Source organism: Callithrix jacchus, chromosome 6, assembly GCF_049354715.1.
Source record: "Callithrix jacchus isolate 240 chromosome 6, calJac240_pri, whole genome shotgun sequence".
Classification (NCBI taxonomy): Eukaryota; Metazoa; Chordata; class Mammalia; order Primates; family Cebidae; genus Callithrix; species Callithrix jacchus.
The window spans coordinates 137267795-137411973 of NC_133507.1; the positions used below are offsets into that span (position 1 = coordinate 137267795).

The window sequence follows — 144179 nt, forward strand, 5'->3', positions numbered from 1 at the left end:
AGGCATACACCACCATGCCTGGCTAATTTTTGTACTTTTAGTACAGATGGGTTTTGCCATGTTGGCCAGGCCTCTGCCACCACACCTGGTTAATTTTTGTATTTTTGGTAGAGACAAGGTTTCACCATGTTGGCCAGGCTGGTCTTGAACTCCTGACCTCAGGTGATCCACTCTCCTCGGCCTCCTAATGTGCTGGGATTATAGGCATGAGCCACTGTGTCCAGGCTTGCGTTAGTTTTCTACTGCTATGAAACAAATAACCACAAATCTAGCCCCTTAAAACAGCACTAATTTATTATCTCACAGTTCAGTAGGTCAGAAATCTGGGTGAGCTTGGCTGGGTTCTCTGCTTAGGATCTCATGCAGGTAAAATCAAGGCTGGAGTCTTGTCTGGAGGCTCTGGAGAAGAGTTTGCCTCCATACTCAGATTGATTGTTGCAGAACTCAGTTCCCAGGGTTGTTCTCAGAAACCAGAAGCAGCTGTAGTCCTTGCACACATTCCTCTCCATCTTCAGGTGGCAGTGGCCTGTGCTTTGAATTTCTCTAACCTTTCCTCTCACCAGTCTGAGAAAGCTCTTTGCCTTTTTTTTTTTTTGAGACGGAGTTTCGCTCTTGTTCTCCGGGCTGGAGTGCAATGGCGCGATCTCAGTTCAGCACAACCTCCGCCTCCTGGGTTCAGGCAATTCTCCTGCCTCAGCCTCCTAAGTAGCTGGGATTACAGGCACATGCCACCGTGCCCAGCTAATTTTTTGTATTTTTAGTAGAGACGGGGTTTCACCATGTTGACCAGGATGGTCTTGATATTTTGACCTCGAGATCCACCTGCCTCAGCCTCCCAAAGTGCTGGGATTATAGGCTTGAGCCACCGTGCCTGGCCTTTTCTTTTTCTTTGAGACGGAGTCTCGCTCTGTCGCCCAGGCTGGAGTACAATGGTGTGATCTCGGCTCACTGCAGCCTCCGCCTCCTGGGTTCAAGCAATTCTCTTGCCTCGGCCTCCTGAGTAGCTGGAACTACAGGCACATGCGGTCACGCCCAGCTAATTTTTGTATTTTTAGTAGAGACAGGGTTTTACCAGGTTGGCCAGGATGGTCTCGATCTACTGACCTCATGATCTGCCCACCTCCCAAAGTGCTGGGATTACATGCATAAACCACCGTGACCCGCCAACTCTGCTTTTAAAAAGTTCCTGTGATTAGATTAGGCCCACCAGATAATCTGCTTTTAATTAATAACCTTAATCAATCACCTTAATTACACCTGCAAAATCCCTTTTGACACATAACATAACACAATCATAAGTGCTGTGAAAGCTTGTGTAGCAAAGTGACTAAGGACACGGGCTTTAGAATCAGACTATCTGGGTTCAAAGTCATGCTCTGTCACTAAATTAGGTGATGCTGGACAAAGCTTTTTAGCTTCTTGGTGCTTCTGCAAAACAAGCATCATCTTTAGTAACCTACCTTGTTGGTAGCGTTTGAGATATAATTCTTAACAAATATTTAGCAGAGTGCCTGGCACATAACAATTGCTCAATGAGTAACTCTTAGTATTATTATTGTAGAAAAAGAAAATGAGAGGAAAAAAAAGAAGTGAGAGAAAAAAAGAAGTGAAAGAAAATTGTAGGCAAAGTGATCAAGGAATGATTTGTAAAGGAGGTGAGGCTTGAGTTGAATTGACGTAAACTGAATTTTTATAAGCATGAAGAGGGACGCTGTATTCATTCTAAATTATAACAAATTTACCAATAAAAGGTTTGCATTTTGTAGAAATGTGGAACTGATTACAACTGTTTATTTAGACAGTGAATGGAACCATATATTCTGCCTGTTGGCAAATATGAATCTGTATAGTTTATTTTCTTCAATGCTAAGTAACGAGAAAATCAACTGACAAGGCACATTGGGATCCATAGCTTACTATGCTATATTTGATAAGTAGGCTTAATTCTGATACCTGAGACTTACTCCAGGAATTTTTTTTTAATGAAGTCTTGCTCTGTCGCCCAGGCTGGAGTGCAATGGCATGATCTGGGCTCATGGCAACTTCTGCCTCCTGGGTTTAAGTGATTCTATTACTTCAGCTTCCTGAGTAGCTGGGATTACAGGTGCCCGCCACCTCACCTGGCTAAGTTTTGTATTTTTAATATAGACAGGGTTTTGCCATGTTGGCCAGGCTGGTCTTAAACTCCTGAGCTCAAGTGATCCTCCCACCTCGGCCTCCCAAAGTGCTGGAATTACAGGCGTGAGCCACTGTGCCTGGCCAGGAATTTGGGAAACCATGTTTAAATATACAGCAGACCAGGGAGGAATCCTAAATATGCGTTTTCTTCAACATCTGATTGACCCAAATGCCTTGGTATTCTCTCCCATCATAATCCAAACAAAGATAAACAATGACCAATAAATAAGGCTCAACAGTCAATTTGTTGAACGGGAAAGCACCACAGCCATTTAGATCATAAAAAGCCCAAGTCTGTAGCCACTCAGTCAGTCCATTCTGCTAGTAGCTTTCTGTTTATATATCTTCTCTCCAAGAAGGTGCTGTTCCAAGGCTGGCCCTAGATAGTCAATCAGCAGATCAGCGAATTAATAGTCAATTAACTAAGTATAAGGTTGGTGTGAAAGTTATCATGGTTTTGCCATTGAGTATATTACATTGAATATAATGGTAAAAATCAAGATGACTTTCACACCAACCTAATATTATCACCTCTTTTTCTAATATATGGCCCCGTAATAAGAGAGAACATTCTGATTTTCCTCTAAAGACCTGTTCATTCTCCACTTTCAGTGCACGCTTTTTAGGTCCGGCTGATCTCAGGGTGGGATTTTGATTCAGGTCCCAGTAATCAGATCATTACAGTGCATAATTATCAATAGCCTTTACTACTAATTCATGGCTGGGCTCACAGTCCAAACTAGGCCAAAGGAGACCTTTACTGAGAATTTTTTTTTTTTTTTTTTTTTTTTGAGACGGAGTTTCACTCTTGTGACCCAGGCTGGAGTGCAATGGCACAATCTCGGCTCACCGCAACCTCCGCCTCCTGGGTTCAGGCAATTCTCCTGCCTCAGCCTCCTGAGTAGCTGGGATTACAAGCACGCGCCACCGTGCCCAGCTAGTTTTTTGTATTTTTAGTAGAGACGGGGTTTCACCATGTTGACCAGGATGGTCTCGATCTGTTGACCTCGTGATCTACCCGCCTTGGCCTCCCAAAGTGCTGGGATTACAGGCTTGAGCCACTGCGCCCGGCCCTGATAATTTTTAAATAATTAATAATCACGCTTCAGTTTGGATTTGCTAACATGGTAGCATATAGGTGTGATGTTACTGGTGATTACTCCGTCTCTGTGTAGGAAGAGACTTCCTGAGAATGAAGTCACCCCAAAGAAAAGTGAGCTCTGAGATTGAGGGGCTCAGACCTGAAGATGCCATTTGAGCATCTATACCCTGCTGCATTGTACATATCATGCTTCTGGACTTCTAAGTTAATGAGCCAGTAAGTTATTTATTTTGTTTGAGCATGTTTGAGTTTGCATTTCTGTCGTTGTCAACCAAGAGTTCTAACAGTCAGCTCACAGAGCCTCTGATTTAACATTTCCAATTTAAACATCCAGATTGATTAGTCACTGCTATAGAACCCTGATAGTGAGAGTCTCTACCCCCAATCCAATCAGACAGGCTCACAGAGGGCAAACATGCCTGTTGTACTTGGGTGGGTGGGTGAGGAGGGATAGTGATCAAGGAAGAGGAACAGAGAGATACGTAACCAAAGCCATTTGGTTCAAACATGTGTGACTTTCATAATCAGACAATAAGAATATTTATTTATTTTGAATAACCAAATTAAGTAGATTTAAATAATCTATTAAAAGATTTTTGCTCTTTGTTACCTTCAGTGGCTGCCAAGAGTTTTTAATCACTCAAGTAATTTTAATTAACAATTAATGAAAATCTAAGTAACAAAAATGTTCGCTCTAAGTCATTTGAAATAAGAGAACTGTGTTCAGATGGTACATGGAGAACCCATTTTTCATTTGCACTATTCACAAACTCACACTCTTTAGCCAAATTCCTACAACCAGTCCTTACCATCTAGTCTCAGTCTCAAAGTATCTATATCCCGAAGACATCCCGTCTCCACAGAAGTATGAATATATTGCTAAGTGGACCTTCTAGATTATTTAGGCCAGCTTTCATTTGAGATGATAGGTTTCTAAAAGGCCAATAATAGTGAAATATTTTTTAAAAGGTGGGGGAGAGGAACCTAATTTTTTTTTTGTTTTTTGAGACAGAGTCTCACTCTGTCACCAGGTGACAGGCTGGAGTGCAATGGCCAGATCTCGGCTCGCTGCAACCTCTACCTCCTGGGTTCAAGCAATTCTCCTGCCTCAGCCTCCCGAGTAGCTGGAACTACAGGCGTGTGCCACCACACCCAGCTAAGTTTTTGTATTTTTTAGTAGAGACAGGTTTCACCATGTTGGCCTGGATGGCCTTGATCTTTTGACCTCGTGATCTGCCTGCCTCGGCTTCCCAAAGTGTTGGGATTACAGGCATGAGCCGCTGCATCCAGCCAAGAGGAAACAAATTTTTTGAAATTCCCCAAACATTACAGGTGATATCAGTCCCAGTTCAGACTGTAGCTAGTTGAGGCCTCTTTTCATAGACTTTATTCCTAAATAGATTTTTGTCTTTAGAAGTGAATGTCAAGCCTCATTCAGTAATTTCAAGCTGGAAGAGACCTTGGGAATTATCTAGTCCATACCTGTCATTTTATTTTATTTTTTTGAGACTGAATTTTGCTCTGTTGCCCAGGCTGGAGTGCAGTGGTGCACTCTTGGCTCACTACAACCTCCGACTCCCAGGTTCAAGTGATTCTCCTGACTCAGCCTTCAGAGTAGCTGGAATTACCGGCACATGCCACCACGCCTGGCTAATTTTTGTGTTCTTGGTAGAGATGGGGTTTCACTGTGTTGGCCAGACTGGTCTCAACTCCTGACCTCTGGCAATCCACCCACCTTGGTCTCCCAAAGCGCTGGGATTACAGACATGAGCTTCCGCACCTGGCCCATACCCATCATTTTAAAGAGGGGAAAACTCAGGCTCCAAAAATACAGACCAGTAAACGAAGCTGAGAGAGACGTACATTCCAGGAAGGAAAAATGGCTGGACCAAAGGCACTGAGTCAACAAAAGACATATGCAGGGACAACGTTTTGACAACAAATTTGGATGTGACTTTAGGTGCTTAGGGGGTTCACTGTAAACTTGAAAGATATATTATTAGGTCCAAATTATTGAAGGTTTTGAACATTAAGGAGAAGGTTGTTGTTGTTTAATTTTTAGCTTTATAAACACATAGAAGCAGGGAAAGTTGAATAATCAACCCTATGTGGTTACCACCCATTTTCTACAATGACCAACTCAGGATCAATTTCATTCCATCTGTGCCCCTGCTTCCTCCCTCCCTCTCTTCTGTCTCCCAGGTTATTTAGAAGCCAATCTTTGTCATAATATTACTATCTATAAATATTTCAACGTATTTCAAGCCCAAAACTAAAGACTCTGAGGGTTTTTAAGTATTCTGTAGATAAGAAGCCTTTGAATATTTTCAGCCCAGGGAGCAACATGTTCAGAGCTGCAGAAGGCTCTTCTGGCAGTTCCATATGCGATGGATTGAAGTAGGAAGTGGCAGGGCAGTGGAAGGACTGGATTACGCCACACTGGCCTTGTCACATAAGCGTTGTTTCCTATTTTCCAACTATAATGTATGCTGTATTTCTCATGCTGGTATTTAAGGTAGAAATAATTTATAGATTGTTGGCCAATGGAGATATTTCCCTTTTAGGGGTTTTGTCATTTTGACATTTCAGTTTCACTCTTCGTAGTTGTTTAATTCATTGAGGTGTATGGCAATAATGTAAGTGTGAATTTTTCTATGTCTCCTTATGTATTAAATATTGATCTTTTATTATATTGCTGATGAGGACATTCTGGGTAGAGCTTGATGTTTATGGAAGAGAAAAAACTTCCTTAGCTCTAAAAAATTGCCTTTTAAGTTCCTCATCTCCATAAGTAGCAAAATATAACACGTAAATTATTCAGGCAATACAAAAAGAAAATAAATACATTTCAAGTGGCTAAGAGATTATTTCTCTGTGCACTGAGTCCTCTTTTATATGGACACTGTGAAACCATGAAAGATTGAAATATTTTCTGAATGAGAAAACTTTCAACATGAGGCTGCACACACAGCACTGGGAACAGAAACTAAAATAAACCCTGTCTGGCCTCAAGGTTCACGTAGCGTATTTAGAGTTGGAAATGCTCATTTCAGAGGACATTTTTCTTTAACCCAGTCATCCCAGAGTGGAGCAACAACACTGGAAGATAGATAAGAGTGTCTGTCTGGCCAGCTGAACACGCCGTCCTTCACACTGCTGAGAGATTTGCAGAGTATGGTAGAGGTTTTAGATCTTGAAACTGTACAATGCACTCTTCTGCTTTTAATTTAGGCTTTGAAGATTTTTACAAAATAGGAAGACCAAATAACTCACTTTCCATTGAAAGTGCTCACATTTTCCATCTGGTACATTGTTATGAATAGCATATCTGCATTACATAATTGTAAATTATTCAAACCAGTGCATGTCTGCCATCAATTTATAATCAGAAATGTCACATGATGTATTGAAAAGAAATCAGAATTACACATGGTTGCTACATTTGCCTTCTTATATTTCTTACCAGAAGCCTTTTTCCTTCTTTTTAGCTGCCTCTGTGAATTGTGTGGACTCATCAGAGAAAAAAATCCAAATAGGGAGCTAGCAATTTTACAAAATTATAAAACATTTTTTTGAATAACCATAACAATGGTATATTTTCAAAGCTCTTCCTTTTTATCTTTTTGGATGCATTTTTAAATCAAAACACAAATTGATAGGTGACAGAGAATAAAAAATTTGTATAACCAAACTTCTCTTAATGCTTGAAATTTCAGGTGAATCCACAGAAAGCAATATGAGCATGATTATGCTGCTATAATGGGTCAGACCAATACCTCATGCTAACTAAAATTCTGTCTATGACTGTGGCAGTCAGTCATGTGTTATTTTCTGAAAAAGAGCTCTAGTTTCTCTACAGGATTTCAGCCTTAAAAAGTCATAGACCTGGCTGGGCGCGGTTGCTCACACCTGTAATCCCAGCACTTTGGAGGCCAAAGCAGGCAGACCACGAAGTCAAGACATCAAGACTATCCTGGCCAACATGGTGAAACCCCGTCTCTACTAAAAATTCAAAAATTATCCGGGTGTGGTGGTGCATGCCTGTAGTCCCAGCTACTTGGGAGACTGAGGCAGGAGAATTGTTTGAACCTGGGAGGCAGAAGTTGCAGCGAGCCAAGACTACACTTTAGCGTGGTGACAGAGTGACACTCCATCTCAAAAAAAAAAAAAAGTCAGAGACCTGCCCAAAGTTTTCCCAAACTTCTAATTAACAGAGCAGCAAGGCAGAGAACCCGAGTTCTCATTACTGATCTCCCACTAGTGGGATGTGCCACCTTAGATGTATTGTAAGTTTCTATTTACAGTGTTTCACTTTCTTTATTTCCAAATAAGAAAGGATTCTAATTACAAAAACAATTTTAAAAGAGTCTAAACTTACAAGATAATAATTGCTTTTATTTTTACTTATCTAAATCTAGGGAATCATGAGTGCCAACAATCACTCAGCACCAACAATTTATTGAATGTTTATCTGCCTGCATTCTTTCTGTGGCTGGAAATGTAGCAGTGAACCAGAAGACTGAGACCCCGATCCACGGGGTATATAGTGGGGAGAGTCAGACATTCATGAAAATGACTTCTAGTGCTACAGGTATTTCAAAAGACTGAGTAAAGAGTTCTGTGGGTCTGAATGATAGGGTGTGCTAACCAAATATGGGAAGTTGGCGAAGGTCTCCTAGAATAATTGGTGCAAAACTCGAGTCTCAAAAGGAAAGCTGGGTGAGGAGTTGGGGCATAGTATTCTGGGCAGTGGGAGAATCATGGATAGACGCTTGGATGCGGAGGAGAGGCTGAAGCACTTGCAGATGGGAAGGAGACCAACACGACTGAAAGGAGCTCACATCCTGGTATTTTTAACCTCATTGCATATAAGCATCAATGGACCTGCCCCTGCTTCTGGCCATCTCAAACAGTTCAATAGTTTGACATCTTTGTGATAAACTTACAGAAGTGCTGTGGGCTGTGAGAAACCAGTTAAGAAGCTCTAGTTTACTGGTGGAGAAAACTTGGCATGACCAGATGCTGACGAGTTAGACAGAGCTCTGATTGGAAGGGGTGGGGTGCTGAGCGGGAGTTGGGAAAGGAGTAGTTAGTGCAGGCAACATATTCAAGGTCACTGAAGGTCAGTGATATGGCTTGGCTGTGTTCTCATGCAAATCTCATCTCAAATTATAACCCCTATAAACCCCATGTATTGAGGGAGAAACTTGTTGGGAGGTGACTGGATCATGGGGCCAGTTTCCCCTATGCAGTCCTCATGACAAATAAAGAGTTCTCATGAGATCTGATGATTTTATAAGTGTGTGATAGTTCTCCTTTCACATGGTCTCACTCTCTCTTGCCTGCTGCGATATAAGTCATGCCTGCTTTTCCTTCTGCCATGATTGTCAGTTTCCTGAGGCCTCCTAGCCGTATGGAACTCTGAGTCAATTAAACCTCTTTTCTTTATAAATTACCCAGTCTTGGGCAGTTCTTTAAGCAGTGTGAGAACAGATTAATACAGTCAGAGAGACCTTTTTGAGCATACGTTCTTGACTGTTCTAAAGGCAATGGAGAGTTATGGAAGATTTTTAAGCAGGAGAGAAGTTTGTCTGAGAAAGGAAGGAAGAGATCCTGAGGTGCCTTTAAGAAATCCACTCGTAGTTGCTAAGGTCTGGAGCTCAGAGAAGTGTCTGACCTCAAGCCCAGTTCTCCAGAGTCATATTGATTCTAGGAAACCCTGGTATTCTTTCAACATATTTCTCTTTTTGTCCATTATAGCCTTGCTTGGTTTCTGTTGCCTGCAATGAAAGAACCCTAACAAATGCAATAATGCAGAAGTAACAATGAAGATGACACTGATTCTCACAAGATTTAATTTGTTACATGAGTAAATAAACAGAACCGAATGAATAGAATTTATCATACTGCATCCCTGCTGGGAGTGTGCTGAGCTCTCTGGCCTAGAAGGCCTTTGTGACCTGTTGAAAGAATATACATGTATTTACTTCAGGAGGAAAATAAATATAAAATGTTATTTTTAAATCGATCATATTCATTGTAATTAAGAATAAAGGTTGTAAAAATTATGGGTTGTGGTTGGATGTGGTGGCTCACACCTGTAATCCCAGCACTTTGGGAGGCTAAGGCAAGTGGATCACCCGAGGTCAGGAGTTCGAGACCAACCTGGCCAATATGGTGAAACCCTGTCTCTACTAAAAATACAAAAATTAGCTGGGTGTGATGGTGGGCACCTGTAGTCCCAGCTATTTGGGAGGCAGAGGCAGGAGAATCGCTTGAACCTGGGAGGTGGAGGTTGCAGTGAGCCAAGACAGCGCCACTGCACTCCAGCCTGGGCAACATAGTGAGACTCTGTCTCAAAACTAATAATAGAAGAAGTTATGGGTTGTATAGAAAAAAATTACAGAGAAGCATTATGTGGGAACTTTATTGGAGAAATGTTTATTATGACATATGGAGTCACATATATGACACATAAAGTTAAAAACTTTTTATCATATTTGTATAGTCAGTGAAAGGCTTTTTTCTGTATACACTGGAAACCTAATTTTTCAGTTTAATATTTAAAACAGATAGCAATTGATAGATATGGACTCGACACAAATTAGCTGGACTATCTTCCTAGGTAAGTGATGCCATTTTCTTTGACCCCTTTTCTGTTTTAGTTTTTTTCCAGCTACTTTGATAAAGAATTAAAGATAATTTAACTTGTATTACTTCCGCAGATTAATTTTCCATTTTGTCCAAATTGAGATTAAAATGGTAGCATCCCTATACACAATCTTACTACCCACATTCACTTGGAAAAATATCATGAAAAGGTTTTACTAAAATTAATAAAGTAAAGTCATTCCGTTTTGACAGTAAGTTTCAGAGGTCGTTTCATCAATGTGTAAGTAGCCTAAAGACTTCACTGGACTTTTATAAGAATGAAAAAGAGAAAAGCAAACCTACAAAGATGCATAAAAATCATAAACTCTGGGAGTTATCTAATTTATACATGGTTTCTTTTCATAAATTCAGGCAGAAGCGTAACCTATTTCTCACCCCTGGTTTTTGGAACTTCTTCCTGTTCCTATGCTTGGTTATGTGTGGATTCAGTCTAGACATACCAACCATTAAGCAACCGATTTCACAGTTAAGTGACTTGTCTGTGTTTAGATTTCCTGTTGGCCTCTTCAACCCTATTGTCTTCATCCCTTGTGATCACCAAATTTTATACACCGTGGGTATCCTATTTCAGAGATATGACCCAGTGGTGCTCTTCTTAGCTCTCATCTTAGTAGCATTTCATCTTCATTCCTAGTAGAATTCCCACCCTTTGCTGTTCCACATGATTTTCTTTTGCCCCAGAGCAATTGTCTCCGTGTACAATTGAGCCTTGATAAGGAAGTCTTCAGGAAATTCTTTGATGATGACAGACGTGTTTGTACTCCTGCTCACATTAATGAGACAAACACAAAATCAGTTGGAAACCCTTAATGCTGTTAATTTTTAATTAATGTAACTTTTCTCCTGATGCTTCCTTCAAGGAAGCATAATTAATTCTTCTATCACATTTCTTTCAGTTCTCATTAACCCACTCCCCAAAAGAAGTGCCACTTTTTCTAATATTTCAAATATGAACTACTAAGAGATTTTTAAATCAAATATGGATATTCAAGTGTAAAGAAAATTAACTCACTATCCGAAGCTCACAAACAAGAGATAACATGATGTAGTTATCTACCAAGCAGCACTTTTCTTATTTGGGAAAGTAACATTCTATTCCTCAGTCACACCCATCCATCTTCCCCTTCCAGGTGTCTGACAAGAGCTTCTCTAAAGGTAGTGAGGCTGGGAGGAGCTACTAACTTTTTCTGAACCAGGCAACTAATGTAATAAGCTCATGCCAGTGGTGTACAATTTTTTTTAACTTACATTTTATTTAATTGAGAAGCAAATTAAAAAGCCAGATGTTTCTGTGACTGAGATTCAAAAAATTAGCCCATCCCTAAACAATACTGGTCAAGTCTCTTTCAATTACAAGCATCTAAAATCTAACTCTAACTGGCCTGAACAAATGAGTGAACATGTTGGCTCCTCTAATTGAAAAGTTCACAGGCATCAGACACAGCTGGATGCAGATGTTTACTATGTGTCATCAGAACTTGGACTCTTTCCAATCCTCCTGGCCCTGCTTTCTCCACACTAGCTTGTTTGCAGGCAGGATTCCTCCCACCCCCAGTTATACAATGATAAGCTATCTATCAGCAGCTCCAGGCTTTTATTCTACTAATTTAGCAGAGGAAAGAATGCCTATTTCTCCATTGATGTGATCTTTCAGAGACCCAGTAAATAGGTGTCTTTGCTGTCTAGATTCTGAACCATTGAGAAATAAGAAAAATAATAAGGAGCCCAAATACCACCCTTATAACTGATGAAATTGGCATTAGATGTCAGTTGGCTTCAGACGGACTTCCTAATATGAACCATACAACCAAGCAGACTTTCTTCTCAGTCCTGGACTGGGCCTCCCAAAGGGGCCTCTGTGAGCAAGCTGGTCTAGTGAATGTGCCCTATTTATTCTTTTCAAATTTACCAATTAGATAAGTCATTCTTCCTTGAGAATTGGCGGGCGGAGTTGAGAAAGGCAAGAGCTGTTGCATCTAGTGAAGCTGGAGATGTCATGAATGAGGAGAAAGTTCCGACCTAGTATCTCCTAGCTCTTTGTTTTCTTAACCCACTGAATTAACTATGAAATTCATGAGCAATCAGAAATGTGGCTACCTCCCTCCAAGGACAGTTCTATTCCCTCATTTATAGGGCCTCCCCCAATAGTGAAAACCAATTCATTGAGGATCCCTCTGGATCTTCAGTGGGCAGTGAATATTTGATACCCAGAGCTCTGAAGTGAATCAGAGAAAAACGGGCATAACTCAGAGATACTGTGGGTTTAATTCTACATGACCATAATAAAGCAAATGTTGCAATACAGCAAGTCACATAAACTTTCTGGTTTCTCGGTGCATACAAAAATGATATTTCTACTGTACTGTAGTCTATTACGTGTGTAATAGCATTCTGTCTAAAGAAACGATGTGCATACCTTAATTAAAAATACCTTTCTGCTAGCTGGGCGTGATGGCTTACCCTTGTAATACCAGCACTTTGGGAGGCCGTGACAGGTGGATCACAAGGTCAGGAGATCAAGACCATCTTTGCTAACACAGTGAAACCCCATCTCTACTAAAAATACAAAAAATTAGCTAGGCATGGAGGCACGCACCTGTAGTCCCAGCTGCTTGGGTGGCTGAGGCAGGAGAATCCCTTGGACCCAGGAAGCAGAGGTTGCATTGAGCTGAGATTGTGCCACTGCCTTCCAGCCTGGGGGACAGAGGGAGAGTCTATCTCAAAAAACAAACAAACGAACGAACAAACAAACAAATCTTATTGCTAATAAATGGTAACGATGATTATCTGAACCTTTAACAAGTAGTAATATTTTTGCTGGTGGAAGGTCTTGCCTCCATGTTGATGACTGCTGTGTGATCAGGGTGTTAGTTGCTGAAGTTTCTTAGAATAAGATATCAATGAAGTATGCCATATCAGCTGACTTTTCCTTTCACAGAAGTTTTTTCTGTAGCCTATAATGCTGTTTGAAAGCATTTTACCCACAGTAGAACTTTCAAAATTAGAGTAAACCCTCTCAAACTCTACCACTGTCTTATCAGCTATGTTTATGGAATAGTCTAATGAATTTGTCATTTCAATGTGTTCACAACATCTTCACAAGGTGTAGATTCCATCTCAAGAAACCACTTTCTTTGCTCTTTCATAAGAAACAATTCCTCCTCTGTTAAAGTTTGATTAAGAGATTGCAGCAATCCAGTTATATCTTCAGGATCCACCTCTAATTCTAGTTCTCTAGCTATTTCTACCAAATCTGCAATGACTTCCTTTACTGAAGTCTGGACATCTCAAAGTCATCCATGAAAATTAGAAGAAATTTCTTCCAAACATCTGTTAATGTTGAAAATTTGATCTCCTCCCACGAATCATGAATGTTCTTAATGGCATCTGGAATAGTAAAACCTTTCTAGGTTTTCAGTGTTCTTTGCCCAGATCCACCAGAGGAATTACTATCTATGGCAGCTACAGCCTTACCAAATGTATTTCTTAAACCACAAGACTTGAAAGTCAAAATTAGTCCTGGATCCATTTGCTGCAGAATGAATGCTGTGTTAGCAGGCGTGACAACATTTATCTCGTTGTACATTACTAGAGCTCTTGGGTGACGAGATATATTGTCAATGAGAAGTACTATTTTGAAAAAAACTTTTGTTTTGAGCAGTAGTTCTCAACAATGCACTTAAAATATTCAGTAAAGTATGCCATGCTGTAAACAGATGTGCTGTTACCCAGGCTTTGTTCTTCCATTTATATAGCACAAACAGAGTAGATCTAGCATAATTCCTAAAGGTCCTAGTATTTTCAGAATAGCAAATGAGCATTGGCTTCAACTTAAGTAATCAATTGCATTAGCACCTAATGAGAGAATCAGCCTGCCTTTTGAAGCTTTGAAACAAGGCATTGACCTCTCTTCCCTAGCTATGAAGGTCTTTGATGGCATCTTATTCCAATAGAAGACTGCTTTATATATATGGAAAATCTGCAGTTTACTGCAGAAACCTTTTTCTGTGTGCGACAGTCTCACTCTGTCACCCAGGCTAGAGTGCAGTGATGCCATCTCAGCTCACTGCAACATGTGCCTTCCAGGTTCAAGGGATTCTCTTGGCTCAGCCTCCCAAGCAGCTGGGACTACAGGCACATGCCACCACATCACACACAATACTAATTTTGCATTTTTAGTAGAGATGGGGTTTTGCTATGCTGGCCAGGCTGGTCTCGAACTCCTGATCTCAGGTGATTCAGCTGCCTTGGCCTCCCAAAGTGTTGGGATTACAGGCATGAATCACTGCACCCAATCTGCTGCAGCAAATTTTATCAATTATCTTAGCTGTAGATTTTTTCTGGATAATGTGCTGCAGCTTCTACATCAGCACCCGCCGCTTCATCTTGCACTTTTATGTAATGAAGATGGCTTCTTTCCTTATACCTCGTGAACCAACCTCTGCTAGCTTCCAAGTTTTCTTCAGCAGCTGCTTCACCTCTCTCAGCTTTCATGGAATTGAAGAGAGTTCGACGTACTCTGGATTAGGCTGTGGCTTAAGGGAACGTTATAGCCAGTTTGATCTTCTATACAGATGGCTAAAACTTTATATCAGCAAGAAAGCACTTTTGCTTTCTTATCATTCGTGTGTTCACTGGAGTAGCATTTTTCATTTTCTTCAAGAACTTTTCCATTGCTTTTACAAACGGGCTAACTGGCATAGGAGGCCTAGCATTCAGCTAATCTTGGCTTTTTTCATGCTTTCCTCACCAAGCTTAATCATTTGTAGCTTTTGATTTAAAGTGATAGAACTGCAACACTTCCTTCACTTGAACACTTAGAGGCCATTGTAGGGTTATAAATGGCCTTGATTTCAATATTGTTGTGTCTCAGAGAATGGGGAGGCCAAAGGGGAGAGAGAGAGAGAGAGAGATGAAGAAATGGCTGGTCAGTGGAACAATCAGAACACACACAACATTTATTGATGAAGTTCTCCTCCATCTTTTCTTTTTTTCTTTTTTTTTTGAGACGGAGTCTTGCTCTGTTGCCCAGGCTGGAGTGCAATGGCGTGATCTCGACTCACTGCAACCTCTGCCTCCCAGGTTCAAGCAACTCTCCTGCCTCAGCATCCTGAGTAGCTGGAATTACAGGCACACACCATCATGCCTGGTTAATTTTTTAATTTTTAGTCGAGACGGGGTTTCACCATGTTAGTCAGGCTGGTCTTGAACTCCTGACCTCAAGATTCACCTGCCTCGGCCTTCCAAAGTCTGGGATTACAGGTATGAGGCACCATGCCTGGCCTCTCGCTTGGCCTCTTCCATCTTGTATGGCATAGTTTGTGTTGCTCCCGAATAGTAACAATAGTGAACATTAAAGGTCATTTATAAAAGATTTAATAATACTAATGAAGTTTAAAATATGAGAATTGCCAAAATGTGGCACAAAGACTAAAAGTGAGCACATACTGTTGAAAAATAATGCCAATAGATTTGTTCAATTGCCACAAACCAGCAATTTGTAAGAATACAAGATCTGTGAGGTGCAATAAAACCAAGCATTATAAAACCAGTTATGCCTGGATGTTAATTCCACCAACTCCAAAGCAGTTTGTATCAAAGACTGAATATTTACTTCCTATTCTCTTTCCCATCCCACCTGATGTCCAGGGTCATCCGTTATAGTCTTTCAGAGGTCAAATGAAATCACAAAAACACCCCACTAACGAAATGAATAGAAATTTCCATAGTACATTTCAACAATTTAGAGATCCCCCAAATGTAACCATAATAGTTTTTTAATGATCAAAGTCCTGGGAAGAAATTATAAAGTCCATGAAAAAAGCTTCCTTTTAAATTATAAGCCACAGATACTAAAGTCTAGAGAATATTATATTCTATAAATAAATGTCACTGTTCTTGTGCACTGAAAGGTCAAAGTCCAAATGTCTGATGTTAAAATTAAAGTTCAAAAACCATTATCCAGAATTTACTATTCAGCAGCTCAGTCTCAGGGCATGGGGCTATGGGTATGTTGAAAGAGGAAAGGGGTGATTCTTTCTGGACCTCAAAAATTATACTAGTTCCACACCAAATCCCTCACTTTCTGAAGAACGCAGAGAGCTGATAGGGCATACAGATTTCTATGGCACTGGCATCACACTCATCATTTTTGGAAAACAAGATAATACCCAACCTTCTAAAGCCTTAGCAAAATTATGTACCAAGAACTGAGTATTTTATGCTGTCAACCGCTGCCTCCCAGGTTCAAGAGATTCTCCTAGGCCCAAAGGAAACACATTAAATCTGAAACTCCCAGGTCTCTGTAGTGCCTGAGACTCAGCTGCCTGGTGATTTAAATGAAGACAAATATTATTTTGTCTATCAATGCTCAAAGGTCCTCAAATACTCCTCTTCCCTGTCATCAAATCCTGGGGTGAGTTGTCCCTATTTAGGAAAAGGTGCTTCTGCTTGCAAAATTAGGTCTGGATTTTCCACCAGCCTAGCAAGATAGGAACTTAGACCTGGTGTGCATTGACTTAAAAGGAATAAAGAAGTAGGTAATTATTTGACACTTCCACCAGTGGACTGAGAGTCAAACTTCTCTTATGAGGTGTAGAGCTGTGGAGGGGAGAGGAAGGGAGGAGGAGAGAGGGGATAGAGGCTGGGATGGATGATGGCAGCTCTTGCTTATGACTGGGTTGTGTGCACAGTGTGCATTAGAGGTGCTACTGAAAGCTCCTATAGAGGAGCAGGAAATTTTTAGACCTTTCTGGGCTTTGCTCTATATTTTCAGGGTAAAGTGTTTCTCCTCCCCACCTCCTTGGCTCCATCTGCACAAAGTAAGAGAGCCCCACTCCGACTCTCTCACTTCTCCACGTTGCCTGGAGACTATCGTTGACTACTCTCACTCTGTCCTGTTTATATCAATTGTCACAAGAAACCTGTCATCCCTCAATCCCAGATTCTGCCATCATCTCCTTTCTGGATTCCTGTAGAGCCCCCAGCCAGACTCCCAGCCTCTCCGTGAGGAAACACTTTCCCTTTATGAAAGGCATAGAATTTTATTGAGACTGATATTTCAAAACTATAAGCCAGATGCTATCTTTTCTCAGATGCCTCCAAAGTCTCCCTAGTCCACTCAGGATAAACTACCAACTCGGTACCATGACCTCAGGTCAGATGCCATCTGCTCTCCTCCACCCTTGGACCACTCCATTCTTTCTCCTGCTCCTCTTCTTGTCACAGTGGCCTCTGCACTGTCCTTCAAATGTGGCAGGCTTGCTCTTCCCTTGGGGTCTTTGCACGACTGCCTGTTTTCTATGGCTAGAAAGCTCTTCCCCTAGATGTCCTCTTTGGCTTGCTCCTTCACTTCCTTCATCTTTACTCAAATGTTACCTTCTCAGTGAACTCACTCAGAGTCACCATAAATAAAATTGCAATCTTCCCCTATGTTAGATAGAATAATGTATCCCCCCACAAATCCCACATTCTAATCCCCCAAATCTGTGAATGTTACTTTACATGGCAAAAGCGACATGACAGATGTGATTAGGCTAATGTTCTGCAATTGTTGAGTATTCTGGATTATCCAGGTGAGGCTAATGTCATCACTAAGATTCTTATAGAGGGAGGCTGGAGAATGAGGGTCAGAGGAGATATGATGTCTGAAGCAGATGTGGGACTGATGTGATCACTGGAGGGAGGCCATGAGCCAAGGAACATGGGAAGCCTCTGGAAGCTGGAAAAGACAAGGAAATGGATTCTCCCCTAGAGCTTCCAGAAGGAACACAGTCCTGCTATTTTGTACTTCTGACCTGAAGAATTGTAAGAAGATAAATCTGTGTTATTTTAACTGTAAGAAGATAAATCTGTGTTTTAAACTTGGCTATATCCTAGCCAAGTTTAGGATAGTGGTCATAGTACCTATAAACACTCACACAGAACTAATATAAACTAATAAATAAATCAATACAACCCCCTACCTCTGTCCTCCCCATCCTCTTCACTGTTTAGTTTTCTCCATAGTGTTTATCACTCTATCACATACTAAATATTTTCTCATGTATTATGTTTGTTTTCTGTCTCTACCCACTAGAATGTCAGCTCCATGAAGGCAAGGAATTTTGTGTTTGTTTCTAAACCCCAATGTCTGTAACAGAGTCTGCCATGTAGTAGACCTTCAATAATTATTTGCCAATGGAAGCACGTATTTGTTCTTAAAAGTTTCACTACATTATATCTTAGTTTTTTTCTAAACCGTTTTATATTTTTGTTTTAAATTAATTAATTAATTTGTTGAGATGGAGTCTCGCTCTGTCACTCAGGCTGGAGTGTGGTGGCACAGTCTCTGCTCACTGCAACCTCTGCCTCCTGGGTTCAAGCGATTAATTCTCATGCCTCAGCCTCCCGAGTAGCTAGGATTACAGGTGTGTGCCACCACGCCTGGCTAATTTTTGTATTTTTAGTAGTGATGGGGTTTTGCCATCTTGGCCAGGCTGATCTTGAATTCCTAACCTCAAGTGATCCACCTGCCTCAGCCTCCTAATGTGCTGGGATTACAGGCATGAGCCACCGCATACAGCCTTTTTCTGAACAGTTTTTTAAAGAACTCTTTTGGTAAAAATGACCTTTTCTTTCTTATGATAAGGAATTCCTTTATACAAAGTTGATGTAGATGATGATAGCAGTTTCATTTACAAAGCTCACTCCCACATTTTAAATGTTTTAAAGTAGAAAAAATAGTTTACATTTAAGATTTTTAGAGACTTGTGTTTCAAAAAGCATTCTGAATTCAAAAAATTCAGAAATTATGTCTTTATCTAATACAAAAAAAAGCAAATGTCTTTACCTAATACAAAAAAAAGCCAAATATTAATTCCTGAAGTCACACAATTCCAAATCTAAAAATCTCAAGTCTTCTGGTGAGAATTCCAAAATATGTTTCTCATAGATTAGAGGAAGTAAATCATCTTAGAATAACTCCCTCCCTTCCTCCCTCTCTCTCTGCTACCACATAGTCTTTTCTCCATTGCAAATAGAGGAAATGACAAAATGTGCTATGTTCTAATTTTTGTGAAACCTGACATGATGTATTTTATTATTATGACCCTGAGTTCCCAGGCTGAGTTTATGGTATTCTACTTTCTGCCTATGCAATTGAGGAGTATTACGTTTCCTTTCTCCTTAGAAAAGTGATATAGTTTGACTGCATTCCCTCCCAAATCTCATCTTGAATTGTAGTTCCCACAATCCCCACATGTTATGGGAGGGACCCAGTGGGAGGTAATTGAACCATGGGGGCAGGTTTTTCCCATACTGTTTTCATGGTAGTGAATAAGTCTCACAAGACCTGATGGTTTTATAAATGAGAGCTCCCCTGAATGAGTTCTCTTGCTTGATGCCATGTAAGACGTGACTTTACTCCTCCTTCATCATCCATCACGATTGTGAGGCCTCCCCAGACATGTGGAACTGAGCCAATTAAACCTCTTTTGTTCATAAATTACTCAGTCTTGTTTATATTTTTATTAGCAGCATGAGAATGGACTAATACATAAAGGATGTAAGTAGCACTATGTGCTATGTTGTCATTCTGCTCCAAGGCTCTTGGGTTTGTCATAAACCCTCCATGTTACACAGTGCTAAAGAAGCAGTTGTCTGCATAAGTATTTCTTAAGTTAACTTAAAAGTATTTATCAAGCACCTATTTTGTGCAAGACGATAGGCATACAAAGACCACAGTCTTTAATTATCTCAACCTTTTAGTCTAGAAATAACTTCCCTCGTACTTTCAGGGTGCCAAGTGTCAGAGCTTGCTTCTATTTGATGAAGTCCAAGAGGCAATGGAGAAATGTAGGAATAAACTACATTTTCTTCTGCATTTAATATGTGAAGGAAACATTTTCTTAGTAGAAAATCCTCATTTTTCTGAAAATGACTTCTTAGGTAAAGCATATCATTTTAGCCCTTTTTACAGAAAAAAAATACAGAGCTTCTGGTTCAAGGTGGCAATTTGAGCACACATGTTTGAATTCTCCCCTTTCCCAAATAGCCATAAAAATGCAGAAGACACTTTTTAGCATTGCTAAAACCGGAACAGGGTAACATCCATATGTTCACACTGGGTGGAATTCATGGAGGATATATGCAGACAGACGAAGTGGAATGGTGGATAAGAAGACCAGTAGTTTTCTGTGCAAGAAAAAGCCAGATAGAGAAGTAGGTGGAAGCACCTTCTACCTTAGAGAGGCAGCTGGAGGGGCTTCGGGAGGTCTTTGAGGTGCCAATATCTGTGACATTGGTCATGGCTCACATAAAGCATGGTTGCTACCATGGCTCTTAAATTATTTGAGCTCACACTTCATGTAGTTGGTCATTCCTAGGCAAAAAGCTAGGACTTCCTTTGCTGAATCCTAATGAGGCAGCTATGCCAGGTAGGAAAGGGAAGTGCTGCTCCAGCTAGCTAGGTGCCACAGCAGAGGAGCCAAGAATTCCTCCAAAGAGAGGGACACTCTCCGATGTGATGGCCTTTGGTTTGGAGTTGGAGTTCCTTCTTACTCCCCAAGTTCATGGGCCACCAGCACGAGAAAGCAGTGAAAATGCTTTCCTTTGTCTGTTTTTTTGTTTTTGTTTTTATCAAAGATTTGTACAGGTATACTTGCAATTTCTGATGAAAGCATTTTAACCGACATAGATAACACCTCTATCTGCTTTTGCAAGGATTGGGTAAATAGAGGTGAATCACAGGACAGATAAGTGAGAACTCTCAGCTGTCAAAAAGAGAGGATCATTCTGAGAAAAGGTGTTCTTGTGAGACAGTGATTATAAAAGAGGATTAAAAGGTCTAAAAGCTCATCTTCCACAATTGATGAAATAAAGTGTCTCATCTGTTGTAAAATGGCAGCCATCAAAGTGATATGATTAGAAACATTTATTGCATGAAAATATTTTCACAGTATATTGCAAAGTTTAAAAAAAGAGAGCAAGAAAAAAAACCAAGTAACAGCAAAATGAAGGCACTGTGTGTGTGAATGGGAGGAAGGCCAGAGTGAGGGTTGGAAATAAGAAGCTAAATATTAAAAAATTATACACCCAAACAATTAATAGGCAAAAGTTAATATATACTCTGGAATTTGATTACAATCATCTTGCAATCTTTTTGATGAGGTTTTTTTTTTTACACAAAATGAACATAAAGAGATATGTGTTTCTTCAGGTAAATATTGTTTGTCAGAAAGCTTACTTCCAGAAAAGACACTAGACTAAAACAATTTTATGGATGCATTCTTAACACTTAACAAGGAGATGGGTAATTTTGTTTCTACTTAAAATATCCTTCAATGCAGGAAGAGATGGAAAGCATACCAATTCATTTTATGAAATTATCATATCTCTGGATATCAAAGCCTAACAAAGGGAATTGGAAAAAAATCAAGCAGGAGCCAATTTCAGTTGTGAATACGATGCAAATCTTTGAAAACGATCATAGTAATTTGTTTTTGTATTTCGCTAAATAATAATGCTGTTGCCAAGTATGGTTTCATCTAAAAATGCAAACATATTTTAATACTAGCAAGTTTATTTAAAAAATTGTTAAGCACATCAGAAAGATACGCTAAGGTTTTAGAGATGCCTGTACGTATGGCACACAAAGCGAGAGAAAATGGCTTGCATTTCAATCTCGCCCTTTTCTGGGATGGTGCATTCAACAGAGAAAGAGGGCCCTGTCACAGCTGACCCCCAGCAAGGATAGCCTTGCCATTTACAGGTGGTAGTTTGGGAGGTTGCCACAGCCTACCAAGGAAAAGACTGATGGCTCAGAATGTTGTGCTCACTCCCTACTGAAGAGGTTTGGTCCTCTAAAATGACTAAACAAAGCAACCACAACTCGTTTTACCCCACTCTTCCCTTCAGACCTGGAAAGACTTGGGCAGGGGTTTAAACCATCTCTGACAAAATCCTTTATCAAACAGACAATGAAGAAAACTTTACATTTATGTAATTAAATAATGAATTACCTATTCAAAAAAAAAAACAGAAGAAAACTTAAAAAATAGGTAGTTTATTTTATTACCCAAAATTGTGAGGATATTTGATTTAGATCAGGATGTGAGGTCAGGGAACACTTCCTAGAGGTGAAGTCATGTAATTTAAAAACTGTGATGGAAGCAGTGAATTGCAGATTTAAGAGGCAGAAATAAAATCAGTGAATTGGAAGACAACTTGGAATTCTTGCAGTATTGCCTGTAATCCCAGAACTTTGGGAGGCCAAGGCAAGTGGATCTTTTGAGCTCAGGAATTTGAGACCAGCCTGGGCAACATGGTGAAATCTCATCTCTACAAAGATAAAATGAAAATAAAATCCAAAGCTCATATTTCTTCTGCACAGCCCATTGACACATAATGTTGTGGTACTATTGGGAGGGGTACTATTGAGGTTCTCAGGTTCAAGGGCTCAGTTGAATATTCCTCACAAGAGCCTAGTGCTCTTAGAACCTGGAAGTTTCAAAAAGGAAAAATTTAAAAAAAAGGAAAGAGAAAATATTTTAAAAATTAGAAAAAAAATTAAAATAAGTATTTTAAAAAGATTGTATTTGTTGTTCTTTATCCTTCTAAATGCAAATTCATATAGATACCTAATAAATCGAAGTATGGTTTATATACAGTAAAATAAATCATCATAATTATTTTTTTCTTAAATATGCCCCCTAAAATAGTATAAATTTCAGGCATCCGAAACCAGGATCCCTCTCTTGTACAAAACCTAGGTACCCTTTCTGAATCTCTTTATCTAGCCAAGAAATAAATCAACATAAGAGTACAAATTTGAAAAGGGAAAGATTAAGAACTAAAAGGATTCTGGGTGATATCAGAATTGGAAAACATTTTTAATGTCTATATAATTTTTAATATAGTTATAAAACCTAGTGTAAATGTAAAAAGTGATTTTTGATAGAGAAAAATAATATAAAAATTGGTTACATATCATAAATATTGTCTAATTTTATAAGATGTGGTATGGAGTTGGGGGAAATACAAAGAGGACTATGTCTCCCATGGTCCATAAGCTTTATATTTAGAGTCTGTTAAGGATGGTATGTGGTTTTGTTGTTTAACCTAACGTTGGGGTAATATTCTATGTGATAACTGGTGTGTCATGGGCACTACAATCAGGATGGACACTGGTGTGAACAACCCTTGTAGTCATCCTGGAGCATACAGAAGAAACACTATCTTTATTTTTAAAAAATCACTGGTAGAAAATTGCAGTTCTAAATCATTAGATGTTTTTTTTAAAAAGTAAATTCTGAAATCTTCTACTAAAATCCAGTTATTCTTCAGTGAGAATGTTGGATTTGGGAAAAAAATAACAACTCAGTGGATTAAATGTTTCTATCTTATCCTTGACATCATTAAACCAAGGCAAATAGAGATACAGGGACCCATTAGCTCCTATACTTGATGGTTAGAATACCAGTGGTCAAAACATAACAGCTACAGAGCTTTTGGTGCCTTCAACATTGGCTTCAAAGAGAGAAATTGCAGTCAATGTCTGTGAACTTTGAAGGGCTGATCTCCCTTTCTTTTCTCCACTCCAGGAATGAAAGCAAAGCCCTTTAGAAAAAATTGTATTCATCATCTACCAGGGCCTTGACTTTGCTCTTCCCATTATAGATTGGTTGGTTTTAAAAAGTATTTGCTAAAATAGGAAAAGGCCCTATTCCCTCCCCCCACAAAAGCAAATAAAACCCCCCAACCCCAAAACAGCAAAATTTTCTGTGAAGTGTTTATTTTTGTATTTGTTATGTAGAAAATGTTGAAATTATAATTGGTAAAGTAGTGAAACAGTGATTCTTTCTTGTATGAGGTGAATATTTTTAATATTTAGGACTTTAAAGTTCTATATAATATTTTTTGTTACAGGTTATATAAAACACAACTCTAGAATTACATTCTACTTTCCACTTAACCTGAAATCTCAGGTCAATACTTGATCACGTGTGGGTTGTGGGCATGGAGCTGGCACCCCAATTATTAACCTGTCTGAACATGACAGGGGTATTGTTTTCACCCCCCCTCACTTTTTTTTTTTTAATAATTATAAACTGTTGCTAACATGCTTCCATTCATTTGCTGGCTATAGATGTCTGTGTGTGTGTGTGTCCTATCTGTCCCTGTGTACAAAATCTTCTAGTAACTTAAGATTGTGATACCAAAGCAAATGTTTTCAGCATTAAAATGAATTTTCCATGGGCCTGTTATTTTTTATTTTTATTCTTTTGGCTTTCGCTTAGGAATAGTTTAGTTCAGTTGCTTAGGTACTGTTGATTGAATACAGTTGCAACAACTAATCAAAATCTGTTATAAGTTAGGGAAATTTTAAGTCTGTACTCCTTTGTCTCCACTATGATACATTATTTTCAGCCCAGAGTTTAGCACCTGTACAAATTCCCTCTTAGTCTGAAACCTTGACAAATGATGAAGAGGATGAAGAGAGTATTACTCACTTGAACTGAAAAAATGTTTATTAAAATATAATCCTCTATAAAAAGGTGGCAGAAACAGCTTCTCTTGTCTTGTTGAAAATAGGTAAGGGTCCCTTGCCATTGGTTTTCCTGTTTAATGGTTGGATTTTTCCAGTAAAGGTCCCTCCCTGCAGGAAGTCGGAAGCTCAGAGTAGTGCGAGGTCAGGGTGTTTATTATCCCACCTGCCTGTCTGTCAAGTCACTGAGGATTGGCTTTGTTCCTCTTCCAAACGCCACAGCCCCTGCCAGGGAGTGTCTTGCCTGCACTTCTGTCTGGGTCTAATACTCTCTCCTCCCTCTGTGTTTCCAGACCTACGGCTGGCAGCAGCTGCCCTCCAGGTACTGTAGCCTTCTTGCTTCTTCTAAACCCTGCACATTCCTTTGTAAAAAGTGGTTTTAAACTCACCTCAGATTTTCCAGTATAAGTGTGCTTTCTGTTTTGCTTTCAGGTACTTGGGTGAGGCAGCCATTTAAATCAATTAGGCATTTTGGGCAGTGTTTATGATAAAGGAGAAAGAATAGGGAGCCACAGAGCCCTGCATGAAATTCCTGGGCAGTTCCTTTCCCTTTCAACTCCATTGATTGTCCTGATTGGCTCTTCCCTCTTCTGGCCCCCAGTTTCCTCATGTCTGAGTAAAGCCTTTCATTTCCCCTCTTCATGCAATCATCTCTACTTCAGATTAAGTCCAGTATTCTAGGCATAATGCTGTCTCTCATCTCCTGAACTTCTCATCAACTTTCTGTCTCCTATGCCTCATTCTCTCAGAACACCAAAGTCAATTAATCGTTAAGTAGGAAAGTAATTTGACATACTAACTGATGTTAGGGCCCAAAGGTGTACTAATGCCTTAATCATGTGTAACACACCACAGAGTACTGACTTCTGAAGATATAAATGACTTATCCCAGATTACATAGCATAAACAAAAGAGTGACTCTCTAATGGTGAAAACTTCACCCATAAAGGCAGGGAGTTTTGTTAGAAAGACATTATGAAGCGAGAAATGCAACATGAAGTCACACAATAGGAGTCTGTTAGTGCTACTTAAATGTAAGGTTTGTGGAGAGACCTCATGGTAAGTTTAATTTGCAAGATTATGCCAAAATGAGACCAGTTTTATTCCTAGTAATAAGAACAAAAGTAGAATGGATACTGGAAAACTTGATACAAGAAATGAGCACCAGCCGGGTTCTGTGGCTCACACCTGTAATCCCAGCACTTTGGGAGGCCGAGGTGGGCAGATCACGAGGTCAGGGGATCAGGGCCATTCGGGCCAACATGATAAAACCCTGTCTCTACTAAAAATACAAAATTAGCCAGGCATGGTGGCGTGTGCCTGTAATCCCAGCAACTCGGGAGGCTGAGGCAGGAGAATTGCGTGAACCAGGAAGCTGAAGTTTGCAGTGAGCCGAGATCGTGCCACTGCACTCCAGCCTGGCGACAGAGAGAGACTCCATCTCAAAAAAAAAAAAAGAAAAAAAAAGAAAGACGAGCACCTACTATAATAATTATGTCTAGCTGTGAGCGATCTCCATTTAGATATGGGGTGGGCATGACTTAATGTGTTAAAACTTAACAATGAGAACACTTGGACACAGGGAGGGGAGCATCACACACTGGGGTCTGTCGGGGGGAAATAGGGGAGGGACACAGCACGGGGTGGAGAGTTGGGGACAGATAGCATGGGGGGAAATGCCAGATACAGGTGATAGGGAGGAAGGCAGCAAATCACACTGCCATGTGTGTACCTATGCAACAATCTTGCATGTTCTTCACATGTACCCCAAAACCTAAAATGCAATTAAGAAAACAATAGGTTTGGTATCCCCATCTGAAAGACAAGAAAAATAAAACCAGAGATGTTAAAAAAAAAAAAAAAAAAAAATCCGAAGAGTAAGGAATTTGACACACTTTGGATAAAGTAAGAGCTTCTGAAGGATATGGACCATTTTCAGAGCCATGTTTCTTTTTATTCCCCTGATATAAACAGTTTGGGTGTCATTAATGCCTATAGTCTAATTTCTGGTGGTTTGCATTATTAGGTATTTAATGCCATTAATGTCAGCACTTACATGTTTTACATACCATGTCTTACGAGTTTCTGTTGATAATGCCATCCAGTTTAGCCCACACATGAATAAACAAATCTCACTTTGTCATATGCACTTTATTTCATTTGACTAGGGCATATATGTATGTTGTTGCATGGCAGGATTTTATTATAATACTGCGTATCAATTCATTTGCATGGGGGAGGCTCAGTAATATCCTTCCAGCATCTACATATGGTTTGTGACACCCCAAACCCTAAGGCTATCAGTTGGCTGAGAAATAGAACTTGGAGAACAGCTAGGTCTCAACATCAGGGGCAGAGACCTGGGGATAGGAGAGTGCGAACCAGAGGGAGGTTTGCAGGAGAGACTCTTTTAGAAAGCTCAACCCTTTGAAAACTCTCCCTAAACCTTCCCCAAAGGCCTGATATAATGAGCATTGAGGTTTCCATTGAGTATTCTACACTGCTTCTTTTACATTCACCATTCTTCCAGAAGAGGCCTACCAAGTACCAGATGCCATTCTGGGTGCTGTGGATACATGGGTGAGAAAAAAAAAAACAGATAAAATACTTCTACATTACAGGGAGTGAGGGGCAGGGAGATAGACCATAAGCAACAAATATAGTAAGTAATTAGGCCATATAGTGGACTAGAAGATGGTAAGTGTTGGTTGAAAAGAAATAGAGTTGGGTGAGGGGGTCAGGAATTTGGGAAGTTATAATTTATCAAGTGACATTATTGAGCAGGTGACATTTGAGCCAAGACTTGAAGGAGGTAAGGAAATGAGCCACAAAGCTACCTCTTTAACACTGACCACTAAATCAGCCTGTTACAGTGGCTCTGTCCAGTTGAAAACAAACAGCATATGTCATTTAAAATTTTACAGTAGTCACATTTTAAAAGAAATATGTAAATTTATTTTAGCAAAATATTTTATCTAACCTAATATATTCAAAACATTTCAGCACGTAATCAAAATCCTAGAAAAAAATTAGATATTTTGCGTTGTGTTTTTCATATTAAGTCTTAGACACGTGATGTGTATTATATGGCTACAGCACATCTCAACTTGGACTAGCCACATAGCACATGCTCAGTAGCCACATATGGTCAGTGGCTATCATATTGGGTGGTACAGTCTTAAAGAGGGTTGAAAAAGTGTCACTTTTAAGAACACAGTCAAAAGGAGTGAGTGGGCCCTCTGCTCTCCCATCCCTCCAGGCTAAGCAGAGGGTGCTTGTTGGCCGTGGAGATGAGGCAAGTTTCATTTTGGAGGGAGAAATTTACTGCAAACAAAGCCTTAGGGAATTTTCTTTCTATTTTAGATCAATAAGCATAACTATCCCATATCGTCGTCTTTGAATCAGCAGTGTGATATGAAGGATCATGTTGAATTTTTAGACCTTTGTTTACATCTTCCATCAAAGCCTTCCTCTCTTTTAGAAATGGTCTCACTGAGAGACTGGTCTGGCTGGATTATCCATTCAAGATCAAGCCTTTATTTGTGGTATTTTGTATGTTTGTTGGAAATGGAGACGATAGCCTTAAACTAGAGGTTAAGAATATAAAATAGTGGCTCTGAAGGTTGCAACTGTTCTCTGGATGCCAGGGTTCTAATATTATGACCATTTATAAGGTAACGAGTTCAGCAAGAATGAGGAGGAAACAAACCATATTATTATTGCCATTTTTGTAGTTCTTAGCAATCAATTATAAAGAACAGCTGATAATAGTTTTTCCTTTCCAAACTAGATTATAAGTCCACAAAAATAGGAACCATGCATTCATGACTTTCTCTTTTGTTCGTATACTCCACAGAGGGTAGTGCTGAGTTGCTATTTAACAAATATTTTTAAATCACTCCGGGTGTTGGCAAACCTTTTCTATAAGGACCAGATAATGAGTATGTCAATCTTTGAGGACCATACTGTTTCTGTCACAACTACCCTACTTTGCTGTTGTAGGACAAAATCAACTGTAGACAATATATAACTGATGGGCATCGATACATGCCAATGAAACTTTATTTATATCTATAAGTTTAAACGCCATACAATTTTTACATGTTACAAGGTATTGCTTTTCTTTTTCTTTTCTTTCAATTGTTTAAAAATGTTAAAAAAACATTGTTAGCACAGCTGTGCAAAAACAGGCAATTTGGTCTAGAAGTTATTGTGTACCAGTGCCTGGTTTCCATTATTTTCATTTTTTGCTCTAGCATTTTCCTCTTTTTCCTGTGCCTCTTGATTACCTAATTGTCTCTCCCCTCTTTCTTTATGACCGTCCTTCATCTCACTGCTGATTCTCCTATATCTTTCTTCCATTCTCCTGTATCTTTCTTCCTCCCTGTTCTTCCTTATCTTTCTTTCCTTCTTTCTATAAACCCCATAGCCTTTTTCTTCTATTTGCCTAAGCACGGTCATTTGGAGGGGTTTCCAGCAACACAGTTTCACTTTCAGGAAGAAATAGTTGGGATTAAAATAACATTTAAAGCATGGAGTCCTAATGTTATTATATTATGCCCTCTTATTTCCCTTCTTCTCCTCCTCTTCATCTTTCTATTCCTCCATATACCAAGTACAATGGTAAAAGAATAAAGGTAACTTACATGTGTATATTAACAGAAGTCTCATTACTAACATGTGCATGTGTGTGAGTGGGTAATGGTTACATCAGTTGTGCTATTTGTTTTGTGTTAACCTGTAGTATTTGAGCCCCTCAGCTGTTCATGCTTTCATCTTTTTCTGTAAATTCAGACACCTATTTTTATCATTTCTAATCATTTAATTCATAGCTTCTAATTATAAATGTGACTTTATTCAAGTCTTTTTTACAACACTCTCACAATTTGCCTCAAATGTATCAGGTTTGAGAAATAGTCTTTGTAATTCAGTTACCAGGGAATTTCTGAAAGTACAGACATGCAAAGCAAAAAGCAAACAAAACAACCTCCAGAAAAACAAGAACAAAATCCCTTTGGCTCTTGTCAACCTTGTTCAGAGCATGTCTCCTTTGAAACAAGATAGTTTCAGCAATTTTTTTCTAAAATACAGCATATTTTCCCTTCTTGCTTTTTTCCTTTTTTAAATAAAATTGCCAACTTAAAAATATTATAAAATTTTACCACTGTCAGCAGTTTTACAGAATTTTGCTCACAAATCCAAGATGGTTTCACCTTTCCTTATTTTTTGGGACACTCTGATTAGGTATTAGAATCAATAACCCCCTTCCTTTGATAGAATTCTTTTTTCTTTTATAACTAATTTCTGAAGTAAAAGTTGGGCAATCGATTTCTTCAGCTATCTTTACCATAATCGTAGTCACAGAGATCTGATCTAAAACAGACCATAATATTTCTCCTTAACTCAGAATATTTGATGGAGTATGATAGCACGATTAGCAAAATCTAGACTGAAGCAAATTGCTTACAAAAGGCATGAAAGTTTCATAATCATTCTGTCTTCAAATGAAGAGTATTGATTTGAAATATTGTTCCAGCTCCTGTCCTCTTGAGGAGTATACTGACAATTCACTGAATATTACCAGATCATCGCAGTTGTGTGGATTGCAGACAAATGCTGTGATAACATCTATAATTTGTTATTATGAATTGAAAGATAATAAAATAATTACCTCTAGCTGCATAGTTACTGTTTTTAACACTGCAAACATATTGCACTTAACACCTTGATAATGTAACACCCCACAGATATGAGTGAAAGATACAAATACCCATATTTTATTTTATTTTTTAAAAATAAAACATATACTCATTTATTAATGAGAAAATACAACTAAAATTTGCATATATAACCTATAAACATAATCATAGATGATATTCTTGTGAAGTTAATAAAACAGGAAAAGATTCCCAAAATGCAGGGTTTCAAAATATATTTCTTTCTTTTTTTTTTTTGTTTTTTTTTTTAATTGCATTTTAGGTTTTGGGGTACATGTGCAGAACGTGCAAGATAGTGTTGCATAGGTACACACACAGTGGTGTGTTTTGCTGCCTTCCTCCCCTTCACCCACATTTGGCATTTCTCCCCAGGCTATCCCTCCCCATGTCCCCCCCCGCTGTCCCTCCCCTATTCTTCCCAATAGACCCCAGTGTGTAGTACTTCCTTCCCCATGTCCATGTGTTCTCATTTTTCCTCACCCACATATGAGTGAGAATATGTGGTATTTCATTTTCTGTTCATGTGTCAGTTTGCTGAGAATGATGTTTTCCGATTCATCCATGTCTCTACAAAGGACACGAACTCATCATGCATAATATTCCATGGTGTATATGTGCCACATTTTCCCAGTCCAGTCTATCATCGATGGGCATTTCAGTTGGTTCCGGGTCTTTGCTATTGTAAACAGTGCTGCAATGAACATTCGTGTGCATGTGTCCTTATCTAGAACGATTTATAGTCCTTTGGATATATACCCAGTAATGGGATCGCTGGGTCAAATGGAATTTCTATTTCTAAGGCCTTGAGGAATCGCCACACTGTCTTCCACAATGGTTGAACTAATTTACACTCCCACCAGCAGTGTAAAAGTGTTCCCACCACATCCTCTCCAGCATCTGTTCTCTCCAGATTTTTTAATGATTGCCGTTCTAACTGGGGTGAGATGGTATCTCAATGTGGTTTTGATTTGCATCTCTCTAATGACCAGTGATGATAAGCATTTTTTCATATGATTGTTGACCTCATGTATGTCTTCTTCTGTAAAGTGTCTGTTCATATCCTTTGCCCATTTTTGAATGGGCTTGTTTGTTTTTTTCCTGCAAATCTGAGTTCTTTGTAAATTCTGGATATCAACCCTTTGTCAGATGGGTAAACTGCAAAAATTTTTTCCCATTCTGTTGGTTGCTGATCCACTCTAGTGACTGTTTCTTTTGCTGTGCAGAAGCTGTGGAGTTTGATTAGGTCCCATTTGTCTATTTTGGCTTTTGTTGCCAATGCTTTTGGTGTTTTGGTCATGAAGTCCTTGCCTACTCCTATGTCCTGAATGGTTTTGCCTAGATTTTCTTCTAGGGTTTTTATCGTGCCAGGTCTTATGTTTAAGTCTTTAATCCATCTGGAGTTAATTTTAGTGTAAGGTGTCAGGAAGGGGTCCAGTTTCTGCTTTCTGCACATGGCCAGCCAGTTTTCCCAACACCATTTGTTAAACAGGGAATCCTTTCCCCATTGCTTGTTTTTGTCAGGTTTATCAAAGATTGTATGGTTGTAGATATGTTGTGTTGCCTCCGGTGCCTCTGTTCTGTTCCATTGGTCTATATCTCTGTTTTGGTACCAGTACCATGCTGTTTTCATTACTGTAGCCTTGTAGTATAGTTTGAAGTCTGGTAGTGTGATGCCTCCCGCTGTGTTCTTTTTGCTTAGCATTGACTTGGCTATGCGGGCTCTCTTTTGGTTGCATATGAAGTTCATGGTGGTTTTTTCCAGTTCTGTGAAGAAAGTCGATGGTAGCTTGATGGGGATAGCGTTGATTCTGTAAATTACTTTGGACAGTATAGCCATTTTCACGATATTGATTCTTCCTAACCGTGAACATGGAATGTTTCTCCATCTGTTTGTGTCCTCTCTGATTTCGTTGAGCAGTGGTTTGTAGTTTTCCTTGAAGAGGTCCATTATGTTCCTTTTAAGTTGTATTCCTAGGTATTTTATTCTTTTTGTAGCAGTTGTGAATGGCAGTTCGTTCTTGATTTGGCTCTCTTTAAATCTGTTATTGGTGTAGAGGAATGCTTGTGATTTTTGCACATTGATTTTACATCCTGAGACTTTGCTGAAGTTGCTTATCAGTTTCAGGAGTTTTTAGGCTGAGGCAATGGGGTCTTCTAGGTATACTATCATGTCGTCTGCAAATAGAGACAATTTGGCTTCCTCCTTTTCTATTTGAATACCCTTTATTTCTTTTTCTTGCCTGATTGCTCTGGCTAGAACTTCCAGTACTATATTGAATAGGAGTGGTGAAAGCTGGCATCCTTGTCTAGTGCTGGATTTCAAAGGGAATGCTTCCAGTTTTTGCCCATTCAGTATGACATTGGCTGTTGGTTTGTCATGAATAGCTTTTATTACTTTGAGATACGTTTCATCAATACCGAGTTTATTGAGGGTTTTTAGCATAAAGGGCTGTTGAATTCTGTCAAATGCCTTCTCTGCATCAATTGAGATAATCATGTGGTTTTTGTTTTTGGTTCTGTTTATGTGGTGAGTTACGTTTATAGACTTGCGTATGTTGAACCAGCCTTGCACCCCTGAGATGAATCCTACTTGATCATGATGGATAAGTTTTTTGATGTGCTGTTGCAATCGGTTTGCCAGTATTTTATTGAAGATTTTTGCGTCTATGTTCATCTTGGATATTGGCCTGAAGTTTTCTTTTCTTGTTGAGTCTCTGCCAGGTTTTGGTATCAGGATGATGTTGGTCTCATAAAATGATTTGGGAAGGATTCCCTCTTTTTGAATAATACCCGTATTTTAAACAAGAAAGCATAGGTATTCAGCAAGCCTTTTGTAATACAATTTGTATAATATTATAAAGCTAATCATAAATATTAAAGTTTAGTTTACATGTTGTTTATATTTTCTCATTTGTTCATTAATAAAAATTAATCTGAAGACTACAAACATATAAAAGTTACTGTCTATAAAACATATCACTTTGCCATTCAATTGTCTTAAAGTCTTTCATACACTTTATATGTAGTTTTATCAGTGTTAGAACAAGAGACAAAGACAACCTTCTCTTTAAATCCAGAAAAGAGCAAGAAAAATAGTTTTATGGGCATACTCAAAGAAATAGAGGCTGTAAGTCAGGCCACTCTAAGAGTGACACTGCTCTGTCTCAGCCCACTAAAAAAAATGTGCAAAGAAACAAGTAGGTCATTGGGACTGTATTTTCTAAAGCTCTCTGCACAGATATACTTCTCATTCCGTATGCTTTTGTTACACTGTTGCATCAACATGCCTCCATTGAGCCATGGGGTCTGTTTTCTCCCCTTGAACTTGCTGGAGCTTTCTAACTGCCTCAAGCAATAGAATGTCATGGATGTGACATGGCATGACTTATGAGGCTAGGACATAAAGTGACATATAATTTCTATCTGGCTCTTCCTTTCTTGCTCAGGGCACTTGCCCCCTTGGAGTCAGCCACCATGTTGTGAGGAAGTCTGGGATACATGAAGAGGCCACATGCACATATTCTGTCTAAAAGCCGCAGCTAATTCTGAGGCTGACCGCCAGCAGCAACTATCGTTTCTATGAGTGAAATGAGTCTTCAGATTATTCCAAATCCCAGCCTTTGAGCCACCCCAGCTGATGTCAAGTAGACCAAAGATGAGCTATCCTCAACTAACTCCATCTAAATTACATATTCTTGAGCAAAATAAATGTCATTATTCTAAGCCACTAAACCTAGGAGTCATTTATTATGTAGCCATAGATAACAGGAATGATCTTCAACAAGATGGTTCTTTGACACTGTAAAACTTACCTTGCTCATGTAATAGGAATTCTATTGGATCTCGAAAACAGATGCTGAACTACAGCAATTCCTGGTGTACTTAACTCGTTTCCCTATTTGTTGGGTATAGAGTTCCCTTTTGTGATTGCCTTGGGAATGGAAACGAGAGATCACTTCAGAACAGAAAGACACCAGAGAATTCCTGCTCTATGGTTTGTGGATCCTCAGAGTTAGGCAAAAAAATTAATTGGCTTGCATTAAAATGCTTCTATTAGTTCTGTTCTTGGAGGAACACCTTTATGGCTAGCGACATGATAGACAGTGTCACTCTTGGGTACTTACTATGAAATGAGAATGATCTATCTCTATAATTGTTAAAAAAAAAAAAAACTTTTGAGATGTGGGTAGGTAAGCAGTAGGGACGGGCAGAGCAGTAACTAAATTATGTTCATAGGTATTGCGCAAGTTCTTAAGTAGGCTGGAAGCACATGGTTATGGGAAGTGTTGAGTTATTTCCCCCCTTTTAACTCAGAAGGATAACTCCTGTTGTTGACCTAAGAATCAAAGGATGAGCTGGAAAAACCTGCTAAGGCATGTCGGCCAACTCCTCAGAGAAATACTACAGTTAACCTCAAGGTCAGTGTCACTATTTAAGCATGGCTTTTAAATATGTTGGCAGCTTCAAAGATTCCTGTCAACAAAACTCTTAAACTTTATTAACATAAGTTGTTTACAGCATCTATATGGTGCGACTAGCTGGTGTGGCTGAAAAGTTTGTATTCAGGGTTATTTCCAGGTGTTTTAAGGACTCTATGTCAAGAACATAGTTCTTCCCTGGATGTGATCCCAAGAAACTCATATGGATTACTGGGCAAACATAATCCTTATAGAACAGCTTATATACAGCCATGTAATACACTATTGTAACATCTGAATCAATTGCAGTTCAGCAGGCAAACTTTGAATCAAGCCTTTTTTGCAAATATTCTCTAAAAGTGCCATGATAAGGCACTTATCTTGGCACTTCTCTAAAAGTGCCAAGACAATGTAAAATCCATTTCTGGCTGGGCATGGTGGCTCATGCCTGTAATCCCAGCACTTTGGGAGGCTGAGGCAGGTAGATTACGAGGTCAGAAGATTGAGACCATCCTGGCCAACATGGTGAAACCCGTCCCTACTAAAAATACAAAAATTAGCTGGGCATGGTGGTGCTTACCGGTAGTCCCAGCTACTAGGGAGGCTGAGGCAGGAGAATTGCTTGAATCTGGGAGGTGGAGGTTGCAGTGAGCTGCGATCATGCCACCACACTCCAGCCTAATGACAGAGTGAGACTTTGTCTCAAAAAAAAAAAAATCAATTTCCTAGAAGAAAAGAGATAGAGTATTTAATAGTATAGACTCTGGAGCCAGACTACCTGGGTTCAAATTCTGTCTCTGACACCAGTTTCCTGATCCAAGGTGAATGTATGTAGTCTTTCTTTGCCTCAGTTCCCTCATTTGTGAAATGAAAATGATAGAATTTTAAGGCAGAAAGAAATTAATATATGCACAGACCATACAACAATGCTTGCTTTGCAGTAAGTGCTCAGCAATTGTTACTTATTACTATTATTTTGCGAGTGAACTATAGAGTATTGTGAATTACTCAAAAATGTCCTCTTTTGCCATTATGGAGTACTTTAGAGTTCTGGGCAGTTAATTATTCAGCTTCTTTGGGCAGGAAAAGATACGCTCTGAGCACATTCTATAACATCAACAGTTTCTCTGGAAGTGGCTTACTCTCTCTATGAATCTCCTTAATAGTCATCTCTGAACATTGACATTAGATTCTATTCTTTTAATTTCACCCTAGGCAAGTAGAGAGCACATCATGACCAGTGAGTGTATGGCTTCAGTGCTGCATAGTGAGGTAATTAATGATAAAACCTTGCAAAAAGAGTTTCAAACAAGGCTTGCATTATAGTTGTGAAAACTGAGAAAGCAGGTGGAGGCTCCTGACTTCAAAAGAAATTCAGGCTACAGATATTCTTGAAGCACTTAATGTCTCAGAGCTAGGCATCATTATTTTTCTCAATGTATAGCTCCCTTCCCATAAACTTAAGAATAAGTGGTAAGAAATTGTAGTTTATTCTCCCTGAATATCCATCAATGATCGACTGGATAAAGAAAATGTGGAATATATGCACCATGGAATACTATGCAGCCAAAAAACAAAGAGTGAGATCATGTTTTTTGCAGGAACATGGATGGAGCCAGAGGCCATTATACTGAGCAAACTAACACATGAACAGAAAATCAAATACTGCATGTTATCACTTATAAGTGAGAGCTAAATGGTGAGAACACATGGACATATAGAGGGAAACAACACACTCTGGGGCCTATTGGAGGGTGGAGGGTGGGATGAGGGAAAGGATCAGGAAAAATAACTAATGAGTACTAGACTTAATACCTGGGTAACAAAATTATCTGTACAACAAACCCCTGTGAAACAGGTTTGCCTATAAAACAAACTTGTACAAGTACACTTGAACTTAAAAGCTAAAACAAAACAAACAATTTTATGTTTTAATTGTTTGCTGCTACTTTATAGAAATACAATTGATTTTTAAAAATAAAAACCCCATGTGGCACATATAAACCATAGAATACTATGCAGCCACAAGAAGGATGAGTTCATGTCCTTTGCAGAGACATAGATAAAGCTGGAAACCATCATTCTCAGCAAACTGACACAAAAACAGTAAACCAAACATCGCATGTTCTCACTGTAAGTGGATGTTGAACAATGAGAACTCATGGACACAGGGAGGGGAACATCACACACTAGTGCCTGTCTGGGTAGGGGGACTAGGGGAGAGATAGCAGGGGGTGGGGGATAGGGGAAGGCTAACATTAGGAGAAATACCCAAAGTAGATGACAGGGTGATGGATGCAGCAAACCACCATGGCATGTGTACACCTATGTAACATATGTACACATATGCACATTCTGCACATGTATCCCAGAACTTAAAGTATATCTATTTTTTAAAAAAACCTACATTCGGAAAAATACATGTGGTTTATTCTCAACATAAGAAACTCATCCTGACTGAGAAGTGAATGACCATATAATATCCCAGAAAGTAACATCATGCTGAGATCAGCTCCATTGAATGTTTTTTTTTTTTTTTCAGTAAGATCTGAAGTAACCTGACTATGGCAGACTTTTGAGGCAGAAAAACAGTAGGAAGTGCAGAGTCCCAAGACAGTTTAGTTTTGCTTAACTTCAGATAATATCCGGTATCACACATATGTATCTCAGTTGGCTAAATGTTGATAGCAGAGACAGAGAAACCCAAGAAGGTGCCAGTGGAAGTTCTCATTCCAAAACTTCCCTCATCATTTGGATGCCCACTATATTCTACTTTTATGAGACTGTCAACATTTTTTCCTTCCTTGAAAAGACATTAGTATTTCACCATTATCAGCAGTTATGAGAAACTTTGTGAAGACACGATTGTTCCTCTCTTTCTGTTTCTGAGTTTTTCTGTGAATTCAGCATTTTTAGGGATGCCATCATGAACATTTTGTTGAAGTATGCGCACCTTTTATCAGTCACTTCTCAGTTTTGCTGTCAGATCCGATCCCTGCCCTTCTCCCTAATGGGAGAGCAACACGTTCCCGGTTCCCTTGCACTCTGACTTCTTGATCACTCTGACCAACAGAAGGCACAAGACACTGGAGGGCAGGAGGAGGGGAGAAGATAAACTATTTCTCCTCTGTCTCTGCTTTGGTCAATATCTCTAACAGGTGTGTCTTCTCTGTGGCTCCAACTCCCATCGGGCAGATGGAAATGGTTCCACTCTGTATTGGGCTTGGGCTTTAGGACTTCTGTAACATCTGCTTAACACGTTTTTTTGTATTAAGGTCCTTCTGTTGAGAACATAGACTTCTTTCTGTTTTCTGACTGGACTCTGATACACACTTGTAGAATCCTTATGAATACCTCTGAAAGAAAACATTTTAGAAAATTCTAGGATTGTAGGGGAATAGAAATTCTAAATAATATAACTAAAACTATTTCTGGATCATTGATGACGCTTGGAGCACCTACAATCATGTCATTAATGATCAGATATGATTAGGCATAGGCAAGCTAATCTTTGTGAAAACTTTATCCTAGGTAAGGATAGTGAGAAGTTTATTAACTCTAAACACTACATATGGGGATTTCTTAAGGGCTTTCTTCAGAGTCTTTTTATAATATCCACAGAGTTTTAACCAAAGCATCAGTCACAGTATGATTAGCTTAGCCCTTAGCATGCAAAGGTTATTCAATGGTACCTTAGTTGACTAGAAGCTCAAATATCTTCTGTATATTTTTTCCTTAAAACAAAAAAGCTTATTTCTGACTTGGAGCAAATTGCCGCAATCACTGAATGTAGATAGAATAATACAGACTTTTTACTTTGTTGCAGTTTTATGTTTACAGAATAATTAAGCAAAACATATAGAGACCTTACATATACCCCCTCACTCTACCCCACTCCCCATCCCTCAGTTTCCCCTATTATCACCAGATTGCATTAGTGTGGTACATTTATTAGAATGGATGAGCCAACACTGATACATTATTATTAATGAAAGTCCATAGTTTACATTGGGATTCACTCTATGTGTTGTACATTCTGTGAGTTTTGACAAATATATGATGATATGTATTCACTATTATAGTATTATCAAAACTAGTTCCACAGCCCCCCAAAATCCCATGTTCTACCTCCTCAAACCACTGAACCCCAACAATAACAGCTCTCCTGTCTGCAAACTTTTTCCTTTTCCATAATGTCATATAGTTAGAATCACACTGTATGTGACCTTTTTTAGATTGGCTTCTTCCACTTAGAAATATGCATTTAAGATTCTTCCATGTATTTTCAAGTTTTGAGAAATTACTTCTTTTTATATGATATGGAATACTGTTGTATGGATGTATCACATTTGTTTACCTGTTAACCTGTTGCAAGAATCTTGTTTGCTTCCAGGTTTTGGCAATTATGAATAAAGCTGCTATGAGCATTTGTGTGCAGGTTTTTGTGTGGATGCCGTCTTTTGCTCATTTGAGTATATACCAAAGATCACATTGTAAGAGAATGCTCAGTTTTGCAAGAAATTGCTAAACTGTCTTCAAAACTGACTGTACTATTTTGCATCTCTGCCGGCAATAAATGAGATTCCTGTTGTCCACAACTTGGCCAGCTTTTGGTGTTGTCCATGCTTTGGATTTCAGCCATTGTCAAACGTGTACAGTGGTGCCACATTGTTGTTTTAATCTGTGATTCCCAAATGACATATAATGTTGAGAATCTTGGCATATACTTATTTGCCATCTGTATATCTTCTCTTGTGAGGTATCTGGTCATATCTTTTACCCACTTTTTAATGGGACGGTTTGCTTTCTCACTGTTGAGTTTTAAGAGTTCTTTATATGTTTTGTATATCAAATCATTATCAGATATGTGTTTTGCAGATATTTTCCCCCAGTCTGTGGCTCATCTTTTCATTCTCTTAACAGGCAGACTTTTTAGTGAAATTTTTCCCAATGTCTCAGGAAATTTATTACCGTCTTGTTGAAGCTAGGATTATTCTATGGTTTGAATACCTTGGAAATTAATTCCTAGTGTTTTGAGATAGTAACTCTAAAATGTTTTTATGACAAATGAAAATGCATTTTATAGCCCACAACATAACTTCTAGCATCAGCTGTGTGATCATTATAATCTTGAAGAATTATGATTAGTGGTCATAGCAATGGTATGAAAGGACTTAGAGAAAATATCACAGAATGGTCTCAATCATACTTTTGGAACATTTTTATAGTTTACTTCCCATTTACTCTGCGAGCGGTAAAGCAATCTGGCTCCCAGCCTTTGAATTCCACCCTTTACCTCTCTATTGGAGTGTCTTGAGAAACCAGTCAGTGACCTGCAATGTTAAATCCAATCGCTTTTTCTTTTTTTTTTTTTAATTTTTTATTGGATTATAGGTTTTGGGGTACATGAGCAGAGCATGCAAGACAGTTGCATAGGTACACACATGGCAGTGTGCTTTGCTTTTCTTCTCCCCTTCACCCACATTTGGCATTTCTCCCCAGGCTATCCCTCCCCACCTCCCCCTCCCACTGGCCCTCCCCTTTTCCCCCCAATAGACCCCAGTGTTTAGTACTCCCCTTTCTGTGTCCATGTGTTCTCATTTTTCATCACCCACCTATGAGTGAGAATATGCGGTGTTTCATTTTCTGTTCTTGTGTCAGTTTGCTGAGGATGATGTTCTCCAGATTCATCCATGTCCCTACAAACGACACGAACTCATCATTTCTGATTGCTGCATAATATTCCATGGTGTATATGTGCCACATTTTTCCAATCCAGTCTATTATCAATGGGCATTTGGGTTGATTCCAGGTCTTTGCTATTGTAAACAGTGCTGCAATGAACATTCGTGTACATGTGTCCTTATAGTAGAACGATTTATAGTCTTTCGGATATATACCCAGTAATGGGATTGCTGGGTCAAATGGAATTTCTATTTCTAAGGCCTTGAGGAATCGCCACACTGTCTTCCACAATGGTTGAACTAATTTACACTCCCACCAACAGTGTAAAAGTGTTCCTTTTTCTCCACATCCTCTCCAGCATCTGTTGTCTCCAGATTTTTTAATGATCGCCATTCTAACTGGCGTGAGATGGTATCTCAATGTGGTTTTGATTTGCATCTCTCTGATGACCAGTGACGAGGAGCATTTTTTCATATGATTGTTGGCCTCATATATGTCTTCTTTCGTAAAGTATCTGTTCATATCCTTTTCCCACTTTTGAATGGGCTTGTTTGTTTTTTTCCTGTAAATCTGTTTGAGTTCTTTGTAAATTCTGGATATCAGCCCTTTGTCAGATGGGTAGACTGCGAAAATGTTTTCCCATTCTGTTGGTTGCCGATCCACTCTAGTGACTGTTTCTTTTGCCGTGCAGAAGCTGTGGAGTTTCATTAGGTCCCGTTTGTCTATTTTGGCTTTTGTTGCCAATGCTTTTGGTGTTTTGTTCATGAAGTCCTTGCCTACTCCTATGTCCTGGATAGTTTTGCCTAGATTTCCTTCTAGGGTTTTTATGGTGCCAGGTCTTATGTTTAAGTCTTTAATCCATCTGGAGTTAATTTTAGTGTAAGGTGTCAGGAAGGGGTCCAGTTTCTGCTTTCTGCACATGGCTAGCCAGTTTTCCCAACACCATTTGTTAAACAGGGAATCCTTTCCCCATTGCTTGTTTTTGTCAGGTTTATCAAAGATTGTATAGTTGTATGTATGTTGTGTTGCCTCCGGTGCCTCTGTTCTGTTCCATTGGTCTATATCTCTGTTTTGGTACCAGTACCATGCTATTTTGATTACTGTAGCCTTGTAGTATAGTTTGAAATCTGGTAGTGTGATGCCCCCCGCTGTGTTCTTTTTGCTTAGAATTGACTTGGCTATGCGGGCTCTCTTTTGGTTCCATATGAAGTTCATGGTGGTTTTTTCCAGTTCTGTGAAGAAAGTCAATGGTAGCTTGATGGGGATAGTGTTGATTCTGTAAATTACTTTGGGAAGTATAGCCATTTTCACGATATTAATTCTTCCTAACCATGAACATGGAATGTTTCTCCATCTGTTTGTGTCCTCTCTGATTTCGTTGAGCAGTGGTTTGTAGTTCTCCTTGAAGAGGTCCCTTACGTTCCTTGTGAGTTGTATTCCAAGGTATTTTATTCTTTTTGTAGCAATTGCGAATGGCAGTTCGCTCTTGATTTGGCTTTCTTTAAGTCTGTTATTGGTGTAGATGAATGCTTGTGATTTTTGCACATTGATTTTATATCCTGAGACTTTGCTGAAGTTGTTTATCAGTTTCAGGAGTTTTTGGGCTGAGGCAATGGGGTCTTCTAGGTATACTATCATGTCGTCTGCAAATAGAGACAATTTGGCTTCCACCTTTCCTATTTGAATACGCTTTATTTCTTTTTCTTGCCTGATTGCTCTGGCTAGAACTTCCAGTACTATATTGAATAGGAGTGATGAGAGAGGGCATCCTTGTCTAGTGCCAGATTTCAAAGGGAATGCTTCCAGTTTTTGCCCATTCAGTATGATATTGGCTGTTGGTTTCTCATAAATAGCTTTTATTACTTTGAGATACGTTCCATCGATACCGAGTTTATTGAGGGTTTTTAGCATAAAGGGCTGTTGAATTTTTTCAAATGCCTTCTCTGTGTCAATTGAGATAATCATGTGGTTTTTGTTTTTGGTTCTGTTTATGTGGTGAATTACGTTGATAGACTTGCGTATGTTGAACCAGCCTTGCATCCCCGGGATGAATCCTACTTGATCATGATGAATAAGTTTTTTGATTTGCTGTTGCAATCGGCTTGCCAATATTTTATTGAAGGTTTTTGCATCTATGTTCATCATGGATATTGGCCTGAAGTTTTCTTTTCTTGTTGGGTCTCTGCCGGGTTTTGGTATCAGGATGATGTTGGTCTCATAAAATGATTTGGGAAGGATTCCCTCTTTTTGGATTGTTTGAAATAGTTTTAGAAGGAATGGTACCAGCTCCTCCTTGTGTGTCTGGTAGAATTCGGCTGTGAACCCGTCTGGACCTGTGCTTTTTTTGTGTGGTAGGCTCTTAATTGCTGCCTCAACTTCAGACCTTGTTATTGGTCTATTCATAGTTTCAGCTTCCTCCTGGTTTAGGCTTGGGAGGACACAGGAGTCCAGGAATTTATCCATTTCTTCCAGGTTTGCTAGTTTATGCGCATATAATTGTTTGTAATATTCTCTGATGATGGTTTGAATTTCTGTGGAATCTGTGGTGATTTCCCCTTTATCATTTTTTATTGCATCTATTTGGTTGTTCTCTCTTTTATTTTTAATCAATCTGGCTAGTGGTCTGTCTATTTTGTTGATCTTTTCAAAAAACCAGCTCTTGGATTTATTGATTTTTTGAAGGGTTTTTCGTGTCTCAATCTCCTTCAGTTCAGCTCTGATCTTAGTTATTTCTTGTCTTCTGCTGGGTTTTGAGTTTTGTTGATCTTGCTCCTCTAGCTCTTTCAATTTTGACGATAGGGTGTCAAGTTTGGATCTCTCCATTCTCCTCATATGGGCTCTTATTGCTATACACTTTCCTCTAGAGACTGCTTTAAATGTGTCCCAGAGGTTCTGGCACGTTGTGTCTTCGTTCTCATTGGTTTCGAAGAACTTCTTTATTTCTGCCTTCATTTCATTGTTTACCCAGTCAACATTCAAGAGCCAGTTGTTCAGTTTCCATGAAGCTGTGCGGTTCTGGGTCGGTTTCTGAATTCTGAGTTCTAACTTGATTGCACTATGGTCTGAGAGGCTGTTTGTTATGATTTCATTTGTTTTGCATTTGTTGAGCAGTGCTTTACTTCCAATTATGTGGTCAATTTTAGAGTAGGTGTGATGTGGTGCTGAGAAGAATGTGTATTCTGTGGATTTGGGGTGGAGAGTTCTGTAAATGTCCACCAGGTTTGCTTTCTCCAGGTCTGAGTTCAAGCCCTGGGTATCCTTGTTGATTTTCTGTCTGGTTGATCTGTCTAGTATTGACAGTGGAGTGTTAAAGTCTCCCACTATTATTGTGTGGGAGTCTAAGTCCTTTTGTAAGTCATTAAGAACTTGCCTTATGTATCTGGGTGCTCCTGTGTTGGGTCCATATATGTTTAGGATCGTTAACTCTTCTTGTTGTATTGATCCTTTTACCATTATGTAATGGCCTTCTTTGTCTCTTTTGATCTTTGTTGCTTTAAAGTCTATTTTATCAGAGATGAGAATTGCAACTCCTGCTTTTTTTTGCTTTCCATTTTCTTGGTAAATCTTCCTCCATCCCTTTATTTTGAGCCTTTGTGTATCCTTGTATGTGAGATGGGTTTCCTGGATACAGCACACTGATGGGTTTTGGATTTTTATCCAATTTGCCAGTCTGTGTCTTTTGATTGGTGCATTTAGTCCATTTACATTTAGGGTTAATATTGTTATGTGTGAATTTGATACTGCCATTTTGATGCTAAGTGGCTGTTTTGCCTGTTAGTTGTTGTAGATTCTTCATTATGTTGAAGCTCTTTAGCATTCAGTGTGATTTTGGAATGGCTGGTACTGATTGATCCTTTCTATGTGTAGTGCCTCTTTTAGGAGCTCTTGTAAAGCAGGCCTGGTGGTGACAAAATCTCTGAGTACTTGCTTGTTCACAAAGGATTTTATTCTTCCTTCACTTCTGAAGCTCAGTTTGGCTGGATATGAAATTCTGGGTTGAAAGTTCTTTTCTTTAAGAATGTTGAATATTGGCCCCCACTCTCTTCTGGCTTGTAGTGTTTCTGCCGAGAGATCTGCTGTGAGTCTGATGGGCTTCCCTTTGTGGGTGACCCGACCTTTCTCTCTGGCTGCCTTTAGTATTCTCTCCTTTATTTCAACCCTGTTGAATCTGACGATTATGTGCCTTTGGGTTGCTCTTCTTGCAGAATATCTTTGTGGTGTTCTCTGTATTTCCTGCAATTGAGTGTTGGCTTGTCTTGCTAGGTGGGGGAAATTTTCCTGGATGATGTCCTGAAGAGTATTTTCCAGCTTGGATTCATTCTCTTCGTCCCCTTCTGGTACACCTATCAAACGTAGGTTAGGTCTTTTCACATAGTCCCACATTTCTTGGAGACTTTGTTCATTCCTTTTTGTGCTTTTTTCTCTGATCTTGGTTTCTCGTTTTATTTCATTGAGTTGGTCTTCGACTTCAGATATTCTTTCTTCTGCTTGGTCAATTCGGCTATTGAAACTTGTGTTTGCTTCGCGAAGTTCTCGTATTGTGTTTTTCAGCTCCTTTAATTCATTCATATTCCTCTCTAAGGTATCCATTCTTGTTATCATTTCCTCGAATCTTTTTTCAAGGTTCTTAGTTTCTTTGCATTGATTTAATACATGATCTTTTAGCTCACAAAAGTTTCTCATTATCCATCTTCTGAAGTCTAATTCCGTCATTTCGTCACAGTCATTCTCCGTCCAGCTTTGTTCCCTTGCTGGTGAGGAGTTTTGGTCCTTTCTAGGAGGCGAGGTGTTCTGGTTTTGGGTGTTTTCCTACTTTTTGCGCTGGTTTCTTCCCATCTTTGTGGATTTGTCCGCTGGTCGTCTGCGTAGTTGCTGACTTTTCGTTTGGGTCTCTGAGTGGACACCCAGAATGTTGATGATGAAGTATTTCTGTTGCTTGGTTTTCCTTCTACCAGTCTAGCCCCTTCGCTGTACGACTGCTGAGGTCCGCTCCAGACCCTGCTTGTCTGGGGTGCACCTCTAGTAGCTGTGGCACAGTGAGGGATGCTACCAGTTTCTTTTTCTGCTCTCTTTGTCCCAGGATGATGCCTGCCAAATGTCAGTCTTTTGGATATAGAGGGGTCAGGGAGCTGCTTGAGGAGACAGTTTGTACTTTATAGGGGTTTAATTGCTGAGCTGTGCACTCTGTTGTTCATTCAGGGCTGTTAGGCTGCTATGTTTGATTCTGCTGCAACAGAGCTCATTTAAAAACCCTTTTTTTTTTTTTCTCAAATGCTCTGTGTTGAGGGGTTTGGGCTTTATTTTTGGATGTCCGATCAGGTGTCCTGCCCAGCTAGAAGGCAGACTAGCCACTGTTTGGCTGCCGAGGCTCCGCCCTGCTGTTGTGTGATTTGCGCTGTTCCTGCCGGCTCTGCTGTGGTCTCCGCCACGCCCTGCGGCAGAGTCTCTTCGTTGTAGCGTGTTGCCTCAGCAACGGCAGGCTGCGTCAGCAGTGGGCGTGTATCTCAGTTGGGGCGGGTTGCCTTGGCAACGGCTGGCTGCGTCAGCAGTGGGCGTGTATCTCAGTTGGGGCGGGTTGCCTCGGCAACGGCTGGCTGCGTCAGCAGTGGGCGTGTATCTCAGTTGGGGCGGGTTGCCTCCGTAGTGGTGGACGCCCCTCCCCCACAGAGCGTCTCGGACTGTCTGCTCGGTATAGTTTGAAATCGCGGTTTTGTTCGTCCCACTGGGTATCCCAATCCCTGCAATCCCCTGGGCTGGCCTACTGTCCAAGTCTCGTTCAGTCTCAAGTCCAGCCCTCTCAAGTCTCAGGTTGCCGGTTCAACAGGGCACCCGGACAAGCATGCCCTGTGGGGATTGCCGGGTAGGGCCGGCCGCCGCCGCCCCGGCTGCCGGCTTCGCCAGGCAGACCTACTGCCTGGCGTCCCGTGTCTTTTTTATACTTGGGAGTTTCCCCGTTCTGTGGGCAACAAAGATCAGTCTGGAAATGCCGCTCTGACTCACCGTTTGTGGATTCAACGAGAAGAGCTCCAATCCTGGGTTGTTCTCACAGCGCCATCTTGAGTCCTCCCCCCCAATCCCTTTTTCTTACAAATCTACTATAAGCTTGGCCTTTCCAACACTACTTTATCCTAGAGACTGGTAGTTAGGAATTTTATTATCGTTTTTCCAACTTTGTAATGGCCTCCTAAGTTGTTTCGTTGCCTCTTTCTTTTCCAATATATCCTTCACATTGTCATAGCACAGAAGGCGACATGGTACAATGAGAAGATCACAGCCCTTGAAGCCAATAAGACCTAGGTTTACATCTCAGCTCTACCACATAAATGACTTAATGCTGACTCTCAAGTTCAACAGGGCATCTCTTAACTGTGGTCATTTATAACTGGAGTTGTTTTCAAAATCAAACATAGTAATATCTATAAAGTGTCCTGAACATAGCATAAAGTCATTTCAATTTCTGAAGAACCAACCCAGTTATGAACACGTCTCTCTTCCATTAGTTATATGATAAATTCCAGACTTCTTAGCCTGGTACTCCTGGCTTTGCACAGGTGACTGCTTCTTTTAGTCTTAGCTTCTATGACATTATTCATGCTGTGGAAACACAGATGGGCTTGTTTTCTTCCACATGTGGTCTCTCAGCTATGCCTACATGTGTTTGTGTAAATAGCGCTCCAACTTTAATATCTTCTGTCCTCCTGTCTGAATGGCAGGCTTCCAATTTATTCTTCAGGGCCCTATTCTAATATACCTCCCAGTCTGTTGCCCTCATTCTAATAGATTTGGAACAACTTATGCTATTAAAGTGATTTCCTATCCTTGAGGATTCGGGCCTTCACATCCTGGAATTTACCAACACAGTGAATCTGTGGCTCCATTTCTCAAGAAGTGGATAATCTATAGAATAAGCTCACTTTTCTTCGGGTCTATTAATCCTGCTGTCAAAGGCATGATATTTTCATATTAAGAACATAAACTTTAGTTGAAACTTATTATGATAAGGCTTGGTGCAGTGACTCACTCCTGTAATCCCAGCACTTTGGAAGGTCAAAGCAGGTGGATCACAAGCTCATGAGTTCAAGACCAGCCTGGCCAACATGGTGGAACACCATCTCTATTAAAACTACAAAAATTAGTCAGGCGCAGTGGCAGGCTCCTGTAATACCAGCTACCCAGGAGGCTGAGGCAGGAGAATCACTAGCAGTTCCATAGCACTTATGATGGAAATGCAAAGTTTAGTATCTTTCAAGAATCTGAATACGTAAAATATTTATATCTTTTGATCCAGTGATTTTATTTTTAAAAATCTACTTAAAGATAATAGATTTATATATAAACATATTTATCATATATAGTAAAAAATTTGAACGGAATTCACTAATCCAAATAGTTTTTTAGTTACATAAATTATATCCATACTGTAGAAGAATAGTGACTAAAATTTACACTTATGAAGAGTTTTTAATGAGAGAATAACCTTATGATATAATATTAAATACAAAATTAGAATACAAAGACATACTTTCAATACAACATGTATTGAAACATATACATTACTGTATTCAACATATACATAGAAAAGAGAGTGAAAATAAACAAACTGAAAGGTTTGTGATTCTATTAGTCAGGATTTAATAAGCGACCTCTGAGTCTCTGTGGCTTCACGCTACAAGTTAATTTCTTGTTCATGTCACAGTACAATGCAAGGTTGGAAGATGGCTCTTCCTGTAATTATCTGGTGACCTGGACTGCTTCCATCTTTTAAAGACTGACTTATTTTTTGTATTCATTAGACAAGTGAGGAAAGGAGGTTTCAGAGGCGTAGTCTGGAATTGAGACACATCACTTCCATCCACATACCACTGGGCAGAATTCAGTCACACGAACCCAACTAATTGCAAAATATTCCCAATAGGAAGAAAAGGAACTTGAATATTGATAGCACTAGCATTGTCTTCCTCATTTAGAAGAGGAAATCTAATAATTACCATTTCTTTGCATTTTTCTGCATTTTCCAACTTGTCCCCAGTAACTATATATTACAAGAGAAAAATGTATACCTCAAAGCTTTAAAAGAAAGTACTCCTTTAATTTCCACCATATACATTTACACTGTCTGAAGTACTTCCTTGGACATTCAAAAGTTTAAATCTGGTTCAATCAAGAGTTGCTGTTTTAAGATTTCATGATTAACACCTCAAAAAGAAATTTAATGCAGTGTGAACATTTTGATTCAGCTAATAGTATTAAAATATGCTAATAAATGGAAAAGTATACTGATTATCCCTATATTCAACAAATATCTTCAATAAACTAGGGTGTCATACCATCTACCTCTAAATTATGTTTTTAGTAGAAAGAGATGAGAGGTGGAGATGTCTGAGGTCCAGATTAGTGGGCTTTAAGCTCTTTCTTTCCTGTCAGCACCCTTTCGACAGTTTCTACCTCCCAAATTGTCTTTCTTTTTGATCACATCAGCACTCTTCTTGTTGTGGATAGAGAAGAAGTAAAGAGAGAAAATGTTGGAGGCAAGCATTGGCCACTTTCTTCAGTCCTTTTCTTCAATGTCCAGAGGCCAGCATATATTCTGGGTAGTATTAAAAATCTCATTGCCCAGACTGTCAGGGGTGCTAACAATATTTCCTTTTCCATCCATCCTTCCGTCCTTTCCTCCTCCCATCCTTCCCTCCTTCCTACGTTCCTCCCTTTCTCCCTCCCTCCCTTCCTCCCTTCCTTCCTTCCCTCCTTCCCTCCTTTCCTTTCCTTCCTTCTTTCCCTTCCTTTCTTCTTTCCCTCCTTCCTTCTTGCCTCCCTTCCTTCCTCCCTCTCTCCCTTTCTTCCTCCTTCTCTCCTTCCTTCTTTCCTTTCCTTCCTTCCTTTCCTTCCTTCTTTCCTTCCCTCCCCTCCTTCCTTCCCTCCTTTCCTCCCTCCCTCTTTCTCTCCTTCCCTCCTTCTTTCCCTTCCTTCCTTTCTTCACTCCTTCCCTCCCTCCTTCCTTCCTTCCTTTCTCCCTCCCTCCCTATCTCCCTCCCTCCTTCTTTCCCTTCCTTCCTTCCTTCCCTCCCTCCTTCCTTCCTTTCTTCCTTCCTTCCTTTCTTCCTTCCTTTCTCGCTCCCTTCCTTTCCTTTCACCCAATCACCTATGCAAGAAGTATTGATTAAAAATCTACAATGACCCAAGAACTCCACAATGTAACTCCAGTTTTTGTTCTCTATTTTTATTTGCTTACATGATGAATGAAAGTCTTTTTCAATATGCATATCAGAGAGCCAGTACAGTGACAAAAATTCTTCCTATTTTCTAGAACAGCCCCTTTAAACACAGAATCTGCTCAGACCACCGTGGAAGTAACATTCTTTTGTTTATTACTTTATAGTATTTGAAGAAAGACCTGCACTGACAGATGGCTGCTTTCCTTTTTATGCACACATCCGCCTCAAACCTCTTATTCTCAGGTGCTGAAAAAAATGTGGCATAACAGTTTTTTAAAAAATCAAGCTAAAAGTGGCAGGTCTAACACAAAGTAATTACTCCTCAAAACAACACAGCTTGCAACCTGAAAGTCTCAGAAAGTCTCTTAACAGCCACAGCCAGCCCAGTACCCTCAATGTATCTGGGGATAAAGAGCCTCAGTGGATCCAGGGTGTATGAGCCGCTGACTTTGCCAGCACATGCCTGTCAGGCTGGTGGAGAATTGACAGAGGAGCTGCAGCAGTGATGTGGCTGTAGCAGCAGAAGAGCTGGTCATGTCCTCATGCTAACCCAAGCACAATCTTTCTACACTTACCTTCACAGTAGTTCACAAGTATCCTTCAGTCCCATGATGTTGAAGAAAAACATGTCTAGAACAAAAGCCCTAAAGAAGAAATTGGATTAACAGCTCATTTTATTCTGTAATACTCTAGTTAAAATGAGGAAAGTCTCATTTTTTTTTTTGCCCTTCCCAGTTTATCAGATTGAGAAACACAGATTGCCAGTCCATACCAACCATGGGTCATTAGCATTTCACAATCATTAACATTTCAGTACTCTTTTTTCTTCTCAGTACAAAACATCACGGAAAACGTGAAATATTTAAGAATCTTGTATAAGATATATAAAAGAACACGAAAAACATGAACGTTTAAGGATAAGATGGGGAAAGTGCTTCTCAAAATGTCTTGTCAATTTCCTATTTGAATTCTAAACTCTTGGCCGGATGCTAAAGTCAATCCTGCCTCACTGAATGGGCTTTGCCACATCTCTGCCTCCGCCCAGTCTCGCATATCTCCTGCCCACATTCACATATTTAAGTGGTGGGTTGTGTCTGCAGAACCTGGAGATTCTGGATGTAGATTTTATGATATGTGTTTGGGATTATTGGATCAACCACTCCACATTAAATTAAGCCCAAGAACATTGGATTTTCTCAATTGTCTGGTTTGGAATAGATAACACTTTTTAGGTATTTCGACGACTCCCTCCCTTGTCTAGCAGACTCAGGGATTTGGTCACTAGTTATGCAGATGGCTTTATTGAGTGCACACAGTAGGTTACGCACTATATGAAAAAGTTACTTTAGATTTAGTCCCTGACCAGCAGGCTCCTAGCCTTTATTTAGCACTGGCATTTAAGAGCAACCAGAATTAACTGTACTTTTACTGAAATATGATTGCTATTGTATAATGGAAAGGAAATTAAGATTTTTTTTCCTTTTCTATCAGCATTGCTTGGAGGTGATAATTTTCACCATGAAGTGAGAGAAATAAAAGATCCCTGTTTTATGAAAGCATTTGTCAGTAATACAAGTATGTTCATTTTCAGTGAGAAAGTGCTTTTCAGGAGTAGAATTAACCACATGATATTTGAGGCTACTGCTTCTCAGTGAGATTCAAGTTACATGGGAGACCAATATCCAATCATTTGCTCCCAAAAAAATCTCTGATCTGCTCATAGCACCATTTTCTGACAACGATGAAGGAGACAGATTTATAAGCTGTTTAGGAAAACTAACATGAGTCCCTCTTGGAGCTGAGAGACTGGGATAGGAATAACTGGCATTTTTTTGGCGATGGTTTAGGTTTAAGGGCAATATTAATTCTCCTTTAGAATCAGGTGGATCATTTGAGGTCAGGAGTTCAAGCCCAGCCTGGCCAACATGGTGAAACCCCATCTCTACTAAAAATCCAAAAATTAGCCTGGTATGGTGGCTCACACCTGCAGTCCAAGCTACTCAGGAGACAGTGGCATGAGAATCGCTTGAGCCTGGAGTAAGAGGTTGCAGTGAGCTGAAATCGCGCCACTGCACTCCAGTCTGGGTCATAGAATGAGACTTCGTCTTAAAAAAAAAAAAAAAGAAAATATGCATTTTCTTCATATTCCCTTTAGAAGACAGCTTTAGGCATTATAAAATGTAAACTCAGCTTTCCTTGTTACCATTGGTTTTAAAAAAAACCACACTATTCACAGTTCTCTTCAGAACTAGGCTGACTTACTTTGGCTTGTGTTTTTATTTGCCCTTTTCTCCCCATATTGCCTTCTTTGTGCCCTGTTTTTCCTTTCCACCTCTCCTGAGTCACATGTTGACATAACTCAGTATGAAGCCTGGGGTTTGAGAAGACGTGGACACCGAGTCCAGGTACACAGAGATTTTTGTCTGATAACACCACAAACATTCTGCCTGCAGACTTCCTACACTCGAGACACGTATTTTCAAACACTAATTTGCCAAGCAGGTTAGCTGTGAATGTGCCTGCCTGGCTGCTGCTGCTTGTCCATGTGAGGCCGACTGGCTCCATTCCTCTAACTCTGGCGCTTCATTCGTGATTTAGCCACACTGATAAATATAGCTTCTTTTTGAAGTGGAGAGTCTAGATTTTTTTTTCCCTTAGGCTTTTAAAAAATGGACTGCTTTATGCCAAACTTTATTTTTGATGAAATACAACTCACAACTCATCTTGGAAAAAAAAAGCTTTTCAAATTTTGAACTGTTGAAAGTTTGAGTCTGAGGTGCTTTGACATCTTTTTGATCATTCAGTAACTTTAGCTTCTTTCTTCTCGATTGCTTCACAAACTGGAAGTTACATGCACCTAATACCACTGTTTCTATTTGATGTTTTCAGATGTGAACAGGGGCACTCTTCAATTCTTAATTAAATCTCCTACTCCCCAAGCCCACTTCGACATTTTTACTAAGTTCTTCTCTATTTTATTTATAGTTAATGTATGTTAAAATTACATAGAATGAATGAGAGTGAGAGAAACATAATAGAGAAAATGAAGAGATACAAAGGAAAGAATAAAGTGAATGAGTAGAAAAGGCAATTCAAAGAGGGTGTGAATCTGGGCAATGGGCAGAAAATTTTAAGAAGAAATGGAATGGGGTTTCTACTTAAGAATATGATCTGGACTCTGCTGTTGCCATTTGAATGTCCTGGGAAGTCACTGCACCTCTCCAAGTCTCAGTGTTGATACCATCACCTCCCTACAGAGGATTCTGTGATATATTTATATATATAACCTCATGCTCAGGATAAGGACTTGTGCACTACTGCTCACTTCAAAAACAGGAAAATTCCCTTAGCCTTTCCCACAGTGTATTTCAAATCAGAAGGGGAAGGAATTGGCTTTACGGGATGCATAAAAGATGCTGAAACAGTACTATTGTTTAGAGCCTGCTTTGGAAATAAACCCAGTAAAATTTCCATTAAAAAAAAAGAATATGAAAAATTTCACTTGGTGTAGTTAGACAACTTGGCTTCTTTTATGAAACAAAACATATAAAACTGATATGTTTTCATAAAGAAATATTCTGAATTTTAAGACTCCAAAAGATACATGAATAAGGAAGACTCTGAAGAGTCACACACATGCCAGAGAAATTTGATAATTTACATTTAACTATGTAAAAACAAGTGGTCTCTAAAATAGTGATTCAGAGTCGGCAGAGTGTTTCTTTGTCTTTTATTTAGAAAAGACATTGTCTGTTATTTGGCTTTAGATATGTCTTAAGAACTCTTTTAGGTGTGGTCTTGCCGAAGCCAGGAGCTTGAGGCAAAAACAGACATGCTGCCCTCTCTTTGATGTTCTTGCCACACCAAAAGACACCTAACATGTATGGTCCATGCTGGGAGACGCTCCATGATCACTTCACTTTAAATAGACAGATGGATAAATAGATGGTACTTGCTCTTAATCAGCACTGGTAAAATTTTTACAAGACTGTACTTTCCAACTTGGAGCTCCACATCTTAAGAGAACTCTTAACATTTGGAAAAAATTCAGAAGAGACTGTGAATGTTGATGAGAGGGTTGGAAAATGGAACTTATAAGAAAGAGTTAACGAAATTGGAATTGCTTTTCTTGGAGAAGAGAAGAAAAGTAACCTAATAACAGTCTTCCCATTTTTGAAGGTATGTAATATACATGATGATTACCAACTGTTTTCCTTCTCCATCAAAGAACATCAGAGGCCAAGTGCTCACACTGCATACATCACTATAAGGAAAACTTGTTGCTTGATAGTGTTAAAAAGATAAACTGGTAAACACTGACTTTGTAAAAAATTTTCTATGATTACTTAAATATTGGATAGTTTTTGGTCTCATACTTTCTGAGGATTGGAAGAAATACTTATGTCATGGTTCTAAATGCATAAGTCTATAAGAACAGAAAGGTATTTTAAGGACATAACTGTAGATAATGGCTCAAGATTCATAGAATCTATAATCTACTTTCCATTAAATAAGTGAAACCAAGGCAGGAGATGTGATTTCCACAGGGACTTTAGATATAAACATTTTAGTGTGATACTCTGATTTCTTACAAAAACATTGCTTCTAATTGACATAAGGAAAGGCAAAATCAAGTGTGTATGTGTATAAAATATACAAATACTATGTGTAATATAATATACAATAGATATGTGTATACTAAATTATATAGGCACTAAGAACCTCAGTTAGAATTTTATTTAAAAAAGAAGAAAAATTCCAGAGTTTGCCCTTCCTTCCTTCCTTCCTTCCTTCCTCCCTCCGTTCCTTCCTCCCTCCCTCCCTCCCTCCCTCCCTCCCTCCCTCCCTCCCTCCCTCCCTCCCTCCCTCCCTCCCTTCCTTCCTTCCTTCCTTCCTTCCTTCCTTCCTTCCTTCCTTCCTTCCTTCCTGTCTTTCTCTCTTCTGGCTGAGTTAATTCTTCTAGTGATCCCCAAGTAGATATGCTTCTATGCAAAACTCCTTGTGTGAGTCAATATAGTTTAAATATTCCTTATGTTCCCAGCCTGTAAAATAAGCAGCTCAATTCAACAATAAAACAATGTGAATGTCTATCTACTCTATGGTCACTGGTGTTACTGGTTATTTGGTTACATCAATGAAGAAATAAAACTCATTGAATTCTTTGGCAAATTTCCATTATTTGTAGTGCTAGGATCTTAGAAACAGTCTCACAATTCCCCTGCATTTTAAACTCTAACCGAATGCCTCACATGATTGTAGAGGGAAAAGCAGTTTTTGCCTAATGCTAGCAAAAATGGCATTAAATATTGCACTTATCAAAAATAGCATTATGTGTTTTCCATGATGCAGGCCTATGTTTATGTTTTGGTTTTTAATCATACAAATGCATTGTATTCTGTTTTCAGTTCTACTCTTATCACTAGAAGCATTTCTTTGTGCTGAGTAGAACTACAAATATACACATAATTTCCTATGAGTAGGCACAAACAGCTTTGCTTTTCAAATTTAGGCAGCAAACAAATCATCTGCTATGAAAACATCGTTTAATAATTTCTGGTGGAAATATATTAATACCACAGGTTTTCAGATTAAATCACAGAAAGAAAGGTTTAGACTTTTGTCTTTCTTTTTTTTTCACCTTGAAAATTCTTTTTTTGTTATCATATTCATTTTTATTTAGAATAAAATAAAATAACATAATCATTTTTATTTAGAACACTTTGGCAAAAAGAAGTATATATCTTACTTTTTCTAACTCTGTTAGCAAACTATCTTTTGGAAAAAAAAATTTTCTTTTTGGAGACAGAATCTCACTTTGTCGCCAAGGCTGGAGTGCAGCGGCGTGATCTTGGCTCACTGCAACCTCGGTCTCCTAGGTTCAAGTGATTCTCCTGCCTTAACCTCCTAAGTAGCTGAGATTACGGGCACCTGCCACCATGCCTGGCTAATTTTTGTGTTTTCAGTAGAGACTGAGTTTTGCCATGGTGGCCAGGCTGGTCCCAAACTCCTGACCTCAAGTGACCACATTTTATTCTAGAAAAAAGACATACGGTGTCTATTTAACATAGTGGCTTCGCTTAGATGTTCGCTTTTGAAAGTTATTTAATGGGGGGGCGGGGTGAAAAATGTTTTAAAAATTTATTGCTTACATTTTCAAACATTCAGAAAAGCAGATAGGATAATGTAATGAACCCTTGCCACCCATCATTCAACATTAATCAACACTCTACATTTCCGCTTTACTTACCCCTACCTCTCTTCCTTCAAACAAACAGACAAACACTTTAGTGAAGCTGACACGCACTTAAACTTCCTTTGGAAATCAATGACACTTTTGTCAATGTCTACAATATAAGCATTTTTATTGGTCAATTTATTCATAATTTTATACTAACATTTTGCTTTAGAATACTGAGTATATTTAATTTCCTATAACTGCTGTAACAAAAGACCACAAACTTAGTTGCTTACACCACCACCAACTTACTGTCTGATAGTACTGGAGGTCAGAAGTCTGAAATAAGTCTCAGTGGGTTAAAATCAAGGTGTCTGCATGTTCTCACTCATAGGCAGTTGAACAATGAGAACACATGGACACAGGGAGGGGAGCATCACATACTGGGGTCTGTTGTGGGGTAATAGGAGAGGGACAGTGGCAGGTAGCGAGGTTGGGGAGGGATAACATGGGGGGAAATGCCGGATATAGATGATGGGGGGATGGAGGCAACAAACCACATTGCCATGTATGTACCTGTGCGACAATCCTGCATGTTCTGCACATGTACCGCAGAACCTAAAGTGCAATTATATATATGTAAATATGTAGGTAAAAATCAAGGTGTCAATAGGGATTTCTGGAGGTTCTAGGGAGAGTCTGTTTCTTGCCTTTTCTGGCTTGTAGAGGCTGCCTGAATTTCATGGTCTTCTTCATCTTCAAAACCAGCCATCGGCAGTTGAGTCTTTCTCACATAGCATTACTTTAACTCTTTCTCTTCTACCTTTCTTTTTATCGTATAAAGACCCTTCTGATTACATTGGGCCCAACCAGAAAATCTCATATTTAGGTCAGCTCATTAGCAACATTAATTACATCTGTAACTATCGTTCACTTTTGCCAAGTAACCTAACATATTCATAGGTTCTGAGCATTAGGATATGGACATTTTGGGGGGCATCATTATTTTGCCTGCCATACAGGTCATATTTTATATTGATTTGCAAATATCCATTAATGTCTTTTATGTTAAACATATAATATGGATTTAACAGTCATAGAGAAATAGCAAAGAAGCCTTTTGCCATATTCTATGGGTTGAGTCCATATCTAATTATGTGGCCTGATTATTCTTCACTCACTGTTCAATCTGAACACATATAGTTATAATTATCATCTCATATTTGGGAGAGTAAAGTAAAAAACAGCAACAATAACAAAAATAGGCCAGGCACGGTGACTCACACCTGTAATCCCAGTACTTTAGGAGGCTAAGGCTCACCTTAGTTCAGGAGTTTGAAACCAGCTTGGTCAACATGGTGAAACCCTGTCTCTACTAAAAATACAAAAATTAGCCAAGTGTGGTGGTGCACACCTGTAGTCCCAGCTACGTGGGAGGCTGAGGCAGGAGAATTGCTTGGATCCAGAGACAGAAGTTGCAATGAGCTGAGATGGTATCACTGCACTCCGGCTAGGGCGACCGAGTGAGACTGTCTCAGAAAAGAAAACAAAACAAAAAAGCAAAGCAAAACAAAACAGTACAGAACAAAAATGACCACAAAACAGATCAATTACAGATAGAATAATTTACACAGGTGGATTGGGCCTTCTAACCCGGAATCTTAACATCACCAACTATACATTTATTTATCCTAGAGTGTATCTGTAGCTCTGTTTCCAAGGATGCCTCAGCCAACTGAAATGATAGGAACTTTCTCTCTAACTTCTCAACTTTGTCTTTTGCAAACTGCCCTAAGCCCCCATGCCATGCGCAGATACTCATTTTCCCTTCATTTTGTTCCCTAACATTATGGTCAGTGGAGAGGCCTCTTAGATTTGCCTTACAGTGAAGAGGGATGGTATAATTTCACTGTTGCCACCAGCCATAAAGTTGCAGACAGAGAAACTACAGATGTGGAGCAGATGTGCATACTGATCATTTAAAAAATTCTTTGTCGAGAGCTCTCATAAAAAAAGTGACTGTTGTATGTTTGGTGCTCACATTCTATTCTATTATTTAAACAGAATCATTAACTTACTTGTACTTTACAATCTATTTTATATATTCCACTAAAAACTATTTATTACAGCATTATTTCTCTTGAGTTTGGGAGGATGACAGCTTTGCCCTCCCTCTAAATTTAAGATGAATTAGTTTACCTTTTCCTTTTTCTGTTCTAGATGGAGTTGTTCCAAAGGATGGGGAAGCACCTTCTTGAAAGGAGCATATCTCACAGAGGCAGCATCAGCGTTAGAGCCAGGTAAAATCTGAGCCCAGCCACTTGCACTAGTTAATTTCTCTGAGCCTTCATTTCTTATTTGCAAAATGGGGCTAACAGTATAATCCATAAGGTTGCTGTGAGAAAATGTGGGAATGATTATAGAAAGCAGCTAGTACCGTATCTAGTGCATTAAAGGTCTGCTCTCTTCCCTTTTCTGTGGAGGAGGTCAGGCCACTGGAAAAACACTTTTAGGCCCACAGACTTTTGCTTTTAAGTAAAATGAGTTTTCTATTTGTGGGTATCATGTGAAGATTCTTAGATAGACTTCCACAAAATTTGGAAGGTATTTTTTAGGAAGATCTAACTTAGAATTTGGGTTATGTGTATGATAAGAATCCCTTTAGGAGATCCTGGGAAGCCTCAAAGAAATAGGCAAGTCATCATACAGGAGCTGAAAGTAGGGTTGAACAAGGGGTCCGAATAAACGTCATTAAGGAGAGGCCTGTCATATTCAATAATATGCCAATTGATGGAACAAAATGGAACATTGGTTTCCAATAGGTCTTAAATTGAAAGCCATAAGGGTAGGTGCTTTGCAAAGCAGGTATTATTCGTAACCAAATTGCCTCTCATATGGGCACCTTGTAGAGATCTCTGGACAGAAGTACAGCAGGAACCACTTTTGAATGAATAATGGTTACTGAGTCATTCAAACATCCCAGAATAGTCAGTGGGAGCTGAGTGTTCTCCCTTCAAGTTCTTCTCCACCTGTAAGTCATACAGCCACAGCTGTGGTTCTTCTGCAGGGGCCACGGAGCCCTTCCTCTGCACTTGGGAAGAAATTTGGTGTGCTGGGCCCAAGAGTGAGTCTTCTGGGGGTACAAGAGACACAGAAACAGAAACTTTCCAAGAAAAACACACTGACTAAACCAGATGACAGAGCAGGAAACATTTTCCGATAAGGCAAAGGGTAATAACTTGGTGAGAATTACACACATAATTAGTTGTTTCCAAGGGCTAGGAAAAGACAGGCATTGTCTGTGTTCGACAGAAGGGGAGTTCCAATTTATTAACATGAATATGAGGGTTTGGGGTTATTTGTGTTTGTGGTACAGAGCTCAGACAGAAAGTCTTTGTTTGCTGCCTGAAGATTTAGTAAGTCAATTTGTTTCCAGCCTTCTATCTGATCCACAGACAATATCTTCTTAAATAGGATACTAGATTGCACTCATGAAGTTAAGCAAATGTGGAGTAGGAAAATCACCTTATGGAAATAGCTTTTGAGGTGTCCTTAACTCACAAGAACATTAGGAAATTTTCACTTTCTCACCAACAGAGGACATAAATATTGAAGGCAAGATATAAAGCTATGCAAACCTCTGTGGCTGGAGTGAATATTTTGTACTTATGGAAAGTCCACCAGAAGACCACTTCCCAATTCAGATCTGTATCAATTAATGGAAGAAAAAAATAGGTTGGATTAGCCAAACAGTGGATGTTACTAAGACATACTGATGTATAATCAAAATTTAAAAACAGAAGGTGGTTCTGAATTTAACTTGGCTTTAGATAAAATACAAAATAGGAAAGAATGGGAGTCCTCTATTCTAAAATTGTCTTATTCACCCAGTGTAGCCAGTCTACACTGGGTGAATAAGACAATTTCATAAGAAGAGGTTTTGAAAGAATATCAGAGGAAATTGCAAGAGCAGAAGAAAGTAATAAACGCATTGCACAAGAATTTCAGAAGAACCAGGGTCAAAATTACAGTCAGAATCTGGCAGCTTTCAGGAGGAGGTGGGGAGTAGATAAGGACAAAGAGGCTGGAAGGGAGATAAGCCAAGTCCAAGGTGCTTTTCAGACTTTCGCTGAGTCAACAAGCCTTGCTTCTTTTTACTTTTACACTTTTGGTGGGCTCTGAATGGTTCTTTAAATCTATATTCAGGCAGAGTAACAGGCATAAGGAATTTATGATGTAAAAGTTGACAGAAACACTCACTAGGCAAAAACTTTTCTTCCAGCAGCCTAGGTAGGACCTCTAGCTAGAGAAGTTGTGTTAAGTCATCTTAGTAGACCATCAGTGGCATCTGGAAGAAGGGGCTCCCAAAAGCCTCAATCACTCATTAGCAGGTTTACGCAATTCACTGAACAGATTAGATAGTTTAACACATTAGTCCAGTAACTAGATTTTGAGAAAACAGGGCAGTTACGTGTTGGCAGAGCAAAGAGAGAAAATCAAATTCTGGAGTGTGGAACATTTACCCAAAAGAAATGGGAGTAGCAGAAACTTGGAGCCTGAAGGGAGAGCATTTGTGTGAAAATGTTTTTGAACTCTGATGCCTACAGCAGGATTTTAAATGTAACTCAAGTCTGAGAGAATGCAGGTAGAAAAAAAAAAAGCAGCATCAATTGTTTTGCTCTTCTTTAAACCCTGTTTATGAAAATAAAATGTGTTAGTATTTTAAACTTAAAACCCTTCAAGATGCTGATATCCTTAGTTCTTATATGTCACTAATACACTTAAATAGGTTTCAAATACGATAGAAAGTGAGATGAAAGAGAGAGTGTTTTAAGGCTGTGGGTCTCTGAAAATCCAAGGCCAGATACTGCTCACCTTATTATGGAACAGGCATGTTAAAAAGCTGAATCTCGAGGACAGGGTCAAAAGGAATGGGCCAGGGTGACTCTTTTTGGAATAATAGTGACCGTGTGTTACTCACTCATAGACTCAACCTGCTGATTAACACATGTTATCTCTTTAATCGGAGAATGGAGTAGTGCAATTCCTGTTTATAGTTGAGGAAGCTAAGGCTTGCAGATACTTAGTAACTTGCTATGTAGCCAGTTGTAGCAAAAAATAGAATATGTATTTAGTTCTGTCTGATCCAAAATAGGTGTTTCCCAGGTATGCACCCCTCCTGCATTGCATTTTGATCAGTTTTGAATACTTTCATATTATTGACTGTCTACTTCACCAACATCAAGTATAAAACAAAACAATGTATCGCGGCCTATTTTTAGCTTATCTACTATTTTTATATTGCCTATATCACCAGTTCCTTCGATTTGCAAAAGTTATGAAGTTAAACATAAATCAGAGCTGGAATTGCATTAGTATATTGGTATGGTGCCCTTTCACTGAGTTTGCAGGAGGTGAGCCGTCTTTGGGAATATCCAGTTGTAGGAAGTTCTTTTTCTTTTTTTGTTACTCTCAAAAATTATTTGGTCATACCTTATAGTAAAATACTAAGTACTCCAGTTCTGCCAATTCCTAGATTGAATATTAAAGAATTCTACGACAAAGCGAACCTCAAAAAACGACAATTTTGATTTTTAAATTTTGTTAAAAATTTTAAAATATTGTTATTATTATTATTATTACAGAGACGGAGTTTCACTCTTGTTACCCAGGCTGGAGTGCAATGGCGCCATCTTGGCTCACCGCAACCTCCACCTCCTGGGTTCAGACAATTTTCCTGCCTCAGCCTCCTGAGTAGCTGGGATTACAGGCACGTGCCACCATGCCCAGCTAATTTTTTGTATTTTTAGTAGAGACGGGGTTTCACCATGTTGACCAGGATGGTCTGGATCTCTTGACCTCGTGATCCACCCGCCTTGGCCTCCCAAAGTGCTGGGATTACAGACTTGAGCCACCGCGCCCGGTCCTAAAATATTATTAAAGTCAAAGAATAAAATCTGCAGAGGCTGTTCATTGGATGTAGTTCAGCCACGTGTTTTTGATGCAGATTTTTCTCCTTTTCAATGAAAATGTTATTTTCTTGACCTGATCACTTTGGTGTCCGGGTGCTTTAAACTCAGTGGTTATGTGTCAGCCTTTTCGTAGGTCAGTTTTTTGCATCCATCTGGGGAATGGCAGAATATTTTAGCTTAGGTAATTCCATGCTTTACTCAAAAGATGATGGAGACTTTGAGAATGAAAGAAGGAAAATCTCCATTACATACTTTTTACTTTTTTAAAAAAGTAACTTCCCATGATAGGGCTTGAAAAAACATTTTGATACGGCATGTGAACTGAGAACAAGAGGAGGCGAGAGGCTTGTGTTTTGCACTCACATCTGTCTTTCCATCAGTTCCTCCCACCCAGCTGTGTGATCTTCTTGTTGCTCAGAGCCCTACCTTTTGGCTGGGCTGCCACAACTGTATTTCTTTTTTTTTTTTTTTTTTTTTAATTTTTTATTGGATTATAGGTTTTGGGGTACATGAGCAGAGCATGCAAGACAGTTGCGTAGGTACACACATGGCAGTGTGCTTTGCTTTTCTTCTCCCCTTCACCCACATTTGGCATTTCTCCCCAGGCTATCCCTCCCCACCTCCCCCTCCCACTGGCCCTCCCCTTTTCCCCCCAATAGACCCCAGTGTTTAGTACTCCCCTTTCTGTGTCCATGTGTTCTCATTTTTCATCACCCACCTATCAGTGAGAATATGCGGTGTTTCATTTTCTGCTCTTGTGTCAGTTTGCTGAGGATGATGTTTTCCAGATTCATCCATGTCCCTACAAACGACACGAACTCATCGTTTCTGATTGCTGCATAATATTCCATGGTGTATATGTGCCACATTTTTCCAATCCAGTCTATTATCAATGGGCATTTGGGTTGATTCCAGGTCTTTGCTATTGTAAACAGTGCTGCAATGAACATTCGTGTACATGTGTCCTTATAGTAGAACGATTTATAGTCTTTTGGATATATACCCAGTAATGGGATTGCTAGGTCAAATGGAATTTCTATTTCTAAGGCCTTGAGGAATCGCCACACTGTCTTCCACAATGGTTGAACTAATTTACACTCCCACCAACAGTGTAAAAGTGTTCCTTTTTCTCCACATCCTCTCCAGCATCTGTTGTCTCCAGATTTTTTAATGATCGCCATTCTAACTGGCGTGAGATGGTATCTCAATGTGGTTTTGATTTGCATCTCTCTGATGACCAGTGACGATGAGCATTTTTTCATATGATTGTTGGCCTCATATATGTCTTCTTTCGTAAAGTATCTGTTCATATCCTTTGCCCACTTTTGAATGGGCTTGTTTGTTTTTTTCCTGTAAATCTGCTTGAGTTGTTTGTAAATTCTGGATATCAGCCCTTTGTCAGATGGGTAGACTGCGAAAATTTTTCCCATTCTGTTGGTTGCCGATCCACTCTAGTGACTGTTTCTTTTGCCGTGCAGAAGCTGTGGAGTTTCATTAGGTCCCATTTGTCTATTTTGGCTTTTGTTGCCAATGCTCTTGGTGTTTTGTTCATGAAGTCCTTGCCTACTCCTATGTCCTGGATAGTTTTGCCTAGATTTCCTTCTAGGGTTTTTATGGTGCCAGGTCTTATGTTTAAGTCTTTAATCCATCTGGAGTTAATTTTAGTGTAAGGTGTCAGGAAGGGGTCCAGTTTCTGCTTTCTGCACATGGCTAGCCAGTTTTCCCAACACCATTTGTTAAACATGGAATCCTTTCCCCATTGCTTGTTTTTGTCAGGTTTATCAAAGATTGTATAGTTGTATGTATGTTGTGTTGCCTCCGGTGCCTCTGTTTTGTTCCATTGGTCTATATCTCTGTTTTGGTACCAGTACCATGCTGTTTTGATTACTGTAGCCTTGTAGTATAGTTTGAAATCCGGTAGTGTGATGCCCCCCGCTGTGTTCTTTTTGCTTAGAATTGACTTGGCTATGCGGGCTCTCTTTTGGTTCCATATGAAGTTCATGGTGGTTTTTTCCAGTTCTGTGAAGAAAGTCAATGGTAGCTTGATGGGGATAGCGCACAACTGTATTTCTTTTGGCTAAACGTTCCGCACCCCAGAATTTGATTTTCTCTGTTTGCTCTGCTAACACGTAACTGCCATCTTTTCTCAAAATCTAGTTAATGGACTAATCTGTTAAACTATTCAATCTGTTCAATGAATTGTGTAAACCTGCTAAGGAGTGATAGAGGCTTTTGGAGACTCCTTCTAGATGCCACCAGTGGCTACTAAGATGCCTTAATACAACTGAATATTCTCCAGCAAGAAGCCCTGACCCAGGCTGCTGGAAGAGAAGTTGTTTTTTTTTTTTTTTTTTTGCCTAGTATGTGTTTTTGGCACCTTTTACATCATACATTCCTCATGTCTGTTACTCTGCCTGAATATAGATTAAAAGAACCATTAAAAGTCCACCAAAAAAGTAAGCAAGCAACTCTGAAATTAGAGTATAGGGCTGGAATATGGAAGATAGAAGAGTCTACATTAGCCCCAAATCTAGCCAGCATATCGGAGTAGCAGCTGACACAGATATCTAGAAACCAAAGCAAAGGCTCATAGCTTCTGCCAGTTTGGGGAGTGTAGTCTGGCAGCCCAACTTCCAGGATCGGTTTATTCATTTATTCACTATCTTATCCTTTCATTCCTTCACATTTCTTGTGCAGCTATTATGAGTCAGTCACATGTGGTTAAATGACAGCACTAAGTATGCTGTCATTTTCATGGCTGGAAAAGCAGTCCATTTACAAAAAAGAACAAAACTAGGGATTCCAAAACAAAGATTTCTAATTTGCTTTTTTCATGCAGATGTAAATTATCTTAAACTGATATAAAAGAGAAGAAACCGAAATTTTAAAATACATATTTTTATAAGTACGTATAATCTAATTATTAGCTAAAAGTCTTAATCTGAGAAGAGCTAACACAGCTTCTACTGTAATAATAATAATCAACATATCATTTATTGAGTATTTACTATACGTGCCAAACCACTCTGCTGTGTGTTTAACATGAATTTTTGCATTTAATCCTCAGGGAAAATTCCATGATACAGGTTTGTTATAGTCTTCTTTTCCCAGATAAGCAAGCAGGTTAAGAAGTGTTGATCACATAGCTTGAATTGAGAGCCTGAAATCGAACCCAGGCAGTCTGACTCCAGAGTCTGCAGACTTTTGTTAATGCTACCTATCTTTACTTCAACCACAGGCAGTTCGTGACCTATGATGGTTCAACCTGATTTTTTTTACTTTACAATGATACGAAAGCATTTGGTAGAAATCATACTTCAAGTACTCATACAACCATCTGTTTTTCACTTTCAATATAGCATTCAGTAAATTACATGCAATACTCAACATCTTATTATAAAATAGGCTTCATGTTAGATGATTTTTCCCAACTCCAGGCTAATATCATAATTATTCTGAGTATGTTCAAGGTAGGCTAGGCTAAGCTACGATGTTTTGGTAGGTTAGGTATATTAAATGCATTTTCAACTTACGATTTTTTCAACTGCTGGTGGATTTATCAGGATGTAACCCCATCATACGTTGAGGGGCATCTGCATTTTTTAAATTTCAAACCCATATAAATAGTTGGATGTGGTGGTGGGCAATCTGTAATCCCAGCTCCTTGGGAGGCTGAGGCAGGAGAATTGCTTAAACCCAGGAGGTGGAGGTTGCAGTGAGCCAATATTGTGCCACTGCACTCCAACTTGAGTGACAGAGCAAGACTCCATCTAAAAAAAAAAGACAGAAAAGTCAAAAGGCTAGTACAATGTAAAAGTGATCATGATACATGCAGACATATGTTTATTGCAGCACTATTCACAATAGCAATAACCAACCCAAATGCCCATCAACGATAGACTGGATAAAGAAAATATGGCACATATACACCATGGAATACTATGCCGCCGTAAAAATGAATGAGTTCCTGTTCTTTGCCTTCTCAGCAAACTAACACATGAACAGAAAACCAAACACTACATGTTCTCATTCATAAGTGGGTGTTGAACAATGAGAACATATGGGCACAGGGAGGGGAACATCACACACTGGGGCCTGTTGGGGGGTGGGGGGCAAGGGGAGGGATAGCATTAGGAGAAATGCCTAATGTAAATGACAGGTTGATGGGTGTAGCAAACCACCATGGCAAAAGTTCTCCTACCTTTTTTTCTGTTAATTGCAACACTGATATTTTTGAAGAAACAAGGTCAGTGTTCTTAGAATATCATATAATCTACACTTGTCTGGTTGTTTCCTTATGATCAGATTCAGTTAAACATTTTTTTTTCAAATCAAGAATACTACAAAGATGATGGGTACTTCCCAATATTTCCTATTAAAAAACAATCTCAACTTGTGGCTAACCAGAGGATCTCTCTGTTATGAAGGTACCTTTTTCCTCTTTCTTTGATGTTCAAATTGCACCAGATTTACCCAGAGAAAACTTCCAAGCCAGCCTCTGTGTTCATTTGAAACATATTCTTTAGTGTTTGAGCATTTCCTTACTTTTTTTTTCCTCAATAATTACTTTGTACTTTTCCTGCATTTACCTGGAATCATTCATTTCTCAAAAAGCTTTGGTGCCTTTTAATCAGGAATATTTAGAAAATAAGATTTGGGCACTAGCGTATTCACTGATAAAGGATTTTCATCGTTTTGGTATATTTTGTTTTCCTTCTTATTTATTATGGTTACAAAACACAACATAGAATTTACTACCTTAACCATTTTTGAGTGTACAGTTAGAACCGTTATTGCTTTCAGGCCTTTTGAAAGGGCCTATAATACATATGAATAGAAATAGAAACATAAGTTCATGAATATTATTATTTTTATCACATTAAATTATAAATTTATATATCACAGGGCTTTTTTTCCATCTCTTTTCATTCCATGTTTGTAACTTCCTTTTTCTACAACTTAAATGCATTTGTTAATTGCTTTATTATACACAAAATAATTTGTTAACACCAATATCATTATCAATAAAAACCTATTCAGGTCAAGGTTTCTTTGCATTTCTTTTATTTTTAGATTCTGTCTTACTCAGAGTATATTGTCAGAGCACTGCATTCAAAAGTTATTTGAATTACCTTTTCTGACTTACGAATTTCAGCTATTCATTTTCTTCTTTTTTAAATTTTATTTTCTGAACTGAAAAGTATTTGTCTGGTCACTCCCACAGAACCTGTATTCTTGACCTACACTTTTGTTGCGCACTCATTCATTCATTCATTCATTCACCATGAGAACCCGGTTCAGTTTTAGGCATTGAAATATAACAGTGAGCTGGAAAGTGAAGTCTCTCGCTCTCATTCCTCAGGGAAATGAACAATAAAGATAGTAATTTTAGTGGTTCATAAATTCTGTGGAGAAAACTTAGATAAGATAAATAAAGACTAAAAACAGGGCAGAAAGAGCTACTTTGGAGTGGGAAATCAGAGATGGCTTTTTAGAGGTGGGGCTTGCACTGAGATCTCAGTACAGAGAAGAGGGTCAGTCAGCTGGCAGAGTGAGCCATGCCCCAGGCACCGGCTGTAAATGAGAGGCAGAGTATTGGGAGGTGAGAGAAGGGAGACCATCCTGACATCTAAAGAGGGACCCTTAGGCAGTGGTAAGGAGTTCAGATTTTATTCTAGTTTATAGGAGATCAGAGGAGTTTTACTAGCAGAGAAGCGTGAGATCTGGCTTGAATTTTTCAGAGATCACTCTAGATGCTGAATGGAAACTGGATCCGAGGCAGGCACAGATGAAAGTGATAGGTCCAAGTTCAAAAAAAAGTAAAAAGAGAAAAAGAGACAATTAAATGCAGTATGTGATTCTATTGTCCCCAAAACATGCTGGTGAGAGGATCTGGCTGAGTGTGAAGCAGTAACAGAATGGTTGAGAGAGAAGCAAGTCAATTCAGGATATGGTTGTCAAAAGGCATCCTCAAAAAATTATGTTTGAAATTTGACTGAAGTATTCTACTTATAATAAAATTAAATTTTCTTTTGTATGAGAATTCATGAGAGAGAAATTAAAAAAAAAATTCTGACTCTCAATCAATCTCGAATTTACAGAAGAATTGCAAATACACTACAAAGAACTCTTTTTTTTAAACACCATTTTGGAATAAGTTTCTGTCCCATCCTAAACCTTATAGTGTACTTCTTTTTTTTTTTTTTTTTTTTTAATTTTTTCTTAAGATGGAGTCTCGCTGTGTCACTCAGCCTGGAGTGCAGTGGTGTGATCTTGGCTCATTGCAAGCTCCGGTTCAAGTGATTCTCCTATCTTAGCCTACCAAGTAGCGAGGATTACGGGTGTGCACCACCACACAGGCTAATTTTTGTATTTTTAGTAGAGATGGGGTTTCACCATGTTGGCCAGGCTGGTCTTGAACTCCTGACCTCAAGTGACCTGTCCGACTTGGCCTCCCAAAGTGCTGGGATTACAGGCATGAGCCACCTCACCCAGCTTTTATAGCGTATTTCTTACCAATGAAAGCATTCTCTTACATAACTGCAGAATAAAACCATCAAAATTAGGAAGCTAATATTGCTTGATTACTGCTCTAAGTCTCAAATCCCATTGACATTTTGCCAGTTGTCCCAGTAATTTTCTGTATAGAAAATTCAAGTCAGAATCACATGTTGCATTTAATTGTCATGTCTCCATGGACCGTGTCAAATCAGAACAGTTCCTTGGCCTTTCCTTGACTGCACCATCTAGACACGTTCGATGATGACAGATCATGATTAGGTTTTCATGTTGCATATCTTTGGCAGTAGTATCATGGAAGAGATGCTGTGTTCTTATTGCATTCCATCAGGCAGTGCGTGCTTTTTATTTGTTTCATATCTGATGCTTTTCACTTTAATCCCTTATTTAAGATAGGGTCTGCCAGGCTTATTTACTGTAAATTACTGCTTTTTCATTGGCAACTCATATGTATTTTGTTGGGAGGTACTTTGAAACTTTATAAGCATCCTGTTCCATATCAAACTCTCCATTTATTAATTTCTGCATTTATGTAAGTATGGATTCATGGTTTCCCATTTTATTCTGTAGCTTATAACCCACTACTATCATTATTTATGTTGATATAAATTATTCCAGATTTGATCAGTAAAAGCCCCTTCGCTGGTTTCTGTGTTCTTTTGACATGTTCCCATCCTTACTTTCTGCTACAAAAAGGTATTTGAAGTACATCTTGTATTTTCATTGCCCCAGCCCTAAGATCAGCCATTTCTCCAGGAAGCTTTAGTTTGTTTGAGTGGAGAAAGGGAGTTAGAAGTCAAGATCTAAAAGCTGGTTTGTTCATTATTTTATTATTGTTATTATTATTTTTTGAGATGGCATCTTGCTCTGTCACCTATGGCAAGACCTCGGCTCACTGCAACCTCCACCTCCTGGGTTCAAGCGATTCTCTTGCCTCAGCCTCCTGAGTAGCTGGAATTACAAGAGCGCACCACCCATGCCCGGCTAATTTTTGTATTTTTAGTAGAGATGGGGTTTCACCATACTGGCCAGGATGGTCTTGATCTCTTGACTTTGTGCTCTGCCTGCCTTGGCCTCCCAAAGAGCTAGGTTTACAGGTGTGAGCCACTGCACCTGGCCTGTTCATTATTATATTTATATAGTTTCAAAGCAGCTCCAAACAAAATGCATATTAGTTGCAAAGGGGAAAGCAGCAATTTACAATAAATAAGCCTGGCAGACAACACATTAACAATGTCACTGTTATCCGCTCAATGAATGAAGCTAGAGAATCTGTGCACATGTGCACATAAACACATACATACACACATTTGCATACATCTGCCCACCTGTCAATCTAGAAAACCACTTTTTTACACTGATACCTCCAATTCTATTCCAACATGACAGGATTCAGTCTAGCTTTTCTCCCTTTTTATATTTTCAACCACCTCCTCCAAAAGTGAGAAATCTTGCTTCATCTATCTTTATAATTCATTGATTTCCTCAATTGCCCTGTTAGTGACCAATCTGCTTCCCCCTACGCCATGCAGATAACCTCCTGAACCCACCTGGATTTGGTTCAGGCATCCACCAACCCACTTTCCCTCTCATAATCAGCCTATGTAGGTGCCCTTTTTCTCCAATGCCCTGTAACAGGTTATCCTGTGTGGACACCAGCTCAGACTTAGTGAATGCAGACCAAACCTCTGCTGCAGTACCCTCACCATGCCCCCAGCTGCAGTCCCCATGTCTACCTTGTGCTGGCTCCAACACTGTGTGCCAGTCATTTTTGGTCTCCAAATAATGTGATTTGGGGTAGAAAATTGTCTTAGTATGACCTAGAAAAAGAGCCTGAAATGAGGATCTTTATGCAGGAGAAATCTATAGAAGTCCCAGAACCTCCTGCCCACATGTCTTAAGCCTCTACCACGCCACTGTGGTCATGGTCCTGGTGACTAGCCAAACACAATTAAGGCCTGAAAGTAACAAAAGATGGCCCACATCCATCAAAATGCTGCACAAGTTCCTGCTTGCTCCCATCATGTATCAGCTGTCCTATCTCCTTATAATGGTCAGGGTCAAGTTCTCCTGCCAGTGTGGAAACTCCTTTCTTTGCCTACTGATCTAATGCAAGAAGTGATCAGCTGGCAGCGAAAGCTTTAGGTTGGTGTGACTTTTACTGGAGGTGATGGTGAATGGGGCATTTCTAGTTCTAGCCCTTGGCTACTAGATCCGTATAGTCCAGCTATTGGGGACATAAAACCAATAAAAGAGCCATTGGTAAAAATTTAGTGCTGCATCCTAAAGAATTGCTCCTTATCGTCAAAGCTGTGTCTTTAAGAGGTCATTCTAATTATTTGTCACACCAATAGCTTCTTAATTGTGTAGTATTGGTATGACCAGTAGATTCTACAGTCATGTGCCCATAGTTACATCTTTTTTTCCATTAAGTAGGTCTCTTAATGTTGTGCACTGGTGAATCAGACAGTGGGGCTGGCTGAGGCACTATAAGAGCAATAAAGGTGAACTCATCTCTAGAAGACACATCACTTCTGGTCAAGACAAGTGATTGCTCCTTCCAGGTTGTGGCGGTCCATCTTAGAATGCATTGCTGCTGGTCTTGCCTTGGGAAGTTAGCAAATTCTTAGGCACTTCCAAGCAAAGTGGCTTCAATTGCCTAAGGACTGACGGTAATGCTCCAGAAAAAGTTGCAGTGTGAACTGCTACCAGGAACACCTGCAGCCTCCAGTAAAAGGGATTTCCAAGCATTTGGCCTTTTTAGTTCTTCATACCATCGCATGAGGAATAGGTACAATATTCTCTGATGGCCACAGAGGCCAGCCTGGTAAAGCAATTGAGTGAAACATGCCAAGTTGGCCAGCTTGAGAGCTAACGCCCAGTCTAAGGGAAGTACCAATTTGTTATTGCCAGCATTGTCGGCTCTTACAATTTCTCATGAGAATCTGACAGTCTAGATTTATTTTAATGTAAACGGTCTTAATTTTTAAAATACTGACTATTATATTATCAGGCTTTTAAAGCAGAAAACAGATGAAATTTCCAAATCAGGATAGATGGAGGAGGGAGGATGGCAGAGAGTGGAGTTGCAGGAGCAAATGGAAGGCATCCAGCACAATGACTGGTTCAGAGTTTCCAAAACACTCTGGGCCCGTAGAGTGCAGCCATTATTTAAGTCTGCTTGGGCTGCCATAACAAAAGATCATAGACTGGGGGGCTTAAACAGCAGAGATTTATTTTCTCCCAGTTCTAGGGGCTGGAAATCCAAGATCAGGGTTCCGGCATGGTCAGTTTCTGGTGAGAGCTTCTTTCCTGGCTTACAGACAGCTGCCCTATTGCTGTACTCATACGGCCTTGGCTCAGTGCATGCACTTAGAGAGGACAGAGAACTCTCTGGCATATTTACTTATAAGGATACTAGTCTTATCAGATCAGGGCCCTACCATTATGACCTCATTTCATCTCAATTACTTCCTTAGAAGCCCCATCTCCAAATACAGTCATAGGAAAGTAAGGACTTCAACATATGAATTCTGGGAAGACATAAACACCCAGTCCCCTGCAGGCATCAAATAAAAAACCTTAGATAAAACAAAGGAGACATGTCCCACAGCTAGCATTAAAACACAGGTGTTTGACCTCTGATACGAACAGCAACTAAATGACTGTGTCTAAGGTTGGCCCTATATAAATGTGCTATACTTATGTGTCCCAAACTGTGAGTCAGTTAGGCAGTATTTGGATCACAATATTTGATTTACTGTTTAATTGATTACGCTGAGTTTTTACCTGTAAAAAAGAATAATGAGAAATCTGGGAAAATTGTAGAACTGGAAAAATATGTTGCTGAGATTTTCACTTGAGATGAATTGTCTGGTTCAACAAATATTGACCTAGTAATTGTTCTTTTTGATTTCACATGGAGGTATGTAGTTTAAAGGAATATGCAGAGGAACAGAAAACTAAAAACAATGTAGAATTGAGAATGAAAATTAGGCACACTGTCACTCTTAGTGTCAGAGTAAATTTACATGTCCTAGCTGATCATGAATTTTAATAGAACCTTCCATCAGAAACCCAAAGGGGGCTCAAGGAGCTTAAGACCATATTCCTCTGGCAACCAAAGTAATTGCACTATATCTGTAGAGAGCAATTGTAGAAAGTAAAAAGTTCCTCTTCAAAGTTTTGTACAAAGTAAAAAGATTTGTAGAAAGTAAAAAGTTCCTCTGTATTATATTGTAGAAAGTAAAAAGTTCCTCTTCAAAGTTTCCCTTCTTGTTAAGTAATAATAATAATAATAAATGTTAGAAATAATAGTTTGTTTTAAGGATTAACTTTCTTCAAAGCTCTCTAGCTTTTTGCTAACAACTCTTTGTTAAGCCCTATTTTGGGTAGCTGTTAGACATGCTCACAGGCATGTAGTACATTTTATGTCCTTGTACTTTAACCAAGATATCTGTGCTGGACGTGCTCACAGGCATGTCCCAGCTCTCAGCCTATGCCCCTTCCTTATTTAGACTTCCTCTCTTTTTTTTTGTTCTCCATTGCCTTTACCTATTTAGAGAATTTTAAAGTTGTTAGCCAATCAAGTTTAGATTGTGAGGTCTAGTTCCAACCAACAGAGATCAGACACAGCAATGAGGACCCAGTACATGAAGAATAAATATGCCTGCCTTTCCTTTGTTCATTAGCTAACAAAAGCACCCTTTCTGCAGAAAGTAAAATTGCCTTGCTAAGAATACTTTTTGTCTGAATGCTAATTTTTCCCTGCAGTACCTAGGAACAAGAATTCTGTCTCCAACATGTATTAACACCAAAGTGTGGTTACAGACAACTTCAATACCACCTGAGAACTTGTTAGAAATGCAAGATTTCGAGCCCCACCCCAGGTCCACTGAATCAGAAACTCTGGGAATGTGGTCCAACAACCCATTTTACCAAGTCCTCTGGGTGATTCCGGTGCACATTATGGTTTGAGAACCATTGCCTCATATTAACAAAATGATAGAAAGAGATGAACCCAGGAGAAGTGGAAGCAGCTGACCTTTTACCGAGCTTCTACAATGTCCTAGGCACCCTAGTAGGAGACTCATCAGCATCAGGGTATGAATCCAAATCTATCTAACTCCAAAGACCATGTGTTCATTCCATTTAGTCAAATTCCCTTCAAATGTGTATGAAGTATCTCAATTGGACCAAGTGCTGCATATATGTTATTCTAGTTAATCTTTACACAGATATTAAGAAGTAGGTTATATTATTTCTATTTCATCGATGAAGAAGTTCAGACTTACAGAAGCTAAGTCGCTCTCTCATGTGGCATAGACATTAAGTGGCATAGCTGGCTTGATACAAAGTCCATGTTCTCACCTTGCCTCCTTATACCAAACTGTTCCCTTAAATTTTAAAATCTTCTACCTTTGGTTGCCTTTCTCTACCTACTGCTAATCTGTTTTCCATGTTAGAGAATCTCATCTTTCTCAACTGGCATCCTTCACCTGAACCACAGAACACAGGAAATGATTTGAATGATGATTCTCCCAATTCTCCCATGGGTGGCACTTAGCTAGTGCCAGGATAACTGTGTGGTAGTGGGAACTAATTCACTACACACAGTGGAAGCCTTGGGCATCAGGGCTCACCGCTCTCACAGAACCCCCATCAGGAAAGCCTATAAGACATCCGAGAAACTCTTCTTATTCACCCACCTGGCAATTCACTTTGCTGTTTTCTTTCCAAGTTTCTCTTTGAATATCTTCCTTTAGTCAGAAAATTTGGCAAGAGAAAGCATGGTGTAACTGAGAAGACATTGAGCCAGGGCTCAGGAGATTTAAACCAAACACCTCTGCTAGGCAGATGTGCCTCACTTGATAATTCATTTTCATTTCCTGTTTTTTTTTTTTTTCTCTCTTCACAGGGAAAATGTGGTCTGGATTAATCAATGTCGAGGACCACTCTGTCCAGCTCCAGCATGCTACTGTTTATGAAAAGAAATTAAGCACGGCTGTCGAATCCCCCTTCTTCATCCCAAAAAGGAATTGAAAAGGGAAATATACATAACTCATTATTAAGTGTATGTATGTCTTATTTGGGACCCTTGGAATATTACTCTCTGTGGTTTTCTTGGTAGTCAAAATTATTTCTTCAGATGTATTTTTGGAAGGATCTTAGTTCACAAAGTATTTTCATTTAGGACTCAAGCTAGGATAAAGAGTAAGGCTTGTGGTTATCCTAACCATTCTTAAGAAGTCTTTATAATGTCCTGAATCTAACCTACTGTGGCACGTAATGTTATTCAGTTCACTTCAATTCAACCAATGTTACTGTGCAGTATTTTATCATGTGCACATCCAGTAAACATTATATTAACTTGAAAGTTAGTTAGAAATTCTATTCCAGTGGAGAAGGCTAATACTATGAATTACTAGGCCTGCTAATTCATGCCTGTAGAGGTTATGGTAGAATATTCCTTAGTGAAAATTTCGTTTTGAAGGAGTAGCGTCTATTTTTATTCTTGTCTGGAGTGCATAATATGAAGCTTTTCATATCTCTGAAGCTTTAAATTAGAAGCCATTTTGGGTTGGGTTTTTAAAAAACTCCTCCAGAAGGAGAACAGTAAAAAGTCTTGCCTTTTATTTTCATGCATCATCTTTCAGTCTACATACATCTATCAAATTTTTAAAAAATTCATAAAGAAAATCTAAAATATACTACTCGAGCAAACTTAGGCAAGTGTTGCCCATTTTTGTAGAAAATTAGATTAGTCAAAATAAGACTTAGAGAGTGTTCGAAATCTCTATCAACTGAACTTAGGCTAATCAGAGGAGTATTTAAATTACCAAAAGGATGGGCGGAAAAGAAAGCATCTCCGAACACTTAACTGCCTGAAGCTGCTATTTTAGCATCCAGCCAATAAAGATTTATAAACAACCCATTCTTTGTTCATGCTGAGGTCCTCCGGTGTACAGAAACAAGGATGAAATTCAGCATCGTTACTTTCAGCATAGGACCACTGGACCCAAATCTACAGTTTATGCAAAACAAATAATGCAAAAATAGAAGTATGAGGAAATAATTGGTATCAAGAATTAAATGATATGATCACTTATAACCGTCCCCAGCCTAGCCAGCTGTATATTTACACACTAATAGATACTTCTGCTTAGGCATTTAATTTGTGCAGAAATTAGGTCAATAGGAACATCAGTTTTCTTTTTTTTTGCAAATGTACAAATTTGCCAAAATCATCCAAAACTCTCCCAAATAAAATTAGTATTCTTTCTCTTTTTAAGAATTGGGAGGTATACACCTGATTGAGTAACTGAGTTAGACTGTAAGACATGAATACAGAATGGGCACAGTGGCTAATGCCTGTAAACCCAGCACTTTGGGAGGCCAAAGTGAATGGATCTCTTGAGCCCAGGAGTTTGAGACCAGCCTGGGCAATGGCCAAACCCTGTCTCTACAAAAAATACTAAAGGTGTGATGGCACACACCTTTAGTCTCAGCTATTAGCCTGAGATGAGAGGATCACCTGAGCCTGAGGAGACTGAAGCCACAGTGAGCCATCATCACACCACTGGCCTCCAGCCTGGGTGACAGGGTGGAATCCTGCCCCACTTCCTCCCCAAAAAAGACATGAATACTAAGCATATGTATGTCATATGTAGAGAGAGTGTTCTATTGTGATTAGGTAAAATGAACAACAATGTTTGTCTAGCATGTTGAAAATTAAAGGTAATTATACTTGGGCTAAAGACAGGTAGACATAATTACCTGTTAACATTAACATTAACCATTCGTAGTTTTTACTATTGCTATACATATAATCTATTTTTTCTAAAAATAGCAAATAATTTTGACACTCATTCTTTTATTCATTCATTGATCCATTCAATATGTGCTTATTGAATACTTACCATGTGCCATGCACCCTGATAGGCAAGGAGAATACAAGTAATAGGACAGTTAGGATCCCTGACCACTGCATCTTAGTGGGTGAAACAAACAGTAAACAAACGACTAAAACTGATACTCAAAGGGTAAGAAGGAGCCAGCCACATGACTCCTTCCGGGCAACCAGTAATGACAGGAGCTAGCGTGACTGGAATTAAATGAGGGAGGGAGGTATCAGGAGACTGGCCATGGGGGATTTGTATAATATGGGAACATACTTGGAATTTATTCTGATACAATGGAAGTCATTAAAAGGTTTTGAATCAAGGGAGTAACACGAGATCATTTTTGTTTAAAAACACGGCATATTCTCACTCATAGGTGGGTGACGAAAAATGAGAACACATGGACACAGAAAGGGGAGTACTAAACACTGGGGTCTATTGGGGGAAAAGGGGAGGGCCAGTGGGAGGGGGAGGTGGGGAGGGATAGCCTGGGGAGAAATGCCAAATGTGGGTGAAGGGGAGAAGAAAAGCAAAGCACACTGCCATGTGTGTACCTTCGCAACTGTCTTGCATTCTCTGCTCATGTACCCCAAAACCTAAAATCCAATAAAAAATTTAAAAAATATATATCTCATTACACTGGGCGCAATGGCTCACACCTCTAATCCTAACACTTTGGGAGGCTGAGGCAGGAGGATGGCTTGAGGTCAGAAGTTTGAGACCAGCTTGGCCAACATGGTGACACCCCATCTTTACAAAAAATGAAGAAATTAGTCAGACGTGGTGGCACACACCTGTAATCCCAGCTACTTGGGAGGCTGAGACATGAGAATTGCTTGAGCCTACTAGGCAAAGGTTACAATGAGCCGAGATTTCTCCACTGTCCTCCAGCCTGGGGACAGACTGAGACTCTGTCCATACAACAAAATAAAAAAATAATAATCATTGCTATGGCTTGCATGTATTCCTTAAACTTTATGTGTTGGAAACTCCATCCCCAATGTGGCAGTGTTGGGATGTGGTGCCTGATGGAAAGCCTGGCCAATACAGTGAAACCCCATCTCTACTAAAAATACAAAAATCAGCCAGGTGTGATGGCGGGTGCCTGTAATCCCAGGTACTCCCGAGGCTGAGACAGGATGATCTCTTGAACCTGGGAGGCAGAGGTTGCAGTAAGCTAAGATTGCGCCACTTTGCTCCAAACTGGGCAACATAGCAAGACTCCATCTCAAATAGGAAAAAAAAGTTCCATTTTGGATGAATTATCCAACTGGAGATAACAGTAGGCAGTTAGATATTCAAGTCCGAAGCTTAAAAGCAAAGTCTGGGCTAGAGATAAAACTTGACGAATCGTCAGTATATAAATTATATGTAAATTTATGTAAATAGAAGATATAATCTAGGGTCTTATAACAAAGAAGGAAGAGGGACCAGAACAAAATCCTAAGAAATCCAACATTCATAGGCTGAGAGAGGAGGAACTAGGAAATTAGCCCAAGAAGGTGAGATAGAAGAAATATAGAACAGTAGGATTGGTGAAGAAGAAAGTTTTAGGAAGGCAAGTGTTCAGTTAATTAATATTAAACGTGCTGAAAATTCTAATGTAGCAGATACAATTAGTATTGACTAGGCCAATAAAAAATGTAAGCTTTTTATTCCCACTATCCATTATTTATAATCAATATTACTATCAATAGCTTTCCCTGTTTTTATAGACTAATAAATTACCTGTGCTGTCATCACACTTACCCACATTCCTACATATTCACACAGATTTTGAACCTTGCAATAAGATTCTGTTGCCTCCTCTTTACTTGTCTTCTACAAAACACTAATTCTCTGCTCTATTTGTGTGCCCTACCAACCAATCTGTTCCTTATTTCAACCATGACCCCAAGTTTTCAGAACTTGAACCCCGTGGTTGTAGATTGCTTGGGGAGTAAGATATGGCCATTTTTGCCCACTAAAGAGACCTGGGAAGGTAAGAAACAGGGTAAGCTTTGTGGGGCCAGAACAGGTGGATCACCTGCAGTCAGAAGTTTCAGACCAGCCTGGCCAACATGGCAAATCCCCGTCTCTACTAAAAATACAAAAATTAGCCGGGCATGATGGTGGGTGCCTGTAATCCCAGCTACTTGGGAGGCTGAGGCATGAGAATCACTTGAACCCAGGAAGTGGAAGTTGTAGTGAGCCAAGATTGTGCCACTGGGGGATAGAACAAGACTGTCTCAAGAAAAAATAAAAAGAAAGAGGCTAAGGTTGGTGGCACAGAAAATGGACACAGGGTACACAACTCAGATAAACTTTGTATTTCAAGCTCCTTAGGACAATGAATGAGAGGGAAAAGGCATGAGTGAAGGAAAGGAGCTGGCTGAGTTTCCTAAAACTATTTAAAGTAGGGTTTAATCTTTTTAAGCCAACTCGAACTATAGCTTAGTAATCAAGCCCAGTACACTGTGGACAGGAATCAGTTAACAGCAACCCCCTAGAAAAACAGCACACTCAAACATTGCTAGGGGACAGCTGAAGAGAGACCATTTTAGGGAATATTTCAGTCTAGAAGTTGTTCTCTCCCCACCATGGATTAGACAGGCCTGTAAAACTCCTTCCAGCACATCAGACAAGATAAAGAAAGTATTTTTACAGATGAAAAGAATGTGATACCTTCCTCTTTTGCAAGGATATGTGAAGTAGCATATGGATGGGGAGGGGGACTGGTACTTACAGAAACACAGTTGAGGAAATGTTGAATGTTTATGTCTGAAATTTGAACAGCTGGTTCCAGACTGAGAATTCACGTCTGTAACATGTCTGCTGCTAGACAGGAAAGTGATTATTCTTCCATGGATTAGCATGGGATGCAGAAGAAATCGAAAGATGCCACAGACCTGGAATGACCTTGGAAGAAGATGAGCTGAATAGGAGTCAAACAGCCTCACTGTCTTGACCATACCCTGCCAAGCATTTCATCAGTTTTTCAGTGAGAAGGAATAGGTATTGGATTCCAAAAATGGTGGGTAAAGAGTTCTAAAAAGGTAAGGCACTGAGCCAAAAGAATGGTGAATGAGGACAGAGAAGCAGACAGAGGAGCTGAAGATGCAAATAACAAGCTTCAAAATTTCCTTCTTAACATAATTCTTATATGATGTTGCTTTGTGCGTTATCTTTGTTCTAGTTCCAAAGAGGTATGTAGGTCTTTTCAAATTTGAGATAATACTCACTACATATTTTCTTCTCCCTCATACAACCTGTCCCATAAATCTTCCAAGGTCAAGGAAACCTGAGATACCATGTCATGGAATACTTGATTCAGGGAAAAAATATGATTTATCGCTACAGCTAGATGTTTATAATCCAGGCAGTCATGCTAATTACATTATTTGTTGATACTGATGACTTGGCTGAAAGCCTCTTCTCTCCAAGTTTTGTAGCCACCATTATGGCTGTGCAGTGGACAGAATCCATGCTCTGGCTGGCTAGGGTGTCCTGTTTGAGGGTTCCCATGATTGGGTATTGGCTCCAGCTTATTAACTGGTAGGGTATTGGCAATATTAAGCTACCCATGGGATCCTTTATCAATCTTATTCCCTGAAACAGGAATCAAAAACACATATAAACTGGCTGGGCATGGTGGCTCATGCCTGTAGTCCCAGCACTTTGGGAGGCTGAGGTGGGCAGATTAATTACTTGAGGTCAAGAGTTCGAGACCAACTGGCCAACATGGTGAAATACCATCACGGTGAGATACAAAAACTAGCTGGGTGTGGTGGCGTGTGGCTGTAATCTCAGCTGCTGGCGAGGCTGAGGCAGGAGAATTGCTTGAAACCTGGAGGTGGAGGTTGCAGTGCGCTGAGATCATGCCACTGCACAGAGAGAGACTCCATCTCAAAAACAAAAACAAAAACAAAAAAACCCTCCAAACCTGAAAACACATATACAAGAGAATGTGGGGACTCCGAAATGTGTGAATGAACCGAAGTAAAATCCCTCTCATTCTGTCCCTGGTTCCACAGAAAGAAAGTGGCTGCCATGTCTACGTTGGAAATTAAATCAATGCATGACTGAAAACAATGATGTGTTGGCATGAGGTTATGTAATTAGCCGAAGAAAGCTTTTCTTAAATAAAGGGTGAAGAATGACATCAACTATTTGGGTTATCTAGCCACATTGCTTCAAGTTGGGCTTGTTTCCTGAAATCTTTTCCAAATCCTCTTGGATTCATTTTTATTATATTAGAAACTCTGCGATAAACCAGTTTAGTAAAACAATTAAGGCAAAAACAAATAAAACACACACTAATCTTTTTGTTAGCTACATAATTTTGTTGACATTCCTCTTGACTTTAGAAGGCTGTTAGTAATTGATAGCTTACATCAAGTTTACACTGAAAAAAGGAAAAAAGAATGAAAACATGTCTTATGAAGTTCACCAGTGTAGATAGTTTAAATTTAAAATAAAATGTCTTAATTGTGTGTCTCCACTATCCGAATGCCTTATCAACTAGATTTGTATCATGTTTTGTGGTATCTGTGTGTGTCTGTGTATGTATGTGTCTATCTAATTGTCCATTTCTGTTATCTATATCATTTGGGTCAAAGTTCTTGCATTCTTTCTACATTTGCCAAATGTATAAAAAGAGAAATGCCCTAAAAGTATATTTTTATATAAGTGGGTTTTCTTCTTCCCAATGGCTCAAAAAATTATGTAGGTGGAGGATTTGGCTTTATCTTGAATGAATCATCTTTAAAATCAATACTGATTCATGGTGAAAATGATCATGGGGGATTATTTTCATTTTTCCGTGTTGAACATACCATTCCAGAAGTCCTGTGTCAATTCCCAGCTTAGCCGCTGACTCATTCAGCCATATTTCCCTCCACAGGATGTGAGGAGGTGGTATGTCTGGGACCATAAACATCCCTAAGACATCACCCCCACCTAACCCGGGGGCTTGACTGAGTTTTAAGAAATCAGGGCCAGGCTCAGCCCTTGTGTTTCTGTATTGTCACCAGAAGCCTGAACAATAAATCATAAACCGTAAGAAAGATTGGGGGAATTATTTCCTTTTCCACACAGTTTTAAAGATGGGCATAATCAATTCCTTTTCTACACAGTTTTATACTCTAAATATTATAGCCCTCCTACCTTTTCTGCAATGTGGATATTTCTAAACTTTTACATGTAGTGTGGAAAACATGTTGGAATGATGAACACATATAGATTGAGGAGCTTATAGTCCTTGAATCAGGTAAAAACCTGAACTGAAGAAAGTCTGTAAAAGATCTGTATCATGGCCTTGCAGGGTAGTTGTTACATAGTGGGCACCAATCAAATCTAACTGCTGTCCTCATTAGAAGAGAAAATGTGGATACACAAAGAGACACCAGGGATGCATGGGCACAGAGAAAAGACCAGGGAGGACGCAGTGAGAGGCTGGCCACCTGCAAGCCAAGGCAGGAGACCTCAGGAGAAATTAAACCTGCCTGTACCTTAATCTTGAACTGCCAGTCTCCAGAACTGTGAAAATAAGTTCTATTGTTATTTTGTCTGGTATTTTGCTATCACACCTCTAGCAAACTAATACAGTGGTGTAGTAGAAAAAGCTCAGTTTTGAAATACAGTCATGAGTTGCTTAACAATGGGGTTATCTCCCAATAATGTGTTGTTAGGTGATTTTATCACTATGCAAATATTGTAATGTGTGCTTACATAAATCTAGACAGAATAGCCTACTACACACCTAGGCTATAGGCTATGACCTATTGCTCCTAGGCTATAAGCCTACATAGTATGTTACTGTACTGAATACTGTGTGCAATTGTAACATAATGGTAATTATTTGTGAATCTAAACATAGAAAAGGTACAGTAAAAATATGGCATAAAAGATTATACAGTGGTACAACTGTAGAGGACAGCTGCATTATAATCTTGTGAGACCACTGTTGTATTTCCGGTCCACCACAGATTCAAAGGTCCTTATGTGGCACCTGACTATACATGAATTTGAGTACACCTTGCAGCACTAGTGTAATCTTGGAAAAGTTGTTTAAACTCTCTGAACACCAGTTTCCCCATGTAAACTGGGGATAACAGTAATTACCTAACAAGATTATCTTAAAGAACAAATAAATCTATATAGTGAGGAAGCCATACGATGAGGAAATGGGCACATGAAGTTTTAATAACTTGCCCACGGATGCTCTGCTGAGCTGTGGAAGGGCCAGCTACAAAGCGAGCTCGTCTGATCTGTAACCTCTACTCTCTCAAGTGCCTTTAAAAATATTTAGAAGATTTACATAGATTTTAGGAGTTGATCAGCCAGAGGCAGCCTTCCAAATTTGACCTGACCCACACGGAGACTGGAGTAGCCCCTGATCCAAGTAGGTACTCAAGAAATATTTTAGGGACTTTGCTCTTTGCTGGAAGAAAGGCATCGAATTTTTCCATCAACCAGATTTGGATTTGAATCCACATTCCGTCACTTAGCTGGGTAACCTGGGGCACACAACTTAAAATGTGTGACTGCCGATCCTACATATAAACCACCAGGAATATATTATGTTAGGTGCTCAGTACATCTTATTTCTCTTTGGAGAGTCTGACTCCAGACACATTCCAAGTCTTTCTGAATATCAAAGTAATATATAAACAATGTGTGTGCTAGGGAGAGATGTGTTTGCTAGGGAAGGTCTAACGGAGAGGATGAGGCTGTAATTACAATATTTATAATATTTATATTTCGATTGCTTTTGGTTACTCACCAGATGATGAGTAAATGGGATGGCCTTTCTGAAGGAAAAGCAACTATACAAAGAAGTTAAAGAGAAAGCTTGACCATCAGGCTGATACAAAGGGTATTAATAATCCTGTCCTTGAAATGCCATGTGAAATCTTGATTTCTAAATGGGGAAATAAGTAAAAGTAGAGCTGAAATAAGTAAAAATCTATTTATGCAAGAGAAAAATCACTACTAATTTGCTACAAACTTCCAGACATTTGTAATTTTGTGTGTATTTCTATTTCTAGAATTACTTTCTGTGCATACCATTTGATAACTGCCTTTTCTCCTATCTCACAATAGTTTATGGACTTTTTCCATATTTCTACATCATTTAATAATCCACTCAGCATTATTTTAAGTGACTGAAAGGTATTGCATTGTTAGGATTTGCCAGGATTTTAAAACAAATCCTTTTTGTTGGACATTTAGGTTCAGCAGACTTTGCTTTTAAAAATCAAGAGCTGAATTATCTGGGTGTCCATCTGATTGACGACTTAGAGGTGCGTAGGATGAGTTGAGATAAACTGAGCTAGTGAATGTGAGCTTGCAGGAGTGGGTGAAGACAGAATGCCTATGTGGGTACCGCAGTAAAACAGTAGGGAAAGTACAGCACTGTGAGAAATGCATTTCTACCTTAATTTTACTGTGTGGAAAAAAACCAGGTTAGGGCCTAATAGAGCATCAGTTATCTGTATGGTACTTGGAATCAGTGTGTTTTCAGCATCAACTAAGGACTACTATTTTGGACTGTGTCTCAAAAGACATGGAGTAGAATCTCCAGATAACCTTTTTCAGTCTTAGCAACCAGAAAGAGAGAAATGACTTGGATATTTATAAACCTTATAGATGATTGTGTGAAACTTGAGCGTTAAGATAAATGATCACAATTCTAATTATGCATTTTCTTACAAAAGTCATAAAGATATTTTGAGGCAATTCATAATTTTTGGTATGGTAGTTATTATTCTCTTCATAAAGAGATAAGATAGGCATTTATTTCCTCTGCCCTTTAGATTCATAAAACAAAAGTATCTTTCATGGAATCAAATACCCAGCTAGGAAAATGTGTCAGGCTTTCCAATTAAGCTAAAAAATATAAAAAAGGTGACGTCTGTTTAGTTTCTCACAATATTTTATTTTTCCCTGATCCCAGATCTGTGAGTCACTGTTCTGTGTGAAAAATATTTGGAGTGAGAATTATTCCTTGACAAGTTATGTTGTTAGACAAACTTCCCTATCACTCGAAGAAATGACCCTTATCTCTTTTTTTACTGGAAGAATGTCTTGCAGAAGCATTTAATCTAGTCCAGAGTAATTTCAGAGGTTGACCACACTGCTCTCAAGTCATTTTGTAAATACCACCACCTCATTTTAAAGAAAAGAACTTCTGTTTATTTTCTTGGTTAGTTGATGCTAGTAAGTCCCATCAGTTTGGTTCTACAAACAGAGACCCTGACAATTTTATTAAGAGCACTGACTTAATATAATGATTCTTGAAAAAAAAGCCTAGATTAGAATATTTAAAAAATAAGTGAGTAGATAATATGCAATTCTACCAGGAGGTAAAAGGATGGAATATCACAATTGCATCTCTTAGATCTATTATGAACATTAAAACCATCAGCCTGAGCACTTACTAGATTTTTTAACTATGTGATGTGTAGTTTTTAAAAAAAATATTTTTACTTAAATATGCCCTCCTGTGTCCGCTCACCTTTTCCATTCACATCACCCTTTCCCCTACCTTCCAATAAGCAAATATATCTTAATTAATGTCAGGCCCTAAGAGATGTTTGTATTGACATTCTATTTGACTTTAAGGTAAAACAAGAAAATTTTAGGGGTCACCTGACTGGTGAAATCACTCTCACTCTTTTTCTAGGTTTTTGTTGTCACTGTTAACTGGCATGAAATGGGGAAATCTTATTATATATATGATAAAGCATTAATATCCAGAATATATAGCGAATTCTAAAATTCTACGACAATTACCATAAACGCTCAGATTCAGAAGTGGCAAAGGACTTGAATAGACACTTCTCCAGAGAATTTATACAAATGGCCAATAAACCTGTGAAAAATGTTCAAACTCATTAATCTTTAGAAAAATGCAAATGAAAACTACAATGACATCTCACCTCACATTTAGGATGGCTATTATAAGTAAAAACAAAAACAAACAAACAAGTGTTGGTGAGGATGTGGAGAAATTGAAACCCTTCTACACTGATGGTGAGAATGTAAAATGGCGTGTCTACTATGGAAAACAGTATGGTTGCTCCTCAAAAATTTTAAAGTAGAATTACTATATGATTCATCAATTCTACTTTTAGGTTTACACAGCAAATAATTGAAAGCAGGGCCTTGAAATATATTGAAATTGAATTGAAATATCTCAAACTTGAATTGAAAGCATGATCTTTAAACATCTCTGGAAGAGAGATTTGTATGGCCACATGATAGGTTTGGCTCTGTGTCCCCACCCAAATCTCATGTTGAACTGTAATCCCCAAGGTTGCAGGAGGGACCTGGTGGGAGATGATTAACTCATATGTGGCGATTTCCCGCTTGCTGTACTCCTGAGAGTGAGTGAGCTATCACAAGATCTGGTTGTTTAAATGTGTGTAGCACTTCCTCTTTGCTCTCTCACTTCCTCCTGCTCCACCATTTGAAGAAGGTGCTTCCTTCCCCTTCTCTCTTCCACCATGACTGTAAGTTTTCCAAAGCCTCCCCAACTATGCTTCCTGTACAATCTGTGGAATTGTGAGTCAATTAAACCTCTTTTCTTTATATTATTACCCAGACTTGGGTAGTTCTTTATAGCAGGGTAAGAATAAATCAATACAGAAAATTGATACCAGAGAAGTGGAGCATTGCTATGAAGATATCTGAAAATGTGAAAGTGACTTTGGGTAATGGGCAGAGGTTGGAACAGTTTGGAAGGTTAAGAAGAAGACAGGAAGATGAAGGAAGGTTAGGAACTTCCTAGAGGTTTGCATGATTTTGACTAAAATGCTGATGTACAATAAAAGCCAGGCTGAGGTGGTCTCAGATTGAGATGAGAAACTTATTGGGAATTGGAGCCAAGGCCACTCTTGCTATGCTTTAGCAAAGAGACTGGAAGCATTGTGCCCCTGCTCAGGATCTGTGGAAATTTGAACTTGAGGGAGATAATTTAGGGTACCCTGGTGGAAGAAACTTCTAAGCAGAAAAATCATTCAAGAAGTGACCCATCTGCTTCTAAAAGCCTATGCTCATTTGCATAATCAAAGAGAACTTATATTTAAAAAGAAGCAGAGCACAAAAGTTTAAAAAATTTGTAGCCTGACTATGTGGCAGAAAAGAAAAAATCATTTTCTGGGGAGAAATTCAAGCTGGTTGCAGAAATTTGCACAAGTAAGGAGGAGCTGGTTGCTAACAGTCAAAACAATGGGGAAAATTACTCCAGGGCATTTCAGAGACCTTCACAGCAGCCCCTCCCATCACAGACTTGGAGGCCTAGGAGAGAAAAATGGTATTGTGAGCCAGGACCAGGGCCCTGCTGCTTTGTGCAGCCTGAGGACATGACAACCTGCATCTCAGCCACTTTAGCTCCAGCCATGGCTAAAAGGGGCCATGGTATAGCTTGGGACATTTTTTCAGTAGGTGCAAGCCCCAAGCCTTGGTGGCTTCCCTGTGGTGTTGAGCTCACAGGTGCACAGAAGGCAAGAGTCAAGGTTTGGAGCCTCTGCCTAGATTTCAAAGGATGTATAGAAATACCTGTATGTTCAGGGAGAAGTCTGCTGCAGGAGCCCAGCCTTCATGGAGAACCTCTACTAGGGCAACACAGAGGGAAAATGTGGGATTAGATACCCCATGCAGAATCCCAACTGAGGCACTGCCTAGTGGAACTGTGAGAAGAGGGCCACCATCCTTCGACCCCAGAATGGTAGATCTGCCAACAGTTTGCACTGTGCACCTGGAAAAGCTGCAGGCACTCAACACCACCCTGTGAAAGCAGCCTTGAGGGCTGTACCCTGCAGAGCCACAGGGGCAGAGCTGCCCAAGGCCTTGGGAGCCCACCCCCTGCTTGTATCTGTGTGACTTGGATGTGAGTCATGGAGTCAAAGGAGATTATTTTGGAGTTTTATGGTTTAATGACTGCCTTGCTGGGTTTTGGGCTGGCATAGTGCCTGTAGCCCCTTAGTTTTGGCCAATTTCTCCATTGTGGAATGGGAGCATTTACCCATTGTTTGTACCCCAATTGTATTTTGAAAGTAACTAACTTGTTTTTGGTTTTACAGGCTTATAGGCAGAAGGGATTTACCTTGTTTCAGATGAGACTTTGGACTTGGACTTTTGAGTTAATGCTGGAATAAGTTAAGACTTTGGGGGACTATTGGAAAGGCATGATTGGTTTTGACATATGAGAATGACATGAGATTCGAGAGAGGCCAAGGGCAGAATGATATGGTTTGCCTCTCTGGTTCCACTCAAATCTTATGTTGAATTGTACTCCCTGGTGTTGGGGGAAGAATCTGATGTGAGGTGATTGAATCATGAGGGTGGATTTCCCCCTTGCTGTTCGTGTGATAGTGAGTGAGTTCTCATGAGATCTGGTTGTTTCAAAGTATGTATTGCTTCCCCTTTTCTCTGTCTCTTCCTCCTGCTCTGCATGTGAAGAAGGTGCTTGCTCCTCCTTCACTCTTCCACCATGATTGTAAGTTTCCTGAGGCTTCTCCAGCTATGCTTCCTGTGCAGCCTGTAAACTGTGAGTCAAGTAAACCTCTTTTCTTTATAAATTATCCAGTCTCAGGTAGTTTTTTGTAGCAGTGTGAGAGCAAAAATTATTCAAAATAGCCAAAACAGGGAAGCAACCCAAGTGTCCATAGACTAGATGAAAGGATATCCAAAATGTATGTAAAGTATGCCAATCATTAAAAAGACAAATACTGTGTGATTCCACTTATATGAGGTACCTAGAGTAGAGAAAGATCATAGAGATAGAAAGTAGAATGGTGGTTTCCAGGGGCTAGAGGTAGAGAGGAATGAGGAGTCATTGTAGTTTTATAAGACGAAAAGAGTTCTAGACATGGATGGTGATGATGATTGCACAACAATAGGAATGGACTTAATGCTACAGAACTGTACACTTAAAAATGGTTAAGACAGTACATGTTATATGTATTTTACTAAAATTTAAAAATATTCGAAAAAAAATGAGGGATTTTATACTCTTTTTAAGCAATATTTTAATTCCATTTGTGTTAATTTTAATAGTAGTTTTTATTTTCATTCGACCTGACTTATCCAGCAGATGTGTTTGACAGTTGCTTTGCATTACGTAACATCTCAGCAATAAATCTTTAGTGAAAATATTTCATTTTCATGATGCTTACATATGATGGGGTGATGATAAATTTTTCATAGGTGCTCATAGAATCTGTTAACAACTTTTCAATGATAAGCGTGGGCAAACAAGGCCTGGAGTCCTCTAATTAGCTAGGATGACTAGTTAACAAGCAGACAAGTAGTTTTATGTCCACATGCTTTCATGAGGAAGTGGCTGAAGGGTGGAGTGTGTATTTTGGTCAAAAGAATGTTTAGTGATGTTTTCTTTTCCATGTTGGTTATAATTCAGCCATCCCAGAAATCCAAATATATTCAAGTTCAGAAGCATTGTTGGCTTTGAAAACACTGATTATTTTTGTTCATATGTCTAATAAATATTACATGGCCCTTCTTGACTATAAAAAAAATCTAACTTTGCCAAAAGGGCCCTAACTGGAATGATTTTATATGCACCCAATATCAGGAATAAAAGTTTTGTTAGTTTTAGCTAGTAAAATAATTTTGTGTTTTGGGAATCATTTTTCAAAATGCTTTATTTTCTAAACACAATACCCAAAAATACTGGGGATGGACTATTGAAATATCAATAATTATCATTGTGTTTCTCTAGTTTGGCTAAATGGAAACAAAGACAATACATAAAAACCTATAGTGGAGCTTGAGAGTTTAAAGCCAATTCCTAAAGTTCAGGATGCTTTAATTTTAAGTATAGTGCTAGGAATACCTCTGCCACTTCACTGGAAATTTACTTTTGAGTCCTATAGAATGTCTTTACATGAGTTGATGCGCACTCCTCAGTTGATAATTCCCTCAATGACTACCTGAAATCGCTGATTTTCAGATAGTCACGTAATGCACAGACATCTCTACATTCCATAGAACAATTTGAAGAATTCTCAAGGGGCATAGCTGAAGGGGGAAGTAAATTCTTCATTTTAGATGACGCATATGAAAGCATTGTCAATCCTGGTGTCATTATGCTTTGAGAGGAGAAAAAAAAAAAACAGAAACAGACTGCTTTGTTGTTTTAAACAGTTGTAAAGATAGTTGATGTTTATAAATTCAAACACATTAGAAATCTAAAGTAGAAAGTGCAAGTCCTCTTTGATCAATCCCATGCTCTAAAAGTAATCACTTTAAGAGTTTAGCATATATATTTTTCTAGATATTTTGTTTGGCTTATGAAAAAATATGTATTTATATAGCTTTTATAAAAATAGAATTAAAAACACATACTTTTCTGTAACTTACTTTTTATCATTTGATAATGATACAAAGAAACCTGCACAGAGACCTGTCTCATTCATTTTCATGTATGTAAAGTGTTTCATTTTAATGAATGTCCTACAACATACATAACTCATTCCTCTTTGATGGATATTTAATCAACATGCTGGTTATTTTCTGCTTGCCTGTTTCACAGCTTATTCTCTGCTTTAACCTATAGTTCTTTATGTTCTAGGATGGTGAACCTTGGCCTCTGGTTGGGTTTAGCCGATAGGAAGCATGGTGGATCTGGAGTTGGGGGCAAGAGGTCATGATATTTCTTCCATTTTTTTCTTCACTGAGCTGCATTTTCTGGAAGTGATGGAGCTATTCCAAACATAATTCCTTCACCATGTCTCCACTCTGGTTCTGTTAACGTAGTTCCTTTCTTTACCTAGACGTGGTGATGGCTTCCAGCTGTTGCTAATCTGCATGACTTACTGTCTTCTACAGGGTCCTATAATCAGTGATGAGCTAGCTAGTATATTTTTAGGATTTGGCAATTTCTGTGGGAATAAATACTTTCACAGTTTCAGATTTCAAGATACCAACTTAAGGTCACCAAATATAATGGTGGGAAGAATTGTGCACCAGAACACCACCACCCTTATCCATGCTGACACCTTCATAAATTAGTCACGTGGTTAACTTGAACTGAGTTGTTTCCTCTCAGAATTCTGGCTGCCATAAATGATTTCCATTTCTTTTTCCTTCCTTCCTTCCTTCCTTCCTTCCTTCCTTCCTTCCTTCCTTCCTTCCTTCCTTCCTTCCTCTGTCTCTCTTTCTTTCCTATTACAAGTAACAGCAAAGCAGCAAGCTTTCTTCTATGTATGCCTTTGCACATATGAACAAGTATTGCTAGAGGTTAAATTCAGAGAACTGGGCTAAAAGTATGTCAATTCAATATTTTCATAGATATCACTTAATTGCTTAATAAAAAGTCATATTAATTTATAGGTCCTCAAAAGGCTTCAAAAATGCCTCTTTCTGCATAAGCTCATCAGCAGCAGATATTTTTAAATTTTTAAAATTATTTTCATTAGATTAAAAATGATCCCTTTTTGTATTTACTTGTATAATACTATTTTTGTGGCTGAAAATCATTATATAATTTAGCATTTAATAAATTTTTGCTGCATGTATGTGAATTGGAGGATGCAATAGGCAGGTATCTGAATTCTCTTAGAAATTTAATGAAGGGTCAGTGGCTGCTCTGCTGTCAGGAGTAAAGGAGAGATAGTCATTAATTTGCTCAGGAAATGGCTGTGTGAGTGTTTCCCATTGTTGTGATCTGAATTGGCTGTTCCCTCAAAATTAATATGTTGAAGCCCTAATCCAATGTGGCTGTAGATAGGGTCTGTAGGATGCAAGGTGAAATGAAGTCATAAGAGTGAGGTTCTAATCCAATAGGACTGTGGTCTTGTAAAGAAGAGAAATCTCTCTCTCTCTCTCCCTCTCTCTCTGTGATGTTCTCATGTGAAGACACAGATTGAAAGCAATCATCCATCAAGGAAGACAAGTCCTTACCAGAACCCAACCTTGCTGACTCCTGATCTCACACAACCCCTGGAACTGTGAAAAAATAAATTTAAGTTGAGTAAACTACCTAGTCTATAGCTTTTCTGTCAAGGAAGCCTGAGCTGACTAAGATACCCATGGATCAGAGGTGAGCAATTCACAAGAGAGAACCAGCATGGACATGTTCTAGATCCAGGCCAAAAGGACTACATGGAGGTGGTCTGCTAGACTCTTAAGGGGTTGCAGAAGAAGAAAATGACAACTCAGGAGTAGGAAGTTCCCAGTAATGAGCGTTCTTGAAAGAATCCATTAAAGTACCCAGAGAAGAGTCAGTTTCAAACATCTTTTGTCTAGAAAAGCACAAAGATATCTTATGATAGTAGTGGTTCATGTTTTCATCTACAGATGGAGAACTTCACTCACCAAATATATTTTACTGGAACAGCGAAAGGCAAAATTAGCACTTTAATTCAGTGTCATAGGTCCAAAGTGTTCAAATAAGTGACTCCCAAATGGAACTCTCTAGCCCAGATTTTCTTGTGGATTCCTCACCTAGTATTTTGAAACCTAGGCTTCCCACCTCTCTTCTCACTGTTTAAGATATGTTTCAAAATGCAATCGTTCAACATCAGAATTTACTTTCCCTATTCTCCTCCAACCAAAGGTCAAGAAAGAGAACTGTTTCCCATCAAAGGTCAAGAAAGAGAACTGGGGCCGGGCGCGGTGGCTCAGGCCTGTAATCCCAGCACTTTGGGAGGCTGAGGCGGGTGGATCACGAGGTCAAGAGATCGAGACCATCCTGGTCGGCATGGTGAAACACCGTCTCTACTAAAAATGCAAAAAAAAATTAGCTGGGCACGGTGGCACGTGCCTGTAATCCCAGCTGCTCAGGAGGGTGAGGCAGGAGAATTGCCTGAACCCAGGAGGCGGAGGTTGCGGTGAGCTGAGGTCACGCCATTGCACTCCAGCCTGGGTAACAAGAGCGAAACTCCAACTCAAAAAAAAAAAAAGAAAGAAAGAGAACTGTTTCTATGCTGTTGCTTATTTCATAAATTTGGGAGCCAGAGTCATCTTTGCACTTTCTTCTCACTTACCTGCTCTCCACCCCCAAATAAATTTTATGAGTTGAAACTCCTAAATACTCTTCACACCACCCGCTTCTCCTTATCATCCCTGAGACCCAGCCACCTTTATCTTCTGTCTGGTCTAACATATTCACTGGTCTCCTGCGTCCTCTTTGGCTCCTTCAAGTCTATTCTCTTACATGGTGGCCAGCGTGATCACTAAATAGTGATCTGGTTATGCCTCTTCCATAAAGCCCTCTAAATTGGTCTTGAGGTAAAGACCCAAATCCTGACTATCATCTGTGAAGCCTTTAATTTCCAACACTGGTCAACGCTGCCATCACCACTTTCCCATTTTCCCATCACTCACCACCCGGTGGCCTTCAGTTTAAACTTGATTTCTTTCTTGATCCCCCAAACCACTTTCCTCTTCTATGCACTCTGATAGTATTGTATTTCCCCTACTTTTATAACCATTTTGTAATTGTAATTAAATAGATATTTATGCAATTATTTATTTACTTTAATGTTAAGTAGATAGTTATGTCATTATTTTTTTAATGTTTAATGTTAGTCTCAGTCACTACACTATAAGTTCCATGAGAGCAGGGATGGTACTTATCTGTTCTCCGCTGTATCCCCAGCACCCATTCAAGTACCTGGCACATAGGAGGGACTCAGTAAATATTTGTCACATAATTGACTAAGAAAATTCTGATACTAAAAACATATCAGAGGAGGATCAGGAAAGTATATTCCTAAGCCATGGACATAAAAGGTACTCAACTTCTGTGCCTCATGTGTTTTCTGAAAGAGCTAACTTTGCATTGAGACTATATGCCTATTCTGAGTTAGGACTCAGATATTAAGAGGGTATTCGACATAGAGATAGAATTATTTACACCGTTAGCTCAATATAAGCAAAAGGATGCCCGTCTTCACCTAAGATACAGTGGAGATCTTGGGTCACTTCTGCTGAGAACATCAGTGAGGGATGGGATTGGGGGAAGGCAACATACAGATTTTAACACCATTAATTTTTTAAAAGTCTCTTAACTCTAACTTTTGATGACATTAAAATTAAATTATTTGTTTCATCTATGCCATCCAAAACATGGTGCTTTGATGTTGTATAAAGGGAAAAGTAGTTTTGCTTCAACTTTTCACTTTTCTAGATGCTTATATTAGAACCACTCCAGTCCTTGCCCAAATATAGTGACATAACTTGAAGAAATTGGCTTAAATGTATAGTTTAAAATCCATACTGGCTGTAACAAAACCTCAGTGAGTCAAAGTAATGTGATTGTTCCAAAAATTTGGATGAAGGCCAGTAATTCTTAGCTTGCCATTTCCAATGAGATTTCAAAACATAAATACTTTTAGAATCATTATTAAACAACAACAATCATAGTATCTAAAAAAGTAGTAAATTCTAGTAAGAGATGTAAAATATACATTCAGATTGCTTAAAACAGTTATTACAATATCATTTATATCTACCAAGATTATTTCTAATAGCAAAGCCCCATAGTATAAGTTTGACAAGACAGGGATTTAAAAGAAAGCATTGACTGTTCAGTACAGGATACAGAGTCAAAGAAGCTTGTCAACCCACTCAAAATTAGAATTTATGTAGTCATCATTTATTTTTGAAATTTTTCTCAAATGCCAGGCCAATATTTATAGAGCCTGGACTAAGCCGAGTGGCAGCCAGCATCATGTGGCATGTGGCTACCTTGGATGGTGTTTCCTGGATGATCTCCACCCTCCTCCATCTCTTCCAGCCAAAAGTATCCTTTATACCTGCATAGGGTCTGGAATTTTACCATCTGACATCTTTAAATTTCTTAGGGTTAGAGCATCCTGCCTTCTATGAAAATTCAGAGATGGCTGAAAAAGGTAAGTAACATAAAAGCACATTATCATCACTGCCAACTTACCAAATAAAAGACCAGACCATTATCACTTATCAATATGTTAATTCATGCTTACCTCTTCAAATTAAATTGTTCGTTATTTAAAAATAAGTATGTTTTAGCCTCTTTCAGACTATACAAAATGCAAAGGTCCTTGTCAAGTGACTTGTAGTTTGTAAAGCACCTTTGTATACACTGTCTCCTGATACCAAACACAGGAGTATTCTGAATGAAAGAAAGGACAGAGGCTTGGGATAAGCTGGCAGCAGTAAGGAACTGAATATATTAGTCTGTTCTCACACTGCAAATAAAAACATATTCAAGACTGGGTAATTTATAAAGGAAAGAGGTTTAATGGACTTGCCAGTTCCATCTGGCTGGGGAGGCCTCATAATCATGGTGGAAGGCAAAGGGGAAGTAAAGGCATGTCTTACATGGCGGCAAGCAAGAGAGGTTGTATAGGAGAACTCCTATTTTTAAACCATCAGATCTTGTGAGACTTATTTACCACCACGAGAACAGTAGGGGGGAAACCACCCCCATGATTCAATTATCACCACCTGGCCCTGCCCTTGACATGTGGAAATTATTACACTTTAAGATGAGATTGAGTGGGGACACAGCCAAACCATATCACTGAGCATGAGGACATTGTGTGGCAGTTGGGTGGGACCAGAGAATCGAGAGGAGAATAAGAAAGGGATGTGGGTATAGAGGCCCTGAAATGACCTTTGTCCATGTTTAGTTTTTCCCAAGAATGGTCCTGATGTTGGCTTTGCACATGCTTATTGTTTTTATAGAAATAGAATTAAAGTGATTTTGAAGAGTTAGGGGAAGAATCTACCTCCAGGGTCCTCTCTAAATGATACCACTGGAACCAATGGAAATGTCAAAAGTTGAGTAATCAATTAAAAGCCCCAAACCATATTTCTAAAGTCAAGTAGAATAAAACCCATTCCTGTTTTTCATGTTTGAATTGATAAAAGTTGTGGCTTGTTCTCACATACAACATATTCAGCTTTAATCAGAAAGCCTCAGTACCTAACTAGTTTTCAAGGGTTTGTGTTATTTAAAAGAGTGTACAAAAATTTCACCAAGATGCACATTAGAGATTGGCCAGTTTAATCATTTCTCAGTTAGCTTATGCTCCCCTTAATGACTCGTGGTATTTTGACTTTGAATTATCTTTGCACAAAATAAAAATAATGTAACTGCATTTTTTTATAATAATGTTTTAGTCCAATGCATCTATATTTTGATCATGTAGCAATTTTCTAAATTAAAGTTGACAACCCTTTAGTTTCTGCCTATAAACTTTGATGTAATAGATCTGAAAAACACCTTATGCATTCATGTCATGGCATCAGCCTGGTTGAAAAACGCATTTGTCGGATGTGGTGCTGCTTTCTGATGTTTCTTGACACATCTGGGCAGCTCTTTACACTAGCAGATTTTGAGACACTCACATCGTGAAGCAGGATGACACCAGGCCATTTTAGTAAACACTAGAAAATTTTATTAGTGGTAAAATAATTTGGTTATTAATGTGATGAACAGGTTTATGTTATGTAACTGAAAAGATCAAAGTACTTAAAATTGCGTTATTATATAACCTCAACTTTATTCAACTTTTTAAACATTGTTACAATCAGCAATGTAGTCATTCACTTTAGCTATTTTGATGGCACATAGGATTTGCAGCCTAGAGTACAGCTTTCTACTTAAAGATTTCTTTTTTTTTTACATGCAGAGTTGAGTTAATCATGATGGCTTACTATTGTTATTAATCTGTAAAGTTTCTTCTCTTATTTTGTGGGTATTGTCATTTTTCTGTTTTCCCGGTTCTCTAAACCATCATCCCTCGCTTACCCCAAAGGTCTCTACTTTAGTGTACTTGGCTTATAAATCAGTATCCTTATATGTTTTTGAAAAAAAATACAGTGTTGTTTTTATGATGCATTTTGAATTACACAAACAGTATTACATCATAGAATGTGTTCCATTTCTTACTTTTTGCATTCAACGCAGTGTTTTTGAGATGTGTCCATGTTGTTGTATGTAGCTGTCATTCATGGCTTTTGAGGTTCTGTAGCAGTCCATAGCATAGCAGTGCCATATTTAACCTAGTGATTCGCATATGGGTTCCCTCCAGTCCCCAGGTCTCCAGCATGGATCGCTAGGTGGATGAGAGTCATTCTTTACAGAGTCCGAAAGGAAGAACAGGTTTTACGGGAAAGAGAGTGCTTCATTTTAGTGCCAAGTTTACCTATAGATCATCTCAGTGGGTGTATAGAGGAGGCATTTGGCTCTATGTGTGTGCCTTTAGGCACATAGCCCAGCTCTCAAAAGACTGTTCGTAGAGGGCATGATTTAGAGTCATCAACATACAGGCTTACATAGATGCGATTACTGGAAGAAAGCATGGTGTGTGAAGATTCAAGGGCTGCTGACAGAGATCTAGGCCACACCAATATGTAAGGGAGGGTAGAGGCAAGTACTTCTAAGCCATGTGAGCTGTTGTGGTCATTCATAGAAATGGTGCTCTAGGCCAAGGGTCAGTAAATACTTTCATGTGAGCCAACTCTGGCCAGCTACTTGTTTTCTGCTAAAAAGAAAAAAAAAGTTTTTTATTAGAACACAACCTCACTCATCTGTTTAGCTATTATCTGTGGCTGTTTTTGTGTCACAATGGCAGAATTATGTAGTATGAATAGAGATTATATCATCTATGGAGCAGAAAATATTTACTGTCTTTTCTATGGAAAATGCTCACTGACCACTGAACTAGACAATGAAATTAAGGTTTAAAGCGAGTGACTCTGGGATTCTTAATATTTCATCTTTGTACCGCAAGCAGGTAATGTAATCATAAGTGTATCCTGTATGCTCGATAAGCAGGCATATTGTAATTCTATAAAAATGTTTTGTGTTCCCTTATTTCTTTTGAATGTGTCAGTTTCCTAATATAAATCCACAGAAGTCAGATTTGCTTTTCTGTGGAAAACATGACTTTACTTCTGTTTGCCTGTTATTCTCTGCATGGTGTGATTAAGTTTGAAGAGCTTCTGTGTTTCATATATTTCAGTTCCTCTGGGCATGATTACCCATGATTTTATGCAGTGTAAACGCATTAGTAGAAAGGAAAGCTCTTTTTTATTATGTATTTTAAAAATGCATCTTAAAGGTGACAGAAGTCTCAGTAGAAGTGTTGGAAGGTAGATTTCTCAATCTCAGATGAGCAACTGTTGCTTTCTACTTCAAGTTTGAGAACCTATTCTCACAGAGCTGATTAGTCTCTTCTTTTACATTCTTTGGAAGAAACTTTTTTTTTTTGAGATGGAGTCTCACTATATCGCCCAGGTTGGAGTGCAGTGGCACAATCTTGGCTCACTGCAACGTCTGCCTCCTGTGTTGAAGCAATTCTCCTGCCTCAGCCTCCCAAATAGCTGGGATTACAGAGTCCCACCACTATGCCCAACTAATTTTTTGTATTTTTAGTAGAGACGGGGGTTTTACCATTTTGGCCAGGCTGGTCTCAAACTCCTGACCTCGTTATTTGCCCACCTCAGCCTTCCAAATTGCTGGGATTACAGGTGTGAGCCACCGCACCCAGCTGAAAGGAACTTTTACATGAAAGCACTCAGCTTTCGGAGACCTTCATTTGAAGCTAATCTGCATCAGAAACAGTTGCAAATATACGAGACTTCAAAATTGTGTTTCTATTGATAGGTTTTTATTTCGCGTTTTTAAATACTTATCTTTACTAGAAAATCATATGTTCAGTAAGCCACCATCATCAAGATAAGGCATTGTCAACTTTTGTCAATATTGAATTTCAAGAAAAGAAACATTCTGTTTAGTCATTTTCTTTGTGTGAATGAGTATATAATTTTTTTGTGGTTTAGTGGATTAAAGAGTATTTGATGCACAGGTGTTTATGTAACCAAATCCTCAATTGTATTCCCGAACTAATAAAGATGTTGAAATAGGATAAGTACACACACACACGTGTGTGTGTGCATACATATGTGTGTGTGTGTGTGTGCTGAACCCTGACTACACATTGAAAACACTTAGGAGCTCTAAATGAGAAAAAAATACTGCTGCCTGGATTCCATGCCCAGACATTTATATTTAGCTACCCTGTCGTATCGTTAAGTCATTGGACTTTTAAAAATGGCTCCTCCAGGTGATTACAGTATGATGCCCAAATCGAGAACTGTTGTTGTAAATAATTATTTAATGAAATTAATGGGAGGCATAATGAGAGAAAGTTTAGAGACCATAATAGGAATGTCGGTCTATGAATTTGTTGCTGAAAAGAAGATAAGGAAATTATTTTTAATTGGAGGAGGGCAATTATTAGAGCTAGTTATAAAATATAGAATGTGTGGAGTCTTTGTGTTCAGCAAAGCACTTACATGCCATCAAAATCTTGTGTAGAAACCAAGGAAGTAGAGAGAATAGCAGAATGTTTACATTTTGCAACCTTTAAAATCAAAAAGTGATTGGACTGTGAGCCCCTGTACATGACCTGGGGAGTAGGCTCTGCCCCTGATGCCACTTACAGAATGAGAAAATCTCAATGCAAATGAAGCAAATCGTCGTTAAGGTGAGAGCAATATATGCAGTACTGTCGTTCTTCTACTTCAGCAAACATCAGAATCACCTGGCAGTCTTGATTAAATGCAAGCTGCTGACCCTTACTCCAGAATTTCTAGTTCCGTAGGCTTAGAGTAGGACCTGAAATTATATATTTCAAACAAGTTTCCAGGAGCTGCTGATGATGCTACTGCGGGGCTCACATTTTGAGAACCTCTGGTCTAGCAAGTTGCCACCAAGAATGAAGACTGGGCCGGGAAACAGGGTAAGAGTTTTTTTGTTTGTTTGTTTGTTTTGTTTTGTTTTTTGGTGGAGGGAGGGAAATGCTAGCACATACGTTTTGTTGCCTGTAGATGACAATATGATCAAACTGTTGGTTTATTCTGGGTTTGTCTACAGAAGTAAAGTGCTAGTTTGGGTCTGTTGTCTCAACATGTTAAAGTTGTATTCTTACTTTTGAATAAGCATTTGAATATTTGTAAGGACCTTTCCATTTTCATTCTGTAACACAATTCTAAGTACTTTTCCTTTGTTGTATTAGAAAAGAAGTGATATTTCACCCAATCATTTCATTCTCTCTAAGCTGAATTAACAAACCACCTCAAGGCATTTTCTTGGTTTTAGATGATGGCTACTATCTGGCACTTGGTAATTTAGCTGTGACACCTGGTTTCCTTTAGCCTAGTTACGTTAGACAGTATCTTCATACTAGTAAAGTTCCTTTTGCTAAGTTTGACACCTGATTGGGAGGCAAAGATGTACTAATATAACTAAGGCTCTGTCCACACTTTTAGAACAGTGTTAGCTATGGCTGGCCCCCATTCTGTTATATACTTCTGGAAAAAAGAGATTTTCTCATTTCAAGCATTCTTGGTGCTAGAAAAATATGCAGTTCCATCAAGGCTGTGTATCGTACAGAGATAGCTCTTGTGAGAGTCCTCAGAACAGTTACCTCAAGGGAGACTTTTAGAAACTTCCAATGGGCTGGACAGATATTGGTAAGACATAGTTCAGAATTATGAATTTTACCAAAGGTTATACCGTATTTTTTTAATGTGAAGATAAATGGTAATGTTTAAGCCTTCTCTAAATATAATAGACATTTGGGTCGATGTGGCTTTGAGATTCATTTTTTTTTTGCCACTGCTTTTGAAATATATAACACAACATGGTACTGTAAGATAAAGAATTCATTAAAATATAAAGAGTTCTATGTAATTGGAATCAATTGCTTCATTTAAGATTTAAGAAGGACAAAAACTGTTTTAGTCTTTAAATGAGGGAGAGCATGGTGGATGAAAACAACCTTTTTTTATTTAAAAAAAAGACATGCTGTTAAAATATAGCAAAACAAATAAATGGGAATGGAATACTGCATTTAATTTACTTTCTATAAAGCTGTCCATGCTGGAAATTCACTGCTAACAAGTGGGAACAAGGTGTTACTTGACTTGGTTTGGCTAATAACCAGCATTTTCGGGAGCACAAATTATAAGCAATATGATTACTTTTTAAAACCCCAATCTTTCATAATTCAAATTCAATAAATAAAACACTTTCCCCCTCTCCAGATGTCTAACAAAATGAGTTGACATTTTGCCCATAACAGCTACCTGATTGTGAAGTGTCTAGTTCACAGTCTGACAAAAATAAACAAATGATAAAATTAGGAAAAGAAGCTCAGAGACAAAATTAGTAGCCGTTTATATGAATCCGACGTGCCTGGAAAACAGGTGAGAATGGTCCTTCAGTCATGCTTGCAGCAATTCTGGGGAAAGTGTTCCTGCTGGGAACGCGATGATTAATTAGAGGTGTGCTTTTCACATCAAACATACACACTTGGCACTGAACGATTTGTCCCAGGTGCTGCGTGAATGATGAGACGAATTGCATGTCTGTCCCCAAAGACTGAGAATTCTAGAATCTCAAGCATAGCTTTTTGTTAGAACTCATGCTAACTTAAAGTCAAATAGATGAATAAAGTAACACTGTAAAACTAGACCTACAATGAGTTCAGGGTTGAATGAAGTCTTGTCTTTCTCTGATGGCATTTGCTTTCGAATTGTGGGCACCAAATAACATTTGGGACTCTAAGTTGTAGATTTAAAATGCACAATTCCCTTGAAGCATAAATGCTATCAAATAAAAGAATGGGTAGAGTGGGTTTTTAAATACTAGTGTGCTTAAAAGTCCCCTGGAGTGTGTGTTAAAAGGGTAGATTCCTGGGCCACACTCCCTAAAGGCATTGATGCAGAGTCCAGGACCCTGTTGTTTATCGAGCAAGCCAAGTGATTCTGATTCTGTTGGTGTAGGTGTATTTATGGATCAAAGTTAAAAACTCCTGCTTTCATGCTTCTACGAAAGAGACCCTGCCCACTTTATAATGTAGACATTCATTTCATTCATTCAACAATATTTATTGAACACTTGAACCCATGCTAGGGCATAGGGATACAATGGTAAACAGAGCAGTCAACCAATAATAATAGCTTAGAGTCAGGCATCTGATAGTCTGGTAGGGGGAGACAGACATTCATCTCTGCATCACACAAATAATTATAAAATGACATCTTTGGTAAGTGTACATGGTAATATAAGAGTGGATGAATCAATATGACAGCATGCATCTCATGAACTCTACAAGGGTAAACAAACAGCTCTTAAATTTAAATTCTACAAGGTTCCATTTCATGCCTTGCTACTAGGCAAGCCCATTTGTCAGCATGCTACTCATGCCCTACTGTGTTGCACAATGCTGGAAATGGTATCTATGTTCTACACATCTGTGGTGAGATAACATGTAAGGCTGTAAACCATGGACTGAAATCAGAAACATTTTCTTTAAAATGAATCATGCAATCAAATGAAAGAGCCCAGTGTTAGAATCCATGAGGCCTCCAGCAAAAGCTCACATCTTGATCAAGAAGTACAATTTTCATGAAGACTGCAAAGAGTGATTTAAGAATTAGAAGACCTTGTAGGCTAGATACTGATGATCCAGCAACTCATTCTTTAAACATTGTTTTGGCATCTCAGGTCCTGGGCTAGGAGCTGGGAATGCTGTGGAAAGATGATAGACTTAAATGTAAGCCTGGAAACTATGAAACTACTAGAAGAAAACACTGTGGTAACAATCTAGAACACTGGTTTGGGCAATGATTTCTTGAGTAAGACGTCACAAAGCACAGGCAACCAAAGCAAAAACTGGAATATGGGATTACATCAAGCTAAAAAGCTTCTACACAGCAAAGGAAACAGTCAACAAAGCAAAGAGATGACTCACAGCACAGGAGAAAATATTTGCAGCCTACCTGTATGACAAGAGACTAATATTCAGGATGTTACAGGAAAGGTGTCCTGATCCAGACCCAAAGAGAGGGTTCTTGGATCTCACTCAAGAAAGAATTCAGGGTGAGTCCACAGAGTGAAGCAAAAGCAAATGTATTAAGAAAGTAAAGTAGCGAAAGCACAGCTACTCCATAGACAAAATACTACAGCATTCCCGAAAGTAAGAGGAGGAACGTGTCCACTCTAGGTACAATGCTTGTTTATATGCAGAATAAAAAAAAAACATTGTGGGGAGATGTGCTCTGCTACAAGGGTTTGTGATAAAGGATTAATTTTCTTAATTACTCTATTTTGCAAGAATCAATATTATCTTTAAAGCAAAATTAGGAATGCCTTTGTTCTCAAGATATTGGGATGTTAGACTTGGGATTCCAAGGCTGGGTCTAATAAACATTATCAATCTGTTCCCTTCACCATAAACTTCTGGAGGCTGGGAGTGTCTTTCTTTCTGGGAATGCAGCCCACCAAGCCCCAGCCTCATTTTCCAAGCCCTCACTCAAGTTGGAGTTACTCTGGTTTGAATGCCTCAGACATTCAATGCCTCAGACATATGTAAGGAGCTCGAACAACTCAATAATAAAACCCTAAATAAGCCAATTTAAAAATGAACCAAAACTGAATAGAGACTTCTCAAAAGAAGATATGCAAATAGCCAACAGGTATATAAAAAAATACTCAATGTCACTAATCATCAGAGAAATGCAAATCAAAACTACAATGAAATATCATCTCACTCTATTTAAAATGGCTGTTATCAAAAGATAGGCCATAGCAGATGCTGGTAAGGACTGGGGAGAAGGGGGAACTTTTATACCCTGTTGGTGGAAGTGAAAATTAGTATAGCCACTATAAAGAACAGTGTAGAGGTTCCTCAAAACACTGACAACACAGCTATTATGTGATCCAGCAATCCCACTGCTGGGCATGTATCCAAAAGAAGGGAAGTCAGAATATCAAAGAGATATCTGCACTCCCATGTTTGTTGCAGCACTAGGCAAGATTTGGAATCAACCTAAGTGTCCATCAATAGGTGAATGGAAAAAGAAAATTTTGGTAATATACACAATGGAATATTAGCCGAAAAAGAATAAAATCCCGTTCTTTGCGACAACATGAATGAAACTGGAGGACAGTGTGTTAAAATGAAATAAGCCGGGCACACAAAGACAAATATCACATGTTCTCACTTGCATGTGGGAGCTAAAACAAAAATTGAACTCATGGAGATAGAGAGTAGAATGATGGTTACCAGAGGCTGGAGAGCATAATGGGGAGAATGGGATAAAGAAGGTGTGGTTAATGGTATACAAAAATACAGTCAGAAAGAAGGAATAAGATCTAGTGTGTGGCAGCACAATAGGGCAGCTAGAGTTAATAATAACTTACATTTCAAAATAACTAGAAGAGTAGAATTAGACTGTTCCTAACACAAGCAAATGTACATGAGGTACACGGTGCTTGAGGTACAATGTGGAAACTACCTGGTACAATGGTACAGTGGTAAAAAGGAATGGTACATTGAGGTGATAGATACCCCAATTATGCTGATTTGATTATCACACATTGTATGCTTTTATCGAAACAACACATGTACCCCATAAATATGTGCAACTATTATGTATCCCTAATAATTAAAAATTTTAAAAATTAAAAAAGCAGAAGAGCACTCAGGGAGCTCACAGTCTAGTGCAGCCATAATCAGTGCACCTACAACCAGTGACAGATGCTTTCATCAACATTGCCCGTGTGCTGGGTATATTAGGATCTGGGGGGCATAAGATGAATTAGACTTAAGTGATCAGTCTAAAGGACAGTTGCCTCTCAGTGTGTAAGAAATAGTAAGTAAACATATCTTGAAGCTAGAGAGACTTTGATTCAAATCCCAACTCTACTGCTTCATCAAAGTGACCTTGAGAACATCACTTAGCTTTTCTGAGAACCAGATCCTTCCTGTATAATATCAGGTCAATACTTGGCTTCAGAGGTGTTACATTGTAGTCCATATGTAGCAGTCCCTCTGTGCATCATCTGTTTTCACCCAGGGTACCAATTCAACACAGCTTCATATTCACTATGAAGACTCCACTCTGACCCTACCATTTTAGCAGGATGATCTCACTCAATTTTGCATGGAAAATAATAGGAGGTGCTTATATTTCATTCTCTACTGTATTTTGTTCCCAAACTGCCCATGTTTTTCCAAAATCTTCATTCTCTTCTCTGTCCCTTGCCAGGTATGGCTTGTAAATCTTTTTATCTCTTTACCATAGTTCTTGATCTCTTCCTTTTTAAATGCAGAATTATTTACCTGGTCTGAACTCCTCTATGCTTGCCCACACACATCCTTCCAGTATCATATTCTAGCGTCCTTAGGAAAGAAATATATAAATATAAATCTGAATATAAAGAAAAAATAATTTATTTGTTCCAGAATGTTTAGGAATAATATAAAGTCTACCCTTTGTGTATGTAAGTTATACATCTATGATTCAACCAGCCTTGGATTGAAAATATTCAGAAAAAAAAGATCGTTGAATCTGTACTGAACATGTATAGACTTTTTTCCTTGTCCTTATTCCATTATTCCCTAAACTACAGTATAACTGTTTACACAGAATTTATATTGTATTAGGCATTATAAATAATATAGAGATTGTTGAAAGTATATGAGATGGTGTGTGTAGGTTGTATGCAAGTACTTTTCCATTTTATATAAGGAAATTGAGCATCTGTGGATTTTAGTATCCACTGGTTCTAGGATCCCCATGGATATGAAATACAAAGGGATACAGTCATACAAAGGGAAGACTATAGAGAAAATACCGGAGCACAAAGATGAAGTTGGATAAATGGTCTACAACATCAGTAGGACCTTGACTGATTGTGCCTCTTTGTTCTGATGTTCTGTGATAACAATCATGAATTTAGAAATTGTTTTCATTTGAACAGTTCAAAGCAATTTGTAATCTTTACTATTTATTATATAAAATATAGAACAGAGATAATTGCTTTATGGATGAAAAGATTGTAGCACAGAAATATTACAATGCTCAAAGTCTAGTAATTAGCTAACTTCAAGAAGAATAGAACACTGGGGAGGGTATTGCATAGAGAATTATATACTTCTAAATGAAAAATAAAATGTATATTAATTTTTAGGTGTTTAATCTACACGATGTTAAATTTTAAGGTGTTTAATCTACATAATGTTAAATATGCAGATATTCGGCTTCCTGAATTCACAGCCCAGATCTTTAATTTAAACAGTTATTGAAAGGATTTAATATTTTGAAGAGGCCAATTATCTTCTTTCCACCTGAAAAGTTAGATTTTAAATTGATTACTACACAGTACCTACTTAACATTCCGTTTATAACAATTTCAGTGATATGATTTTTTTACCTTCAGTATATTCAGCACCAAATCCACTTTGGAAAAGTAATTATAACTGTGTTTTCTATAAAAACTATGATGAAGGAGAGCTAATTTTTAAAATCCTCTTTTTGATTTGATCTGTTTGAGAGGTTTGAAATGCAAGTGCTTGGTAAAGCAAATGCAAAACGGAAAAAGAAGTTGTTTAAGTTGAACCTTCAATCCTGTGACTGTTTTCACAGGCCTTGATTAGCAGCAAATTCTAGAATTTTATTTAATAAAAACAAGTCCTCTTTGATTTGATTCTCCTCTGGGATAGACTTAAAATAATAAATATGCAGTATGTAGTTTCTCTAATTTTATGAATCAAAGCCATTCCTAAATATATTTTTCAAAAGGTTGGTATTTTATTCAATATTGTTAGCCCTGGTCTCCCCATGGAGCTTCCTTTGCAGTGACTGGTTTCATGAAACCCATATTTGAGAAGCCAACTGTACCCTAGAACCTGTGGAAGTGCAGTGTGAGGCGACTGTGCAAATAGACCCCTGGAGACTGTTGGTAGCTAGTGACAAATGCTGTCCTTAGTTGCTTTTATTTCCCTTGACTCTACCTTCCTCTACCCAACTCTGTAACTGCTAGAACCCCAATAATGCCACCCCTTCTAGTTTTTGCAACTTTTAAAATGTGTTGTATATCAGTCGAATGGCCAGATGTAGAATATTCGAGCATGATATATTATTTTAATCTATAAATTGGCCAGGTGCAGTGGCTCATGCCTGTAATCTCAGAACATTGGGAGGCCATGGCAGGTGGATCACCTAAAGTCAGGAGTTTGAAACTAGCCTGGCCAACATGGTGAAACCGTATCTCTACTAAAAACACAAAAATTAGCCAGGTGTGGTGGTGGGCGCCTGTAACCTTAGCTACTCGGGAGGCTGAGGCAGGAGAATTGCTTGAACCCCAGGAGATGAAGGTTGCAGTGGTCCACAATCACACCACTGTACCCCAGCCTAGGTGACAGAGTGAAACTCCATCTAAAAAAAAAAAATCTGTAAATTAATTTCGGCCGATGTGAAGATAATTTGTAGTCTATATATAGATAATTTCACACTCATGCAATAAGAAAATAATAAGATAATAAGATTCTTCATTAAAGCTCAGATGCAGACTATCCAGTAGATTGATTATATCAGTTGTTTGTGTATATAGAGTGCTTACTCCTGCTCTAAGACCATGTTCTAAATACCATTCGTGTAGTCACTCCATCAATCCTACACGTATTATCTCCATCATACAGAGAGAAAATTGAAACACGGAGAAGTTAGATAAGCAAGTAAGTGGCAGGACTTGTTCCAGAGTCCACCTATAGAGAGCACACTCTCAATCACCATAAGACATCACCTCTATGGTTACTGTTAATTTGTAGGCAAATATAACTGGGTTGCATAATGTTAAGAAAAATATTCAAAGGAATGAATTTTCATAGGTGAAGCAGGTTCATTTTATATTGTGTTTTTACTGTATTAAATATCTCCTTGTGTTAAAACTTAGACTTTTCAGGGTAGACAAAGTCCATACACTTAACTTCAAATCACTGGGGTATAATCTATAGCCTTTTTTACAAATAGGCAATGAACAGCAAAGCAAATGGCCTAAACTGAGTGTACCCCAGCAAGTGGCACTTATTCTCTGCTCAGCCGGCTAGCTCTGAGCATAAGCCTGAACATTGCCGTATTTCATCAGTGCGAAAGTACAAAAGCCTTACTGGAGAGCTTTAGGGTGAGATATATTATTATTAGCCATTTGAATTTCTTATTCTCAGAATATCTGTTTTTATGCCTATGATTCAGCTCCTGATAAATGACCCTTGTTTGGGTTTTCATGAGAAATTTAGATTGACTCCCATATCAGGACTCACTGAAGTAAGTCTGCCCCAGATCCATGCTGACATTTAGAGCTTCTAGAAGGTAGCTTCAAGATTCTAATGTTTCAGTATAACATCACTTGCATTAAAGCCAAATTCAGCTTTTGGCATGACTAAAACAAAATAATGTCTATGTCAAACACAAGACTGAAGCTAGCTGAGTTTTTAAGCAATAAACCATGAATTCATTAAGGTATTTATATCTGTCAGTGACTGTGGGTTGTTGTGATATGATGATTTTATGTTCAGTTCTCAGCTGCCTCCTGTACTTGGTTATTGGCTGAAACCCAAGGATCGAGGATCTAGAGGGCAATTGTTGTGTTAGGGCCATACGGTTGGGAGGAACTGGGACAATGTTGCAAATGAAAAAAAGAAGAAATAATATTAGCAAGTATGAAAACCTAAAACTAAGGTATATCATTATCCAGTTTTTGCTTGAAAAATGCACTCAGAATTAAAGAATATAAAGAAGTGTTTTCAGCCAGAAAGCCTTGGCTTCCTCCCATGTGCTGTCCTGGTTGATTACAAATTGCCTCCCATTGGAATCTCATTTCACAGTAGCATCACAGGACAGTGTCTATTGGAAGAAAGAGTCTCAGGACAAAGCACTGCTCAGAAGCCCAGGGGAATATAGGAACACCAGGGAAACACACTATGTTCAAGCGGTTTCAGTCCAGGCAATTAGTTAAGGACCAGATTATCCTTAGAAACTGAAGAAACAGGCAAACAAACAGGAGAACAGATGCAAAGCATTATAGTCAAGAAAAGACCTTGACAATATACCATGCATAGTTTTCTTAGAGCTACCAGGAAAACACTGTGTGATCAAACCGCACAAGGGGTTGGTGGGAGTGAGTGATGGAGAGTTAATGAGTAGCCAGAGAGAACATTGTACAGACTGGCTGTCCCTGACATGGGCAGAACCTGGCAAAACAGCAGGACTCTATGTTTAATACCATATATATATAATATAATTATATTGTTATAAATACATATATTGTACTGTATATATTCTAATATTTAGAAAATATAAAGAGGGTAGTGTGTATATCTTTTTTTTTTTTTTGAGACAGACTCTTGCTCTGTTGCCCAGGCTGGGGTGCAGTGGTGCGATCTCGGCTCACTGCAACCTCCACCTCCCAGGTTCAAGCAATTCTCCTGCATCAGCCTCCCAAGTAGCTGGGACTATAGGTGTGCACCACCACGCCCAGCTAATTTTTTGTATTTTGTAAGTAGCGACGGGGTTTCACCATGTTGGCCAGGCTGGTCTCAATCTCCTGACCTTGTGATCTGCCCGCTGTGGCCTCCAAAACTGCTGGGATTACAGGCGTGAGCCACCGTACCTGGCTGTGTGTATATCATATATTAATATTATTTTTTATAATATATGTAATTGAGTTATTTTATATTTGTATGTAGAACAATGATAACAGTATGCTAGTAATTTGAAAACAAACATCTCCAGAAGCAGCCTTCCAGACCAGAACGTTTTAGATCAAGAGGCAATATGATGTAATGAGAAGAGCACTGGAGTAGGAGTTGTGAGTCCAAATTGCAGTCCTCACTGTATTACACACTTATGACCTCGGGCAAGCTTCTCCTCCACAGCCCTCAGCTTCCTTACCTGTAGAATTAAACAGGTTGGCTAGGGTGAGCTGAGCTCTCAGGTCCCTTCTGGTTCCAAGAAGAGAGGGTCTCAGGGTCCTTGCACAGGCATAAGAAGTAAAGAGGTTCTTCCCCTGCTGGGTGCTCAATTTTCCTACCAGGTGATATCCAGGTTGTGCTTACAAGATATGCAACGAAAATGACTACATTTTAACTAAAAGGTTCCAAATTTTCTAAAATTGAAATGATCAGGAGTGTACATAGAAAAATGTTACATTTTATTCTTTGGTCTTTATTCTGTAGAATGCAGCTGCCATTGATATATATTATCAAAGCAAAACCTTGTTCTTCGACCTTCACCTGCTCCTTCTTTATGGAGAATCTCTGATGTCTTCTCAAACATCTATTATGGCTAAGAAAGGGATGTGAGGGAATGTGGAAGGAGTAAGAATTGCAATCTGATTGTGGTTCTAGCTATATTACCAGAATCGGCAGAGTGTGATCGTCACCACCCTGGAGTCCATTACAGTCAACCTGAATGATTGTGAAACAAGGGGTAAAAATGGCATAGAATGTCAGATTAAAACAAAGACACCACTGACTAGGAGCATCCAAAGATCTGCCCATGGGTGTCTATTATTGGCTTAATTGGGTCCCCCTGACCTCCAAATACGTATGGTGAAATCTTAAGCCCTGGTAACTCAGGTTGTGGACTTATTTAAAGATAGGGTCTTTCAAGAGGTAATTGAGGTAAAGGAAATCATACCGTGTTGGCCATATTCCAGTCCAACTGGTGTACGTACAGGAAGAGGGGATTAGGACACAAATACAGACTGAAAGGAGGCCATAGGAGGACACAGCAAGTAGGTGGCCATCTGCAGGGCCGGGAGAGAGGCCTCAGAAGAAACCAATAAATAATCACCTTGATCTTGGACTTTTAGCCTCCAGAAATGTGAAAAAATAAATTTTTGTTGCTTAAACCACCTAGTCTGTGGTATTTCATGGTGGCAGCCTGACCTGACTAATACAAGTGTCCAAATTAATTCTCAGCAATTCAAGTACAGTAATCCTTTCATGTCACTCTAGATCACCTCCAGTGCCTAGTTATACCTTCAATAAATATTCCTTATAAAATATTTTATTTCTAGTCTAATGCCTTTAGGAAGGAAATGTAAAACATTGACATTTAAAAGATTATGTTTTAATTGCATTGTGCCATTAGGAGACATGTGTTTCCTTTGAGTTTTGGAAACGTTTTTGGAAAAAATATATAAATGAAGTTGATGTCCCTGTCACTTGTGCTGGTGGCGTATCACCTGGCTGATGCATTATTGCTGAAAACATCTGGTTAGAGTCATTTACTTTCTTTGGTGAAAAGTGTGTGGATTAAAAACAGACCTCTTCAATTTAGCAGCACAGCATAAGGGGTCTCACACTTGGGCTCTGTCCCACCAGCAGGGAGTCCAGTGCTGAGTAAGGAGAATGCAGTTGGATAAGGGACCATTTCCATGGCCTGGGTGGGTTCCCTAATGGAGAGAGTCGACTAAGCACTCTTGGCAGCAGCTGTCAATTGATCTACTCTACTCAGTGTTCATCCAGTATCTTTCTAAGAGCTTTAGAATCATGGAGATGGGGAGTTCAAAATTCGTTTCTAAGAGTAGTTTTGCGGCCAGGTCTTGAGGCTCTAATTCATCAACGCTGGTCTCCTATCTATTCAGGGTCATGAGAGTAACTTGCATATAGCTAGTGCTCATGTGTCTGTTCAGCTGAACCTAACCTAAAAGAGGCAAATTTCCCATTGCAATAGGTGCTTCTTGATAGATGTGTGTGTGTGTGTGTATGTGTGTGTGTGTGTAAATGAGTATTCTAGTTATAATCTTTATTTTCTTCCTAGTGAAACAAGCCTTGTCATTATTATTTTGCATGAGGAAAAAAAGCAGAAAAAAGTCTTCCAGAGCTCAGCCATGTGGTAAAGTGAAATCAGAATTCAGGAATGGTTGCACTGGGACCGTTCTTACAAGAGCTCACCAGCATCCCCCTCCCTTCCAGAGAGGCTAAATAATCATGCATTTCTGCTAACTGCATTCAAGTGTCTGGAGAATTAGGACTACATCCCTGCCTTAGAATATAAATGAATGTTTTTTTGCCAAAGGACACTATAAACAGATGTTCTTCCTCCTCTTTATTTAACTATAAAACACTTTTGTTGTTGTTATTGTTTTTTAAAAAGATCTGTAGGTGTATTTCATCTCCTTAGAGGCAAGGGAGTTCATATTTATTATGTAGTACTATTTGCCATGGACCTTGCATGTTTTACCTCATTTAATTCTCAAAGTAACCCAATGAGGAAGAAACTATCAAGCCTGATTTAAAGATGAGGCAACAGTGGCTCAGAAGGGTTACCAAGCTTCCCCAAGGCCACTGCTTGGGTACATGGTCAAATTCCAACCTGGATCAACAATTCTGCACAGGCCTTGCTTCTTCCACCTCATTCGTTGCTTCCCAAATGCTCCTAGTCTGTGCAGGCTACTCTAATAAAATACCCACAAATTAGGTGGTTTATAAACTACAGAAATTTATTTCTCACAGTTTTGAGATCTGGAAGTCCAAGAACGAGGCAGATTTGGAGACTGGTGAGACGCTACTGCCTGGTTCACAGATGGTCATCTTCTCACTGTGTGGAAGGAGCAAAGGAGCTCCCTGGGGTCTCTCTATAAAACAGCACAAATCCCACTCATGAGGGCACCGCCAATAAGACCTAATTGCTCTCATAGATCCCACCTCCAAATACCAATCCATTAGGATTAGGTTCCAACATAAGAATTTTGGAGGTATACGAACATTCATTCTATAGCAGCCCTAAGGCTGATAGAATCTAATCTCTGTAAATTTCATTGCTTTTCTGCTTGTTTGTTAGCACATCACTAAAAATTGGCTAGAGAGATTTTTAGCAAACTTGGAAGGTGTGGAATGGTCTGACTGTAAAAGATGGACTATGTTGCACATAGGAACTGCACTTTGGAGGACACTGAGGAGCAGCAGGGGAGTAATACCTTAAGGCAAGTGGGAGAAACAAGTCCTTTTAAGGACAAGAAAAGTGACATCCAACATGAAAGTCATTCAGCGATGACTAGGGAAGGGGTACTTGATCAAGGGCCACTGAGATGGATGTTGTGTTAGTTTGCTAGGGCTGCCATAACAAAACACCATGGGTCGGGTGGCTTAAACAATGGGCATTTATTTTCTCATGATTCCAGAGGCTGAAAGTTCAAAGTCAAGGTATGCAGGGTTGGTTTCTTCTGAGGCCTCTCTCCTTAGCCTTGGGCTATCCTTTTGCCTTTGTCCTTACATCGTCTTTCCTCTGTGCATGTGCATGTCTCTGTCCCAATCTCTTTTTTTATAAGAACACCATCATTTCAAAGTAAGACCAACCCACAGGACCTCGTTTTACCTGAAGTACCGCTTTAAAGGCTATATCTTCAAATGCAGTCACATTCTGAGATACTAGAGGTTAGGAATTCAGAATATGGATTTGGGGGAAGACACAATTTATAGTTTAGCTCATAACAGGTACCCAAAGGATAGTCAAGTACACACACACACACACACGCACACGTACACACACAGGAGTCACTCAAGCCATCCACAAGAATATCTAAAATGAAGTTTATGGCATACCCAGGGGATGACATGTCAGGAGCCCAATATAAGGAAAATTTGACTTCTAATTGGGAGGGACACACCATATATTTAAGATGTCAAGAACAAAGAACACAATTGTTCCAATTATGAGACCTGAATGAAATTATGTTAAGGAATGTGATAGCAGTTCACTGTGTGAAGTTTGATACAGTTATAAGAAGGTGGAGCTAAGGTATATGCTATTCAAGGGAAAAGTCCAATGGGAACCACATTTTGAGCCTCAGTGCTCCACAGTCTTCATTAATGAAATGATATCTGATGCTCAGATGTTATTTAAAATGCACCTTTAGGGTTAACATCAGGGATTTCAATGCGGTGTGATAAAGGGAATCTACATAGATCCCCCGGATACCAGTGATTTCCTTCAATAGCATTTTTACTTTCAAATTCCTAAAGTATCCTATAAGTGTACGTTTCACCAGGAGTAAATTACAACATCCCAAATTGCAGGCGTTGATTTTTTTTTTTTTTTTTGAGACGGAGTTTCGCTCTTGTTACCCAGGCTGGAGTGCAATGGTGTGATCTCAGCTCACCGCAACCTCCGCCTCCTGGGTTCAAGCAATTCTCCTGCCTCAGCCTCCCAAGTAGCTGGGACTACAGATGCGTGCCACCATGCCCAGCTAATTTTTGTATTTTTAGTAGAGACGGTGTTTCACCTTATTGACCAGGATGGTCTCAATCTCTTGACCTCATGATCTATCCTCCTTGGCCTCCCAAAGTGTTGGGATTATAGGTGTGAGCCACTGTGATTTTTGATTGATGTGTCTTTTGCACAGAGAGTAACACAAAAAGATCCAGAGTAAGAAGCAGTGGAAATTTGTTCATATATGCCTCCATGTAATTAAAAACACAAAAGAGATGCTTAGAGAAACTAATACAGTTTGGCTGTGTCCCCACCCAAATCTCATCTTGAATTGTAGTTTCCAAAATACCCACTTGTTGTGGTAGGGATGAGGTGGAGATAATTGAATCATAGGGGTGGTTCCCCTATCCTGTGAGAACTAACTATCTTGTGATAGTTAGTTAGTTCTCATGAGACCTAATGGTTTTATAAGAGGCTTCCCTCTTTGCTGGACACTCATTCTTTTCTTGCCTGCTGCCATGTAAGACATGCCTTGGCTCCTCCTTCATCTTCCTTGATGTTTGTGAGGTCTTCCCTAGCCATGTGGAAGTACGAGTCCATTAAACCTCTTTGCTTTATAAATTACCCAGTTAGGTCTTCATTAGCAGCATGAGAACAAACTAATACAGTAACTTTATTACAAATTTGGGAAAAAAAATGGTTTATATCAGTGCTGCCCAATAAATATCTAATGTATATAACTTCAAATTTTTAATAGTCACATCAAAAAACAGTAAAAAGGAAAAGGTGAACTAAGCATATTGTGTATAACCCAAGATATCTAAAATATTATCATTTCAATGTGTAGTCATCTAAAAGTTTATAATGAGGTATTTTATATTCTTTTTTTTTCTGTACTACATCTCCAAACCCCTGCGTATATTTTATGCTTAGAGTACATCTCAATTATCATTAGATATACTTGACCCTTATTTAGATTTCATAAAATGAACAGATGGAAATGTAGATTCCCATATCCACATTGTTCCAAACTTAAAGTATTTAATAACTGAATCAAGTATCCATTTTAAAATTTTTAAATTAAATTTTAAAAATATAGTTAAACTAGGCATAGTTGAAGTAAATATTGTGACCACTGAGTTTAACAGTGCAGTTTCAAGTATTATTGAGTGAACACAGAGAAATAAATACATCTAAAGAAAATGATTACATTCAACAGTGTTTTCTCTGGTTCCTAATACACTTTAAGGAGGCAATTAATTTTCCTTACCCAAACAGATTGTAGATAAGAAAACAGGGTGACATAGTAGAATTCACACAGCACTGGTATGAAAGGGGGTCTGGTGATAGTCCTGCCACTTTGCCTGCCCATCAGGGTGATCTAGAGCAAGTCACCTCACCTCTCATGCCCTTGGCTTCTTCATTGGTCAAAAGAGAGGTGGTCTTAAATCTCTTCCAGCTCCAACTTTTTATAATCTAAATTCACTGTAGAATTGAAGTCAATTTGTGTGAATGCAAATTATGTTAGGAGAAAAGCATCTTCTTTACAATATAGCAAAATCTGTTTTTCTCTTATTCATTACACTCCCCACCCACAGGATAATTTCAGTGTACTAAACTAAAATTTGTGAAAATGTCAAAAGTTAGCCACCCGAAGACCAAATTATCTGGATCAGTACGAGATTAACCATATGAGAGATGTCTCCTTCCAGGGAATCAAACTGAGTCCTCACCCCAGGGCCCTCCTGTGTCCTTTTTTGTTAAGAGCTGACAACCCCATGAGATTCATTGCTCTTGAGCTGATTAACAATGCTTTTCTTTTTTTTAATTTTTTTGGAGATGGAGTCTGTTGCCCAGGCAGGAGTGCAATAGTGTGATCTCAGCTCACTGCAACCTCCGCCTCCCAGGTTCAAGCAATTCTCTTGCCTCAGCCTCCTGAGTAGCTGGGATTACAGATGGGTGCCACCACGCCCAGCTAATTTTTGTGTTTTTAGTAGACATGTGTTTTTAGTCACTATGTTTGTCAGGCTGGTGTCAAATTCCTGATGTTGTGATCCACCCACCTGGGCCTCCCATAGTGCTGGGATTACAGGCGTGAGCCACCATGCCTGGCCATTAATGACGCTTTTTAATTTCATGCTTTATTTAGGTGATAGCAGCTTTCATACTGAGATACTGGTCAGCACAATAAGTCACAATTTGTTATTTGCTTATATGTCCTCGAGTATTATTGAGTTGGTTGACATTTTTAAAAACCTATATTTTTCAGACAAAAATCACAATATTGTATGTATTTGTTTAAAATTTTTGAGAAATGGAAGAATCATACAATAAACAAAATCTGTCGTAATCATTCTCCATAAACACTTTCACTATATTCAGATATTTCTCCCGGGCCTTCTTTTCCAGGTTTAATTTTATTGATTTTGTACAAAACTGGGATCATACGTATATATGATGACTTTTTGGATGCATCAATTTGGCTGGGCTACAGGCTTCACTTATGCAAACAGTAACAGGTATTTCTGGGAAGGGATTTTGCAAATATAAATTAAAGTCTCTAATTCATTATAAGTACAGGAGATTACCCTGGATTATCTGGGTGGCCTGACTTAATCAGTTAGAAAGCTTTAAAAATAGGGCTGAGGCTTCCAAAAAAGAAACTGAGAGGCCTCTGTAATTGTCTTTTCCTGAGAGCCTGTCCTGTGGATTTCAGACCTATCGTGAGGCATGTAACCCATTTCCCTATAATAAATTTCTTAGTAGATACGTTAGACCTGCTTCTCTGGTTGAACCCTGAGATATACATATTTGGAACATTTTCTCATATCCCTAATTTTCTGAGACTTTTCATATCTGCATAAGTGTGCATAACATTTTAAAGAGGAAACTATATTCTTATTATTTTACATTTAAGTGACTTACAAGTTTTACTGTAGATAACACTGAACTGCAGATACTTGTACAAAAATCTCTGTGTGCACAGAGATCCTTAGATGAAAGAACCTGAGACTCTGAGAGCAAATTCATCTTCAGAAAGGCTGCATCAATTTACATTAGCATTTATATAGGGTCTATCACTTAGTACTCTCAATAATATTAAACATTATTATAATTTTTTAAACTTGCATCTTTCTCAGGCAAAAAGGTTACTATTTTCCACTTGTGTATGTGCATATGTATGTATATATGTGTATTATATACATGAAATATATATACACACACATTTATACAAACATGTATACATACATATATGTAATCACTAACTGTTCTTTCTAAAATTGGGGGTGGGAATTTTTGCAATGGTTTTATCAGTCAGGGTTCCACATAGAAATGGAAATTGTGTGTGTGTGTGTGTGTGTGTGTTTGTGTGTGTGTGTGAGAGAGTGAGAGAGAGATATTTGTTGCAAATATTGACTTACGCAATTGTAGAGACTGGTCAGGCGAGTCCAAAATCTATAGAGTAGACTGTCAGGAAGGGCAGAAGAAACTCTGTGGCGTTAGTTGAGGCCGAAGTTCACAGATGGAATGTCTTTTTCTTCAGGGAAGCCTCAGCTCTGCTCTTAAGTCTTTTCAATTACCTATTGGGTACAATATTCACTATTCAGATGATGAGTACTCTAGAAGCCCAAATCTCACCATTACACAATGTATCTGTGTAACAAACATGCACATATATACACTGAATCTATAAACATTTAAAAAATTCAAAGACTTTTCAACTGATTGAATCAGGGTCAGGTTGATTATAGAGGGAAATCTCTTAAAGCCTACTGTTTATGCATATTAACCGCATCTACAAAATACCTTTACCGCAGCACCTAGGTTAGTGTTGGAATGAATAATAGAATTAGTTGAATGGATTGAACTTGGCCTAGCCATGTTAACACATAAAACTAACCATCACAATGGATAACGTAAAAGAAATGTTCTACTGTCCATGCAACATATTACATTCTTCATGATCGTTTTCAAATTAACTTTCAGTTATCGTAAAACTTTATTCTTCCAAATCTCATGACCCAAAATAAATGACCTCAGTAGATAAGTATGAAAATGTTGCTGATGCAAAACACCAGGCTTGCAGCAAATTTTACTTGCAACCTTCACCAAATGTAAGGAACATCTACTTTGTAAACACACTATGCTGTGTCAGCTCTGTGGAGGATAGCAAGATGTATCTGCCATAAAGAAGATGCATAGGTTGTTATAACACAGGAAAGATGGTGAAAGCACCCTTGGTGAGACACATGAAGTGCAGTGGATGTTCCAAAGGAGAGTGGGTATTTTTTACTATGGATGAAGTCGGTTTCAAGAAAAGGGAACATTTGAAAAATGAGTGCATGAAAGATATTTGAAGTTGGGCATTTCAGATGAAGGACTCATTAGTATAAACACAAAGCTAGAAACTTGCAAGAACTGGTGGGAATGCAAGGTGTTGGCACAGAAATAGTGAGAAAAAGAAAAGGTATATCCAGGCCAGATACCAGTGTTTTGGACAGTGCTAAGGTAAAAGATGTGGGCTTTTTCCTACAATCAGGGGAATTATTGAAATAATCTTGGGCAAGGGAGAGCATCAATCAGGGTCACATGTCAGGACAATGACTTTGGCAGCTGTGTTCCTGGACCACGGACTGAGGCAGAGTTAGGCTGGAGGCAAGGAGATATGTCAGGGGCTTTTGCAATATTTCAAGGAGGAAGCAACGAAATCCTGAGGCTTAGTAGTGTTAATAGAGAGAGGAGTACATTTGAGAGAGCCTTTGGAGAAAAAGTAGGCAACCTTTGGCCAATAAAGAAATCTGAGAGGGACCAACTCAAATGCCCATCGATGATATACTGGACCGGGAAAATGTGGCACATATACACCATGGAATACTATGCAGCCATAGAAAATGATGAGTTCATGTCCCTTGTAGGGACATGGATGAACCTGGAAGCCATCATTCTCAGCAAACTGACATAAGATCAGAAAATCAAACACCACAGGTTCTCACTCATAGGTGGGTGTTGAACAATGAGAACACATGGACACAGGGAGGGAAGCATCACATACTGAGGTTTGTTGGGGGGGACTAGGAGAGGGACAGTGGAAAGTAGGCAGTTGGGGAGGGATAACAGGGGGAGAAATGCCAGATATAGGTGATGGGAATGGAGGCAGCAAACCACATTGCCATGTATGTACCTATGCATCAATCCTGCATGTTCTTCATATGTACCCTAGAACCTAAAGTGCAATTTTATACATATATAAAAACAGGAAAAAAAAGAAATCTGAGAGACAAAGGAGAAGCAGAAGTGAGCTACGCTGCCAAGGTTCAAAGCCTAGCGACTGAGGAGATGATGATGACATTATTAACCACAACTGAGTATTTAGCTTCCTGCCTTGGAATGTGATCTTGGATCCCTGAATGGTCTTGAAATGTGATGACAGGTCCATGGTCAGCTCTAGAACTTCTGGATCTTCAAGGCTATTCCAAAGTGAGAGAATTCTGATAGAGTATGGAGGAAATCCTGTCTCTTGGCTTTCTCTAGAAGTGAAGCTCTGTTGAAGTCCAGGCTCTTTGCTGGACAAGATCTCCCATGGGATTTGGAAGGCTATCATCACTAGGATGAAGGTTCTTCATTTGATATGCAGGTCCCACTGTTGGAGATTCTGATTCCATAGGTCTGCAGTAAAGTCTGTGCATTGGATGCACCATCAACGTGAAAAAATACTGCCCTAGAATCTTCCTAGTCCTGAAGTGTAAGCCTTATTCCAAAATAGAAGACCAGAATAGCTTTCCTGGGTCTAGCCCACAGAAGGACCCCTACCTTGCCATAGCTTTGGAAAATCATTCAAATCTTTATGGAATTATAGTAGTGTGGCCTAAAGTCAGGGAATATTTCATTTGGGATTTTTTGACATTTAATTGTCTGGAAAAAAAGATATTATAGACTTGTAGTTGGCATTTTTTTTTCTTTTTGAGATGGGGGTCTCTGTTGCTCAGGCTGGTGTCAAACTCCTGGGCTCAAGTGGTCCTCCTGCCTCAGCCACCCAAGTAGCTGGAACATAAGCATGCACCACTGCACCCAGCTCTGAGTTCATATTCTTAATCTTTGTATTGTTGAGATTTGTGGTGTACTTTTTAATGTTATTTAATATATTTTTTCCTGAAAGCCAGATTTTCTGGACTAGAGAGTGGTTTATTTCAGCTTAATAGAAGATCATTTTTCATCATCTAATAGGCTATAGACTAGACGCAAAAGTACAGTGGCAGGGTTTACATAAAAGAGTAAGACTCTTAGAATTCAGAAATATAGATAAAATATGATTAACTAAACATGTCAGCAATGTCCAAGTGCCTGATTTTTGGAGCATAATAGCTTCTTAGAGGCATGGAAGGTTTATCTGGTATTGTAAATTAATGTGATCTCTTTGAACCCAGTGGAAAGTAGAATATGATTGCTCCTGCTCTAGAACGGGGTTTTTAGCATCAGCACTTTTAGATTGGATAATTATTTGTTGTGGCACATATCCTATTCACTGTGAGATATTTAGCAACATCCATGGCTTTTACCCACTGGAAGCTGGTACCACACCTGCACTCCAGTTGTAAAAATAAAAATTGTCTCCAGACGTTGTCAAATGTCTCTTGAAGGGCAAATTCACCCTCGGCTGAGAATCACTCCTCCAGACCATGCCTTTTCAAGCTACAGTAATCTATCTGGTTTACCTAGAGGCCACTTCCACTGAGGAAACAGATAGTTCATCAGCTGTATATTTTATGCTATTTTATACATTTTATTTGATTAAAAAGTGGAGGTGGGGCATGGTGGCCCATGACTGTAATCCCAGCACTTTGGGAGGCCAAGGTGAGTGGATCATGAGGTCAGGAGATCGAGACCATCCTGGCCAACATGGTGAAACCCCATCTCTACTAAAAATACAAAAATTAGCCGGGCATGGTGGCGTGTGCCTCTTGTCTCAGCTATTTGGGAGGCTGAGGCAGGAGAATTGCTTGAACCCAGGAGGTGGAGGTTGCCGTGAGCCAAGATCGTGCCATTGCACTCCAGCCTAGCGACAGAGCGACTTTGTCCCAAGAAAAGAAAATGTTGAATATCAAGGCTTCCAACTGTCTGTGAACAGATTAGTAGAAGAATAATGGGCAGGCTTTCAGCTATGCAAACACTCAGAAACTGTACGTAACACAGTGAGACAAGATTGCATCACTGCATGCTAGCCTGGTGATGGAGCAAAACTCTGTCTCAAAAGAAAAAAAGAAATTGTATGCAACATTGAGCACATATGCAAATACATATCACTCCCACCTTACCCCCATATAGATAATTGACAGTTTTATCAGATTCTCATGGGGTTTTAACAGCCACTCAAGATCTAGAACCTCTGCTTTGTTGAATCAGAAAATCTAGGAGTGTCTCAGAAGAAAAAGAGGCAGAAATTAGAGGTGAAGTGCCAAATTTATAAAGACATTTTGCTTCTAAAAAAAAGCCTTCATGTGCTTTAAACATTATTTTAATGGTTAGTGGACATGAAGGAGGAATTCCTGGTTAAATAACACATCATGTAAATTCTTATTTTCATCTTTGTACAGAGTGAAATTCTCCTTATAAGAAGTAGAATATATTAATACAACTTAATCAATATTTTGCGTAAGACACTGTGCTATGTGTTGAAGCATCTTGGTCAGGTGTCTCTATGATCAAAAGAGCTTTTCATTTTCAAGAAAAGGTAATGAATTGGTTATTTGCCGGTTTGTCCTCATATTCATTTCCCACCTTGTCCCTGCTCTTCTCTGTACTGCAGAGAGCAACATTTCTTGGGCTCTTTTATCAACAGGTTTTCAGATAGATTTGGCTGCCAGGCTGAACACTTCTAGGTGAAGTGGAAAGCACTGGAGACGTGGAGGAGCGGGAAAAAATTGGGTGCGATTGGGTGGCAATTTTGGCTTCAGCTGCCTCTGCTCTGTTGCTACAGCTCAGGCTAGACAGCTACTTCTCTGTGATCCCAGATCCTGCCTGTTAGCCTTAGGCATAGATCTGGCCCAATGGCCCTGTGTTCTGGCAATGCCACTTCCTATCATTGTCCCACCAGCAAGCACTGTGTACAAATAGCTTTCTACTATTGCTAATCTGTTACTTGCCTCATTAAACCTGTTTATTTTGTCATCTTGCTCATCATATAAATAACACATTTCCTCTATTAAATTTCTCTCTATTTGACGTATCTAGAGTGTTTGGATTTCCTTAGCAAATACTGGATTATAAAACAGGACAGGAAAAGCACATAAATAATTTTCATAAAAGCCAAGTTAATTAGGAGGCTCAATGAAAGACAGTGTGCCTTGTGCTTTTAAGGGAGGAGTGAGTGTAACATGGTGAGAAGCTTGTTGAAAATGGTTCCTGAAAGAGCTAGACTTTGAGATGATCCTAAGAGGGTGAAGATCATAATGCCAGCTAGAACTGGGGAATAAGCGGAGGGAGATTAAAAGCACAATTCCATGCAGAGGGAACAAAATAAGAAAAGATCTACAAACGGAAAACCAAAGTCATTTTGTGAAGAAGTCAGAAATGATATAGATTGGCTAGAGTGAAAGAAGCACGTAGTGAGACTGTCCTGAAGAGGGCTGGAATACCAGGTTAAGGAGAAAGTATATAGTTTAGTAAGCCCTACATGTTGAATAAAAAATGACATATTTGGGATTTTGTCAATATTTTTAGTCCACATTTGTTTTAAAAATTTTCAATGACTATTTATTGAGTGGCTAGATTCCGGAATGTCCAGCGGAAAAAACAGCTATAAATCTCTCAGGGATCTGTTATTTTAGTGGACTTATTTAACATCTATTAATAAATTTGACTGTCTACAGCTTTGACTTAAACATAGGGTAGGAACAGCATTAGGCAAAGGATGGCCAGTCAGGAAAGGAAGGGGTATTAGCCATGGAGCACTTACTGTAGGTTTATCCCTCTGTTGAAACCCACTCCGAAGTAATTACTAGCCCAAACTAGACCACTTTGTCTTAAATTACAGAGGTTGCCTCCTGTAATATTCAAAGCCTCTTGTGAAAGAAAGGTTCTGACATGAGTCAGATCAAAAGCAAGACTGAAATAAAATGAAAAGTTGTTCAATCAAAATAAATGCAGCTTTCTTTAATCAAAAATGTCAGTTGCAATTTCTGTCAAGATAGTAAGTTCCTCTTCTTTCAGTAGGGTGGTTAACAGTGTCAGCTTCAGCCCAACCTGAAAAACAGGCAAAGGTTTTCCTAACACCCTGACTTTCAAGAGGCATGACTTTGCTTACAGGTCGGTATTTGTCTCCTTGTAGTTTTCAATGACCCCAAGCTCTAACTTATCTCAGAAAAAAAAATCAGATCTTTCTATATGTCTTGGAATGAAATTTTAAGCATCTAGACTGAGCCATGAGCACATCTTATTGAAACTATTGCAATGGCTACCTCACTGAATTTTCCATTTCTAATCAATTTCATTTTCCTCCAGTATTTTCCCCTGCTATGTGATCTTAACTACATACATACATATACATATATATACACAAACATATATGTACATATATGTATATGATCTGTATGTGTTTCCAGCATCATATATGCATACACATATATGTATGTGTATGCATATATATATGTATGTATGATGCTGGAAACATAGAAAAATGCTCTGGGAAGCTATGGAAAGAGTTAAAGGGGGAATGGGATATTACATTATTATATATACACACACATAGATTTATGTATGTATGTATTATGTGATCTTTAAATACATGCATATGTATATATACACACATATACACATGAATATATACACATGTGCATATGTATATGTGTATATATGTATGTATATATACATGTGTGTATATATTTGTATGTATGTAAAGATCATATAATTCACACATACATATATATATATGTGTCTGTGCATCTGTAACAATGTAATATCCCATTCCCCCTTTAATCCCTTCCATGGCTTCCCAGAGCATTTCTCTATGTTTCCAGCATCATCCTGTAAACTTCTTCATCTTTAAACCTTTTCTCTTGACTAACTTGAACCTCAGCTCTCACTTAAGAGCTCTGTCTTCAAGGAAGTCCCTAGGGACAGCCACTTTCCCCAACCCATTGCTAGGTTACATCTCCTAGCCCGCTGTGCTTTTCTGTTGTTCCTATATGTTTTCATCACTACAAAAAATACACTAACAGTTCATTGGTTATTATATATCATCCTCCATTCAACCCTAGACTTTGTGACAGCTGTGATTGCATTTGTTTGATCCAAATCTATATTTCAAATGCTTAGATTCAAATCTATATTTCAAGAATTCATGGCACATGATACATTCCCAATAAATGGGTTGAATTAATAATTAGTAGTTATTCACGAAAAATCGAATTTTGTTTTGGGGATGGGGCTATGGGCTTCTTCCCCATATCTTGGACATTTCACACATTAAGAAGTCACCTACCAAGTTATAAAATGAGTTCAGGGAAAAAAGATGAGAACTGCAAACCATTAGCTGAGAATCTGGTCTCTGAGCATTTTTTGAAACTGACTTAGTATTCCAATTTTTCCTAGAAGATCATGCACTATTTTGAAAAGTGAATGTGTTTCAAATTGCAAATAGAACATGTCCTTTAAACTAAAGACTAATGGGTTGTTCTGCATTTTTTTTTCTTTAAATGGCTGCATACAGGCCAAGTGAAAGATATTGTTTGGTTATCAAGCCTGTAATCTCAGCAGGTGGTGGTTAGCAGGAAAATTCTGCAATAGTCTCACAATCTAAACTAGTGCAGCTGTACGATAAGGGCTTTCAGGGTCAGAATTTCTTCAACCTCCTCTGACTCATTTGGATTTATCAGCAGAGGCATTGTAACAACAGAAAGTCTTGTCCTTACAACTCAGCATCCTTATGTTCTTCTTTCTCTAAGGTGGACTAAATTTTACTTCTTCTCACCAACAGCAGGGCAGATGTTTTAATAAAACAAGAGTAAAATGAGATGATAATAAGATTTCTTCTTTGAATCACAGAGCATCCAGCTATCAGAATCAGAACAAAATGTTCCAGAATGGGAGTCACTCTCGCAACATATAAATGGAACTAAAATGTAATATTAATAATTCCTTTCTTTAGGGACAGAGCTGGCCACTCAGTCACAGTGCTTAAAATTGTTTGAGTCTCCTACTTTTACATATCCTAAGGTGCTTGTCTCACCACAGAGGGGCTTTATCCTCTTCAAGACACACATAAGTAAAGACATTTTTCTGAGTCGTGAAATCTTGCACAGAGGAAATTTACAGGTTGAATGTGGTCAGAGGTAGAGGTTGGGAATAAAACCCCAGGAATCTCTTTGGTTGTAATGCCAGATAGCACTCTTCCCTGCCCTCTAAGAAAATCAGCCTTGGGAAAAATCTAACAAGAAGGCTAGTGTGGCATCTCACTGTGGCTTTTAGAAGGATCCTCTTAAGTGGCATTTACAAAAGTGGCATTCATTTAAATGTTACATCCTCAAGAGAACAGATCTGCTAAAGAGGCATTCAGTGATTTAGTAGTGAATGGAAGCTTTGGACTTTGGTCAAAGGTACTGAAGTTTGAACTGATTAGAACAGTCCCAGATGATCAGAATCAAGCTGTGTTATTCGTAATTTCTATGGTTTTCACAGAGGAAAGTTCACACTAAAAATAGTTTAGAAGTGGAATTTCACAGCCATTATTGTTTTAATTATGGGTCAGCTGTCTCTCCCTTCAGTCTTTTGGGAATTCAGATACAAGGAATAGAAAAATGGCACATTGAAAATATTTTGACTGAAAAGTGGTCGAATTTAAAAAGTTTTTAATTGTAAGACTTATTTATCCTTTTATTTCCTCTTATTTCCTAAAGTGACTCAAATGTTCAACTAAAAATATTGCAATGTATTAAACTTTAGACCAAAAATTGATTTTTTCATTCTTTGTTCCCGATTCTGATACATTTTAATACCAGGATTTCTTTTGCCTGCTCCCACTAGCTTTACATCTTTAAGTTACTTTATTTTAATTTTGGTGCTAAGAAAACTTGCTCTAAAGATATAATGGGATAAATCCTAAGGATTGGATTTGATCTCATCATAGCAATATATACATAAGAGTGAAAGTGAAAAAAAGTACCACTATAACGAATCGTATTACTTTTCACTTTTCTACATGATTTAAGATACATGTTTTAGGCCTGGCGCGGTGGCTCACGCCTGTAATCCCAGCACTTTGGGAGGCCGAGGTGGGTGGATCACGAGGTCAATCCTGGTCAACATGGTGAAACCCCGTCTCTACTAAAAATACAAAAAATTAGCTGGGTATGGTGGCGCGGATTTAAGATACATGTTTTAGGCCGGGCGCGGTGGCTCACGCCTGTAATCCCAGCACTTTGGGAGGCCGAGGTGGGTGGATCATGAGGTCAACAGATCGAGACAATCCTGGTCAACACGGTGAAACCCCGTCTTTACTACAAATACAAAAAATTAGCTGGGCATGGTGGCGCGTGCCTGCAATCCCAGCTACTCAGGAGGCTGAGGCAGGAGAATTGCCTGAGCCCAGGAGGCGGAGATTGCGGTGAGCCGAGAACCGGCCATTGCACTCCAGCCTGGGTAACAAGAGCGAAACTCGGTCTCAAAAAAAAAAAAAAAAAGATACATGTTTTAAAGAATGAGGTAATGTATATATATATAACGGTGTCTGGCCAGCTTAAAAATATAACTACTGTGATAAAAAAAATATAGCTATTATGATTATTATTTAGCTTTATGGTTTTTTCTTTTGCAATACATATTGGTTTATAATATTTGTTTAAATGTTCATTTTAATGTTATATATGTAATATACTAAATTTGGCTGAGTATTCTTTTAGCATATATATGTATATTAGCATGTATAATTTGCTCAGCTTTGAGAACTGACTTCCAAATGAGAGGGGTAGGGGTAAATATTCTGATTTTAACATTGCCAAACAAAAATTTGGTTTTAAGAACACTTTATGTATCGCTGGACGTAGTGGCTCATGCCTGTAATCCCAGCACTTGGGAGGCCGAGGCACGCAGATTATGAAGTCAGGAGATGGAGACCATCCTGACTAACACGGTGAAATCCCATCTCTACTAAAAATACAAAAAAAAAAAATAGCCAGGTGTGGTGGCATGTGCCTGTAGTTCCAGCTACTTGGGAGGGTGAGGCAGGAGAATCGCCCAAAACGTGGAAGTAGCAGTGTGCCAAGATTGCACCACTGCATTCCAGCCTGGACGACAGAGCAAGACTCCATCTCAGAAAAAAAAAAGAAAAAGAATCCTTTATGCAATTTCATGAAATTCTCCTCAAGCCTGGAGAAGCACTTTATGGATTTATTGAGCATCAGCACAAATTAAATAGTAATGAGCTCATTTTCATAGAATGAAACTTATAATTCCAGCTGTTGAAAACTTGCACAGCTGGATACTGCCTGCAATGCAGAGCTCTCATCTTCTGGTGAAAAAATAGTGCAACTTAACCTTGTAACAAAAGGCTCTTTTATAACTTTTAAGAAACTATTTTCCATTGAAATTCACTTATAAAACTTAAATACAAAGCTAAAACATGTTGAACCTTTCTTTTCATACATTTGTACCCATTTTATTTTTTAAAAAATAAAGGTAAAAACAGCTTGACAACACAGCTTTTTCTGGTTAGAATATAGGGCTCTCCAGAAGGAACTGATATTTCAAAGTCAAATTCTAGAGTATGGCAAATTAGAGAAAATCATCACAGATTCTGCACAAGGGAGTGGGGAGAGGGGCTTTTGGCTTCTGCTTCAAGGACCAGGGGATATGGGATGCTCAGAAAACTTGTAGCAGGGAAAAGAAGTTACTATGATCCCCAATTAAAGAAGAGTTGGGGGCTTTTATTCATTTATTCATTCACTCAATAGTATTAGGCATATCCTTACAATCAAGGTAGAGGTGAGAGCCAATACACAGCTTTTATTCATTCATTTAATCATTCATTTACTCACTTGTTTTTAATCCAGCAGTTACTAAGCAACCACTAGTGAAAGGAACATCTCCTGTCTTGCTTTCACACTGACTTCTGTGTTCCTCATAGACTTCCCCACTGTCAATGACAATTGCTCACTCTTAAGGCCACCCTTCCTCCTCTTTTTTTTCTTGTCTGCTTGGGCCTCTTACAACCTCCACCACTCACCCTTGTCCAAGCCACCAAATGTTATGTTTCATCTGGAACACTACAATAGCCCAAATGTGTCTCCCTACGCACCTTGCCTGTAGCAACTTCTCTGCATGGCAGTAAAAGTGAGGTTTCTAAAAACTTATGCATGAACAACTCAAACCATTGCTCAAAACCCTCTAATTGCATTCTCAAACACAGAGGAGAAAAATCTAAAATTCTTACAGATGCGTATCTGGTCTGCATATTTGGCTCCAGCTCTCTCTGTCCTCAGCTCCTGTCAGTCGCCCATTCATTTTCAATGATTCTGTCACACTGGATTTCTTAATGATCCTTCAATATGTCAAGCACATTCCTGTTACAAAGCATTTGCTCTTGCTGTTCCTTCTGCCCAGCTCATATGGCCACTCTCCTGCTGTCTCTCAGTAAAACTTTGACTTAGCTAATGCCCTTTCATGATATTTTTTCCTTCTCTTTTCCAACCAGGTTGCCTTCCCTGCCTCTTTGCCATTCAATCCATCCTCTACCTCTTTAGGTAAACAGAGTGATGTGTCTAAAGCACAAATCTAATAGGATACCCCTCAACCACTCGTTATAAAATCTTTCAGTGCTACCACTGCTTACAGTTGGAATTATATGCTTACAGGTTTAATAAATCTGATCCAAACTATTTTTTTGGCCTGATTCTCCTCCACTTCTCAACCTGCATTTTATATTCCAGCCTCATCAAACCATTCATTCTTCACTCAACTGCTGAACTCTCCTATACCATTTTTTTCTTGATTCATGCTATTAATCTGCCTACCCCATACTCACTTCTCCCCCTAGGAAAGTTTTACATGGGAAATTCATAGTCAGAAGATGAGTATGAATAGTATTCATGAAAGAAAAAGACATAAATTAAACTAGGAGTTGAAGAAAGAGGAGACGTTGGGTAAGAGGGAGGAGAAAGGGCTTCCCAGACAGGGTGACACTTGAACAAAGGCAGAGAGGTGGGAATGTAGTTGCTGAAGATGGAGCTCCTTCTGATCTGTTGAGGTGAGTTGGAGAATACAAACTAGGGAAATGGAAAGATAAGAACAGACAAAGAGCATGGATGAAGTTTAATCACAGAAGTTCGACAGAAGTATGAGTCAGAGGTTTGAACTCAACAGGGTTCTAGAGAATGTTATAAGAATTAGATAAAGTGGTATATATAAAATCTCTACCACAGTACTGGGCATTGGTAAGATTCCCAGATTGATAAGAGTCTCTCAATTTGCAGGGTTTATATATAATAAGCAATAAAGATTGATTACAAGTTTGTGATCACTTAACGAAAGTGAAGTTCTCCATCTGGAGCAGATAGAAAATATCTGTTCCGAAGCAACCAAACTCAAACCCAAGGCATGTTTATGGATTTGGTGAAATTACTTCTGAAATCTACCTTTTCCGAATGTATCTTGCTCTATTTTTAGATTAATAGATGTTTGGGGGTAGTCTTAAGTTTTTCTTCTTTCTGAGATGATTTTGAGTTTGCAAACACATCTTGTAAATGATGATGTTGAACATTATTTATAATTTGTTTGAAATATACTCATGAACCAATAGAGTTTATGCCATATGCTGTTTTACTACAAATTAAAATAGGTTACTCCGACCTCACACCTTGTGACAGAAGAGTAAATATGTGTATTTAATGCCAAACTGTCGCATTGTAAATGTCTCTAAAATTTAAATTTAAGAAGTGGTAAAACCTTAACTGTAAAGAACTCAAGTTGTTTAAGAACTCAAGTGGTAAAACCTTAACTGTAAAAAACTCAAGTCACGGCAAATGGAATGTCTCAATGGATTAAAGAACATTTTCTGTGAACCATGTAGTATGCAGGGAGTATAATACAAGGGTTGGCAGTGTGTCTAAAATGTCTACATTACATTAGAGTTCCACCACAGCCTTGAGACTTCAGAGACTTGTAAATCCCCACTATGTGACTTCCATTTTTTCAAAGAAGCTGACTTTACAGTTCTCTTGAGTACTGTGATTTCTGCATTACAAAGACTGACCTACCAAGTAAAATTAGGATCTTTTAAGAATGTTTAGTTGGGTGGGTGAATGGTTTCTGAGAGGTACAAAAATAAAATTTCTTTCCTTAAGAGAGTGCTGGCACTTTGGAATTCAACAAAGATTCGGGCAGCTAAAAAGGAAAAGGTGATGAATCAAGACTGACAGCTCAAGTTCATAGATATATTTTTTGAGGGAAAGGGGATGATGGAAATCTAAAGAAATGAGACAGGCCAGGCGTAGTGGCTCAGGCCTGTAATCCCAGCACTTTGGGAGGCCGAGGTGAATGGATCGCCAAGGTCAGGAGTTCAAGACCAGCCTGACTAATATGGTGAAATTCCATCTTTACTAAAAATACAAAATTAGCTGAGTGTGGTGGGGTATGCCTGTAATCCCAGCTACTTGGGAGGCTGAGGCAAGAGAATTGCCTGAACCCGGGAGGTGGAGGTTGCAGTGACCTGAAATCGTACCATTGCACTCCAGCCTGGGCAACAAAAAGGAAAACTCCATCTCAAAATAAATAAACAAAAGAAATAAGATAGGTCGATATTATTTAGCACTTCTTTTGTTGAACTTTTTGAAGTATGCAAGCTCTCATTTAATCATTTATAACCTGTCTTCTACACACTGGACTATTGGTCATGCATGGGGCATCCTTCTTTTGCTGACTCAACCATTATAGAAACAATCTGTAGCAGGAATAGCTACAAAATTTCCAGGCCTGGTACAAGGAAGCTGGACAAGCATGTCCAGGAAGCTGGCCATGATCTGCAGTCCAACAGCAGTGATAGAAGACCCGGACTCACCATTTCACACACTACCTGCCAAAGTAATTTCATTCAGTATTCAGAACTAGTACTCAGTAGTTTAATTAAGCTATTAGTTACTACTTAATCAACATCACTCCTGAATTCTTAAATTTCATTTTAATTTCTTCCAGCCAATAAAAACTACTTTTTTCCTAATCATAAGGATTAATTAAAGCATATTTGGGAAAAAAGTGTATTATTTTGTTCTTTATTACTTTTGTGTGCAGGAGGGCTGCCATAAATGCTTTGGATTTATTGAATACTGTTCTGGATGCTGTGATACATCAGTAAACAAAATAATGCCTTTGCTCATATGGAGTTTGTACTCCAAAGGGCTGCTCTACTTCCAGACCTCACTAAGTATTTTTTTAAAAATGTGTATCTGGAAGAGCTATTCCTTAGAATAACTGTACTTTTTGTTTCAATGAGCTTAATTTTGCTTGGCCAAAAATGAAAAAAAAATTTTGGAAAAAATGTGATAATTTAAGGCACTTTGACTTAGTAAGCACTCTTTGATTAATTTATTTCATTAATGAGTTTAAATATCAGAAAAGCAGCAAATTGTTAATTAGAAAATACATGAGAACCAGGATAATTTGTTATCACTTTCATTTCAATGTGTCAAAATTTCCTGTACTTTTCTTCTCATGAGCTACTTTCAGAATTGGGTTAAGTTTTCCAAAGTCTTCCATGATGCCCTGCTTTCTTAGTGACCATATACAAAGTAAGAAGAATCAGACAACAAAGGGATGAATATATATGATGCTTCCTTTTATGACAATTTCACATTGTTCTCCTCTTTTCTCTCTTCTCTTCTTCGTTTCTTCTTGTCAATAGAAATTTGCCTCATAATTTTGTTTGTTACTTCATTTGGAAGTACGTCCACCCGTAAATTTACGTTCAAGATGCTCTTTATACACATAGCATATTCTCATGAATCCCAGTGGCTTTGTATTTGATTATAGAGGAAGGCTCTTTTGGGGTTGAGTGGGATTTCTTTCCCTGTCAAATATCCTCTGCTTCTTGCAGTCTTATTGATTTCAGCTAGCAGAAAAGTACTGAGTCTGTCAAACTAATAATATTTTTCAGATGCTCATTCTGTATTTAAGTTTTATTTCCTTAGAAGTTGCGTATTTTTTTCATATCAATCGTATATTCTGTGTTGCTAAAAAGAAAAATGAGTGTTGCCTGAATGTTGAGAATTGGCAGAAATGTTACGATTTTATTTTTGACTTCTAAAAGTAGTCTCGAGGTCTGTAAAAGCCACACAAATACCTGTCTGGCTATTTATATGCTTATTTTCATAAATAATATGTTCTTATAATTTGCAGAAATTCTTATCAGGAGATAAAATCATCTTTATTTCTATAGCATTTTCCTTCAACATTGACCCAGTGGCCTGTGGCCATCGTGTTTCCTGCAAGCTTAGCCCAGGAATTCATTTTTAATAAAGAATCTATTTAACTTTGTTAAAAAAAAAAAAAAGTACAAATCATCCCCCAAAAGCCTGCTGACCACAGTCTGAAAATATGAAGTGTTCTTTGGAGGGTTTTGGGTGTGGATTGAGAGACACATTTTCGTAATATTCAGGGTGTCATCATCAAGTAATGTTTACAAACCCCAACACTCTGGGGATGTGTGCAGGCCTTAGCAAGCAGATGTTAGCAGTCAAGGAAAAAATTATGACTGCGGCCTGAAAATATTCCCTCTTGCCTATCAGTTTCATACAAGATTGTCAAGATCTCTTCTTACCGATGTGGGTAATATGCCTGATTATATGACAGTTTATCCAAAAGCATTTGAAAATTAAAAAAAGAAATTCTCTGTAAGTGATCACCTAAGAACCTTCTGGTATTTTTAATGAGTAAATTTTTAAAATTAAAACAAAATGGAAAATAAAAGCCTAAGTGTGGGCACTCTAACAATACTATTGAAAATGATTATCTTAAACTTGGTTTCACATAATGTTAAAAAACAAAATCCAGACTCTCCATCCTACCTCTCTGCTTCTTTGAATACACCAGTGTTTCTCTTGAAAACATTAATTGTAGCACATAGCAACTCCAAAACATATAAACTTCAAATTCTTAGAACTTACAAATCCTTTTAGTAGAAAGAGATTAAATGAGGTGAGTATGCTGCCTTGATATATTGATTTTTAAAGAGCAAGTCTTCACTCTCTGGATAAAGTATGAGGATTTCTGAAGCAAATTGAGACAGTTTTTTCAGAAGGATTAGTTAGAGCTGCTGGATGAATTTTAAGTAGCAAACAAAGTTTTAAAAATAGTTTTAGTGATATTGCTTGTGAACAGTCTTAACAGAAGGCCAAAATTAATAAAAATAAGTGAAAACCAATGGATACTTTTATTTCTGAAAGAATTGTGTTGCGAAGAGTAATTTTGATTGAATCTTAATCATTTTCCTGGGCGTTTATTTATATGTGAGAAGATTTCGTGTGTAGCATAATTTAGTGATAGTTCTGAGGTTTTGAATTAGGATCATTCTATGCTGAAAAATCACGATTGCAGGCCAGACACAGTGGCTCATGCCTGTAATCCCAGCACTTTGAGAGGCCAAGGCAGGAGGATCACCAAAGGTTGGCAGTTCGAGACCAGCCTGGCCAACATGGTGAAACCTTGTCTCTACAAAAATTACAAAAATTAGCAGAGCATGGTGGTGCACACCTATAATTCCAGCTATTTGGAAGGATGAGGCACAAGAATCATTTGAACTCGGGAGTCAGAGGTTGCAGTGAGCCGAGATTGCACCACTGCATTTCAGCCTGGGCAACAGAGCAAGACCCCATTTTTTTAAAAATTCACTATTACTTTTAGTAGTAAGGTTTGTATTGATGGAGCAATTATTTAGTGTGAGAATGATTATGGGCTCTTGTTTTATTTCATTTTGTTTTGTTTTCTTACTTCCTACCTAAAAAGAAATTGTGAATCTTTAGCCACTGAAACAGAAAAGGAAGTTTGAGAAGACATAAATAAAATTCAAATTAGTCAGATAGACCATTGGAACAGGACAGAAAACCTAGAAATTACCTGATTACATATGGAAATTAATATTTTATAATATTTAGTATATAAGACTAAATGACGAAAGTAGCTTTTCAAATTAAATGGAAAAAAGAACAAAATTTTGTTAGATTACTGACTTACCAAAAGTAAAAGGAGATTGGGCTCATTCTTCACATCCTACATAAGGATAAGTTCCAAATAAATTAGCAATCTAAATGTAAAAAAAATGAATTCCTACAAATCTCAGAAGACTTGGATGAATCCTTTAGTAACTTTTTAAAATGATGAGTTAAAAACACATAATAAGAAATTATTGGTAAATTTAACTGCATTAAAAATTTTTGCATAAAAATACCACTGGTAAAGTAAGAAAACAAATGCAAATTGTAAGAATTATATTTGCAACTCCCATCAGACTAAGATTTAATACCCCTGACATATTAATAATCCTTAAGTTTCAAAGGGGAAAAATGCCAACTACTTAATTGAAAGTGAGTAAAATATATGAGCAGAGCCTTCACAGATAAAGAAATAAAAATAATCCCTAAACATATTAAGGATGGTCAACTTTTTTATGGTAAGAGAAATACAAATAAAAATACACAGATATATTATTTTTCACATAAGGGATTGGGCAATAAGTCAAAAGTTTGACAAAATATTCCGTTGATGACTACAGGAAAAAAGACACTCCCATATGTTGCTGGGGGAATGCAAAATGGCACAAACCTTATTAATAAAAGTTTTATGATAACTAGAAAAATTATATTTTTTCTATTCTTTCATCCATCATTCTTACTTCTAGGAAAGTATTCCAAAGCTATACTGCAAAAATATGAAATGGAAGTGTGGACAAGGATATATATTACAGGAGAGTTTATAAGAGCAAAAGCCCAGAAGCAATCCAAACATCCAGCCAGTAGGGTACTAGCTGAATAAACTGTTGTCCACTTATACAATAAAGTCATTTGCCAATGTAAAAAGGAATGTGAAAGATCTCTATATGCTGCCATAGAGCACTTTCCGGGATGTTTAAGTTAAGAGAGCAAGGTGCAGACAAAATGCATATAGTTCTACCCATCTTAGTCTGTTTGGGCTGCTGTAACAGAAGTACCATAAATTGAGTGGTTTATAAACAAGAGAAAGTGTATTTGCCACAGTTCTATAGGCTGATAAGTTCAAAGTCAAGGTGCCAGCAGATTTGGTGTCTGGAGCATTTTCTCTCTGTGTTCTCACATGGTAGAAGAGGCAAACAAGCTACCTTGGGTCTATTTTAGAAAGGCATTAATCCTAATCCTGAGAGTGGAGCCTTTGTGACCTAATCACCTCCCAAAGGCTCTACCTCTTAATACTATCACATTGGAGCTTAGGTTTCAACTTACGAATTTGGGGGGGGATACAAACATTCACACCATGCTTCTACCTTTTGTATTAGAAAAGAGGTACAAAAACATATCTTTTCTTATGATTTCAAAAAAAGCAATTTAAGGATAAACTGAAAACTAATGAATATGCTTACTGTATGAAAATATGAAAAGAAAAAATAGGGGAGCTAGGTGTTTTTGGATATAGAGTCTCATGGTAATATGATATAATGTGTTCAGCTTTGAATTTGGAATTATGTAAGTATTTTATGAAATTAAAGAAAAAGAACAATTGTTATAAATAAAAAACAAATAGAAATAGACAATTTTATGTCAAGTTGGTGAGATAACTATACAGATAAGTAATATTTCAAGTGACTTTAAAATACAACCTTTCATTCTCAGTGGGATATATCTAAGAACAAAAGGAATTCATCTCATAGTCCTATTGCTAACATTAACACTGGTGTGTCATTTTGAATGATAGCATTGGTATGCATGATAAAGTGAATAAGCAAAAAAAGTCGATGTAACTCAGCACACGTGAAAAAATGTAAGAATGGAAAATAAACATTTTCAGTCTAAACCTTATAATGTCCAATTTGAATCTAAATTATCACTGTGAACTAATTTTTTTTCCTAAAAATACACATTTCCTAATTCCTTGCCCTGTACAGGTTCTAAAAAGAGTGATGATTCAGTAGCAGTGAAGCCCTTGTACTATTGTGCTCTTTTCTACTCAAAGGAATCAGAGCTTTTTAGAGAAATGGCTAATTCTAAGTCTGGGCCTGGAAGTATATTCTCAATTCTGGGTCACGTGACAGAAGGCAGGCAAGCTAGTAAAGGTGACGGGGTTGTTGTGCCAGTGCTAAAAGAATGCTGGGTGCAATTTGAAGGCTTTCCACTGGCCACAGTTGGGACAATTTGAACAAAATAAATATAATGACTAAAATTTCTGAAATATTTTTAAATCCCATAAGTTTTTAATTACATAAGCAAAATGAAACAGCCATTGAAGGTTGCTAGAATACCAACTAATTCTGAAAATATCAAAATAGAAGATAAAACCTTAAACATTCAGCCTGGCTCTCTCGTACATACACACTGTATTTCAATATAACTAAATAGCTGATAAGGAAAAATCTTTTTAGAAGAATTCCAGCCAACAAATGCAGAAAAAAATAATAAAATTAGACAATCATCATTTTGCAACTCCTAATGAAATAATGGATTGAGGTATTAATTATTCAGGGTTCTTAAAAGCATTAGGTAAAAGATTAATGGGAAATTTAATAAAGGATGAATCAAGATGACACTGGAATCAACTGATTAGTCTTAACATTATTATAAGTGGGATAATCAGACATTCTGCCCCTCCTGATGTAATACAATAGTAAGTATACAGTCCAACATTTAAAACTGAATGTGCATTTTATTACATCACTAGCTCTAATTACCAGTTTACATAAAATAGATAGGATATGGGAACATTTTAACTGACTCCATAAGGACATAATCAGAAAGAATCCTACAGAATGTGGAGAAATCCTACAGGACCAACAGCTCCCTCCACCCCACACCCCCTTTTGTTTAAACAAATAAATGACATTGCTAAAGTAAATTAAAATGAGTCCAGGCCTAAAGAATCTTGAAGCAGTCCAAGCCAGTTAGGCCTCATAAGTAAGCTTAAACTGGCTTGATTTCCAAAGATAAGCAAGATGTAATTTGGGTTATTTCTTGTAAATATCTGTATTAAAGAAAAATGAAAATTAAGGCTAATCAACCAGAAGCCACATACTAACTTATAACTAGGGCTTTCTAGTAGGACAAACCAAATAAGGCAGCTGTATGACTGTAACCAGTCACATGTCTTCTTTGCTTTATTTCTGTGTTCACCCTATAAAAGCCTTTTTCTTGTGTCTTCTCTTGGGAGATCCCAAAGCACTTACAGTTTGAAGCTGCCTCATTTATGCATTGTTGTTTGTTCAAATATACTGTTTAAAATTATTTTGTGCCTTAGTTCACCTTTTAACAGCATGGGCAAAGTAAAATAAAGGAAGGGAAAAGTATTATAGATAAGATTCTAGGAGATATATGGGTGAAATGCAATGTATGGTCCTTGTTTAGATTCTGATGAAAATAAATCCATAAAAGACATATTTAAAACAATAAAAGAAAAATGAATGTAGATTGAACATTAAATGATTTTAAGGAATTATTATTCTTTTTGTTGAGCATAATGCTAGTATTGTGATTATGTTTTGAAAAAATAAGTTCTTAATAGAGATACATCTATCCTGTTAGGAAAAATAGGATGGTGCCTGGGATTTGCTTTAAGTACTTAGAGAAAACTTGGAGTTACTGAGCATGGATCAAACAAAATGGCAGAGCGTTGTTAACTGTTGAAGCTGGGTGATAGGTAAATGAAGATTTCTTATATAATTTATATGTATCTAATATCAATATGAACATTTATTTTTGTACATAATATGTAGATTAATAGATTTACTAATTAAGATATATTGGCAACATACTTGAGAAAGGGGTGAAGCGGGGGTAGAATGCACTTTAATTGAAGAAAATAAACATTCACTGAACCAAGGAAAAAAATAATCAGATTTTACTTTCTTCCAAAGTAAAGCTTTATGGATTCAAATTAGTTTACCTTTGGCACAACTTAATTTAGGCCTAAAACACTTACAAGTGTAAAGGTTTCTTTGATGTTATGACTCCCACTGGATTCTGTTTTGATGTGTAAAAAGCAATGGATCTGAATGAATGCAAAATAACAGATTGAAGTGTCCATTAAGCATACTATTTATAAGTAAAGAATTCATGGTTAGAAAAACTGTTTTACCTTTCAGGTACTTGCAGGGAAAAAGAAATGTGTGAATGTAAGTTATTACATTTTGGAAGGAGTTGATGGAATTCAAAACATTTCAGATCCCAAATTTGTGCAGAACACACACACATTCCTTTGAGATCCAAAATAACTGGATTTCAAAAGTGAAGTGACTCTGGTAAGCAAGGATAAACAGTCCCAAAAACGTGATCTTATGCCAGTTGATGCCCAAGCTCTGATATCAACTTCATTCGAATCCCAAGAGGGATAGTGGAGTTTTCAGCAATGAGAGCTCACCTGTCTATGACTTACTCCTGTTTGAGGACACAGTTATCTGTGCCTTGCCTACCTTCACAGTGGGCAGGTGCTGCTGGCTGACCACCCAGAAGCCCTAGCTGCTTGGTGGGTTGGCGGCAGGACTGAGGCCATGGCTACCTTCCAGCAGAACCCTTGGGAGCCCGCCCCTCCTTTGCCCTGGACTGTGACAGGAAGTACACATCAGGATCTTAAAAGCCACGCAGGGCTGCCGCATGAGCAATGGTCTCTTTCCAATAGCTGTTGGTTTATGTCCGTCTGTTAATGAATGGGATAAATAAATTGGCTTTGGCCTGGCCACCTGCCTGATAGGTTAAGTTACCTGAATGCAAAAAGCTTTATTTTTATCGTAAAATAAGAGTGGGGGCAAGGTTTGAGAAAAAGTATAGCTGGGTATAAATAAGTACACCAAACCCACATACATAGTCAGTAGATCAGGGTAGATCCCAGACAGCCAGGCAGAAACACATTTAGAAGTGAACATGTTTCTGGGCCCCGAAGTCTTATCTTCACAACCCCTGTTTCTGTAATTGTGGCCTTCCTTTCTTTTTACTATGCTTGGAAGGCTTTACCACTTGTGCTTTGCCCTACATTTTCCTCTGCCTACAGGTGGAAATTCAGTTAATACAAATTAGTTTGATGGGAAAAAATGGTTTTATGCCTGAAAATGGAAAAGAAATGTAAATGTATGGGGAGCAGGCTTATAGAAAAACTAGTTTATTCCTGCTGAGATGCATGTCGGAAAATGTGATGACCAGGATTCTTCCAGGAAGAATTTCTGAGCTAATTTTTAAAACATGAACAGTGGATAAGATGGCTGATTTCTGGTCAATAATTTCAAAAGTAATTTCCAAAGATTTCATGGATAACCTGAAAATTATCTTTAAAAATAATGTTAGTGCCAAATTGGCACAACAGGAATCTTGCTGACTACCCTAAATTTACTCCTGAGGGAGCAGATAATGTAATTGCCACCACCTTGGGGTAGCTAAGGAGGCCTCTGGTCTCTTGAAATTCAATATGGTAGCCTTATTTTAAAAGTTACTTTGTGTTACTTCAATCAGAAAGTTTAGCAAGGTCAGCCTTAGACACATTGGTAATTAATACATAATTCAGGAATTGTTTAGAAGGACTTTAATTCATCACTGCTTCTTCCTGTTCATTCCCAATGGCAAAATCCCATTCTTTAAGCTTCATTCTATTTGCTTACAACTTTAATCTTTGTCAAAATTCAAATAACCATTGAAAGACAATACTTAAAGCTGTAATCAAGCATGTATACTGGTATTTCTCAAACAGAAGTCTGCAGACCTACGTGAATTCTCAAGCGTATTCTTTATATAACTTTGTATTTTTATCTCTGCAATCACATATTTTTATTAGTTATAAAATCAGAACGCTTTTTGATTGGTAATTGGCAATTAAGGCATCCATTTTGGTGGAAGTGAGAATTTTCTATCTTAAAGAAGTCTCTGGCATTTTTCAGGTTTCAAAACACAGAGCTGCACACCAGCGTAAATGGATAGTTTTATGGGGGCGGGGGGCAGGGGGGCGGGCAGTTATGGGTTATTAGGAAAAGAAAGTAAGGTCCCAGTGAAGAAAACAATGTTGTAAGGATAATGAGGACAGAGAAGACAAACGTTCCTCCTCTAGTGCGACAGGTGGAATGGCTTTCTGAGGTAGAGCTAGGTTCTCTGACTGCTGCAGTGGACCAACAACAAATGGAAAATTGAACTAGATTGAAATGAGAAATAAATGGGGGACCAAGGGTGAGACTGAAGCTAGGAGTGGAGCTGTCATTGATGGGCTGGGAGCAGATCCCTGGCCTTGTCTTTCCTTTATAAAATCATCCATGCTGTCTCCCTTCCAGCAAGCTGTCTTGGGACTTCTGCACAGACAGCTGAATAGAATACGGGGCCAAGAAAATGGAAAAGCTAAATCAAGTGAGGTCATGTCAGTTGTTGAAGATCACACAAGAAGGTACAGTAATAGCAAAGTCAACCAGCCCCAGAGCTGTCCTGGCTTCCTGCTTGCAGTTCCGGCCTCAGATAATTCGTGTCCTGGGTCCCACCTCTGGCATGCACTCCATGACCTGGTATTGTCTAATAGGTCCTAAAAGGAAAGATGTCACACTTTTACATGATGTTTCTATTCCTTCCCCCATTCGCTTCCTTGAGGATTTAGATTGTTGCTATTTTTATTTCATTTTTCCTTTCCTTTTAAGAGTGGAAGTGTTGTATAAATAACCTTTGTCTCCAGCCTTTAAATGAAATTATAATTTAAGCTGGGTATGGCAAGACTTTTGCTTTTTTTCTCCCTTCTAATATGGGGAAGGACGACCTTCAGGAAAGACCTACAGCCCCAGAGGTTCTCAATTCTGTCTACAGTGGTTCTTAACTTCTGCACCATCGACCCCTTTGCCCATCTAGGGGAGACTAAAGGCCTCTTTTCACAAGAATATTTTTAAAATATTAAAATAAAGCAGGCAAGGAGCAGTGGCTCAGGCCAGTAATCCTAGCATTTTGGGAGGCAGAGGAGTGTGGATTGCTTGAGCTCAGGAGTTTTAAGACCAGCCTGGGCAACATGGTGAAACCCTGTCTCTATAAAAAATACAAAAAAAAGAAAAGGCAAGAAAGAAAGAAAGAAAAATAAAGAAAGGGAAAGAAAGGAAGGAAGGAAGGAAGGAAGGAAGGAAGGAAGGAAGGAAGGAAGGAAGGAAGGAAGGAAGGAAATCAGCCAGGCGTGGTTGCTTACACCTGTAATCCCAGCTACTTGTGGGGCTGAGGTAGGAGGATCGCTTGAGCCCAGGAGGCAGAAGTTGCAGTCAGCCAAGATTAGGCCATGGCACCCCAGCCTGGGTGACAGGGTGAGACCTTGTCTTAAATAAATAAATAAATATAAAATAAAACACACAGAATGACAGAATCAGAAAGGAAACTCTCACATTGAAATACAGTTTTCAAAACATCAAAGCACCACATTATTTACATAGTGATATATACATATATATACTTTATTAATACTTAATAAGGTACGGTGGGAAGTCTAAAAACTATGATAATTTCAAAATAGCGATGAGAGTAAGTGGATTTGAAGATATCTGCAGCTATCGCAATGTGATATAAAAATATCTGTGATTTCTATTCCCGATGAATCGCAGTAACAGTCACTGTGGTTTGTCACTTACGTTCATAATGGAAGGTGACAGTCATTTCATCTGAGGTTAGGGAAAATAAAAATATTTCTTTTTAAAATCCAAATTCAGACTCTCTGACTTCTATCCAAGGACCCCAGGTTGAGAACCCCTGGCTCAGAAGACTTGATGCAGTTCAGACCTGATCAACTTTCTTGTTGTTTACTTATAAGGACAGATTTTTGCATGGAAGATTGAATTGAACTTTCAAATCCTTTCCCTCAAAGTTTCCCCAAATTTTAATTTTTCATATGTGAAGATACAACTAAGCAACCTTTGATATCATGCCAGGAAACTGGCAAGATTGATTCCAGCCATAATCTTATTTCCCTCCATTTTCTTGATGTGTTAAACATCAGAGAGGTTGGAATTGGTACTGCCGTGGCCGAGGTAACTGAGTGGCCTCTGCCTTGGGGACTTGATTCTCTGCTTCCTCTGGCAACTCTGTAAGTGAGGGAGTGTATATAGCACGCCATTCTCACATGTTTATATGTTTTTTTCCTTCAAAGGATTTCTTAAAACAGATGTTGCCTTTCCCGGAGAGAAGCCTTTCAATGCTGTTTGTTCACAGGGAGCAGATCATGCTGTTTCTGACTTGGGTTTAGGGAAACAAAATCCAGTTCTTCTAATGTTGGCTTTTCCATTGAAATTCTTGGCCATAGTGTACATAGGTATAAGCATGTTCCCACCTAAATCTATTTTCAGTCTTCTCAAAAATCTATTTTGGGTAATATATACTTTACATGTCTATTCTAATTATTTCTATTAATCCAAACATTGTTTCATTTATGTACTTGTGATTTATAAAGAAAGTTCTTTTATTAGTTACACAGTGTTCTGCCTGCCACTGGGAGTCAGAGGCAAAGGAGAAAACCTGAAGGATTAAGGCAAATGAATTCGTGAATTATATGACCATGCAGAGTTGTTCTAGGAAATTAAGGAATTTCAAATATTTAACAAATGCAATGATTGCTATAATTATATATCAAAAATAAGCAACTTTACCCAAATGTATACCTTGCATATAACTTGGATACTGTTATTGTTAAATTAAAAGTATGGGTACATTTCTTTTAATCTTGACTCTAAGCCAGTGTTCTTCGTCATGAATATGGGTGTTGCGTAAGGCGATATGTATTACTACATCTTTCATTTGGTATCTTTGTGCCGTGACTTGCATACTGTTTACATTCAGAGACCGTATGTCATCTGTTGCCCTGTGTGCCCTTAGCCACCTCAGAAAGACTTGCCAGGGGTGTGCTGATAAGGGTTTAACAACTGGCTCCCCAGGAACAATAAAGACCAAATTTGTAGAATTTGCCAATTTTTGTGGTGTAAATCCTTCCACCATAGATAATTTCAAGCTGCCAAAATGACTTCACTGAACACAGAGTGGGAAAAAATGAGTACAAGTGGCTCTTGCAAGCCAGGGTAAGCCACTTCCAGCATCTCATTACTGGACCCACTGTTCGCTATGGCAGAGAGTTGTAATAGCCTATATCTGGGATTTGGTTTATTTTGCTTTTGTTTTTGCTCTTTTTTGTTTACACTCAATCCATACTGCAGTATCAGAAACAGAAACAGAATGAGAGGAAAACATCAAGGTAAAAACTCTCTCTGATAATACTCTTGTTCTTGAAGCTGATTTCTGGGACTGTGATCTTGGTAACAGCTTCATATGGCCTATTTTCGTCAGATTTATGTTCTGTTTTAATGTTGCTCGTTATTAGTGATGACACCTACTAAATGACTTGAGAAACAAAGGTGACATCTGTAAAGATGCAAGTCTTCCACCTGTGTCAATCTAAGTCTCACATCAGCTTTTAGTAGGCCACACATCCTCTAGTTAGGTAGGGAAATCATAATTTCTTCTGATAAAGCAGAGTCCATGGCTTTTTTTCAGTATTTATGAATGCATTATCTAGAATGATATGCTCTTCAAGCAGATAAATTGCATCTTTAAAATATTTTTAGCATTCTAGAATACTATGAGTTGAAGTCAAAATGCATTATGTCTACATAACTCTTCCAATCTACCAAATCTATCCAAAGTGAACTGGCATTGATATAACATGGGCCTACATTTTTAATGTGTATCACATTTTTTTCTGAAATGTTTGCAAACTTTCTATTCTGGAATCATAGAAAGGATGCTGACCAATGGCTTCTGGAATTCAACTTCTTTGAATTAAATCTCTTCTTTGAAAATTGAGACTTTCAGGGATTACAAAGCTAAGTAACCCTCAATCTGTATTTTTCCTCACTGAAAAAAAACTGCTCTAGACTCTAAAATATAATTATACATTGAGATACAATTCATATGCCATATAATTTACCTTGTTAAAGTATGCAACTCCATGTTTTTTAACATTATTTACAACATTGTGCAATTATCACCACAGTCAATTTTAGGACATTGCTACCATTCATAAAATAAACTCTGTGCCCATTTAATAGTCATTTCTTATTCTTCCTTCCCCATGATCCCAGGGAACTATTAATCTCCTTTCTGTCTCTATAGATTTGGCTATTCTGGACATTTAAATTAAATAGACATAAAATATTAGGTGCAATTAGCAATTGCACCAACCGAATATGTGATCTTTTGTGACAGTCTTTGTTTACTCAGAATACTGTTTTCAAAGTTCATCCAAGTGGTAGCAAGTGTCAGCACTATCAGTACTTTATTCTTCTTTTGCAATCTGCTTTGGAAAAATGTTCTTTCCTTTTGTGTGTTATCTTTTTACCTACTTGATTGTGTCCTTTGTAGCACAAAAATGTTTAATTTTGACAAAATTTAATTTTTTGAATAAATTTCTTTTGTTTTTATGTATCTTTTTTGTGTTAGTATTCATTGTTTAACCAAAAGGCACAAAGACTTATGCCTGTGTTTTCTTCTGAGAATTTTATAGATTTAAGTCTTACATTCAAGTCTCTGATCCATTCTGTGTTAACATTTGGGGGGGTGCTGGGGAGTGTGAGAGTGAAAACTCTACCCTTTTGCATGTGAATGCTCAGTTGTCTCAGCACCATTTACGGAAAAAGACTATTCTTTCACCATGAATTATCTTGCCACTCTTGAAAATCAGTTGACCATTGAAACAATTTTGATCTAAGTAGATTGAAGACTTAAGGAACTCTAAGTCAACACTCAGGTGACTTAGGAGCAAGGCAACTTTCTTGCCAGTTCTCCAAGTATGACCGAGGTTAATTGTAATTCCCGCAACACATAATGAGGAGCTGTGCACCTGTGTCAGCCTGAAAGAACGCTCTAAAACATTGTCTTTGGCGCTATTCGGTTTACAT

The 144179-nt window shown here is 38.6% G+C and overlaps 1 long non-coding RNA gene across 1 annotated transcript; it reads left to right on the forward strand.

The window, feature by feature from the left end:
- Nucleotides 1-24703: 24703 nt before the first annotated feature.
- LOC144576704 (uncharacterized) lies at nucleotides 24704-74245 on the forward strand. The gene is made up of 3 exons (XR_013519088.1): nucleotides 24704-24798; nucleotides 57904-57983; nucleotides 74092-74245. It is a non-coding gene; the product is annotated as an uncharacterized LOC144576704 (long non-coding RNA).
- Nucleotides 74246-144179: the final 69934 nt, after the last annotated feature.